The sequence below is a fragment of the Stegostoma tigrinum genome, chromosome 28, assembly GCF_030684315.1.
Source record: "Stegostoma tigrinum isolate sSteTig4 chromosome 28, sSteTig4.hap1, whole genome shotgun sequence".
Lineage (NCBI taxonomy): Eukaryota > Metazoa > Chordata > Chondrichthyes > Orectolobiformes > Stegostomatidae > Stegostoma > Stegostoma tigrinum.
In genome coordinates this window covers 41,232,740-41,376,918 of record NC_081381.1, presented here as the reverse complement: position 1 = coordinate 41,376,918, position 144,179 = coordinate 41,232,740, and positions in this window count along the sequence as shown.

Genomic DNA, 144,179 nt, shown 5'->3' with positions numbered 1-144,179 from the left:
GCAGTTCACCTGCCCAGACCCAGCAGCCTGTGGTCTTCCCCTGGAGGTTTTCCACCTTCCAGGGCCACTGCCTGGTTGCCTGCCCCCTTATTGTGACCCACACCAGCAGGCTTCCTCATTACTTTGAGTGGGCTCTCTACCTTCATTCCCCCTAGCCAGTGTTACGCGGATAGGGCCAAGGACGGGATCCTGAGCCTGGGCCGTCTTCAGGTCTGGGGCCAGCGCTATCTTTGCGCCTTCCTATTCCTGCCTGACCCCCTTGGTTCCCAGCAGGTCCCTGTTTGGGTGACAGCCCAGCCACAGGCTGGGGTTCTGGTGCAAGGCTGTGGAGGATCTGGCACTCGCCATTGTGACTGCAGTTCCTGCCCCCATGAGTGTGGTTTAAAATGCTTTTAAAAACTCCTCAAGGAAGTTTGGGGAACACTGTGCTCCCCAGTTCTTGGGCGGGCACAGGAGGATGTCTCCCTTCAGCTTTCCTCCGTCGATTGGAGCCATCCTTCTGCCAGTGCCCACCCCTCCTGCACCCAAAGCAGTCACGCTTCTTATTGGGAGGGCTGCCTCCCCCGGGCACCATTCCTTCTTACTCCTTGATGGGCCGAATGGCCTTACTTCCACTCCTATGTCTTATGGTCTTATGGTCTTACTCTTACTCATGTACCCTACCCTGGGGTGGCCTTTCGCCACCCCCCAACCCCACCCCCAGCTGTTTCTGAATGCTAAAGATGGCTGTCTCCCTGCTGTCTCCTCAGTGGGTCGAACTTGGCCCACAGCCTCAGTAGGCCATTGACCACCAGGATGCAGAGCCAGCGGGCCCAGCCTCCCCCGCACCCCCACTCCGACAGGCTATCCCTGTCCAGGGGCCCTCCCCACGTGTTCACAGCCTGTCTGTGAATGCCTGTGGGGTTTCCCCAGCCACAGGTGAAGTATTCCCCAACCAGGAGAATGGGCTCCCATCATTGAAGCCCATTGCTTCCAACATTTCTTCCTGGACGTGCTAATGTATTCGATCCCCTTTTACTGCAAGGGCCTCGAACAACCTCCTGTCCAGAGAGAATAGCAGTAACCTGGCCTTTTCTGCATCTTCACAACTGTTAATGTCCCCCACCTGCCCCACTTGCACAAAGTGGGCAGATGGGTTTCCCTTGTGGGTCAATTTCTCCAGATGGGCTACCATGGCCCTGAGCTGCTGCATTCCATGGGGGGACTCAAACCGGCTCTCCAAATCCCCCTGCTCCTGACCATTCCGGGACATGTCATCCTCATGTTATTGTACCGGACACATGGGCCGTGGCCTTGACCCTCCCAGAACTGATTCTATGCCCACATCTAGCTACTGTGGGACGGGGCCTGCTTCCTGTGCCATTGGTGGTTAGCTGGATGTCCTCCCTGCTCTGCAGTCTGTCCACTCTCCCTGTTGCCACACTGTGCCCAACCCCCCGGTGCCACAGGTGACCAAGCTCCCTGGCTGGTTTACAGTCCACGCCGCCTTGCCCCCTTCCCCTTCCTGTCTGAGCTGCTCCCAGGCTGATGAAGCAAACTAAGCCTCTGGCCTAGGACAGAGCTAGGCTTAGCCAATGGATCTGCTCCTGGCAGGGACTGTGCTCTCCCTTTCTGAACCCTTCACTGAAGGCTACCCTATAGGCTGCCTGGATATCCCTCAGCTTCTCCTCCTGCACTTTCACTTGTTTCCTCAGGTGGCTGTTCTCCTGTTTCAGAACCTGCTTACTTGTCTTGGCTTCTGTAACCTGAAAAGCAGGCATTCCACTCCTGCACGTCCCAGATGCCATCCTACTTCAAGGACCGTAACCTCCCTCCTCTGATGATTGAAAATGTCCTCAACCTCAACTCTTGCGGTTCCTGCACCTCTACCCTTACAACTCCTCACCCCAATGAAAACAAAGACAGAACCCCCCTCACATATCACCCCACTAACCTCCAAATTCAATGTTTCATTCCCCGCAACCTCCGCCACCTACAATCCTACCCAACAACCAAAGATATATTTCCCGCCCTACCCATATCTGCCTTCCAGAGGGACCACTCTCACTGCGATCCCTCGTCTGCTCCTCAGTCCCCATGAGCCTACCACCCCGGCACCTTTTCCTGCAACCGCAGGAAGTGCTACACCTGCCCCTTCACCTCCCCTGTCACCTCCATTCAAAGCACCAAACAAACCTTCCACATTAGACAGGGGTTCACTTGCACATCCGTCAATGTGGTCTACTGCATCCGCTGCTCCTGATGTATCCTCCTTTATATCGGTGAGACCAAGCGGAGGCTCGGAAACCACTTGTAGAGCACCTGCGCTCTGTATGCAGCAAACCACAACACTTTCCAATCACCAACCATTTTAACTCTCCTCCCCCTCCCACTTCCTGGGTGACATGTCCATCCTGGGCCTCCTCCAGTGTCACAATGACCCCAATGACAAAGTGGAGGAACAGCACCTCGTATTCCATTTCAGAAGCCTACAGCCCGATGGCCTAAATGTGGATTTTAACAGTTTCAAAATACCCCCATTCCCAGCCTTGTCCCATGTCCAACCATCCCTCTCATCCCCGCCTCCTTGACCTGACACAGCCTGCCCATCTTCTCCCCTACCCTCCCACCTCACTGACTAATCCCCACCTGCCTCTAACTACACTCACCTATCACCACCAACAGTAGTTGTGAGGGTAGAGGTGCGGGAACCGCAAGAATTGAGTTTGAGGACATTTTCAATCATCAGAGGAGGGAGGTTACGAGCCTCACACCTCCTCTTTCCATTTATTTCCCAGCTCCCTAACCCCTCCCCATTTCTGAAGAAGGGCCCCGATGCGAAACGTCAACATTCCTGCTCCTGTGATGCTGCCTGGCCTGCTGTGTTCCTCCTGCTCCACGCTGTATTATTTCGGACTCCAGCATCTGTAGCCCTTGCTGTCTCTCACTGCAGGCAATCTTTCTGATTCCTGTAACTTTCTTCTATTTGGTACCTTCCTTGCCTCTCTTGCTGCGGGTGAGTGTTCAGCAATTCCCCCTCCTGTCCTCATGTTCCACCCTTCCTCTGCCTCTCTTAATGCTGCCTTCATTTCCCTGACTTTCCTGTCCAGTACCTGAACTTTTTGCTGGAGACAGTGGAGCCAGAGTGCCTTCTCTAAGGAGCACTGATGCTCCTTGCTCTCAGTCTACAGGGCTGCTGCCCTCCCGGACGCTGAGTTCTCAAAAGATCCAGGACCCAATTTCTCAGATATACTTACGTTTTTGAACACATGGCAGGCGATCTTTTCCTCCATCAAAGACTTCTGCAGCATCACACTCCTTCTGCTAGTATCCTGCCGTGGTCACCGTTCTATAGGGATTCTGGTTTGTGATCAGTAATCTGATGATTTTTAGGTGGTTCAAATCACCCCCCGATCCCTGATTCTGTCACTGGACTTAATTTAGAAGTGTGAAGTGAGGAAGGCAGAAGACATGTGTTTCAGGGCAAAGAATCTCTGCGTTTGTTAAATGAGAAGCTGAGTATATCACAAAATAGAAAAAGGCAAAAGTAATAAACAGAGATTTAACACAAATGTGAATAAAATACAAGAGTTAAAAAAGCCAACTCAAAACAGTGATATATATCAATTATTAACTTGACACAGGTGAATTACTATTAGAAACTAAATAATAGTTTCAAACACAGGCACTTTAACCTGACCTTAGGGTTGCCCTGCCCAGTCACCAACCCACCTTCCCCTCCTTGCTAGCTAGATTAGATATTTTGGGTCTCAAGGAAATAGGCTCACCACTGGGGATAAACACAACTTTGAAATACAGCTGGCTGTTATCACTTGCTGTAGCCAATGTTTTGCTGAAGACCTCAGGCAATGCAGGCCTTTAGTCTAGTTTGAGAACTTGGGTTTTCTTACTTTGTGGTGGTTTTTTGAACTGGTTTCCACCTCAGGATGTGTCCGAGGCCTTGTCAGGCATATCAGTGGTTTGTGGAGATCGTCAGTCGTCAGATCTGCTGGTCATGGTCGGCTGCCGTTGGTTTCCCTGGTACGGGACAGCCCTGTGTCAATAGGTTTCAGGGAGATAGCTGTGCAGATAGTTCTCAGTGAGACTAGCTGTTTTGGATCCCTTTACTGTTGGTAGCTGCGAGGTAACCTCTCTCCCTCGCTCTCTTTCTCTCTTTCTCTCCTACATCAGGGCTAGCAGTTATACAGAGATAGTAGGAACTGCAGATGCTGGAGAATCTGAGGTAACAAGGTGTCGAGCTGGATGAACACAGCAGGCCAAGCAGCATCTCAGGAGCAGGAAAGCCAATGTTTTGGGCCTAGACCCTTCTTCAGAAATGGGATTTCTGCCATTTCTGAAGAAGGGTCTAGGCCCAAAACATTGGCTTTCCTGCTCTTCTGAGGGTGCTTGGCCTGCTGTGTTCATCCAGCTCGACACTTTGTTATAGCAGTTATACAGACTTTGTGCTCCATTATCACCTCACAAATCTGTGTTCTCCATTGTGTTTCTGTTGTGCCCTTTGTGCTGCATTACCTTCCTGGTAGTTTCGAGAAGGCGCAAATGTGTTTTGATGAAGTGGAATGCCCAGTATTTCCACGAATGGATATTAATTGAAGCCTTGGTACCTCTGAAGAGCCCAAGATGTCTGAAGTTGTTGTTTTAGGTCAGGTCCATTGTTCCTTTAGGGTTAAGGCATAAATACAGAACAAAAACTGACAGAACTGTGAATGCTGTAAATCAGGAACAAAAGCAGAAGTTGCTGGAAAAGCTCAGCAGGTCTGGCAGCATTTGTGGAGAGAAAACAAAATCAGAGTTAACGTTTCGGGTTGGGTAATCCTCCTTCAAAACAAAGTTGCTTTTTCGGCCACTTCTGTTTTTGCTCCTGAATATTGAACCATGGTTCCAGACAGCTATCCCCGGGATTGTGTATTCCACAGCACAGCCCAGCTGCCTTTTTTGTTTCAAAAGTTCAGTTAAAAATCCAGTTGTTTTTGGTCCCATTTTCTAAATGACAGGGATTTTTGCTCAATCCGACATACGTAGACTGAGTAGTTTTCAGTGTAACCAATACACCATTGGATTATGATCTTTTTTAACACTGTTTCTAAATCTCCAATTAGGTACTATTTATTTGACAAGTGCTCATATGTCGTTAATTCTTTGATTATGTGCTAATGACTAATTATAACCTCATATTGTTTATGCAGAACTCAATAATGAAATAGCTGGCAAATTATTTTCTGTAAGTCTTAGTTCCACACACAATCTGAGAAAAGATGATTCTTTGGAACAAAGCCTCAGTCGATAACTCCTTGGGGTTCTCTCTCAATTAGTTTCTGCACCCATTAACTGATAATTATTGTTCTTCACAAAGATTTATTATATGTACTGTTGAATAAATGTGTTAAATTGTAGCTGTGTCTCAGGGTAGCTCGTCTCCATGGTGACAGACTTTGCTGAATGATGCAGATTAAGTTGCACTACCTTGACAAGATTTCTTTTCTTCATGAGGTGTGTGTGTTGTCAAATGAACTCCTCGCCAAGTGCTTTAGCATTCGGTTTTTCATAGCCTGTGGTGAGACCGGCTTGATAATTCCTAAGGATAAACCCTGTTTAGGAGTTTGGTCATCTCAGCTTAGTGCACTACGCAGGACATGGAAGATGTGGGTCAGTGGCAAAACACTAAATCTGGCTCATGTATGTGAGGAACTTCAGGCAGTTTAATTCCTCAGACCTGATATGTGTGCAACTGGGTCATGTCATGACAGATTTTCACCTCCGCCCCATTTTCCTACCATTGTGCCAAATCTCTGTACACGCATTGCTTAAAAGATATTGATCTAATTGTTTATTGATTTATATTCATTCATGGGATCTGGGGATCACTGGCTCTGCCAGCATTTGTCGCCCATCCCGATTTGCCCTTGAGAAGGTGGGCAGCGAGCTGCCTTCTTGAACCATTGCGGTCCCACCTGCAGCTTCTTGACACACAATGCCTTTAGGGAAGGAAATCCAGGATATAAGGGAGGGAATTCCAAGGTTGTGACCCAATGACAGTGAGGGCATGGTGACATATTTCCAAGTCAGGATGGTAAGTGTCTTCGTCGGGAAGTATAGCTGATGGGTGTTCTCATGTATCTTCTGTCCTTGTCCTTCTTGATGAAAGTGGTTGTGGGTTTGGAAGACACTGTCTAAGGATCTTTGGTGAATTTCTGCAGTGCATCTTCTAGGTAGTACACACTGCTGCTACTGTGTATTGATGGTGGAGGGAGAGGATGCTTGCGGATGTGGTGCCAAAAAGTCGGGTTGCTTTGTCCTGGATGGTATCAAGTTTCTTGAGTATTGTTGGGGGCTGCGCCCATCCAGGCAAGTGGGGAGTAATCCGTCACACTCCTGACTTGTGCCTTGTACATAGTGGACAGGCTTTGGGGTATCAGGAGGTAAGTTATTGGTGGTAGGGACCCTAGCCTCTGAGCTGCTCCTTGTAGCCACTGTGTTTATGCAGAGGGTCCAGTTGAGCTTCTAGTCAATGTGAACTCCCATGATTTTGCTGGTGGGGTATTGACTGATAGTCATTGAAATTCAAGAGCAGTGGTTAGATGTCTCTTATTGGAGATGATCATTTCCTGGCGTATGAGTGGCATATCTGTTACGTCCCACTTGTCAGATCGAGCCTGGATTTTGTTAAGGGCTTCCTACAAATGGACTAGGAATGCTTCAGAATCAAAGGAGTTGCAAATAGTACAGAATATTGCACTGTCTTCAGCAGACATCCTACATCTGGCGCTATGATGGATGAAAGGTTAAGGAGCTGAATATGCCTGGGCCAAAAAAATGCAACATTAGGAAGCCCTGCACTGATGTCATGGAGCTGAAATGAATGATGTCCGACATCCACAACCACCTTTTTTTGTGCCAGCTATCACTCTAACTAGCAGAGAGTATTTCCACTAATTCCCATTGACTCCAATTTTGCTAGGTCTCCTTGATTTAAAGCTTTAGCAAAGATTTGTAGCTCGAGTAGGGGGTGAGGTTGGTGACTTGCTCACTGAGCTGGCTTGTTCTTGTTCAGATCTTTTGTCACCATGCTAGGTAACATCATCAATGAGGCCTCTGATGAAGTGAAGTTACTCAACTCCACTTGGAATTTATACTGTCTGGTCTGTTATGGTGTGTAGTGCCATTTCTGGTTTTGATTTGTATGGGTTTGTATATGGGGTCCAATTCTATATATTGTTGATTGCATTATGGGTTGAGAACCATGTCTCTAGGAATTCCCGTGCGTGTCTATATTTTGGCAATGTTTGGAAATGACAGTACTCAACCATAACAGAGCAGACAGTATAAATTCCAAACGGAGTGGCACAACATTGCTTCATCAGAGGCCCCACTGATGATGTCACTGAGCATGGTGACGAAACATTTGAATGAAAACAAGCCAGCTCGGCGAGCAAGTCCACAATCTCAAGCCTCCTTGCTGCCACATTCAGCTAATGGCAGTCTTTATGATAAAGTCAGTCACAGTCACATTACCTCTGGAATATGACCTGTTTGGTTTGGTTCGAACCAAGGCTGTAATGAGGCCAGGAGCTGAGTGGCCCTGGAGGAACCCAAACTGGGCCAGAGCAGGTGCTGCTTGATAATACTGTTGATGACAGTTTCCAGCAATTTACTGATGATTGAGGATGGATGGATGGGGCGATAATTGGCTGGGTTGGATTTGCCCTGCTTTTTGTGTACAGGACATGTCTGAGCAGTTTTCCTCATTGTTGGATATATGCCATTGTCGTAGCTGTACTGGTCTACCTTGACTTTGGCTGCGACAAGTTCTGGAGCTGAAGTCTTCAGAACTATTGTTGGAATGTTGTCAGGACCAACAGCTTTTGCAGTGTCAGTACCTCCAGCCATTTCTCAATATGATGTGGAGTGAATGGAATTGGCTGAACACTGGGGACCTCATAGAGTTTTAGAGATCTACAACAAAGAGAAAAGGCTTTTTGGCTCATCGAGCCTCTGCAGATCAATAACAGGCACCTAACTATTCCAAGATAATAAAATGTGAGGCTGGATGAACACAGCAGGCCAAGCAGCATCTCAGGAGCACAAAAGCTGACGTTTCGGGCCTAGACCCTTCATCAGAGAGGGGGATGGGGAGAGGGAACTGTAATAAATAGGGAGAGAGGGGAAGGCGGACCGAAGATGGAGAGTAAAGAAGATAGGTGGAGAGAGTGTAGGTGGGGAGGTAGGGAAGGGATAGGTCAGTCCAGGGAAGACGGACAGGTCAAGGAGGTGGGATGAGGTTAGTAGGTAGCTGGGGGTGCGGCTTGGGGTGGGAGGAAGGGATGGGTGAGAGGAAGAACCGGTTAGGGAGGCAGAGACAGGTTGGACTGGTTTTGGGATGCAGTGGGTGGGGGGGAAAAGCTGGGCTGGTTGTGTGGTGCAGTGGGGGGAGGGGACGAACTGGGCTGGTTTAGGGATGCAGTAGGAGAAGGGGAGATTTTGAAACTGGTGAAGTCCACATTGATACCATTGGGCTGCAGGGTTCCCAGGCGGAATATGAGTTGCTGTTCCTGCAACCTTCGGGTGGCATCATTGTGGCACTGCAGGAGGCCCATGATGGACATATCATCTAGAGAATGGGAGGGGGAGTGGAAATGGTTTGCAACTGGGAGATGCAGTTGTTTGTTGCGAACTGAGCGGAGGTGTTCTGCAAAGCGGTCCCCAAGCCTCCGCTTGGTTTCCCCAATGTAGAGGAAGCCGCACCGGGTACAGTGGATGCAGTATACCACATTGGCAGATGTGCAGGTGAACCTCTGCTTAATGTGGAATGTCATCTTGGGGCCTGGGATGGGGGTGAGGGAGGAGGTGTGGGGACAGGTGTAGCATTTCCTGCGGTTGCAGGGGAAGGTGCCGGGTGTGGTGGGGTTGGAGGGCAGTGTGGAGCGAACAAGGGAGTCACGGAGAGAGTGGTCTCTCCGGAAAGCTGACAGGGGAGGGGATGGAAAAATGTCTTGGGTGGTGGGGTCGGATTGTAAATGGCGGAAGTGTCGGAGGATAATGCGTTGTATCCGGAGGTTGGTAGGGTGGTGTGTGAGAACGAGGGGGATCCTCTTGGGGCGGTTGTGGCGGGGGCGGGGTGTGAGGGATGTAACTATTCCAATCCTATTCTCCAGCACTTGAATCTTGCTTTGTACACTTTAGCATCACAAGTGCACATCTATATGCTTCTTAAATGTTTCTGCCGCTACTACCTTTACTGGCAATGAGTTCCAGATTTCCACCACCTTCTGGGGAAAAACACATGCCTCCTCACTTCTCGTTTAAGCCTCCTGCCCATTACCATAAATCTATGCAGACGCAGCAGGAACCGTAGATGCTGGAGAATCTGAGATAACAAGGTGTAGAGCTGCACTCTCCATTGAGCCACAACAACAGAATGAAGCCTTTCAAGAAGAAAGTGAATAAATATGGAAAGAGGAAGCATTTATAGAGCCATAGGGAAAAGCAGGGGAATGCATTGATTGGGTCAGCTTTTCTGATGATCTGGCATAGACAGGATGAAAAAATGGTCTCCCTTTGTGCTGTACAATTCTATGCAAGTAAAAGAATAGGTATTCTTATTGATAAGTGAATTCACAAGATACTAAAACACTCCTTGAAATACTTGGAGAAGTGAACCAAATGCATCTAACTCTGTTTTGTTCCTCCTATTGGTGCATTGCAGTGGAAAACAATGAACTTTTCACGTTCTGGCTACTTGACTTCTATGATCTATAATGAGATTATGTCCCACAGCGGTGGTGGCATTATGTATTGAGAATTTATTGACTGTAAGCCGCTTGATTTGTTTTTGCATTGAGCACAGAAATAAAGAGATGGTAATGTTGCAGGTTTCTAATTCTCTCATGGGATGTGGGCATCACGAACAAGGCCAGTATTTTTAGCCCACCCATCACCGTTCTTGACAAGGTGCTGTTGAGCTATTTTCTTGAACCATTACAGTGCACGTAGTGTGGGTACACATACAGTGCAGTTCGAAAGGGACTCCTAGGATTTTGACCCAATGCACACACACAAATACACGCTCTGTCACACGCACAGTCACATACACACATAAACACACACACACAACAAACACACAACCACACACACTCTCTGTCTCACACGCACATATTCTCTCTCTCTCTCTCACACACACACACACACACACACAAACACACAGACACACACACACAAACACACAGACACACACACACAAACACTCTCTCTCTCTCTAATATAAATCTATGGGGTAAATTATCTCATTCACAATGTTTGTGTATTTGCAGATACATTCTGTTTTGTTCAAAAAAATAAAACCAGCCTGACTCCAGGTAAAAACACAGACTAAACAACACATTCTAAATGAGGCCTCACACCTAAAATGCATTGCCTGACCTGAGATGTCACTTCTTGTATACACTGATAACACCATTAAGCATGTCAGGGCAATGACGTGAAAGGAATCTTGGGATTGGCATTTTAATCAACCTGCATCTCCTTTCTTATTGATTAAAGGTTCAACAGGAGGCAGTCAGTGAGACATTTTCAGAGTTGATACCTTTCTGCTTGTAAATTCTGTGTTGGTACACCTCATCTTCCACACTACACCTGAGGAAGGAGCAGAGCTCCGGAACCTAGTGTTTTGAAATGAACCTGTTGGACTATAACCCGGTATCCTTTGATTTTTGACCTTCATCGGAGGCTCACTGATGTTGTTACCTAGAATGGTGACGAAATATCTGAAAACTAACCTTCCAGCTCAGCGAGCAAACTCACATCCAGAACCTCAACCTGAGCTACAAACCTTTTCAAAACTCACTAAATTTTTGACCTTATCCACCCCAGTCCTACACTGGCACCTCCACATCATTGAAACTAAGTCCCTCAGTGCCATGTGCGTACTGCGATAAAGAAAATTATGTACACCAGATATCTCTGTGTTGCTGTAGTGAATGAGATAAGCATTGAAACTGAGGCCATTCAGGTCATCCTGTCCATCCTAGCTCTTTGAGTGAGCTGTGTATTTGATTCCAAGGCTGCCGCTCATTTGATTATCTCTGCTGCGCAAGAATGTATCTAATTCCCTTTTGAAAGTGACTATAGAGCTGCTTTCACTGCCCGTTCAGACAATGTATTCTGGGACACAAGAACTTGCGACATACATCAATTTATTCTCCATGCCTCCTTGATATTTTGTCGATTATCTTAATATATAAATGTACAGTAGTTTGGGACATGCACTGCAGGGTTCTTGTGTATGTCAGCAACAGGCACCATAGAAAAAAAAAATTTGCATTTCAATCGTACCTTTCTCAGCCACTTGACACTTTAAATTGCTTTACTGTTCACAAAACACTTTCAGTTTATAGGCATTTCTGAACTGTACAAGACGTAGCAGCTGAAATGAACAGAAGTGAGCTCCCACAAACAACAATTAAATAAATGACCATGCCATGGATTTTTGAGTCTTAGTTGAGGTAAAAATATCAAGGGAGCACAATGTTTACAATACACTAGCGCAGCATGTGACATGGCGGCCCAGTGGTGTGCACTGCTGCCTCACAGCTCCAGAGACTTGGGTTCAATTCCACCCTCAGGCGACTGTCTGTGTGGAGTTTGCACATTCTTCCTGAGTTTGTGTGGGTTTCCTCCTGGTGCTCTGGTTTCCTCCCACTGTCCAAAGATGTGCAAGCTAAGTGAATTGGCCATGTTAACTTGCCCTGTTATGTTCAGGGGGGGTGTTGATTATAAGGGGGATGTTTCTGTTTGGAATGTTCTGAGCGTTGGTATGGACCTACTGAGCCATACGGCCTATTTCCACACTGTTGAGAGTCTATGATGAATGTCTCTCTGAGCTAACACAGTGTGGAGCTGGACGAACACAGCAGCATCAGAGGAGCAGGAAAGTTGATGTTTTGGGTTGGGACCCTTCCCCAGAAATGGGGAGGGGAAAGGGAGCTGGGAAATATATAGAGAGAGGAGGGGTGTTGCTGGGGAAGGTAGGTGGGTGGGATGGTGATAGTTGAGTGCAGGCTGTAAGTGGTGGGGATTGGTCACTGAGGTGTGAGGGTTGGATAAGTGGGAGAGAAGATGGACAGGTTGTATCAGGTCAAGGAAGCGGGGATGAGAGGCTGGGGTGGACGTGGGACGAGTCCAGGGGTGGGGAGATTTTGAAAGTGGTAAAGCCCACATTTAGGCCATCAGGCAGTAGGCTCCCGAGGCAGAATATGAGGTGCTGTTCCTCCAGTTTGTGGGTGGTGTCATTGTGACACTGGAAGAGGCAGAGGATAGTTACCCAGGGAGTGGGAGGGGGAGTTAAAATGGTTGGTTGACTGGGAGGTGTTGTCAATTGTTGCATACGTAGCACAGATTCTCCACAAAGTGGTCTCTAAGCCTTCGCTTGGTCTCACCAATATAGAGGAGGCCACTTTGGGAGCAGTGGGTACAGTAGTCCAAGTTGACAGGTGTGCAGGTGAACCTCTGTCTGATGTGGAAGGTTTGTTTTATGCCTTGACTAGAGGTGAGGTGTGAGGTGTAGGGGCAGGACTAGTCTCTCATCTGGTCCACACTTCCCACGAACCCTAGCACCCCTCGACACCTTTCCCTATGAGGTCTCTGACTCCAACATCGGCAGTTCTTGCTATCGCTGAGTGTATCTGAGTTATCGCTTTGAAAAACATTCAAAAGAGAAAAAACAGCAGCCATTTGGCATTTATCATGACCACTGGATGTAACACGCTTAGCTGCCAGTGGCGCACTTGTCTACAGCAGATACTTCAAGGCACCAGAACAGTATCACCAACACTTCCTTCGCAAGATCCTGTCAATCTACTAGGAAGAAAGATGTACCAACACCATTGTCCTTGACCAGGCCAACATCCCCAACATCAAGGCCTCCCTCGATTGGCTGTAACGGGCTGGGCACATTGTCCACACGACCGACATGAGAATCCCCAAGGAGGTGCTCTACTCCCAGCTCTGACGCAGCAGGTGAGTCCCAGGTGGACAGAGAAAGCCCTTCAGTGATACCCTGAAGGCCTCGCTGGCGGGAGTGCAGCATTACCACGGGCACCTGGGAATCACTGGCCCAAGGCTATCCAAAGTGGAGGAGGAGCATTTGGGATAGCATCAAGCACCTCGGGAAAAGGTAGGTGCCAGGCAAAGCATTGAAAGGAGTGCTTTGCCACACCAACGTCCGCCCACCCGTTCCCCTGACCACCTGCTGCCTCAAGCGTTGCAGAGCGTGCAGTAGTTGTATCAGTCTTTAAAACCATCTACGGACTCAACCTGAGAGTGGAAGAGAGCAATCCTGTGAGAGACTGCCAATGATGGTGATCACCGTGGGAACCAACAAACCAGAAAGACCAAACTTATTAAAGATGCCCCAACAAGAGAATCAACAGCCAAGATTTCACTTTATATAACTTGCACCTTAATAAAAATAAACAAAAATTGAAACAAATTCATCATAAATTAACAGAAAATTACAGTAGGTCAATATAACTATAAATTTTGTGTTAAAGAGTGACAGATTAGTGATAGATCTCTCAGATTTACTAGGCTGTCTAGTGGTGTCAATTTCACAAAGCCCATCAAAATGGAAATTATCCTCAGGAACAATTCCAGTTAGTTTTCTTCAAAGATAAAGCCACTGATTCTCAACCAATTGCTGTGCTCCTTTAACCTAACTTCAACGAGTGTGACCTTTACAAAAATGGGGTATTTTTCTCACTTCATTTACCAACACATCAGTGTCTAGAGTAGCCTTGAGCTAGTAGTTTATAGTTGAGAAGCATTCTTCTTGTAGCATGTCAGGCTTCAAGTGATCCCTGGAGTAAGATGGAGCATGAAGCTGTTATACCCTCAGGTCATGTGCTACTTTACAAATATGACATTGAAATTAATTATAGTTGGTCAGAAATGGTCACTGTCATGTCTGTGAACCTCTCTTCCAGTGAGACAGGCAATTGCTCTGTCAATATATGCACAGTGTCGATGAAGGCACAACTCTCCTCCAGGACAATAATCAGATTAGGGTAAGATTACTTCACTCACCTCAGAGAACCAGCTCGTCAATCAAATGACCAGCTGGACACCAGTCTCAGCAGTGCCACCAAGAATGGTAACCATTCTGGGACTGCATCCAGCCCTCAAAGGAGTTTGGTGCTGGAGACAGCTCGGTGGGGCCAAGTCAGGACTCTGCAGTGAGGAGAGTTTGGGAGGCAGGGACTGAGCTTTGCAGGCCGGGGCAGCGATAAATCTAAGCGGACAGTAGACAGTGGGAGTGCTTCTCATGGGCATGGTAAGGAAGGTCTGCCCTCGCACTTTTCAACCAAACTTTTAAGGAGTGAGACCAGACAGGCTTCAAATATTTCACCAGCCTCCTTCCCCAGGGGGAGCATTGTGGCAGTGGCCGAAAGAAGTCACTACATCTTAGATTGGGTACTTAAGACCCTCAGCTGCAAGAGCAGGTGGGCTGACTGGCACTTCCCCTACCCCCACACCAGGTTAACTTTGTTGGGGTCAGGGTGGGTAGGTAGGAAGCAGGAGGGGTGCCCATGGCATCTCCCAATTTATTTCATACCCACCTGCCTATCACCCCCAACGCAGTGTCAAATCGCACAGGTACATACGACCAATAGACTTGCAAACACAGATGGGACATAATGGCCGAGTGCTGTTACTGCTAAACTGTAAAGCCAGTTAATGCTCTGGGGGCTTGAGTTCAAACCCTGCCATAGCAGAATTTAAATTCAATAAAAATCTGGTATTAAGAGTCTATTTTTAACCATGAATCTTTCATTGATTATCGGCAGGAAAACCCATTTTGGTTCAGTAATGTTCCCTTGGGAAGGAAACTGCCATCATTACCTGGTCTGGCCTACATGTGACTCCAGACCCACAGCAATGTGGTTGACCCTTAACTGCCTTCTTGGCGATTAGAGATGGGCAGGAAATACTGGCCAATGACCTCACCCTATTAATAATTTTGTTTTAAAAATCATATGCGTACACTCACAGATATATTAATATGTACATAGATCCATATGCATAAATCTGCCTACATATAAACATATAGATACACCTAAATGCATATGAACACCCATATGCATACACCTAAAAACATACAGTACATCCATATAGATATAAACACATATATGCACCTACATACAGATAGACATACATACATGCTTAGGTTTATAGATAAATCAAATACACATATGTAAGCACACACACTCACACTCACTCTGAATCCCCCCCACACAGACACAAACATTCACTTCATTGAAAGTTAACATCAGAATGTAAAATGGTTGTTAATTTTGATTGCGTCTTTTGTCGAGTTGTCCAATTGATTTCCTCACCGTTCATTCCATTCCCTCTCTATGTTCTGCTTCTTATTTATTTTTACATGTGACCGCAACTGCATTTTATTCCATTCTCTTCAATGAAAGGATCTTGCTGGTACTTTCTATGTTGGTCTCCTCATGCACCAGCAGCCGCTTGTCCTTCCACCATCTCACTCTCCCCGTGGCTCTTTCCGACCTTCAGCTGCAGCCACTTTATTTTCTTAACTTTTACAGTTAATACATGGGTCAGGATTTGTGTGAACTTCCTTTTACGCGGAGTAACTCTTTTATATTTTTGTTCTGTTTCATGTCCTACTCTCTATCCTCTTGGGCACAGTGTTCTAGTTACTGTTCTATTCTTATTCAAAGTTTGCTCAGAATTCCAACCTTCCTGTCTTTTCACTTACCTCATGAGGTTTATGTTGCTTTCCTGCATCTTTCTCCAGCACACACTTTACCTTAGAGCTTGTTACAAATCTGATAACGTTCTTTCCTTACATTCAAATAACCTTTCTGGCCTGACTGAGTTCTTCTGGTTCAAGGTAGAAAAAGCAAGCTACGTTCATGCAGCACCTCCTGGGGCCTCAGACCTTCCCTGCTGTGTCTAAAATGTTTGATACAAGCTAAAACAAATGACAGTGATATTTAATTCAAGCCACAGAGGCTTCATCTCACAAAAGGAGGTCATTTGGCTCATCAGCTCCATGTTGACTCACGTAGAGCAGTGCAGTCAATTGCATTTCCCCTGCTCTCTCCTCATAACCTTAAAAGTTTCATTCCCTCGCCTTGCCCATCCATCTTTCTTTCTGAAATAATTCATCAGGTGGAATCAGAGCCATACAACATGGAAACAGACCCTTTAATAACAGACCCTCCTAATAAGTCCATTCCAAACAAAATCCCAACTGAACTAGTTCCACCTGACTGCTCCACTTTTATTCACTCACACCAGAGAGGCATCACTGGTAGGCCAGCATTTATTGGTCATCCCTAATTGCCCAGAGTCCAGTTAAGAATCAACCACATTGTGGTGGGTCTAGAGTCACATGTAGGCCAGACTAGGTAAGAATGGCAATTTCTTTCCCTTAAGGACATTAGTGAACCTGATGGGTTTTTCTCAACAATTGACAATGGGTTCTTGGTCATCCTTAGACTCTTAATTCCAGATATTTTTATTTAATTCAATCCTGTGGTGGGATTAAACCTGGGTCCCCAGGACATTCCTTGAGTCTCTAGATTAATAATCTAGCGATAATACCAAAAGGCTATCGCCTCTGTCTGAACCTTTCCTACTCATGTACTTATCTAGGTGTCTTTTAAATATTGTAACTGTGCCCACATCGACCACTTCCTTCATGATGGCAAAGGCTCACCAACCCCCAACCTGCCTCCCATCCGCCCGAAGAAGGTGAAGATGAGCTTTCTGCCACCCCAGGTCCTGATTTCAGAGGAAAACCCACTGGTGGCCTCATCACTGCCTGATTAACATGCTGTTTGGAGGAACTTCCTTAGAAGAGGCAGCATGGGTGACTGACCAGGTTTCCAGCCACCAGAGAAGACCACCAATGCCTCATTGAGATCAGTCCATCATCATTGCCTCTCCGTGGCAGAAGAGTGATAAATAGTTGGCAGCACCCACATGACACCCATTTTAATCCACCAATGGGAGTCACTCTCTCCCGTCACTACACTCCTGCCCTTCTCTCTCACTCACTCTTCCCTGAGTTCTGATGAAAAAGAAACCAGCAGCACAATCTGCGAAGGAATGAGCAGAAAGAGATGGCCAGACCTTATTGCTCTAGATGTGTAGAATAGGCTCCTTGCATCAACATGGGATGGTTCACATAGCTCTCATATTGAGGCTGCCAAACTGTCTCTGCATCTAGTACCTTTAACTCATTCTACAGAGCTGAGTACCTTAAAGGCTGCTCTGTATATTCCCACTCGATATCCGCACATTGAGTGCTATACCAAGATGGCCGCAACTTAAAAGAAAAATGAATTCATGGGATGTAAGAATCACAGTCAAAGCTAGCATTAGTTGCCCATACCAGTCACCTTTGAATAGGTGATTGAATAGGGTTCTTGGGCCATGTCAAAGGGCAATTTAGAGTAAATTGTACGCTGTGGGTCTGGAATCACATACAGGCCAGGCCAGGTAAAGATGGCTGATTTTTTTCCTTCAGGGACGTTAATGAGCCAGAACAGTTTTTATGACAATTAATCATAGTTTTGCAATTGTCATTACTGAGGTTACCTTGATGTTTCAAATTTATTAAATAAAATTAAATTCATAGTCGTTGTTATCCCACATGCTTGTGAGTTAACCTAGGCCCCGGATTAGTCAAGTGACTTTATCATTGCAGCATGGTCCACCTTCAAAAGTCAGGCCCAAAGCAGATACACAGCACCTAAAATATGGGCATTACACATTCCTATTTACCCCCCACTATCTTCGCTTAGGCTGCTTGTGCACATGAGTCCACACACTCAGGAAACAGTAACTTTGAAATTGCAATGCTGAAGGATATTGAGGATAATTGAGATAGAAATGTGCGGCTGTGTAACTTTGGGTGAGAAGGTAGCCATACTAAGAATATTGTATCATGCAAGCTACCAGTCTCCTGCTGCAGCTTTGCAAGCGACAGGTTTCTCAATGATGTACTGGAAATTAACATCGCTGCTAACTAAGCAATTTGAGTTTGTTCCTGTATAAAGCTGTGAGCCTCCAATGTCAAATCAGAACTCCTCAGGAAGCTCTGAGGTGATACTCTTAGAGAATGGTATTCCCAGCCTAAACGAAGGAATTAGGCGCAGTTATGCCAATCATATCCACACAATCCGCAAATGCCTTACCACGGAACTAGTGAGGGTCAGGAAATTGTCTCTCTACCAGGGATAAGCAAAAGAATGCAGATGCAGATAGTAATGCCAGACAAATTCAGCAGATCTGGAATACATGAAGGGCTGAATGGCCTCTTTCTGTGCTATGATGATTTTATGATTCTGTGAAGCGAGGTCTTATGTGGAAGATGATTCTTCTCTGCCTCCTGGTGTTATCTGTGACTGAACAAAGAGGCTGTGAATCATCATGCTGACCTCTGAACCTCTTTTCCATGTTGCCGCACTGGTTGTACGTGCAGGCAGGAAATATTGGGAGGATAAGACGTCACCCATGAGGAAAGAGGGGAGAAACACGCTTGAAAGATGAAACTGAGGAGGAGAATGCATTACGATATTTGGCAAGTGATGTCCAAGTCAGACGAATTGTGCTACTAATCCATGTGAACAGTCTCAGCTACAGAGTGACACATGATACAGTACATTTATCTTCACCCTGGAGCCAAGTAGAAAGGATTCAGCCAGATGATCCCATCCTGATCACTGTGAAGTGGCAATACGGTCATTAGCCTAGTGTATCAGGCATATGTGCAATCTACCCCATGGAGGAATGGCTGATCAGGTCATTGCATAGAGTTTCATGCCGAGGGAGGAGTGTGTGGAGAATTGCATGCTCTGTTAGTTGTTGAGAAAGGGAATTTGGGATTCTGCTCCAAGTTACACTTTCTCAGGTCTGCTCCTACAAGCACAGTCACATCGACATGCGGCTTCACTATGTTGTTGGGATCTGCCAATACCTGCTGTTATATCTGCAGGAGAAAGCACAGAATTTGGGCTTACAATAACTGATGTAGCTGTGCCCATCAGTCCCAATTATGTAAAAGGAGCATCTCTTGGGTATTGGAGCTTGACAGCGATGGATTTATTAAGAAAACTGAGACATGACAGTTAAGTAATTGTAACAGGGCACATAATGAAATAATTAAGAGCTGTCACCATCATTAATTCTCCTGTCTTATTTATTCTGTGGCTGTGAACGTGTATCACACTTTTATGCTTTGATGAAAGTTCACAGGAAATGTATGACAGTACATTTGACACCCACTTTCAGTTTGGAAATTTGTTCACAAGAATATCTTTCTTTCAAAGAAACATCAAAACTCAGAATAAGTATAGGCTACTTGACCCAACAAGCCTGTTCCATCTTGCAATATAATTGTGGTTGCTCTTCTGTCTTAAAGCCATATTCCTGCTGTCTCTCCATCCCTTGATACTTTTCGTGTTTAAACGTCTGTCATTTTTAAATACATCTGAAGACTTTGCGTCTACACTTCATGGTACAGAACAGTATAGGTTCACCACCTTCTAAGTGACAAACTTTCTCCTCACTTGGCAGCATGATGACTCAGTGTTTAACACTGCTGGCTCACAGCACCAGGGACCTGGGTTTGATTCCACCCTTGGGCATCTGCCTGCACGTTCTCCCTGTGGCTGTGCGAGTTTCTTCTGGGTGACCTGGTTTCCACTCACTGTTCAAAGATGTGCAGTTTAGATGAATTGGCCATGTTAAAAATTACCTGCAGGATCCAGGGAGGTGCAGCCTAGGTGGGTTAGCCATGGGAAATGTGGGGATAGGGTAGGGGGAATGTCTGGGTGGACTACTCTTCATCAGGTTGGCATGGACTCGATAGGCTGAATGGCCTGCTTCCACACTGTAGGGATTCTATGATTCTTAGCCCAAGATGACTTCCCATGTAATCTGGAGAGCAAGACTCTTTGATCTCGACCCTCCGAGGCAGAAATCAAGATTTAAATGGGTACTAGACACTTAGAAGATTCTTCCTAATTTGTATTTACAATTTTGTTCATTTGTGGAATGTGGGATCGCTGGATGTGTCCAGTATTTCTAGCCCACCCCTAGTTGCCCTTGAGGAGGTGGTGGTGAGCTGCCTTCTTGAACTGTTGCATTCCTCCTGCTGTGGGTTGACCCACAATGCTCAATTCTGGGCTTTTGACTCAGTGACAGTGAAGGAACGGCGATATATTTCCAAGTCAAGATGGTGAGTGACTTGGAGGGGAACTTGGAGGTGGTGGTGTTCCCATGTATCTGCTGACTTTGTCCTTCTAGATGGAAGTGGTCATGGGTTTGGGTGGTGTTGTCTTGGAATTTATAGTGTTCCCCACCAAAATTACTTCTTCGTCTCCCCTTGACTATGTGGAAAATATGATGTTACAGCCAAGCTTAGTCCTGTCCTTGTCTAGTAGCAACATCTACAAAGGTCATCGGCCAAGTGATCAGGAATGGGAGCACAATGTGAGGCACAGTTAAGAGAGGTCATTGGGTCCATTTGCTTCATACAACCGCAGGACCATGGCATCTAACATTTTTTCAATCATTGCACCCATTACCCAGACCGGAAGAGAAAACCAGATACACCGCAGCTTCCTGGGATCATTCCTGATTTTGCATTTTGCCAGTTTGCATCTGCATTTACTCATCCTGCAGTGGGGAGTTAAATTCGATTTGGTTCCATATTAAGGAACGTGCACATTATATAATGCATTTCAAGGAACATCACAAAACACTTTACAGACACTAACAAGGTGCTGAATAAGGAAGAGATAGTAGGAACTGCAGATGCTGGAGAATCTGAGGTAACAAAATGTAGAGCTGGATGAACACAGCAGGCCCAGCAGCGTCAGAAGAGCAGGAAGGCTGATGTTTCGGGCATAGACCCTTCTTCAGAAAAACAAAATTCCTGAAGAAGTGTCTAGGCCCGAAATGTCAGCCTTCCTGCGCCTCTGATGTTGCTTGGCATGCTGTGTTTATCCAGCTCTACATCTTGTTATGCTGAATAAGTAACTTTTTTTTTGGAATATTGGCCAAGCAATAAATTTTGTCCAAGACATAGGAATCTGAATGACAATGTGCTGTCTTTTATTTCCATCTGAAATGGTGGACTCATGTGGAATATTCAAGCCAGACTTTGGTTTACTATTGATAACATCTGAACTACAGTGTGCCACTCCTTAGTGTTGGAGTGGAGTGTTAGTCTGGATTATGTCAATCCCTAGAGTAGGGGAGAATTTGAACAAATGTTCTTTATTTTCTGTTTCACTGCATCTCTGCTCAGTCACCTGGCTGGGAGTACTTCAACCTTTTCTTGTTAATAACTCACATTAACAGATGCAGTTTAGAAATTATCAGATGGCACAAAACTAAGAGGTTTGTACAGTGTTAAAATTGGGGATTTTAATACAGCCAGGAAGGTGTGACATATAATATGGAAAATCAACACAGAAAAGAGACCTGATACATTTTGTTTGGAAGAATTAAACAGAGATAGTACAACTTAAATGAGAAAAGGTTGAATAGCTGGACACGTATCCTAAAATCCCTTCAGTGTGGAAGCAAGCCATTCGGCCTATTGAATCCATACTGACCCACCAAAGACTAACCCACCCAGACCCACCCCCTATCCTATCCCTGCAGTTCCTACCCTAGGCACTGAGGGAATTTAGCATGGCCAAGCCAGCTATTCTGCACATCTTTGGACTGTGGGAGGAAACCTGAGCACCCAGAGGAAACCCATGCAGACACGGGGAGAATGTGCAAACTCCCCACAGACAGTTGCCTGAGTTAGGATCAAACCTGGGTCCCTGGTGCTCTGAGCCACCATGCCACCCCTAGCCATTGGAATTTTGAGGAACAAATTAAGATCTCGTTGAAATATATAATGTTGTGAGGGGAGTTGGAAGGGTGGAGCCAGCTCAAGGAATTAAAATGCCTGCTCATGCTCCCAAGTCAAATGTTCAACATAGATTAATGATACAATGTTAAAAGTGCATCAAAACCAGAGAGACCTGGGGGTGTTTGTAGAAATCTATGAAGGCACGAGGGCAGGTTAACCCAGCAGCTAAGCAGTAGAGTATAGAAGTTAGGAAGTTATATTGAACTTATTTCTCGGTGCCTGCGGGAGTATTGGTCCAATCCCGGACATCACACTTTAGTAAGGATGTAAGGCTTTGAGAAGGATGTGGAAGAGATCCATTTACATATTTCCAGGAATGAAGGATGACAGTTATTTTGGGTAGACCTGTGAAATGGCATTCTCCTTAGAGCAAACTTGATGCATCAACCAAGAACATAAGACTGTAAGACGTAGCAGTAAGAGTAGGTTAATCAGCACATTGGGTCTGTTCTGCTATTCTGTGAGATTGTGGCTGATCAGTTAATCCTCACCTCCATTTACCTGCCTTTTCCCCATGACCCTTGATGCCCTCACTGATTAAAAATCCATCTATCTCAACAGTGAATGTACTTAATGGCCCATCCCTCAGCAATAAAGAATTCCATAGATTCACTGCCTTCTGAGAGAAGCAATTCTTCCTCACTGCAGTATAACACAGGTGACCACTTATCCTGAGACTATGCACTCTGGTTCTCGGCTCTCCCATAAGGGGAAACAATGTTTTTGCATCTACCCTGTCAAGCCCCCTAAGAACCTTATCTTTTTCAATAAGGTTGCTTCCTATAATTCAATATCCCAATGAGCGCTGACCAAAACTACTCAACCAGTCCTCATAATACAGTTCCTCCACACATAGTATCAGCCTGATGAATCCTTCCTGGACAGCCTCCAATGCCAATATATCTTTACAACATTAGAACCAAAAGAACTGCGGATGCTGTAAATCAGGAACAAAAGCAAAGTTGCTGGAAAAGCTCAGCAGGTCTGGCAGCATCTGTAGACGAGAAAACAGAGTTAACGTTTTGGGTCCGGTGACCCTTCCTCAGGGCGGATATAGCCAATGTATCTTTCCTCAGATAAGGGACCTCAAACTGTTCACACTATTCCAGGTGTGGTCTGACTAGTGCCATGTACAGTTTTAGTAAGACTTCTCTACTTTTCTATTTTGCTCCTTTTGAAATAAAGCCCTACATTTTCATTTGCCTTCCCTGTGATCTGTTGATCTCAGATGCTAGACTTTTGTGGTTCATTGATGAGGACAGTGGGGAGGTGCTGGCCTAGTGGTATTGGCGCTGGATTGTTAATGTAGAGACACAGGTAATGTTCTCGGGACCTGGGGAATCTCACACTGGCAGGTGGTGGAATTTGAATTTAAAAATCTAGAATTGAGAGTTTGATGATGACCATGAATTCATTAAAGGTTGTCGGGAAAAAAAACAATTCTAGTTCACTAATGTCCTTTAGGGAAGGAAAGTGCCATTCTTACCTGGTTTGTTCTACATGTGACTCCAGATCCACACCAATGTGGTTGACTCTTAACCACCCTCTGGGCAATTAGGGATGGACAATGAATGCTGGCTTGGCCAATGTCGCCCTCCTTCTATCAATGAGTTTAAAAGAAATTCCAAATGCCTCTGTCTGAATGTTATCTTCCTGCACTGCACTGCACTATTCTATCATTCCATAAACACTGAGCTATTTCTGTGCCCCAGTTTGGGACGAACACAAACCATTGTCACCAAGCAGTCATTTTCTCAGTCACCCTTTTGCCTAACTTGAGCCCAAGTTCTTGAAACTATTATTTCCCATTGACCTGAAGGAGTTTTTGTTTGTTTGTTTCAGAATGTCAGAGGCAAGGTGAAGCCAAAGCAAATATTTTTTGCTGTTATTTTGAGCCCTTTACTCTATTTGGCTTCACATCATGTGCTGGACTTCAAATCATTGTTCATCAGGTTGAAACATCATTGAGATTTAAACCTTGTTTCATCTGGGATAAGATTCATTAACTTAAAAGCCACACAATCCCTAACCTCTGCCATAACACACTACAAAGCAGTTAAATGAATGAACCAAATCAGGAGACTATGTTAAAGGTTCCTGTAAGAATTTGGAACTATTCACCAGAACTGATAGCACTGAGAACTGAACACAAATTACTTTTCTGTGCACTGTGCACATCAGGAACAAATAAATTCATGATATTGAACACAAAAGAGCCAGAGTTCAGATGCATTCAGCTTGCAAGCAAGTGATAATTCAATTTGTCTTTTGAAACCAGGACTAATTGTCCAAGGGTCTAGGTCCGAAACGTCAGCTTTTTTGCTCCTAAGGAGCTGCTTGGCCTGCTGTGCTCATCCAGCTCTACACCTTGTTATCTCATTGTCCAAGCAGTTTGAGTAAGTTCGGAGATAGATAGAACAAGGACTCATTACTGGAAAATCGGAGGGCTGTGGAGAAGAGATTGCCTGTGTGTCCATTTTAGTTGCAGCTGTTTGAGCTAATGCTTGCAGTATTCAAATGAAATTGTTAAGTTACTTACTGAGGGGGGTGCAGAGAAGGACAGCATGGATGACCTTAACACACAGAGATAGTTAGTGATGAGGAGAAATTGCCCAACTGCTCGAGTGTGAAGGATGTTAAAATTTCATTGTTATATGTAAAAATTAAACAGTGCATGTAAGGTGAATGCAATATAGTAAGAATTTCAGAGCAAGGATACAGGTAGTTCACCTATAACACAATAGTTGCATTCTTGTGTGACGTTGTGCCATAGAAAACCGTCATGCCAGTACAGCAGAAAGTTTACACTATCCAAACAGCATCCACTATTTATCCATTGCAGTACAGCCAACTGGCGTAAACAAAGTAAGCGTTGTAGCAGAACTACCGGTATTGATTCAAATTATTGAGGAACACATTAAAAAACTGAGTTTAGGAATAGTTTCTTTTTATTCAATGGGGATTGTGTTTTTGTATTAAGCAGCCAGTTACAGTTAATGGGAGCAAGAGTAGGCCACTTGGTCCCTTGAGCCTGCCCCACCATTCAATAAGATCATGGCTGATCTGATTCCTCCATATTCCCACCTACCACCGATATCCTTTCATCCTCTTACTTCTCAGAAACCTATCTCCTTCGACATTAAACATATTTAAAGACTCTGCTTTCACCACCTGTTCAGAGGTGAGAATCAAAGGCTTGCAGCCCTCTGTGAAAAAAATCCTAATCCCTGTTTTAAATGGGTTTTAAACAGTGACCTGTAGTTCTAGATTCTCCCACAAGGTGAAATATTTTTCCCATATCCAGCTGCTCAAGACCCATTAGGATGTTAGATGTTGCAATCATATCACCTCTTACTTCTTTAAATGTCATGGGACCCTTGTCAGCAGGAGAGGGTAGGCAGTTGGAGCAGCTGAATGGGCTCACACTGGAAAAAAAGAGTGTCTTTGTCAGAAAGAGGGCTGATGAGAGGGGGGAACAGACAGGAAAAGGAATTCTTCAGCTGAATATATTCATTGTACATACTGTCAATACTCTTTGTTTGACCTTTGTTTGCCTCCCAGTTTGAAATGATTCCAGTGGAATAACGAATCCTGCTACATGATCTGTGTGTTTGAACCTCACACTACATAGACTTCATACTGACCACCTAGCCTCAGGACCCCTCTATCCTCACTTTGACAGTGAGTGTGATCCCTGCCACTAATAGTCCAGTTAGCCACATAATGATTTTGAAATGGTAAATGTTGGGTACTACACTAAGATTCGCCCACGCTGATGACATCATACTACTTGGGGCGGTGGAGAAGGCAGGTGATCTTAGAATCTCATGGAGTGTGGATCTGTGCCCACAGGCCTCCTTATAATACATTTAATAATGTTTAACTTGTACTAAATTACTGTCACACAATAAACTGTATCTGATCAAGTTAGGAATGTCTTATCATTAAGAGTCACTAGTGGTTATTTAGCTAAACAAGTCGGTTCTTAGAGGAAGTTGAGAAAGAGGACTGATATGAACATCCTTCCACTTACAAATTCCTTATTATAAAAAAAGTCACAGTTGAAATCAGGCACTGATGGGACGTAGGCTTCAGACCAAGAAACATCATTATTCTTTAAAAGAATGTGAGCATTGTTAGAAAGACCCAATTTGTTGCACAATTGTAATTGATTTTATTCTTTCATTCATTCACAGGATGAGGGTATCACTGACCAGGCAGCATTTATTGCCCAACTCTAATTGCCCAGAGGACAGTTAAGAGTCAACCACGTTACTGTGGGTCTGGAGTCACGTGTAGGCCAGACCAGGTAAGGATGACACTTTCCTTCCCCAAAGGGCATTAGTGAACCAGATTGGGTTTTCTGACAACCGATGCTGAAATAGCTTAGCAAGACAGTCAGAGGGCAGTCAGCATATTGTCACATGTCGAGCCAGAGCAGGTAAGGATGGGAGATTCCTTCCCTAAAAATGTTACTAAACCAGATAGGTTTTCTCCAACTAAGCCACTTTTGGAATATTGTGTTCAATTCTGACCTCCCTGCTATAGGAAAGATGTTGTTAAACTTGAAAGGGTTCAGAAATGATTTACATGGATGTTGCCAGGGCTGGAGAGTTTGAGCTATATGGAGAGGCTGAATAGGTTGGGGCTATTTTCCCTGGAGCGTTGGATGCTGTGGGGCAATCTTGTAGAGGTTTATGAACTCATGAGGGACATGGATAAGGTGAATAGTCTAGGTCTTTTGTTCCCAGGGTATGGGAGTCCAAAAGTGGAGGGCATATGTTTAAGATGAGAGGGGAAAAATTTAAAAGGCAACTTTTCATGAAGAGGCTGGTGTGTGTATGGAATGAGCTGCCAGAGGAAGTGGTGGATGCTGGTACAATCACAATATTCAAAATGCATCAGGATGGGTATATGAACAGGAAGGGCTTAGAGGGATACGGGCCAAATGTTGGAAAATGGGACTAGATTTGTTCAGGATATCTGGTCACCGTGGATGAATTAGACAGAAGAGCCTGTTTCCATGCTGTACATCTCTATGACTCTGTAACAGTGTTTGTTGGCATGATCACCTATTGTATTTCCAAATCTTTCTTCTTGTTATTAAATGAACCTCAATTCCACCAGAGACCACATGGGATTTGAACACAACCTTCCAAGACATTGATGTAGATAACTCACCATGAGACAATATCACCACTACCCAAGACACCATGCTGCAGGGTCACACAAGACAAGATGGATCACTGGATATGTGCAGCAAGCATCAGGATGTGGGAGAGGAGGAAGAAATGCATTATGGTGTAGCATCACATAGGAGATCTTGTGCAGAAAGAGGCCATTCAGCCCATTTGGTGTTTGTACCACATATGATCCTTCTCCCAAACCTCTCCATCCAACCCTAACAGCATAGACTTACAAGATGTTCTATTCTCAAAAAGGAACCAAAGTCTCTGTTAATTTTATATGAAACAACAAGTTAAGTATCTTGAGTGAGAGATGGTGCCAGAGGGAGAGACACCCAGGAATTATAGATGAGGTGGGTGCATGCCTTGAGATCTAATGTACTTGGTTGAATAATGCCAAGTGCTCATGGAAACTGTACAAATTGAACATGCTGTGTTGCTTGCCTTGCAGAGAGGCTGCAAATTGTTCCATGCTGGCAAGCTGAATTAAAGTGTTTAGTCAGAGAGGCGAGGCCACATCTAAATTGATACGATGCTGCAAATCCCTGACACCTATTGTTACTGTCGACCAAATAAAACTGGGATTGGCTAGAACCTAAAGTAGAACTAGAGACATAATAAACACAGATTACGTAAGGGAGGAGGGAATATTTAGGAGCAATCGACTGCATCAATCATTCAACTTCTGAGAGTAACAAAAACCTCATTTACTCATTTGATTGTGTTGATTGGGCCTGTGGTGTAAAGTAACATCAACAAGGCTTAAGGGCACACCACAACACTTCAGGACATTTTACGCATGGTGAGCAGGATTCTACAACTGCTGTCACCCTCTACCCTGTCGTTATAACCCTGTATTTCCCATGGCCAATCCACCTAACCTGCACATCTTTGGACTGTGAGAGAAAACCAGAGCAAGCCCACACAGACACGGGGAGAATGTGCAAGCTGCACACAGACAGTCACCCAGGGCTAGAATTGAATCTTGGCCACTGACCCTGTGAGGCAACAGTGCTAACCACTGAGCCACAGTACCGCCCAGCTAATCCGCCTAACCTGCACATCCTTTGAAGAAAATTCATCCCACTGTGTTCCTAACGGAAAATGCCGGCTTGGGGTGGTGCCACAGCTAGGATTGTTGAGTGTGTGGCCTGACTGACACATTCGAGACAAAGGAACAGCTAGGTGAGGTACTGAGCACAAAGCGTACTGCTAGAATCCTTTGCTCCAGAATAAGTCAGGAAGAGATGGAAGTGAAAGCAAATAAAAATGCAAATGAAGATGCCTCCTAAATAATGTGACTGGCCCCTCATAAAGGGGCACCCTTCTTTTGAAGGAGCAGGCATTTAGATTTATCATATAAAGAATTTTTTTAAGGACATCACATTGATTTGGAATTGAGAATCATTCAATAAAAGACCGAAAGAAACTATTGCCCTTGAACAAAAAGTAGAAGTGCTTCAATTTAAGAGATATCTTTACACGGAACAGAACCATGCAAGCTGTAGATCAAATGTTATTGATTATCATTCCTTATGTCTGTTCGATCTCTCAGTTTGTCCTTTTGGGTAGCTATTTCTTTGTAATTGTCTTCATCATTGTCATTGAATCATAGAATCCCTCCAGTGTGGAAGCAGACCATTTGGCCCATCATTAGAAAACAACACTTTCCCAGAAGCTGAAATCTAATGACTGCTAATGCGAAAAAGAGGCATCCAGAAGATTTTGAAAATTCATTGCAAGGATGAGTCTTCTGCATTGCACCAGTGGGTGGTATTAAGCTCTGTAAACTTGCCATAAACATCTCAACATTCTAAATTCAGTCAAAAAATTGGAAAAGAACACTTGAAGAGTATTTAGAAGCTTGGTACCTGTTTCCAAACCTTATCCAAAACAATGTAGTTGACTCTTAACTGCCTTCTGAAATGTCCTCACAAACCATTCAGTTAATGGTAATTATGAATGGGCAACAAATATTGGTCTAAAGTGATGCCAACATCTCATGAAAGAATGGACATTCTTTGTTCTACTGCCTGACTCAGACCTATCACCGAGTTATTTTAATATCAATTTCTGATAGATAAACCCTTTAAATTCTTCAACTGATCATGAAATAAGTTGTACTTTAAGACAGGGACACATCTGCTCATCACATGAAGTTCTCTAGATATTGCTATCAATAAACTTCACAAGAATAACACAACAGACAAAAGGACTGCTCCACTTTCTTGTTTTTGTCTATAGAAATGGTGAAGTTCTGCTACTTCTTGTTAAATCACAGCACAGCCACAGTTATAGAGGGGGTAAATGGGTTAGTTTCAGGTTGTAGCGTGGTATGGTGGCTCAGTGTTTAGTGCTGTTGCCTCCAAACACCAGGGTCCTGGATTCAGCTCCTGCCTTTTCTAACTTTCTGTGTGGCGTTTGCACGTTCTTGCTGTGTCTGTGTGGGTTTCCTCTGGGTGCTCTGGTTTCTTCCCACAGTTCACAGATGTGCAGATTAAGTGGATTGGCCATAATAAGTGTCTAGGGATGTGCAGGTTAGGTGAATTGGGGTGGTTGGGTCTGGGTGGAAGGGTTAGCGTGGACTGAATAGCTGAATGGCCTCTTTCCACAGTGTAGGGATTCTATAAACTTGTGGATATCACAGAAATCAGTACAGGGATCTTATCTATTTATAATCTTATATCAATAGTTTGGCTGAGAAAGCAAAATAGTTGGGTTGCTAAATTTCCTGAAGACATCATAATAAGTAAGAAATGAGTTGTTATGAAGTGATAAAGGGATATACTCGGGTGAGTGAATGACAGATGAGAATATACTGTGGGAAAATATGGCTACTCTACTTTGGCAGGGTAAATGTAAGCATGTATAATATTTAAATAGTGAGAGATTGCAAAACCCAGATGTGCACAGAGATTTGTGTGTCCTAGTACAGGAATCACATGCAAAAAAAAGTGTTCAGATATAACATGTGATCAGAAAGACAATTGTAAATTTGCCATTGATTGTAAGGGGAAAGCAAGTTGTTTAGCTACAGATGCACAGGACATTATTGAGGCTACAACTAGAGCACAGTGCACAGTTTTGGTCTCCTTTTTTAAAAAAAAGAAGGGATATAATTTAGCTTGAACTCCTACAAGCAAAGATCCACTTGACTGATTCCTGGGATGAAGGGGATGTACTCTGAGCAACGGTTGGGCCTGTGACCATTGGGATTCAGAAGAATGAGTGTTGACCCGATTGAAACAGCTTTGATTGTGAACAAATTTCCAAAAGGATGTTTTCCTTTGTAGGGGGGGTCGAGAGCTAAGTTTATATATAAAGGGTCCTCCACTTAAAAAGGTGGCAAGGGGACGTTTGTGGAATTCTCTTCCTCAAATAGCACTAGGGACTGGCCCAATGAATAATTTTAGGACCATGTTTAATAGATTCTTGACTGACAGTGTAATCAAAGGCTATGGAGACAGAGAAAATGTACAGGCCACAATCAGCTCGGTTGTGATCTTGTCAAAAGGTTATGATTGGGGGTTGAACAGCCTATTCATGCTCTTATTTATTATGATCTTATATAGCAGTCTGTCTAATTTTGAAAAATGTGTTTTAGAAAGAATGTCAAGGCCTAAGATTTGCTGCTGGATATCTAGTGGAATGGAATCAGTGATGTAGAGAGAGTGCAGAAGCTTAGATTCACCTTCCAATAGCATAAGGTCAACGAAGATTTACTAGGGACACCTCATGTTCTGAGAGATAGGGACAAAGTGTTCTATAGGGAGGCAAGTGAGGGACCAGAGGGTGCACATTAAGGGACAGAACACCAACAGTTCACCAGAGGCGCACTGACGATGTTGACAAATGACAAAATGTTTACAATCAAACCCACTGGCTTAGCGAGCAAGTATACAACCTCAGATTAAGGGAATTGATAAATGAACCAGTGGGAATGAGCAAATATTTCTATACACAGTGAGTTATTCTGCTCTGGCACTATCTAAAACGACGGTGGAAATCAATTAAAATTTTAAAGGGAAATCTGAATTTTACTTGGAAAGGAAATATTTGCAGGGCTGTAGCAAAAAGCAGAGGAGGGTGCTTCATTGGACAGCTTTTTGAAGAACTACTCAAGTTGCCATTGTCTAACCAGACCATACTGTTGTTCTGTCATTCGAAAGAGACAACTATAGTCATTTAACCTAAAGGCCACTATACCTCAAGCGAAGGGAAAGGCTGAGAGTTCTTCATGGGAAACTTAGCGTGCAAGGCCAAATAGTTCCAATCATCCTGTGATTCTACGACTTGAACCTAAACCTCCTCCAAATATTTTGCTTGGCATAAAATTGCATGAAGGCTTCATTAATTGCAATTCTCCTTCAAGAATTTTATTTTTAAGAAGCAGCTGGCCAAGAGAAGTAGCAGGGAAAGATAATAAGAGGGAGAATGTAGACAGAATGGTGAGGGAAATCTGCAGAATTAGGGTTGAATGAATGTGTAGATGAGCCCTTGAGGCAGACTGTGCTGTTAGGAACTATGTGATGCAATGGTAGTGTAACTATTTATGGGCCAGAAGGTCTGAGTCCAAGTCCTACCTGTTCCAGAGTTATGCCATTACATCTCAGAACAGATTTTCCAGAACAATCAACATTCCATGACCTCCGTGGTCATGTGGTAGTACTTTGCTAGAAGGTTGGAATCAGTACAGCTAAAGGCGTGCTGCTTTGTAAGCCTACTATCGTGTCCAGTTCATTGATAAATAAACATGGCTTTAATATTAATGCAAAAGTCTAGCCTGAGCTTGTCTGACAATCCAAAAATCCCAGACTAGAACATAAACTGGGGACATTAACCTATGGGAACAAGCAATCGCAGTGAGGGTAAGGATGGCTCTTAACTACCTTCCAGAATTATAACACAAAAGAGTAAATTTGTGATTTAATAATGAACGCATTTAGACAAAAAGTGTAATGGCTAGAGCTAATTATTTTATTTATATTTAAAGGTGGGATCAGCTGAGTGGTGCCTTAATTGTATAATTCATTTAGTGGGAATCAAACAAAACATCAGTTGAAGGGTGTGAGATAATGTAGTCAACACTGAAGTAAAACTGATTAAAACGATTAATCAGAAATTGAGCAGATCGAGAAAGTGGGAGGCAGTGATTTGAATCAGAGCAGAGGGAAAACACTAATGACTTTAATTGGAGACTTACTGGAGATCAATAATCAGTTTAACAGCGATGAGGTAAATAGTTGGTACATTGATTTTAATATGAGGCTGATTGGAGACGCATATCAGAAAGAGATTTATTTATTCTGCTCACTGCAATCATTTCAATTCTGTTTGTTTCTTAATAACTAGTAGTAACGATGTTTCATAATGGAACAGAAATTGACTGCAGGCTGACACCACTTCAAGAGAGAGTTGGGACTGTTCCTGACTGGAACGTAGATATTATGGCAGAGATATCATATCATGAAGTGGTTGCAATCACTCGAGCAGAGTAATTTAGGTGTTATCTGGAGTAAGGATCAGCTCAATGTCTTTGTAACCAGTCTGTTATCTCTACTAGCAGTATAACTGCTGTGAGCCTTAACACTTAACCCAGGTTCCGTGAGGTCAAACACAATCAGTGGTTCCCTCAGGTTCCATAGCCCCACATGCCTTTGTTACCACTAGAACCGACCGTGCCAATGTCATTCCAACCAGTTTCCCACCTTACAATCTCTCATCTCATACCCGCACTCAGCTCTTCACACCACATCCATATTCATACCAAATGCCTGTGACCTACATTAATGCTCATTCCATCAAAGAAGTCATAAGTTAAGTGGTAGGTTGTTTTTCACACCAGAAGTCTTTGACCAGCAGTGTTCCACATGGATTGGTACTGGGTCCACTTCTGTTTGTTATTTATATAAATGATTTGGATTAGAGTGTAGGAGTCATGGTTAGTAAGTTCACAGTGAACACTAAAATTGCTGGTCTCGTCAACAGTGGCTGAGGAGTGGCAAATGGATTTTAATTTGCATGAATACAAAGTATTGCATTTTGGTAAAACAAACAATGGCATTACTTATACAATTAATGATAGGGCCCTGGGTAATTTTGTAGAACAGAAAGACCTAGGGGTTCAAATACTTAATTAGAGACATAGACATATATTGCACAGAAATAGGCCCTTATGTCGTACACATTCATGTCGGCCGGATATCCTATATAAATCTAGTCCCATTTACCAGCATTTGTCCCATAACCTTCTAAACCCGTCCTATTCATGTACCCATCCAAATGCCTTTTTAAGTCGTAAACATACCAGCCTCCAACATTTCCTCTGGCAGCTCATTCCTTAGACCCACCACCCTATGTGAAAATGGTGCCCCTTAGGTCTCTTTTATATCTTTACCCACTCCCTTTAAACCTATGCATCTACTTTTGGATTCCCCCACCCCAGGGAAAAGGCCTTGGCTGTTTACCCTGCCCATGCCCTCAGGATTGCCTCCAATTGTCTGGGGAAAGTAGCCCCAACCTACTCAGCCTCTCCCTATCGCTCAAACCCTCCAACCTTGGCAACATTCTTATAAACCTTTACTGTACCCTTTCTAGTTTTAGAATATCCTTCCTACAACAGGGAGACCAGAACTAAATGCAGTATTCCAAAAGTGGCCCAACCAATGTCCTGTACAGCCGCAACATGACATTGCAACTCCTGTACTCAATGCACTGACCAATAAAGGCAAGTGTACCAAATGCCTTCTTCACTGCCCTGTCAACCTGCAACTTTACTTTGACGGAAGTATGGACCTGTACTCCGATGCCTCTTTGTTCAGCAACACTCTCCAGGACCTTACCATTAAGTGTAGAAGTCCTGCCTTGGTTTTCTTTTTCAAAATGTGCTCCTGACATGCTGCTTGGCCTGCTGTGTTCATCCAGCTCCACACTTTGTTACCTCACATTTATCTAAATTAAACTCCATCTGCCACTCCTCAGCCCATTAGCCCATCTAATCAAGACCCCATTGTACACTAAGGTAGCCTTCTTCGCTATCCATCACGTCTCCAATTTTGATGTCATCTGCAAACTTACTAATCATACCTCTTATGTTCACATCCAGATCATTTATATAAATGACAAAGAACAGTGGACACAGTGGTGATCCTTGTGGCACACTGCTTGTCACAGGCCTCCAGCCTGAAAAGCGACGTCCACCATCACCCTCTGTCTCCTACCTTTGAGCCAGTTCCAAATCTAAATGGCTAGTTCTCCCTCTGTTCTGTGTGATCTAACCTTGCTAATTCTTTGAAATTTGCCTCATGGATAGAAAGGGTGGTTCAGAAGGCGTTTAGCATGCCTGCCTTCATTGCTCAGACCTTTGACGACAGATGTTGGGACCTCATGCTGAAATTGCGCAGGATATTGGTGAGGCCTCTTCTGGAGCACTGTGTCCAGTTCTGATCCTTTGTTACAGGAAGGATATTATTAAGCTGGAGAGGGTTCAGAAGAGATTTCCCAGGATGTTGTTGAGAATGGAGGGATTGAGTACAAATAAACAAGCTGGATAGGCTGGGACTTTTTTTCACTGGAGTGTAGGAGGTTGAGGGGTGATCTTATAGAGGCTTATAAAATCATGGGGGACATAAATAAGGGGAATAGGAAAGGTCTTTTTACTTGGGTGGGGGAGTTCAAAACTAGGAGACATAGAGAGAGATGAGAAAGATCTAAGAAGGATACGAGGGAGAACTTCCTTACACAGAGAGTGGTTAAGTGTGTGGAATGAACTTCCAGAGGGAGTGATGGATGCAGATACAGTACATTCAAAAGACATTCGGATAAGTACATGAATAGGAAAGGTTTGAAAGGATATTGTGTCAAATGCAGGCAATTGAGACTAGTTTAGCTTTGGAATATGGTTGGTATGGACTGGTTGGACCAAAGGATCATTTCCATCACTTTATGTCTCTATTACACTGTACAACACTATTTGATTATCATGTCCATTCTTATCAAGTTTCACAGATTCAATTCTTTTGTAGTGTGATTTAGTCCCACTCTGAGTTTGAGCCCTTTCTGGGCTGGTCAAGTAGAAGGCAAAGTTGAAAGCTATTTTCAAGCTTAGACTTCAAAGCAACACTATTTATTGTGCATTAATATGGAAAATTGTGTTAGGCAGTAATCACACATATTCCAGGCCCTAACTTACTTTAGGTCAGGATGAATCGACCTTCTTTGTATGCTCATGTCCATGTTGGTTGTTGGAAGGATTCAGCTAATTGATGGGATATACCTAAAATTCAAGATTTTATGCATCAAAACCTACATATAAAGCCCAACACTGATCCTCAGTGCTTATACACAACTATTCCCTTTTACAAGTGATTACTGTTAATTCAACGAGCTGTTTTATATTAGATCAGTCGTGTGCTGGAATCAAATAATTATTTTGCAGCTAAAGAACTTCAAAGGGCATTCAATTATTAATTCTGCTTGGTGATGTATTGCTTCTAATAGTTTATTTTGTTCTTAGTGTTATTGTTAATCATTCATGCTTAATTATTGTAGATGAACATACATCGGCAGAATTTGCATTATTACCAGATGCTGATTTAAATCACAATGCATTTATTCTACTTTTGCTTATATGGTGTTTACAGAAGCTGATGTAAATGTGGCTAGAGCAGCATTCTACATTTTTGGCCTTGTGATTGCAATTGGACTAGAGTCAGATGGCCCTAGATAGAGCCATAAAGGCTTACAGCATGGAAACAGGCTCCTTGGCTCAACTTCTTCATGCTGCCTAGTTTTCATAATATCCTAGTTCCATATCCCTCCATACCTTCCCCATTCATGCACCTGTCCAAACATTTCTTAAATAACAAATTTGTATCACCTCCACCACTACCTATGACAACCCATTCCAGACACTTACCACCCTCTGTGTGGAAAAAAATGCCCAACTGGATTTTTTTGTATCTTTCTCTTCTCACGTTAAACCTTTGCTTTCTAGTTTTAAATTCCGCTACCATGGGGAAAAGCTGTTGGTTATCTACCTTATCTACTCCACTCATGATTTTACAAATCTCGACAAGGTCACCTGTCAGTCTCTCGGGAAAAATGTCCCAGCCTATCTAGTCTCTCTTTATAACACAAACCTTCCAGTCCAGGTAACAACCCAGTGAATCTTTTCTGCACTATTTCTTGTTTAATAATAACCTTTCTGCAGTTGGGTGACCAGAACTCCACATGGTACTTCAAACGTGGAGTGACCAACAGCTGCGACCAACTCCGAGACTCAGTTCTCTGATCAATGAAAGCAGGCATGTTGAAAGCTTTCTTCACCACTTAATTTACCTGTGATTCCTGTGGACTGCTGACTCACATTGTCTCAGATGGGGTTAATGCTAAGGACTAAGGCTGTATGACATTTCAAGCTGTTTTCCAACAAGGTGCGGGTCCAAATTTCACCATAGCTTCTCAGGTGAAATCTGGAATTGGATGTTATTATAGGTGACCATGAGATTGTCACTAATTGTCAGAAAAGTCTATCTAATGTCCTTTAAGGAAGGAGCTCTGCTATCCCGACATTGTCTGGTCAATAAATGACTTAATGTGATTGAGTCTGAAAAGGCTGAGGCAAACCTTTCAGTTCAAACACCAATTAAGGAAGGCAACAAATACTGGCATCCATATCCTCCTTAAAGCAGAGCATCTAGAACTCTACACTGTACTCCAAAAGTGGCCTCACTAAAGTCCTGCACAACCTCAACTTAACATCTCAACTCCTTGACTCAAAGGTGTGAGCAATGGAAGCAAGCATACTAATCTTGCATAACTCCTTCCTCCATGCCAACCTCATTGGAGGCTGGTTTACCCAGTCTCTCCTAGTTTACCTGTTCCTGTTTATGATGTACTTCACCGTAGTTGTTGTTCACTGAATTGTCAGGACTACACTGGTTTCTCACTTATACTTCCCAGCTGTTGCATGTTTGAACCTTCAGAATTAAGAGTCTCATGACGACACTGTTATCATTTGTCAGAGAACCCCATCTGGTTCACTAATGTCCTTTAGGGATGGAGACTGCCATCCTTGCCTGCTCTGGCTTACATGTGACTCTGGACCCACAGCAATGTGGTTGACTCTTAACTTCCCCCTGGGCAATTAGGGACAAGCAATGAATACTGGCCCAGCCAGCGATGCCCTCATCCTGTGAATGAATAAAATAAAAAACTCTCTCATGGGATATTCCCTCAAAGACATGCCCTCATGACTTGTTGAACAATTATGTTTAGTCAAACTTTACATTCGAGAAAGAGGTATAATATTCCTGTTATTCAGAAACATGCAAAACGACAGTTAAGTTAAGGAGTAAAATGTTTTTGAAGTAGTTTTGTTGCCAAAGACTGATAAGAACAATGCTGCAGGTTTCCATCCCTGATTTTCAGGGCTGTATCTAAGGAAACATCGGAGACTTCAGCCATAATCTTCGAAAACGCTGCGCTTTCAGCTAGCGAGCCCGATGTTTGGAAAGTTGAAAATATGATGACATTATTTAAGCAAGGTGGCAGAGAGGAAGCTGAATATTATAGACTTGTTAGTTTGCCATCTGTTGTGGAAAAGTTATTGGAATCCATTATTAAGAGTGCTGGGAAAAATTTGTGTTGATTAAAAAGAGCGGACTCGAATTTGTAAAGGGAAGGCCCTCTCGAAGGAGCTGTACATTCCAGCTTCTGGAATGTGCTTCTTGATTCAGGCCTAACTGTGGGACAGCCTGCTGCTGGGTTGTACTGCTGAGGGAGTGCACTATTTGCAGTGATGTCTCTTTCAGATGGGATTTTAAGCCAAAGCTCAGTTTGATCTGCCTGGGGGGTGAGAAATTTCCCTGTGACATTATTTTAAAAAGAATTATTGCTATAGCCAATATCACTTCCATAACTGATACTACAAAGGAACAACAGAGGAAAGCTGGTTATTATCATATTGCTGCTTGTGAGAGCTTGCAGTGTGCAAATTGGCTGCTGAATTTCCTGTGTGACTACAATGCAAAAGAGCTTCATTGGCCGCAAATGCTTTGGGAACCTGTGGCCGTGTGCGGGGCTGTATTAATAAAGGTCTTTGTCTCAGGGCTGGAGGGAGAGATTGACGGTGGTGAGATCTTAAGGGGCTGGGTCAAAGCAGTCGTGTTCCCTCCTTTTGCTCCATCAATTAATTCCGGAATCTGTGCTCACCTTCATGCAGCTGTTAGGGTCTTGATGCTCAGGGGATCCTGCCAGCCCCAGTTAAACCCATGAAGCAGCTGGAATCCTGGGATCATAGCCTTGTTAATGTATGCCACTGAATCACAGAACTGTTAAAATGCAGAAGGAGGCTATTCAGCCCATCATACCTGCATTGGTTCTATTACGTCTTGCCAGTTTCCTGCCATTTCCCCTTTCCCTGCATACCATTCCTATCCAAATAATCATCCAACACCCTCTTGAATGCCTTCCGCATGAAGGCCAAATTCCAATCCTTGCCTCAGGAATATGTTGGCTCCTTACCGCTTGTGTTGCATCAATAAATCTGAAAATAGGGGTTAATGATGTGGTGGCTCAGTGGTTAGCACTGCTACTTCACAGCACCAGGGACCTGGGCTCAATTCCAGGCTTGGATAACTGTCTGAGAGGAGTTTGTACGCTACCCCCGTGTCTGTGTGAATTTCCTCTGGGTGCTCCACTTTCCTCCCATAATCCAAAGATGTGCAGGCTAGGTTGCTTGGCCATAACTAAATTTTCCAAAGTGTCCAAGGATGTGCAGGATAGATGGATTAGCCATGAGAAATGCAGAGTTACAGGGATAGGATAGAGGGGTGGGTCTGGATGGGATGCTCTTCAGAGGGCTGGTGTGGACTTGACAGGCCAATTAGCCTGGTTTCCACACTGTAAGGATTCTTTGATTCCTGGCACCATTTTAGCCTCATTTCCAATCTCACTCAATCCCTCATGTTAAAACTCCACTCTGTGGTATACTGTAAGTACAGTTCTTGGTCCTCAGATAATCACAAAAATGTAATAGAGAGGGCAAGACCCAAGCTAGACAAAGATGAATTGCATTATTAGTAAATGATGCCAAATAATCTGCCACTTCTCCCAGTGATTTTTTTTATTATTCGTTCATAGGATGAGGACATCGCTGGCGAGACCTACATTTATTACCCATCCCAGAGGGCAGGTAAGAGTCAACCACACTGCTGTGGGTCTGGAGTCACATGCAGGCCAGGCCCAGTGACGATGACATTTTCCTTCTCTTAACGATATAGTGAACCAGATGGGATTTTCAACAGTTGACAATGTCATCATTGGGCTCTTAATTCTGGATTATTTATTGAATTCAAATTCTGCTGTCTGCCGTGGGAGGCCTCAAACCAGAGAGTCTGGCTCTCTGGATTAACAGCCTGGTGATAATACCGCCAGGCCATAACCTCCCCATGAAGAGAATGGAAAAATACTATGTCAGATAGATTTCAAGGTTGAGAGGGGATTGAAATACAGAGGATTGGTTTGAGTATTTTCTTTTAAAAAGGAGAAAAGTCTTACAACATGGTTTACAAAGGGATCTGGTATACTGTGTACAGTTCTAGGATTAACATGTCAGAAAAGATCATTTTTTTCTGGTATTTACTTATGGAGTTTTGGTGTTGCTGGGCCAGAATTTACTGCTTTTCACTAGTTAACCTTAATAAGGTACTGAGCTGCCTTCTTGAATTACTGCAGTTGGTTTGGCAGAGGAACATCCACAGCCATCAGGGAGGGAGATGCAGGATTTTGACCCAGTGACATTGAGGAACAGCAATGTATTTCCAAGTCAGGTTGATGAGAGGCCTGAAAGGGAATTTGCAGGTAATGCTGTTCCCATGTACCTGCTGCCCTGGTCCTTTCAGGTGGAAGTGGTCGTGAGTTTGAGAGGTGCTGTATGAGCAGATGTGGTAAATTTGTGCAGTGTATCTTGTAGATAGTACAACTGCTGTTACTGTGCAGTGATGGTGGTTAGAGTAAATGTATGTGGATGTGATGCCAGTCAAGTGGGCTGCTTTTTCCCGGATGGTGTTGAGCTTCTTGAGTGTTGTTAGAGCTGCTGTCGTTCAGGAATTCCATCACACTCCTGACTCTTGCCTTGTAGATGGGTGGACAAGATTTGAGAAGTCATGAGGTAAGTAGCTCATTGCAAGATTCCTAGCCTCTAACCTGCTCTGTGGCCATAGTGATAATATTATGAGTCCAGTTGAGTTTCTGGTTTTAGAGTCATCAAGTCTCTACAGTGTGCAAAGAGTTCATTTGGCACATCAAGTTTGCAGCGACCCTCCAAAGACCATCTCACCCAAATCCAATCCCTAACTCAAACTCCACACTTCCCATGACTCATCCACCTAGCCTACACATTGCTCACCTAACTTGCACATCTTTGGACTTTGGTTAATGATAATTCGCAGGAAGTTCATAATGCAAGATTCAGCAAAGTTAGTGTTGTTGAATATAAAAATATGATGGTCAGATTTTCCCTTGTTGAAGATGGTCATTGCCTGGCAATGAGTGGGGTAAACATTATTTGCTATTTATCAGCCCAAACCTGGATGTTGTCCAGGTCTTGCTGCATTTGGATATAGACTGCTTTAGCAATTGAGGAGCCATGAACAGTGCTGAGCATTGTGCAACCATCGACAACATCCCCACTTCTGACTTTATGATGAAAGGAAGGTTATTGATGAAGGAATTGAAGATGGTGAGACGAGGACACTAAGGAACTCCTTAAGAGATGTCCTGCAGCTGAGATGATTGACCTCCAACTACCAGAACCATCTTCCTATATGCCAGGCATGTTTCCATCCAATGGAGAGTTTGCTCCGTGATACCCATTGATCCTATTTTCCAAGGGCTCCTCGATTGCACACTTGGTCAAATATAGCTTTGATGTTAAGGGCTGTCAGTCCCACCTCACCTCTGGAATTCAGCTCTTTTGTCCATGTTTGAGCCAAGGCTGTAATGAGCTCCGGAGTGGAGTGGCCCTGGTGGAACCCAAACTGGGCATCACTGAGCAGATGTTATTTGATGACACATTCCATCATCTTATGATGATCAAGAGTACAATGGAGAGGTGGTAACTGGCCAGGATGTATTTGTTCTGCGTTTTACATACAGAATGTATCTGGGAAGTGCTCCGTATTTTCAGCTAGACGCAAGTGTTATGGAAACATCATGTGGAGTGAATTGACTTACCTGAATTCTGGTAACTATGATCCTGGGACCACTAGAGGAGGCCAAGATGAATCATCCACGCATATCTTCTGGCTAAAGATTGTTGCAAGTGCTTATCTTTAGCACCGATGTGCTGGGCTACCCCATAATTGAAGATTTCTTTTTAATCCATTTACAGGATGTGGATGCCACTGGCTAGGCCTGCATTTGTTTGCCATGCTTAATTGCCTAGACGGCAGTTAAGGGCCACACTTGTGGTTTGGGTTGTAAGAAAGCCCATGTAGTAGCATCACCTCAGTTTAAGTATGTCTGATGCTGCTCCTGGTATGTTCCTTCATTCATTCTACTTGAACCAAGTTTGATCCCCTGTCTTGATGATAATGGTTGAGTGAGGAATATACTGGGCCACAAGGTTGCAGAATGGGCTGGAGAACAATTCTGCTGCTTTTGATGTCCCACAGTGCCTCATGGATGCCTCATCTTCAATTGCTAGGCTTGTTCAAAGTCTGTCCTTTTTAGCACAGTGGTAATGCCACACAACATGGTGGACGGTATTATCAGTGTGAAGGCAGTCTCGACATGATCTGTGTGATGGTCATGGACAGATACAGCTGCACCAGGCAGATGGTGAGGATGAGGTCAAGTATGTTTTTCCCTCTTGCTGGTTTCCTGACCACCTGCTGCAGACCGAGTATAGCAGCTATGTCCTTTAGGACCCGACTAGCTCGATCACTAGTACTGCTGCCGAGTCACATTTGGTAATGTGCACTTGGCTCTCCTGATGCCAATTTCACTCTGGTGTCATTTACTCCTATTCATTCACTGCATGTGGGCTAGGCTAGATTCTACTGCCCATTCCTAATTGATCTGAAGGAAGTGGTGGGAAGCTGCCCTTTTTGGGAAAGGCATTTCCAATTGGAATCTCTTGTCTTCCAGGAATTCTGATCCAGCAAGTAGGCTAAGCAGACAACCACATTGGATTATGTATGGGGCAGACAGGAACAGTAGGTTGGAGGGATAAGCCTCTAGTAGGATGAATGCCATTGCAATTGTAATATTTGATCAACTTTCTCCCTGAGGCAAGTAGCTTTGGCCCAGTGCCAACTGCCCCCTCCTCCTGCTGCTGCAAGGAAGCCACATTGACACCCTGTGCACACCACAGGGATCACTGCTGTTGAGAACATTGTCTCACAACAGAAGAAAACATCCCCAGCTGTGAATCTCTTCACTTCCTGTTTGAGCATGATCCTGGCAATGGGAGTAAAATGAGGAGGGACTAGACACTCCATCATGGCTCCATGCACTTTGCCAGCAGCATCCCTCCAGCCCATGACATCACCCAACCCCTGAGTCTCTGCATCATCCTAATCCTGATCCCAAAGGCCTGGAAGATTCAAGCCACCAATGGAACATTTTCAATGAGACACTCTCTGATGGGTCACTCTCTGATGGGCCGCTCTCTGATGGGACACACCCTGAATGGGACATTTTCTGATGGGATTCTTTTCTATAGAAATCCCTGTGATAGGGCAAGCAATACAGTTAATTTTTTATCTTTATGTAACAATAACACAGAAGCTACCTCATGCCACTGTGGAAAACGTATGCTCCACTCCATGCTTCGGCAGAATATGGAGTCTGGACTGGTCCTGTGTTTGAGTAATATCTCATGTCCATCATTTACTTGTGCCTCACACAAGATTATATTTAAATGGGTCCTCTCAGCATGACGTGACAACTTTGACTGTCTTAGTATGCATCGCTCTGATTTCCATGTCACTCCATTGTGTGAAGAACAAAATAGATTCTTGTTCCTCTTTTCTGTCCTGGATACCACTGTGTTCCCTTGGTTCAAGAACCAACAGTTCCCATCACAGGCCACAGTAAGCACTTACTCATTATACAGCCTTGAATTGCTTCATTCATGTTAGATTCATAGAATCCCTACAGTGTGTAAGCTGATCATATGGTCTATTGAGTCTACACTACCCATCTGAAGACTATCCCATCTCATCCTGTAACCCCGCATTTCCCATGTTTAATTTGCTTAGCCTGCACATCCCTGGGCGCTGTGGCCAACCCACCTAACCTGCACATCTTTGGACCGTGGGAGAAAATACACACAGACACAGGGAGAATATGCAAACTCCACACAAACAGTCATCTGAGGGTGAAATTGAACCCACGCCCCTTGTGCTGTGAGGGAACAGTGCTAACCACTGAGCCATCCTCACTATCGAGACAGTGATATCCATTTTCAGGCCTAGGAGTTGAAAAGCAGTTTCTTTTGTTCACAGTGCGAAGAACTGCAGTAAAAAATGAAACATCAGAACTGCAAATCAGTAGTAAATAAGGAGAGGGGCAGCATTAAGTGATTCCCTGAGTGCTCATATATTTTGTGACTTGCTTTCTTGCCTGTGAGTTCATGTTATCTGGGGAAAAAGGATCAAATCACTCGATATTCTCATTTTCGTTGTCAGTAAAATGAAAAGTTCAATATCAAAGAATCTCCAAAGTATTGGCAAATGATCCTGCTAATTTACATCTAACATTATTTAATATCAGAATAATAAATGGCATTTTATGCTGTAAGTAATGAAAAAAAGACACAAGATTTCCACTAAAGGTTTCTCTCCGTGACTGTTTGCCTTTGTTCGGGAAACCCCTATGCCAATGATTATTTACACAACCTATCATAAACAGTCTCTTACTTATTAGATGGAATGATACTTATGTAAGTTGGGTCAATTTTCCAATGGTTTATTTGTCCTATTGGTGTGTTTGTGTGAATTGGGGTAACAAGGGTATTGAATTATTCAGATTTAGCTGGCTATTTTTGGTTGGCTCGATGCAATGACATTAGATGGCATGAATTCACAGATGGTACAAACTGTCGACTCCTCCAATTCTAACAGATATTGCCGCATCCTGATGAGGGTTGTGTATAGTGTGTTGAAAAAACATTTGCATTTTGCTGGAGAGGGCAAGGATGGAGTTATATAAGTGCTCTTATAGTCAATTTGAGAATCGCATCTTCATTTACAACTCCTATGGTCCAAATCCCCTCCCAATCTCTGTCTATTCCAGTCTTACAGAACCCCTCAATTTCATCAATCCTGCCTTTTCAGCATTCTCAGATTTTAATGGTTCCTATTGGTCACTGTGATTCGAGCTGTCTTGTTCCGAAGTTCGTGAATTGTTCCCACTCTTGTATTTTTTGTTGACTGGAACGTGCCATTCAATGGGTTTGGGGAGTTAGTTGAAATAAGAGCAGCCAAAAGCCTCGTGGTATTCTTGCTAGATTGCTAATTCAGAGACACATATCGTTCGGGGGACCCAGGTTTGAATCCTGCCAAAGGAAGATGATGGAATTTAAGTTCAAAAAATATCTGGAGTTGAGAGTCTAATGATGACAGTGAATTCATTATTGATTACTGGGGGGAAAACCCATCTGGTTCACTAATGACCTTCAGGGAAAGAAACTGCTATTCACATCTGGTCTGGCCTACATGTGAGTCCAGACCCACAGCAGTGTGGCTGACTCTTAACTGCTCTCTGGGCAATTAGGGATGGTCAATAAATGCTGCCTAGTCAGCGACACCCTGAATCAAGAGAAAAAAATGGGAGGGTAGGGAAGCAAGTTGAATAGTCCTGCAGGATGCTTGATCAGTCAGCAGTCTAGAATGCAAACTCATCTCTTTATCCAGCTTATTGCCTTTTCATTAGTTTTGATGTCAGTTTGCAATACTAATCATCTGTTGTGTGAAAAGGTTGCATGTCACTGATTTTTAATGAAAAATAAGGGCATGTAATATAACAATGTAACTGCTGTTCTTTGTCTCATACAGTAAAAGCACCTGAGTAAGCATATTTTATGAGTTATAACTGGGTGAAATTTCTGTATAGGATTTTCACAGGCAACACTGCGACAATATAACACATCCCAACAATGTTTGAATTAAAGTTGGGCTCCCATATCAATCTTGAGTGTTCCCACATCAGGTATAAATGACAGAGGGACAACTGCTTTCATTTTACTCAATACCAATAGAAAGTAACACAGGATCAGTGGAGAAGTGTGGTCAATGGGAGAATTGGTCACATATTGACCTACATCATTGTAATCTCAGATCTTTAACAGACATTCCCTCTGGATGCCACTTCCCTCTGGGATGCAGGCACATGAGATTGTCCCTTAAATAAATTTTTAAAATTTTTTTTAAATGTGTAAGTATTTTTGATAGCTTTATAAGGTCATTCATTTTTAACATATTGACAATAGCATTAGCAATATTGATTGGAGCAAATACCCATCAAGCAGAGGACTAATTTCCCAACTATCCTTCATGATGGCCACCTTATGACCAACACCACACAATTTTGTGTTGTGGACTGTTCTCATAGAACAGAGAACTACTACACAGGGACGGGCCCTTCGGTCCACAATGTTGTGCCAAACATAGCATCAATTCTGCTTGCTCTAGGTCTATATCCCTCCATTCCTTGCATATTCACATGCTTATTGAAAAGTCCCTTAAACACCCCTATTATATCTGCCTACACAACCATCCCGGCAGCGTTTTTCACACTCCTGTCACTCTCCATGTAAAAAACTCACCCCTCACAACTCCTTTGAACTTTCCCCCATCACATTAAATGCATTTCCCTCTCGCCATTGCATCCAAAGGGGGCTAAATTCACATTGTTTAAGATTTGAAATGGTCAGAGACAGAAGACTGTACGCTTTCATCAAGGCTGGATTCAAAACTAAAAACCTGGGTGATTGACAACTGCTCTTTCAGCCTGCCATGTCTGTCCCAAAGAGTTCAAACACCACTTCAGTGTTCTAATTAGTTGTAGTACACAGTTTCTCTCAACAAACTAGCGAGTTAGCAATTGACAACTTCAACATAGTCCCAATAATGATTGTCCCAAGTGAACAATAACAGCTATATCAATTTTCAAAGAAACATTTTCAGCTCTGTTCCCCTTTTATTTTATCATGGGAATACAGTTAATAAGTAATTTGAAACATGATATGGTAAATGTACCAGTACTTCAGGGCGTATGATTCCGAATGCTCTGCAACACAAGGGGCTCCATTCGCCACATATGAGATTGTTGAAGACTAATTGATCAAGATTGATTTCATTAATTAGCTGCCAGTTCTCCTACTACTGCATTGTGGAATTACCAGGAAGAAAGAAAACGAACAGGATGACTTTGGTCTCTTACTCATTTAATAATTCCCAAGTCCATAAATAAACTTTGAGCCTGAGTATTGTTCATAATAAAAGAGTGAATTCAATCTAAAATCATGTTTTGCAATCCTATTGTTGATACATTATACAAGGAACATTCATCCATTATTCAGACCCAGCTGCCTCTGGTGAGACAGAAACATTGTTTTCCATTACTTTTAATATTGGCTGCTTATTATTTTGAGCAACTCCTTCACCTAACTGTTAGTGCGCAGTTTTAATAATTATACCCAGTTTGGTTCTGGGGTACTGAATATCACCATTTGGGTTGCTGTCACAGACAACCAAAATGAGACTAAATCACTGGTGTGATATTGACAGATTAGAGCTTGGGAAAATTACAGTAGATGATTACGTGGTGCTGCCTGAGTTCCGAAAGCTCACCATAATTCTAAATATAATGAGCAAAGAGTCAGACAAAATTTCATTGGAGGAGATGAACATATAAACACCAGTCTTCAGTTAATAATCCTGTTCCAGCACAACAAAGTCCTTGTCATTTCAATCTGAATACACTATCTTCTTAATTCACCATGCACAACTCGTGTTGTTATTATGCAGGACATTGAACATTTTTGATAGCTTCGATGGAGCAGATAAAGCATGGATAATGCATAATCTAAGGACAATAGAAATTCTTTTGTCATCCAGTTCTGGTAGCCGAAGAAACATAAATGGAGTCTTTATGACATACTGGGCTGGAGTTTTATGTTAATACAACCTAAGGAATATTAAGAGTTGTGATTTAAACATGTTTGTGTCATCTCAATCCCACTCCCAGTGCATTCAAATCAATTGGAAGTGACATTTCATTGTGATTTTGATCTGAGAACTTGCAATGGACATCTGACTCCAAAATAGTTACCTAAACAAAAGTCTTCAGCACAGTCTCTCACAATACAAATATGTAGCAAAAATCATCCTGCGAATAATTGAATTAATGAATTGAACTAATTGAAATTGAGTTAACACTAATTAGTAATTGAGCAGACGGTGTATTATAAAATGAACAACTAAACAGTGTGAGGAACTTAGGGCTAAACTGAAGACCAGTACCCACAGGGTTGAAGTCTCTGGATTATTACAGGAACTTTGTGAGAATAAGGATTGACAGCTCAGAAGGATGAAGATGTACCTGGAGGAATGGTGTGATGGGGAGAAGCCCTTCCGGGAGTGCTTGAAGGGGACAATGCCAAGGAAACTTAACTTTCAGTTAACTTTTAGATCAAAATGTTGGGTGAGTTTTCCTCTGTATTCAACCCCATGCCATCCCTGTCCTGGGAGTGTCTGATGAGGACAATGTAGAGGGAACTTTACTTTCAATTGATTGTTAGTTCAACAAGTACAGTGATGTTTACTCTGCCCTTAACCCCGTGCCATTCCTGTCTCAGGAGTGTTTGATGGGGAAGGTGTTGACAGAACCTTGCTGTCTGTTTATTTATCATTAACAGAGAGGAAGGAGTTCCATCCCATGAGACATTGGCACCAGTGCAAGAACAGGAAAGCATTGTACTTTTGAAATTGGTCCCACTCTAGTTCAGGAGGATCCCGTGTCCCAGTGGCATAGATGAATAGATCAGTCCCAGGATCTTGAATAGTTAGTGGGGAGGCTTCATCTGGAAAAAACAGTAAAGGTAATTGTTCAAAAATAAATGGAAGTGAAGAGAAAGTTGAGTTACAGTCAGAAAGTATGCTTCAGGTGCATGAGAAAGTAGAAATCTCAATGATGTAGAGTAACTAAATCAGGGGTGGGGGAAAGGAAATCTGAGCTGAAAATATTTGAGTTGAAGAACTGTTAAAGGAGTGTGATCTGATTAACTCCCTGTAGGAAAACAAAAGCTTTGGGGGAAAAAAACAAACTTGAATGGTGGAAATCAGGAATTGCTGGAAAAACTCAGCAGGTCTGGCAGCATCTGTGCTCCTACACTCCAGAGAAAACGTTAGGAAGCTTGGGAGCAGGAAGAATAGCCTTAACTTCAGTGTGACCAGATGTATTCAGGATAGGATAAGCTTCTTTATCATTTTGCACTTCTAAAGCAGATTTTCAACCAGTGGAGCGCAGAGGCATTTAAGAACTGTAAGGTTGGCCTTACTTCCACTCCTATGTCTTATGGTCTTATGGTTACTGCGGAAATTAGACCTGTTTTATAGAATTGCATGCATATGCCTTATGTTTCAGGGATAATAAACCAAGTATCATGGTAAACTGCATCCAATTATTAGTGTAAAACAAGCCCCACCAAGTGAGCAAATCAATCAACCACACACGAAAATTAGAGCGCCTGGGAGGGATGCTCTTCAGTTGTTCAATGCAGACTCGATGGCCCCAAAGGTCTCATTCTGTGCCACAGATGATTCTGTGAGAAAAAGTAGAGTTAACATCTTGGGTCCAATGACCCTTCCTCGCAACTGATGATAGTGAGGAAAAGATTGGTACATACGCCAAAGAAGGTGTTGGGGCCAGAGGAGTAAAGCAAATGGTAGGTAGGTATGGAAAGAGAGACCAACAGTTGGGCATACAAAGGAAAGGGTAAAGGTCACCTGGGGAGAGTGAATAGCTGCTAATGGGGACCATTAGTGGATGATAATAGATTGTTTGTGGTGGCAGCCCATGTGATGACCAAGCCTGGTGTAATATATTCACATTAATTCAGTTCCTTCTCCCTGCTGTCACTCTTGTAAGACTTCCTGAACTCTCAGTAATGCCTTCAAATTCTTCCTCAAGTAGAGTGCTCAGAATTGGATACAATTTTCAAGCAAAGGCCAAAATAGCATTTCAATGTTTGTGGGCTCGGCGCCTCTAAAATGTAAAATCCCTTCTGCTTCATTATGTGCTTTTTTTTAACCTTGCAGCCCTCAATGACATGCACATACACCCTCCCATCTCTTCTCCTGCTCCTCAGCTTAATGCAATGTTGAATCAGTTTATACACTTAAATACGAAATGTCAAAAGCAAAGCCCGAACAGTTGATGACATAGAATACCAAATAAAACAAAGAAAAAGCAAAAACACAAAAATAAAGCCAGATCATGAGAACTAGAAGAATTTGTTGGAGTTTTTAACCAAATTCTGGACCTTCGGGTGAGATTCTCACTCGGTAGCCGAGGGCGGATTACTAACTCTTGTTAATGGTCTTATTGACTGCACATCTTACCTCAATAATGTGCTGCTTTCTATTGTACTGTTTGCTGTGAACAAACAAGACACCAAAAATATTCAATATGGAAGTCAGACATGTACTTGGCAACTTTAGATATCCACTTGCTCCAGACAGCCCTCAGTGTGTGATATCTGCTAGTGTCAGATCTGCCTTGGAATTTGGTAAAGTATGGCACAATGAGAAGTACTCCATGACCTTTGGTGGTAATGGTAACAGAAAAGTGCTGGAGAAACTCAGCAGAACTGGCAGCTCCTGTGGAGAAAGAAACAGAGTTAATGTTTCAAGTCTAGTATGACTCTTCTCCAGACCAGAATCAGAGTTAATGTTGAATCCAGCATGATACTTCTTAGAAGTGGAGTTAACTATGTTTCTGCAGCTCTTTCTGATTTCTTTTGTGTTTCAGATTTGCGGTAGTAGCTTTCTTTTGCATAAAACTCAACAAAACTGACACTTAGCCAAAGAAACATAAGAATCAGCCCAATGCCCCTGTCTAATTGATGGATATGTTGTATCACCGTTGTTTCATTGTCATTGTGTTAAAATACTGGAACTCCCTTCCTAACAGCACTGTGACTGTCTCTGCACCTCATTGGACTGCAGAGGTTCCAAAAGGTGGTTCAAAACTAGCCTATCCAGAGACACACACACACCCCCTGAAGAGAAGAAATAGCAAATATTCCAAAAACATCTACAAAACAGGGCTGTGTCTTCCCAAAGATAAATTGCATAAGACTGACAAAGCATTGGTCATTCAACATTTCTGACCAGTTCTTTTCATTGATCGTGCGATTCTGTGATCCCAGCAACATGTAGAATCTCCAAAGCAAGAAAAGTAATCTGTTAGCCTCCTGAACCTATTCTACCTGTCGCATTATAGGAGATGTGTATTTTAATTTTCATTACTCATTACTAATTATTGATCCCCTGTACAGTATTTGATCATCTCTATTTGTAGCAAAGGAGAAAAGCTTAGTAGGTTTGGCAGCATCTGTGAAGAGAAGCCAGAGTTAATATTTCAAATCCCGTGAGCCATCCTTATTTCTATTCGTACTGTTGTTGCTGTAGTTTCTTCAAGTTTCAAACTACTTTTGGAAAGATGGTTCTGAATGTTAGTTAACTGCTTTGAATTCACTTCACACAGTCCTTGTTCTGTAATATTCCCTAGTGTCAGATCTTGCTTGGAAGCTGTTAAAGTTATATTCTTGTGCTTTATTTCTGAAGTATCAAAGCAGTTATTTTGTATAAAGTGGAACTCCACAGATTCTTATAATGACAAGGAGTACTAACCCCTCTGATGGGTAATGAAAATTGATAGCTAATTGAGAGTCATGAATGACCCAATAACATCCTAAGACCAGCAGCAAAAGCAATAAAACAGATGAATGAAGCTTTTCAGTGAAACAACTCAAAGCTATGTTTGATGAAAATTCTGGCAGACACAAAAAAAACTGTGATGTGCTTGTGATTAGTAAGAAGTTTTACTGCATTTAACAATGTGGTGTGTCTTTCCCAGACTAATGAGATTGGTTAGCAGCAGTTGTGTACTACCACAGGCACTGATTTGGATAGTCCTGCGAAACACGAATTGTCTGTGAAGATTCATCAATATTGATATGCAAATTAATATGGAATGTCACCTCTTAATTATTTGAATGGGTAAAGATATTTCCTAAATTTATCTGCTCAGGCAAGTTATTACACACCTCTGGAGCTGATGGAACATGAACCTAAACCTCTTGCCTCCAAGATAATGACACTACCATTGTACTACAAGTGCCCTCATGGCAGGTAGGTTTGTCAAAAGTCCTGATTAGGGCACTGGAGAATACTAATGGTGTTCTCATACAATTTTTTTTCACCTGACTGTATTTATTTGAAATTATTCATTCTGTTTGCACTTTTTAGTCTTACGTTAATTGTAATGGTGAAAGGCAAGTTGCAAAGACTGCAATTGGCACAGAATGTACCATTGTCATAAGTTACTAATAATTGGCTCTCAGTCTATGTCAATTCAGCTCTTACTTCTTAACTTTGAAGATTGTATATTGAGACTGTACTAAATACTGACCGTTCAATACCGTACTGAGGTACAATTGTACTTTTTATATAAAATGTTAAAGCAAGGCCCTATTTGTTGATTCGAGCAAATTTAAGAATTCGCACAACATTACTTGCAAAGGACAGGGTAGTTCTCCTCAATCAATGATTGAAACCAAAAGGATTAATCAGTCACTTATGTATTTGCAGTATGTGGGATCTTGCTGTGAGCAAGTTCTTCACTCACTACAATACAGGGCAAGAACATGGTTGGTGATTCAAAATAGAGTCAGATTAACAAAGTTCATGGCCCTGAGTACCAAGAAGATCTGGGACCCATCTGCTTTCCTGTTCAATTGGCCCCTCTAATTGTACAGGTCCCCAGGCCGGGGCTGAATATTTACTCAGCTACTTGATATGAAACCGAGCAGCCTGTGTTATCAAATGCAAAACGCCGGAGAAACTTAACAAGTCACTGAAAGAATCATTCCAGACCCAAATGTTTCTCTGTCCACAGATGTTGCCACACGTTCTGAGTTTCTCCAGGATTGTTTGTGTCTGTTTCAGATTCCAGCATCTACAGTCTATTGCCTTTGTTATCCTATGTATTAACCTTCATTCGAGGTAAGGCTGGGCACAAGCCGTTAATATTTCATTTCGTGTTGATGTAAATACATAAAACAGAAGTTTCAAATCAAACTCACTTCATCAATCTATCCAATTTATGTTGGTGTAATGGTACAAAATAAAGAACACAGCTCTGAATTACTGTCGTTGACTTAGGTAAGATGACATTCTAAGTCCCGCATGTGGAGTCTTTAGGGTTATGAGTCTTTTTACTTGGAGTTATCAAAAAATTATGCACAAATTCCATCTATGGGCAGCCCCTGAGTTGCATTCCTGAGCACATTCATAAATCAATTTGTATGGAAGTCAGAATACAATATGGTACAGTATAAAATAACCGTTCATTGTACAAGCAAATGTTTGCATGTCAGATCTTTAAAATTAATATGAATATGCTCCCATATAACACCTTGTTTATAATTATGAGCATTCGTTAGTCAGATTTTCATGAGTTGGGAGCCGCCTGTTTAAGATTTTATTGCAGTTACAAGACAATTACAAGGCCATGATAACTACACAGTCTAAAATTAATTGCAAGGAGACTGCAAAGTACAGTTGCAACATAAACAGCGCCTCAGCAATGTTACAGAAGATAACAACACATACAACCATTTAGTGAAGATATCAGCTCTCACTGTTTGGAATTCTGAGCCATCTCCTCTGACCTTGACGATGACTTCTCTTCAATGTAGATTTTATACCTTTCTCCAACGGTAGACAATGACAGGACATCACTGCCCAGCAAAAGGCTTTTTTGAAATAAATTACTCAATGGAGATCAAATGCTTTGTTTGACCAGCTACTGAGTTTTAGACATCTTAAGCTTATACATTCCCTTGTAATTCAGGGCTCTTTTGAAAGTTTTCATCTTCAGTTTGTAAACTAGCGTTCAGAGTTTCCTCATTCATATTCCGGTAACATTTGTGCCAGGCAGTGACCAACTCCAATGAGACAGAATATCTCACCTTGGGGACAATCAGTGGCATCGCCATGTCTGAAACTTTCACTATCAATATCCTGGGAGTCATCATTGACCAGAAACTGGATTACTCACATTAATAATATTTACGCAAGAGCAAGTCAGAGGAATATTGTGGTGAACTGCTGCCTCCTCACAACCTGTTTACCATCTACAAAGCACGGAGCAGGAGTGTGATGGAATACTCTCCACTTACCTGGAAGGGTGCAACTCCAAAAGCACTCAAGCCGTTTGACACCATCTAAGACAAAGCAGCCCGCTTAATTGGCACCACATCCCAGAATATCCCTCCACTATTGATACTCCGTAGCTAGTTAATGAACATATGAATTAATTGACCTTGCAATCCAGCAAGCATAATGACAATGCAGACTTAAGTAGAGCTTTTTAATGAATTTAACTCTCCTTAATGATAGTGGGCCTCGTTGTTTCACATCACAATTTACTTGATAATAAAATGTGAGGCTGGATGAACACAGCAGGCCAAGCAGCATCTCAGGAGCACAAAAGCTGACGTTTCGGGCCTATACCCTTCATCAGAGACCCTCTCTGATGAAGGGTCTAGACCCGAAACGTCAGCTTTTGTGCTCCTGAGATGCTGCTTGGCCTGCTGTGTTCATCCAGCCTCACATTTTATTATCTTGGAATTCTCCAGCATCTGCAGTTCCCATTATCTCTGATACAATTTACTTGATCTTGTTTATTGGTGGAAACGAAGCTCACAGTTTTATTTTTAAAAAATTCCTTTTCTTTGAACTTGCTTGCAAAGTTTGCTGGTTAAATTTACTCAAATTTAAAGTTTTAGACCACATTTCAGTGAGCTTAGTTTTGAAGCATTTTGGTAATTTCAAATATCTTGACCTTTACAAAAGCCCTTAAAGTTTCTTTGCATGAGCAACATGGCTGTGTCTACAGTGTTCTGTGTTCAAAAATCTCACCAAATAATTAGTTGACTATATTCTTTGTTCATTAGTTTTTAGCATCAGAAAGAGAAGGTTCAACAGGCTCATTGCTAAATACCTGAGATCAGTGATTGTCTAATGCAGGCTTCATTTTCTTTCATTCATGGGATATGGGTGTCACTGGCTAGGCCAATGTTCATTTCCCATCCCTAATTCACCGTGAGAAGGTGGTTATGAGCTGCTTTCTTGAACCACTGCAATGGCTGGGCTGTGGGATACCCACAATGCAGTTGGACAGGGAGCTCCAGGATTTTGACCTAGCAACGGTGAAGGACTGGTGATACATTTCAAGTCAGGATTGCAAATGGCTTGAAGGATAACTTGCAGATGGTGGCATTCCCTTTCAGCTGCTACTCTGGTCCTTCTAGATGGTAGAGGTTGTGGATTTGGAAGGTGTTTCTGCGCATTTTGTAGATGGTACACACTGCCATTACTGTATGAAGGGATGATGTTGAAGGTGATGGATGAGGTACCAATCAAGTGGGCTTCTTTTTCCAGGATAGTGCAGAGCTACTTGAGTGTTGTTGAAGCTGCGGGCAAGTGGAGAATGCCACACTACTGACTTTGGATTTTGAGGAATTTAGGAAGTGAATTGCAACAGAATTCTCAGCCTTTGGCCTATTCTTGTAGCTACAGAATGAAGTGTTTGAGGGTTACTGAGGTAATTTTTTGGTTTGTTCATTAAAACACAAAAACAAACTCATTGGCATTGTTTGGAAATCTCTGTTTTAACTTGTTTGAATAAACCGTGCTTTTTCACACAATATTGTCCATCTCTAATTCACTGTGAGAAAGTGGTGATGAGCTGTCTTCTTGAACCACTGCAATGCTAGGGCTGTGGGATACCCACAATGCATTTAAAGAGATACTTCCAGGATTTTGACCGAGCCACAGTGAAGGAATGCTGATGTATTTCAAGTCAAGATGGTGAGTGGCTTGGGCACATTAAAACACAAAACTGAACTCGTTGGCCAGTGTTTAAAAGTCTTAATTTTAACTTGCTTGAGTAAACTGTGCTTTAAAACCCCATTATTAAAGGATCTCACTTTCCAAAGGCTCGATGGCTTTCAACTGGGGACAAATGAGTGATGGGCATATCATCCTGTTCATAATATCTCCTCCTACAATGTCAATGTCAGAGGGGTAGACGTGGAAATCATTCCCTAAGTGACTCTTATCTTGAGGTGGACAATTGATTGTAAAAATGTCCCACCCCAGAGACCACGTCCATCCTCTACTTATGTACTCAGATGCCCAAAAACATGGCAGGTTCCTGGAACCATGCTGTCTGACAGTATACAAAGTTTCTCTCAATGAACAGTACATTGGCTTTAGACGCTATTCACAGACTGAATGTAAGATTTGTTGAAACATCAGTTTTAATTTCAAGCATCCAGTGCTGCATGGGAAGAAAATACAGACAAGAAGATTCAATTCATGTGACAACAAGAGTGTGGAGCTGGAGAAACACAGCACTTGCAGTTTTTGCTATCTCTGACTCAATTCCTGATGTGGCTTTCCAGTCACATGTGGCTTTGACTCATTCTTTTCTAAGTGACTTGCTCATGATTGTCTCTAATCTATTCACAGTCAATATGCATGAACTTCTTCTCTGGTTCATTTGATTGTTGTTTTCATTGTTGACCTTGTGATGGACAGTCTTTCAACTTTGCTCATTCAGTATTCTAGTACTGAAAGCTATCCAAGTCATTTGACTGCAGGGAGCTGTTTATCTGGTTACATGCCACACAGCCTGGGTTTTGCTTCAATCTATCTTTACAAATGCTTCCCCTGTGACTCCCTGATTCATTTAAACTTGTTGTATGGAGTGCACTTGGGAGATCTGTTGCCATCCATCTAGAAACCTTCTCTGCCTAGCTGATCGGAGCTGTTGGCACCATTTTCACAATGCTACTCGAGTTGTGATTTCTCTTACAATGTTGTTCTCCTACATTAATCCAAGAGAAAAGAACATTTACAACTCATGTCTTCACTCTACAACCAATGAAGTGCTTTTGAATTGTGACAAATGTTGTAAAGGAGGAAATACAGTGGTTGATTCATACGCAGCAAGCTCCCAGGACCAATAATGTGACAATAGTGTGATATCTGCTGGATTAGTGATGTTGGCCGAGGGAAAATGTCTCAAGTGATCAAAGGGAGCTTGCCTTCCCTTTTATTAAATCAAGCAGTAGGTTTATTTACTTCCCTGATGGGAAAGCAGGCGCAACTTTGGTTCAACAAGTCATCCAGTAGACAGGAGCTCCCTCCATGCAACATTCCCTCAGTCCTGTAGCCAACTGTCGGTTTTGATTTATGTGTTGAATTTTCCAGAACAGGATTCAAATCTGCAGCTATCAATCAGAGGATTGTCATATCATGAAATCACATTAATAGGAGCAAGAGTAGGCCATTCAGCCTCTCATGTCTCCTTCTTCATTCATTAAGATCATGGTGGATCTGAGGTGGTCTGGTAGATGAAAACTCTAATGCAGTGGGCCTGAAATTTATTTGATGATCCAGCCTCCACAGCCTCCTGATAAAGAGAATTCCAAACACCATCATACCTTTTAGAACCTTTCTCATCTCCGTCTTCAATGGTAGACATTTCATTTTTAAAATGTGCCCCCAGCTCCAAATTCCCCCACAAGAGGAAACAGCCTCGCAGCATCCTTCTAGAATACTTTACCTTTCAATGAGATCATGTCTACAATCTCCATGAGTCAACTCGTTGAAGCATTCCTTATAGGACAACCCCTTCTTCCCAGGAATCAGAAAAGTGAGCCTTCTTTGAGCTGCTTCCAATGCAGATATATCCTTCCTTACAGGATCTGCAAGTACAAACTGCACCCTAGGTGTAGTTTTATCGGTGTCTCGTATAGATGTAGCAAGACTCTACTCCTGAAGAGAAACAGTATGTGTCCCATAGCAGATACCTTGGTCAAAAAATATCAGCAATGCAAGATTACTAAATTACTTAATTGCTCACAGATAGAATGCCCTCTAGAATAATGGTGGTAACTGGAGCCAGAGAGGTGGCAGATGAGCATTTGTCACTATTGACAACTATTGTATAAGGATGCAAGCGTCTGAAAAAGTTACTGTAAAAGCATGTCTTAAGCTTAGGATCTTGAAAGAGTAAGATTATCCCATCTAACCCTATCCTCCTCGTTGTCTCTGTAACAATATTGATCAAATTAGTGCAACTTGTATTTAGCTGTGAACATGCCTTGAGCTAAAAGTGTATGGTGGCAGCAAATGCATGATGAGCAACACTGCAGCCAAGTGAATACAACACAGTGCTTGTCATATGTGCAATCCGCAACTGTAAACCACCACGTTGTATAGTGAATTTATGCAATCCCTAAGTGTGGAAGCAGGCCATTCAGCCCATTAAGCCCATACCACTCCAAAGAGCATTCCCCCCACCCTATCCCTGTAACCCTGCATTTCCCTTGACTAACCCATCTAGCCTGCAGATCCATGGACATTATGGGCAATTTAAACGTGGCCAGTTCACCTAACCTGCACATCTTTTGACTGTGAGCAGAATATGCAACATCCAGAGGAAACCCACGCAGACGCAATGAGGATGTGCAGACAGCCAGATAGTCACCTGAGGCTGGAATCAAACTCGGGTCACTGCTGTTATGAGGCAGCAGTGGTAACCACTGAACCATTGTGGCACAATATTTTTGTGCTTTTCCTCTGTTCTTTGGACCTCATTGGTCTGCTGTAACATCATTAGCTATACTCCCAATTGATATAGAAGCATATTAACTTGTTCAGCTTCAGGTACCTGATTTGGAAGTTATTCCGTATCTTAAGAATCATTTGCTCCAAAATATGCAATATCGTGTTTTATTTGGCCCATCCCTGAAACTGGGTCTTCCTGTTCCTCCCACTGTTTGTAGCTTTGATATTGATGCCCATTTTAATGACACAGCATGGCCAGGAGTTCTTTAAGGATTTTTATGCTCACTGAGGGAACAGAATTCTCCAGATGAACATTATGCCCAATAAGAGTCAAAATCAGCAGAAAGGCCTTGGGAATCCTGAGGAGTTAACTGGGTGAGGAGGTAGAAGGGGGATAAACAGATGCTCAACAGATGCTGAGTAAAAGAAAAAGTACCAGACAGAGCCAGGCTAGGGTGAAATTCAGCAGCCCTTGCTTGGGTGAATGAAGATATCTAGCTCAGACTGGGGACATCTGTTTATAGCATGAATATGTACTGGCAAGGTTAGAATTCAAATATGTGTGTCTCTGACCAAAGATGCATAAAAGAGGTTCTTTTTTATATTCAGCAGAGTTCAATTCTAACTTGTCTAGGATGGATTCTCCCTGCAAATGCTTGATTAAAAGATAAACTTGTACTCAAAACTCTTGCAGTCAATCATTCATAATAACCCTGATTATAGCTTTTTTTCTCCTCTGGCAGTTGCCTGTAGTCTGCGTGTCTAATAATCATCTTCACATCTCTGATGCTTTTTTCATGGATAGTACTCAATGTTTGTGGTTTCAATAAACTCTTTCAGCTTTTATCACACCTTTAATAATAGGTCTCTGGTTTTTCTGTAGCCCTTAACAGTGAGGTTTCCTAACCTCCCACTTCCATTCAACCTTGCCTGCTTAGCATCAAAAATGCCCCTTTCCCACTTTAATGCTTTAAAGTTGTAAATATTTGTAATCCTGCACCATTTTTAAAGGTTTTTTTTTCTCGACTGTCAGGGGCTTTAATTTTACCTGCAGAGATCCTGATATCTGTGTGCTCTCTGGTGGTAGTCGTGTCTTGGAATTGTTCCTCTGAATCACTGACATTAATGCTGTCCGTCATTGCCTTGGAATGACTTATACACGAATTCTAAGGTGTTCCTAACTCTCCTGTTGTAGTGTGTCCCTTACCAGTGATGAAATGCTTTTATCAGTCTGCTTTGTTGAATCTTGACACAAGTTTCTGTTCTGGAGGATTTATGAATGTTTAGCTGTTCCTTTGGCTCACTATCTGCATGAGCAGGAATCTTCAATCTGTGTCTAAAGAGATCTCCAGACCACTGTCACTGCTAGCATGTGGTATGAGGCAGCTCAATGGGGGAATCCACACCATTGCTCCCCATGTTGTACAGGGCTGTCCGTAGTCTCGCTCACCATGGGGTAGTGTTCACAATCATCATTTGCTTTTAGAGTAGGGATCTGTACGACCTGCTTGGTTTGATGTGATTGAAGGAAACCTCTTATATATTTAAAGAGGCTATACTCTTGTCTTAAACAAAATGCTGTACATTACAGGATAGCAACAAAGTAGATGTTGCAATGATAAAAATCGGCATTGTTACCAAGAATACGAGCAGCTAGATCTTACTCCTTGTAACTCATAAGCAGCTCTCGTACTGTGCCTTTATATCCTTGCTCCTGCTCCTGCTCCTACGTTTTATGTTCTTCAATCACTGCTGAAAATTAAATCAATGTACTTTTTGAAGCAACCATTCTGCTGTCTCTAAATTAATCGTCAGGATTTTATCTTGAGACCATGACACATTTTTACAAAGAATTTCACTCCAGTGGATAGAAGGTTGTTATGTATCACTATCCTGGGTTGGGCAGTGTGGGGTTTGGGATCACATGAGACATAATGGGGACTTGTTCACTCTATTGATTTATGTACTTCTGAGGATTGAGAAAAAAAATCATTACCTGTAAAGTAACTAAGAATTTTTAATTCATGGGGTGGCACGTTTGCGTACTAGCTGTTTCAGACCCTTAAATCCAGGAGGAAAATCTGGAGATGCCCCCCAGGAGTATCAGTAGCTGTAAACATCTTCACTGGGATTATTGTGGCCTCTGATATAAAAAGTAGGGCTTAATTGAAAGTATAATTAATCACTGTATTCCACCTTTCTCTTTAAGAAAAAGGAGCCATCAACACAGTGATTTCTCTCTCACTCTTCCCTTTGGTGGGCTGCAGGAAGAAGGGAGAATTCTGATAGAAGCTTTTGGCCGGTTCTGAACAAAGTGCTGAAAATAGGCCTCAGAGGGCCAGAGGCTCAAACACGGGGAGAGGATTCAGAATCCCAAGGCTCCTGAGTGGACACCCGTTGTGAAGATTCTCAGAATATCTAGGACACGGTGAAGAACAAGATGAAAGGAATATAGAAACATTCTTTCATAATGGCAAATGTTATTAAATCGGTTGATTCAGTTGAATAGGATTACATATCAGTTAACAAGCTGCAGTTAGGATTGCTGCATCAGTGCATGCCAGCCATCCTGGTTAATCAATGGCAACTGATTGGTGGAATGGACATTTTAAAAAGTTTCACCACCCCTTCCAAAAGACTCTGTCTGCAATCACTTGTCTTGTGTTATGTCATCCCTGACAGGTAAGTAATCCAGAGATTAAATGTATAGTTATTTTTGGAGTTTGACCAAACACTTTAGCTCACAGATCCTGATTAAAAACCTTCCTTTATTTTACAGATGATAGGTTTTTTTTTCAATCCTTGGACAGACAGAAGAGTGAACAAATCTCCATTATGTTCTCATGCGATCCCAAACCCAGGATAGTGATACATAACAACTTTCAGTCGACTAGAGTGAAATTCTTAGTAAAAATGTGCCATGGTTTCAACTTAAAATCCTAAGGATTGATCAGAGATGAGAGAATGAATGCTTTAAACTGTACATTGATTTATTTGCCAGCAGTGAGTGAAGAACGTAAAATCTAGGAGCATGAGTAGGCCATTCAGCCTCTTGAGCCTGATCTGCCATTTATTACTATCATGGCTGTTCTCATCAAGACCTTATGTCCACTTTCCTGCCCTCTCCATAATGCTTCAACCTATTACTCATTAAAGTTTTATCTATCTCGTCCTTAAATTTACTCAGTGTCCTACCATCAACTGCACTCTGGGGGACTGAATTCCACAGATTCAACACCCTTTGGGAGAAGTAATTCTTCCTTATCTCTGTTTTAAAGATGTTACCCTTCATCCTGAACTATGACTTTCAGACTCAAAAGATTCGCTTTTAGAAAGTCAGATGTGGAGTATCCAAGAGGAAGAACATGCACTTATGTAGTGACTTTCATTTCCTCAGCAGATCCTGAAGCACTTCAATGCCAATGAAGTATTTTGACATGTATTCGCTATTGGCCCAGAGGAGCTACAGCAGCGAACTAGTTTGAAACAAACCTTCCCAGAGAGCAATGAAAGTATAATCTGTTTTCACCATGGATCGAGGGATGAATTTGGATTTAGTAAGAAGGCCTTCAGCCCTTGTTCAAGTTGTCATTTTCTATCAACAGTCATCAGACAAGGCAGGTGGAACTATGAATTTACAATCTAACTTGAAGAATGTATCTTCAGGCACTGCAGCACTCCATCAGTTCTGCACTTGAAATTGGTTCCCTTGGACTTAGTGCTGCAGACTCCGACCTGGATCTTAAACAATAACTCTCCAAGCCCTTTCTGAAGGAGCGACTAGTCTAACATGGCTAGCAACCTTTAGGTTATTTGGCTCACTTCAGATCATCTTCACTTACCTCTTTTTTTTTCAAATCAAGTTGAATAGAGCATGCAATATTTAAATGACTATGCGCTCATAGATTCAGATTTACTTTACCAACAAAAGCAGAAATTGCTAGAAAACCACAGCAGGTTTGGCAGCATTTGTGGAGAGAAATTAAAAGTTAACGCTTCGGTTTGAGTGTTCGTTCCTCGGAACCATTAACTCTGAATTCTCTCCACAGATGCTGCCAGACCTGCTGAGCTTTTCTAGCAATTTCTGTTTTTGTTCCTGATTTACAGTATCCATGGTTCTTTTGGTTTTTGACCATTCTTTGTCAAAAGCTAAGGTTAGTTTGTGAAATAGGTTTGTGTTTAGAAACCTACTTGGTTTGGAAATGTCATTAAACCAGATCAATGGGTATTTACTCTTTCAATGTTCACCATGTGAAAATGGAGACCAATCTCATCGTACCTTCTTTCCAGACTGAACTAATCAATTTTGAACTGAGTTTTCAATGGACTATTAGGAAACATTTAAAACAAAAGATACTGAAAGTCCAATTCTCGAAATAAGGGATAGATTGTACTGATTTCTGCCTCCAAAGTGTGAGGGCTGGTATTCATCATTAATGATCCACATTTCTAGCAAAGAATCTATCTAAACTCAAATCGCTTCCATTTGGCACAATCCTTCCCAGTCTGTGATGCACATGATAAAAAGTTGGTGAAGAAATGCCCACCCTTCTCTTTCTGAGAGGTTTAGTCCCTGTGATAATTCTATAAGGCCCACAGGGAACCATGGTGGAACCTCCACATGGAACTCATTGGGTAAGTGCTCCCTCTGTAACAGGCAGCGTTCTGACAACTGAAACTCATCACCTGAGCCTTTTCTAAAGCAGACCCAGGGATGTGGCTGCCACAAGTAGTGGCTCTGCTTTGGTGCTGAATAATAAACAATGCTCCTTTCCGGTCAGATTTCTGAGTTAGTATAACCCTAAACCCTTCTTCGCTCCCTTTCTCTAAATTCACCTTCCATTCAAAGTTTTTTAATCCATCTGTGCTCCAACTAACCATGACTCCTCATGTACTTTATTTCAATATCACTTGGTACTACTTTATATGACAGGCAATTTTCCAAGTAAGCAGAGATAATGGGAACTGCAGATGCTGGAGAATCCAAGATAATAAAATGTGAGGCTGGATGAACACAGCAGGCCAAGCAGCATCTCAGGAGCACAAAAGCTGACGTTTCAGGCCTAGACCCTTCATCAGAAAAGGGGGATGGGGAGAGGGTTCTGAAATAAATAGGGAGAGAAGGGAAGGCGGTTCGAAGATGGATAGAGGAGAAGATAGGTAGACAGGAGAGTATAGGTGGGGAGGTAGGTTGGGGATAGGTCAGTCCGGGGAGGACGGACAGGTCAAGAGGGTGGGATCAAGTTAGTAGGTAGGAAATGGAGGTGCGGCTTGAGGTGGGAGGAGTGGATAGGTGAGAGGAAGAACAAGTTAGGCAGGCGAGGACAAGCTGGGCTGGTTTTGAGATGCAGTGGGGGAAGGGGAGATTTTGAAGCTGGTGAAGTCCACATTGATACCATTGGGCTGCAGGGTTCCCAAACGGAATATAAGTTGCTGTTCCCGCAACCTACGGGTGGCATCATTATGGCACTGCAGGAGGACCAGGAGGGACATGTCATCTAAGGAATGGGAGGGGGAGTTGAAATGGTTCGCGACTGGGAGGTGCAGTTGTTTACTGCGAACTGAGCGGAGGTGTTCTGCAAAGCGGCCCCCAAGCCTCCGCTTGGCTTCCCCAATGTAGAGGAGGCCACACCGTGTACAACGGATGCAGTATACCACATTGGCAGATGTGCAGGTGAACATCTATTTGATGTGGAAAGTCATCTTGGGGCCTGGGATGTGGGTGAGGGAGGTGGTGTGGGGGCAAGTGTAGCACTTCCTGCGGTTGCAGGGGAAGGTGCCGGGTGCGGTGGGGTTGGAGGGGAGCGTACTGCCACGTGCAGTGCCTGACTTCGATGTGTCTGAAGTCTTGGAGCTTGACTTCCCTGCGTCATCCTACAAATGGTCTTGGAGGTTTGGCCTAGCAGGGGAGTGTAGCCTAGACCGGTGGAGTGGTCCTCTTCTAGGGGGCCATCCTCTGCGACTGAGCGCTGATCTTTCGGAGGGATGCATGTGGTATCCAAATTTAACAAATTGAGTTTTCATCTTTTAAATCCCTCTCAACACTAAGACTGAATGTGAATTTGTTAATCCAAACTGTTTCAGTTGATCTAAGATCCTTGTCTAAATAAAAACTGAAATAACTGTCCATGCTATAACAGAAGAGTCACTCAGCCCAAAATATTAACTCTGATTTCTTTCCACAGATGCTGCCAGAGCAGCTGAGCTTTTCCAGCAATTTCTGTTTCTGCTTAGGATTCTTGGCTAGCGAGTGTATCAAAATAGATTTGACAAAAAGATAAACAAGTGAGAGAACAATTGTTTGTGACATCAGAGTAGCCCAAGTGTCATTTCAGACCTCCTACATTTTCAGTTTTTTGCTTTTTATTTACATATGCTTCTCTCTTGCTTGATAAGGATCATTCTTTCAGTGTACCAAGTATAAACAACATGTAGTCTATGACAGATGTGGTTTGATGTGAGAAGGAAGGTCATCTACATTTCTTCAAGTCCTGAAGTCCCAAATTCAGAAGAGATTCCTGTCACAACTGCGTTGAGTCACTGTTTGCTGCAGCCCTCCCCTTTGTGGTCTCATTCTCTGAGTAAGATAGACAAATTAGTGCCAAGTAATAGACAACTTTGCGCCACACATTTCTGCTCACAAGGAATTTGGTTGACACTGAACAATTTCAATTTACCTTGGATGCAACCAGTCATGAGAGATTTCAATCCCTACACTGTAAGCTGAAATTCCTGTTACTTTCCAGAGGCTAAGTGTCATGAATTATAATTGCACTCCCTTTAACAAACTTGTTGAATGTGTCTCTTGCCAGGTTTAGGGTCACAATGAGTACACCTTAATATGTCAACAATGCAGCAACTATTGGTTGCCATTACTGGAACCATGACAACAAGGATAAATATTCTTTACTCAGAGAGTAGTGAGGGAATGGAACGCTTTGCCTGCAACGGTAGTAGATTCGCCAACTTTAAGTACATTTAGGTCGTCATTGGACAAGCATATGGACGTACATGGAATAGTGTAGGTTAGATGGGCTTCAGATTGGTATGGCAGGTCGGCACAACATCGAGAGCCGAAGGGCCTATACTATACTGTAATGTTCTGTGTTCATCCTTATAGAAATAAAGAGTAGGTTACTTGTGAGATAGCAAGGTGTAGAGTTGGATGAACACAACAAGCCAAACATCATCAGAGGAGCAGGAAAGCTGATGTTTCAGGCCTAGACCCTTCTTCAGAAATGGAGGAGGGGCAGGGGGATTCTGAAATAAATAGGGAGCGAGGAGGAGGCGGATAGAAAATAGATAAAGGAGAAGATAGGTGGAGAGAAGACAGACAGGTCAAAGAGGCAGGGGTGGACTCAGTAATGGTGAGTGTAGGTGGGGGGTTAGGGAGGGGATAGGTCAATCCAGGAAGGACAGACAGGTCAAAGAGGCAGGAGGAGGCTAGTAGATAGGAGATGGGGGTGGGACTTGAGGTGGGAGGAGGGGATAGGTGGGAGGAAGGACAGGTTAGGGAGGCGGGAATGAGCGGGGCTGGTTTGGGATGCGGTGGGGGTAGTGGAGATTTTGAAGCTTGTGAAGTGTACATTGATGCCATTGGGCTGCAGGGTTCCCAAGCGGAATATGAGGTGCTGTTCCTGCAACCTTCGGGTGGCATCATTGTGGCACTGCAGGAGGCCCAGGATGGACATGTCGTCTAACGAATGGGAGGGGAAGTTGAAATGGTTTGTGACTGGGAGGTGCAGTTGTTTGTCTCGAACCAAATGTAGGTGTTCCACAAAGCGGTCTCCAAGTCTCCACTTGGTTCTCCTGATGTAGAGGAGGCCACAATGGGAACAGCAGATACAGTATACCACATTAGCAGATGTACAGGTGAACAGGGATGGGGGTGGGGTATTGGGGCAGGTGTAGCACTTCCTGCAGTTGCAGGAGAAAGTGCTGGATGTGGTGGAGGTAGTGGGGTGTGTGGAGCGGACAAGAGAGAACGGTCCCTCCGGAATGCAGACAAGGGTGGGGAGGGAAAGATGTCTTTGGTGATGGGGTCGGATTGTAAATGGCAGAAGTGTCGGAGGATGATGTGTTGGATCTGGAGGTTGGTGGGGTGGCATGTGAGGATAAGTGGGATTCTGTTTTGGTTGTTATTGTGGGGAGGGGGTGTGAGGGATGAGTTGCAGGAAATGCAAGAGACACGGTCAAGGGTGCTATGGACCGCTGTGGGGGAAGTTGTGGTCCTTGAGAAGCAAAGACATCTGAAATGTTTGGGAGTGGAATGCCTCATCCTGGAAGCAGATGTGGTGGAAGTGAAGGAATTGGGAATAAGGGATAGCATTTTTGCAGGAAGGTGTGTGGAAGGAGGTTTATTCTAGCTAGCTATGGGTGTCGGTGGGTTTGAAATGGATATCGGTTTCGAGATGTTGCTTGTGATGGTGCTTATGATAATTTGTAGATTCAGTTTGTTTTATAAAGACAAGATGATATGACTGTGTTCAATCAGATCTATGCCTATTAGACTACAATTTTCAAAAATAGGATTCTCCGAGGTCTGTTGGAGTTTAGTTTTTGCCTGTGAGGAAACGTTGGAGACTTGTCAGATTGTTTGTACGCTTGTGGCTCTACATCAGGAAGGAAAACAGCGTGAGATTAATGCTTCATTTGAATTCCTTTAAAATATCTTGAAATGTGGTGCTTATAATGTGACAGCTATATAATGCAGATAAATATTTTCATGTGGAGTTGCATTTTTTTTCTGAATGTCTTGATTATTGGTGAACTGCTGGTGAGAGGCTGGATTTTTAGAGAATTTGTCTCCTGTTTTATGGGACAGTATGGATTTTAGGGTGCCTGAATTTGAATTCTCGTAGCATCAGTCTCTATCCATGCATACAAAAACCACACCCTCAGCCCTGGGGTCTAACTGCATTGTTTGAACACCAGGCTCCTTAGCATGACTAACATTTTTTAATACGAAGAAAACAAGTCACTTTTTACCAAACAGAGGAGGCATTTCTGAACAATCCGAAGATTTCAGAACTCTCCTGTGTTATAGACTTAATTTATCAACACATTGCCTTCCTTGTGCTAATTCTATTATCAGATTTGGAACGCCTCGATTAGGTATCAGATTCTTAGGTGAGAGTTGTGTTCAGTATCTTTTTGAAAGGATTCTCTGTCTAAGACCACAATGATATTGTTGCCAACTTCTGTATCACTGAGCTGACAATGTTGGTTTGGTTAGCACCAGGAGCATGGGGGCAATCCATCTTGACACATAATCACTTTCACTCTGGAAACATTTTATAGACGTGAAAATGAAATGTAGCTGGAGTTTGCAAATTGTGGCAGTTGTTTTTGTGGTTCACTATAACCATAAATAGAACACAATGCAGATGGATGGTGTACTTGAAAAGGGGACTATTTTATTGTGCATTCTCTTTTCCCCATAGTCAATTTGAGACTGCCTCTCCTACCACCTACTCTGGGTTACCTGATGAGCTCTCTTAAAGGGACTAAGCAAATCCAACTCCATACATAACAGCTGTTTTGCACCTTTGCCCCTTGGATGTGCCAGCAGGTGTGAATTCCACACTTTCATCCATCAGGCTGCCACTGACTCTGACAACCCTGGGCATTGACCCAGCTATTCTTCATGTTGCATTGCACATCTACTAAGTGATGACAGCAAGTGCAGTATAATAGTGGGATATGCCTGGCCACTGGATAATCCCCTGGCCACCACCCAGAGCCTTGATGTTCCCCATGGCACTGTCCTGAAAGCCTGTCCCCACAAACCCCCACCCAGGCCACCAACGTGGAGAACCACTACATTGATCTTTGCCACTAACTGTCCTCCATGAAACATAGCATTGCAACTTAATGATACCCACCATGCTCCTCTGTGCTCCCCGTGGAGGTCGCAGTGGGGCCTCTGACCAGAAACTAATCCTTCGATAGAACCCTCTGATGCTGTTCCATGTACCATTCTCACCAACCTAGATTTCAAAGAACAAAGAACAAAGAAGCCTACAGCACAGGAACAGGCCCTTCGGCCCTCCAAGCCTGCGCCGATCAAGATCCTCTTTCTAACCTGTCATCTATCTTCTAACGGTCTGTGTCCATTTGCTCCCTGCCCATCCACGTACCTGTCCAAATATATCTTAAAAGACGCTAACGTGTCTGCGTCTACCACCTCCGCTGGTAACGCGTTCCAGGCGCCCACCACCCTCTGTGTAAAGAACCTTCCATGCATATCTCCCTTAAACTTTCCTCCTCTCACTTTGAACTCACGACCCCTAGTAATTGAGTCCCCCACTCTGGGAAAAAGCTTCTTGCTATCCACCCTGTCTATACCCCTCATGATTTTGTAGACCTCAATCAGGTCCCCCCTCAATCTCCATCTTTCTAATGAAAATAATCCTAATCTATTCAACCTCTCTTCATAGCTAGCACCCTCCATACCAGGCAACATCCTGGTGAACCTCCTCTGCACCCTCTCCAAAGCATCCACATCCTTTTGGTAATGTGGCGACCAGAACTGTACACAGTACTCCAAATGTTGTTGAATCAAAGTCCTATACAACTGCAACATGACCTGCCAACTCATGTACTCAATGCCCCGCCCAGTGAAGGAAAGCATGCCGTATGCCTTCTTGACCACCCTATTGACCTGCGTTGTCACCTTCAGGGAACAATGGACCTGAACATCCAGATCTCTCTGTTCATCAATTTTCCCTCGGACTTTTCCATTTACTGTACAGTTCACCCTTGAATTTGATCTTCCAAAATGCATCACCTCGCATTTGTCCGGATTGAACTCCATTTGCCATTTATCTGCCCAACTCTCTAGTCTATCTATATTCTGCTGTAATTTCTGACAGTCCCCTTCACTATCAGCTACTCCTCCAATCTTAGTGTCATCAGCAAACTTGCTGATCAGACCACCTACACCTTCCTCCAGAACATTTACATATATCACAAACAACAGTGGTCCCAGCACAGATCCCTGTGGAACACCACTAGTTACAGGTCTCCAATTTGAGAAACTCCCTTCTACTACCCTCTGTCTCCTGTTGCCCAGCCAGTTTTTTATCCGTCTAGCTAGCACACCCTGGACCCCATGTGACTTCACTTTCTCTATCAGCCTGCCATGGGGAACCTTATCAAGTGCCTTACTGAAGTCACACTCATCCCTGTCTCACTCTCATTTCTTCTGCTTTTACTGTGTTCCAGCCTTGTCCCCACCCATGCATCATGTCCCCCCCCCCCCCCCCCACCCCCTCCACCCTCTAGTGAGGTTGACAGTGATTCTGCTGCTTGGCACAACAGAACCCCCTTACCTTGCACCCTCCTTCATCATCGATGGACATTTCCCCGAGTGGCAGAAGAAGATTGCACACGACAGAGTCAAACCTGTCGATGATCTTCAAGTACGTAACTCTGAAGTGATGTCTGAGCCAGGCAACAATGATTACCTCTGATGCACTGAGCTGCTTAGGCAACCCACACAAAGAACAAAATATTCCTCTTTATCAACACAACGACAACATTAATTATGAAGTTGACAATACTCCCTAGGTTAACAAGGTGTAGAGCTGGATGAGTGCAGCAGGCCAAGCAGCATCAGAGGAGCGGGAAAGCTGATGTTTCGGGCCTAGACCCTTCTGAGGGTCAACCTTCCTGCTCCTCTGATGTTGCTTGGCCTGCTGCGTTCATCCAGCTCTACACCTTGTTATCTCAGATTCTCCAACATCTGGAGCTCCTACTATCACTGAATACTCCCTAGGTTGATCTGTTAACTTTGGCCAGAGCCAGAGTGAACAGTAACTATCAGCAGTTGTGGAGATAAGCTACTACAAGCATTAACTAAAAGATTAGAATCCAGACATGGCCTGACAGCTTTATGGAAATATCTACGAAGACTCATTCGTTTTGGCCATTTGGAGACAACATTGGTATATCTCAACAAGTCAATTTCAAGAATAAACAAGTCCCGATACCAAAAGGATTACAACATATCCATGTCATGCTAGGGTCACATGGGTATTGAACACACCAGACAGTGAGTGTGTAAATCTGTGTGCTGGCGCAGTGATGAATCAGGGTGTTCGATTACACATGAATACATGTTATCAACACCGGCTATGGAGGAAGTCTCTATTTTCACATAATCTTCTGTCCATTGCTTGGATGGAAGTAGCAACAGATCAATTTACAGTGTATGGGGAGGATTATATCCTTATGATAGCTTACTTCCCTTAAATTCACTGTGCTTGATGGCTTAGCAATGCAATGAACATGACAGTCAGAAATGATGAGGGCTATTTTGATGTCCCAGATAAGATAGGACCTGACAGCAGACCACAGTACACACCAGCAAGCCAGTTCAAGAGACTTTACACTAAGTGGGGGGTGACCCCCTATCACATCATTGTCCCTGTGTCAAGCAGAGTAAATGGCTAATGCTTTACAGCCATCCAGAGGCAGGTAAGACTAGCATTGCCCAGCAACCAGCAATGAAAGCATTCCAAGCTTCAGGATGTTTTTGTCCAAGTACAGAGGAGAATTAAACGGGTACATGACGAGTGAGTAGATAAGGAACTACCAAAAGTGTGCAACAGGCAGCGAGTGTAGGTTAGAAATTTGGTAACATGAATATCTACTTGAGAAAATTTACCTTTAGAAAAGGGAGATATTGTGTTGTGTCATGCAGTCAGTATACCTTTAAGGTGGATGCTCATGATGTCATCACTCTATCATAGCGTGTTATCTGACCGTATAAAGGTTTCAGAATCTGTCTTACTGCAGGGATTCTTGAAGCATGACATATTTGTTTGGAAATGCTCAATGTTGCTCTTTTGTAATATAACCTTTTAATAATAGTTGGCAGTAATAACAGTCTGGTAGGTTTGTTAATACAATGGTATCCACATCCAGTGTTTATGAGGAATAATGTTAGCATTGCCACATTCAGTAAAATATCTTGCTGGAAGCAAACTCATATTGTCGGCAGAAGTGGGAATACAGCGGGGATTGGGTATGCTACCAACAATCTAATTATTTGCCTTTCCTGCCTTCACCTCTGGGAACAAAATATTTCACCTGTTGTGTTGAAACTGTAATATTTTGCTCCAGGTGTAGAAGCTTAGAGACTCGGAGCAGAAGTAGGCCATTCATCCCATCAAGCCTGCTTTGTTATTCAATTTGATCGCAGCTGATCTTTTACCTCAATGCAATGCTCCCACTTTCACTCACATACCCTTGATGCCTTTTAAATCTAACAAAAAAGCTATCTTTTTCTCAGTGACTGTGGTCAAGAATTCCACAGGTTCACTGCCCTTTGAGTGAATGAATGTTTCCTCATCTCAGCCCTAATTGCTCTACCCCATATCCAGAGACTGTGTCCCCTGGTTCTAGACTCCCTTACCAGGGAAAACACCCTTCCTAAATCTAGTCTCTGCATTCCTGTTAAAAGCTTTTGCATTTCAGTCAGATCTCCTCTCTGAACTCTAATGAAGGCAGGCACTGCCGAATCATAGTCCTTATCATAGTCCTGCCATCTGCCTAGTGTCAGCCCAGTGAACCTTTGCTGTACACCCTCCATGGCAAGTATATTTTCTCTTAGGAAAGGGGATCAAAACTGCACACAATGCTCTGGATGTGGTCTTGCCAAGGCCCCGCATGTCTGAGGCATCTAGCTGTTCAGTAGCTGAGAGATCCTGGGCAGAATGACTGTGTGTGATAAAGCAACAGGATGCAATGATTTTATCCCTGATGAAAATGGAGTGTTTCTTCTTGTTGGATGCTTCAGTGATAAAGGACAAACTATTAACAAGTCTGACAGTGAAGGTCAGACGTGCCAAAGGCACTTTTGGTGTCCTAAGCCAACAATGAGTGGAAAGATGATCAGCTCTTCTGGCTGAGAAACCCATATGATATAATAACTGTTTTTGTGTTGTGACAACAGTTCAAGAATCTATTAAGGTTTTTGATACTGCTTGTGTCAGCTTGATAATAAAACATTTACAATGCAACAGTAAGATTGCGGGCTGGCACTGAGAAATCAGGGTTTTCTGTTCTGATGAAGTGTTCTGACTTATCTCTTCTTCATCCACCTTCCACTTAAAGGAAGACAATGTCTGATTGAAACAAAAGACAAATGTTGGGAATATTGAGCTTTAAAAACATGTGAACATTCTGTTGGTGGGGTGGAGTCTAGAGACAGAGCTAAACTGGACCATTAAACAACACCCTGATGAATCGCATGCCAATCAGGCATCTTCGAGGACACCAGTGTGCCTTTTTCCAGAATTGGGACCCCTGGGAGCGTAGGCATCACATAGCAAAAGTTGCTGGCCAATCAGAGGCTGGATTTGGCAGTGTCAAATCGAAGAAGTTGTAGCTGGAAGTGTAGTCATGAGGTGGAGGGAGGAGTTCAACATAGCTAAGAGTAAGGTATGTGTTTTGTTGTGGCGACGGTTGGTTTTCAAGGGTAGGTGTTGTAGGGAGAGGAGCCTGGGAGGATTGGAGGGAATGGCAGGCTGGTGACAATAAATGGACATCCCTTTGCCTTATATTCATGCCTTCAATTAGAAACCTCACCTCAGTTGACAAGCAGCCACAAGCTTTTTGCCCCTTTATTCCCACTTTTCCTGGTCTCATCTGTTTAGTCTGGATATTAAGAGACATATTAAGACCAAGGCAATTTTAACAACAGAATATGCCAATGTTCTTTACAAAAGCAAAATACACTACAAACTACAGTAAAAATCCTTGCTGTGCAATGTTTACAATCACATGGATTTGTCGGAGGATCAGACCAGAGCCAGTAATCAACCTGTTCTGTTTTCACCTCTCGCTATTGACTAGGCGATCTCCTGAGCTGGGCTAATTGTCACTGTGCAAGGTTTGGCTTATACTTCCTCTCTCAATGCAGATAAGTTTTGTGTCTGAATCCTGATTCTGCCCAGTATTCAATGCTCAATCGGCATGACCGTCATCAAAGTGTCATGTTTTTCATGGTCGGATTGATCAATTAACTCATTAGGACATGCTGGTTTAGCCTAGAAAGAGTTTTATTTCTGTTTTGATAATATATAAGGGCCACATTATCGTGTCTGATGCCCATTTTAAACCAAGACTTCATACTTTCAGAGTTATTGTGACAGTTCAGTCCATTTTTACTGAGTTACAGCACTTAATTAAACACACACATGCATTCCTTCAGATACAGAAACATTAAACCAGTGACTTTCTAACAATAAAGTCATAGAGTTGTATAGTACGGAAACAGGATCCATCCGTACCATCCAGACATCCTAAACTGGTCGAGTCTCATTTTCCAGCATTTGGCTCATATCTCTCCAAACCCTCCCAATCAGATACCCATCTAGATGCCTTTTAAATATTTTAATTGTACTAGCCTCCATCGCTTACTCTGGAAGCTCATTCCACACTTGCACCTCTCACTGCATGAAAAATTTTCTGCCTTAGGTCCCTTTTATATCTTTCCCCTCTCACGTTAAACCTGTGCCCTCTAGTTTTAGACTTCCCTACCCTTGGAAAAAGACCTTTGCTATTCACCCTATCCATGCACCTCATGGTTTTATAAATCATTAGGTAATCACCAGGTTTCATGCGTATTTAATTTACTTTCATTTTGGCGAATCCAGCAAATGTTAGATGCACCAAGAGGAGACATTTTGGTGACTGGACTGTTTGTAAGTTGATTAATCCAATTGGCGGAGGGGCCTTAGATGGTTGTTAATGGGCTACTTAAGAGCTTCAAGAAGTTGCCACATTGCAAAGTCAACCATGGGTCCTTCCACCCAGAATTTAATTCTGATAAGGGCAACAGGGATGGAGTATGCCAACATTTTGCTTTGTTAAACACCCTGTCCTGCTCCCAGCTCACCACCTCCAGGAGCAGAAGTTATGATCCAAACTGAATGGTAATCATGGCCTGAGGGTGACTGTTTTGGGAGGGAAACCTAAGAGGCAGTCAGAGAGTAAAACAGTCTGCACATAGAGGATTACATTCAGGAGCAGGGATACTGACAATGACACTGAGGTACATACTGAAGAATGAGAAATTGGGCAAAGATGATGGATTCAAAGTGGTCTCCTCGTCACAATTACTGGTGAACAGCATCAAACTGAGCCAAGACTTTCAACCATATGTGACGCAGACTAACCGTATTTAATGATTAGATGATGTTGGCCTTGGGCAGTATACAGTATTTGGGAAGGCGAACGTCAATGCATGTGGCAGTTGTGATTTGTGGGTATGGTCTTGCCTTGGAGCATGAAAGTTCTGGGTTTTAGTCTCAGGACAGACCTTGAGCAGAGGAAATTTGCCTAACCCTCCCGTGCAGGACTGACAGTGTGCTACATTGTCAGTAGGAGCTGGGTTTGTATGAGATGTTGACGTAAGGTCCAAGCTTTATGTGAAAAAGTTCACGTCACTATTTTGAAGAAGAACAACAGTGTTGTCCTAAATATCCAGGCTGATGTTTATCTCTTAATCACCATCAAATAAAGAAAACCTATTTAATGTTTCTTCATTCCTTATGGGAACATGTTGTGTGCCAATTGACTGCAGCATTTCCCACACTACATACAATTACACTTTAGAAAGTAAACACACCTTTGGCTCTCTCATTAGAAAGACACAGCTGGTGATGGTTTAACTTGAGGGTCACTGCACCCAGAGGAGGGGACAGTCCTTCATGGTAACTTCATCCGATATAGGAATGGAATCAACGGTGTTGACATTACTCTGCTTTGCAAACTAGCAAACACTAACGCTAACCCTTAACCGAATTCTAAAGCTAACCCTTAACTTGACCCTATCCCGAACCAGAAACCAAGCCCTGTCCCTACCCCTTGCCCTTACCCTTACCCTAACCCTAACTTCACCCTTATCCTAACTCTAACCCGAACCCTAACCCTAACTCCAACCCTAACCTAATCCTTACCCTAACCCTAACCCGAATCTAATCCTTACCCTAACCCTAACCCGAGCCTAATCCTTACCCTAACCCTAACCCGAACCTAATCCTTACCCTAACTGCAACCCGAACCTAATCCTTACCCTAACCGTAACCTAACCCCAACCCTAACCTAATCGTTACCCTAACCCTAACCCGAACCTAATCCTTACCCTAACCCTAACCTAACCCCAACCCTAACCTAATCCTTACCCTAACCCCAACCCTAACCTAACTCTTACCCTAACCCTAACCCCAACTCTAACCCTAACCCTAACCCTAACCCTGACCCTAACCCTGACCCTAACCCTGACTCTTATCCTAACCCTAACCCTAACTGACCTCCTCTCTTTACCCTTTAGAAGTATGTCTTTGGCTGTAAAGTGCTTTGGGCTGTTTAGCAATCATGAGAGATACTGTATAAATGCAAACATTTTTTAGGAATCATTTTTACCAGGAAGGTGAAAGGGGTTAAGGCTTACATTCCAGGATAATGTGCCAATAGATTTTAGAAGTCTTCATTTTTACCATTTGTGAGCAGACCACTTCAGTCATGGTAAGTCCTAAGGGTAACAAGACGGGCCAGCTCAGAAACTGACTGAGGTCTCACACATTCAATATAGAGCTGTCCTGTTCAATCAGACAGTAAGCAAGATTTATCTAACCTGACCACTGTGATGGCAAACCCCAATAGATCCTGTAATGAACAATGCCTCAGACCCTGTAACAAACAATGTCTCAGATCCTGTAACCAACAATGCCTCAGATCCTGAACATCTGAAGTGACTCACCGTGCACTGCACAGTTTGCCTAAGGTCAACTATGGGGTTAAAAAGAGAAGGATTGTGAGTGAGAAGTTAAAAGTAATACAGGCTAAAGCATGGAGAGTGTCAAAGCAATTGTTCTACTCAATTTAATGGATAAACTATGACCCCCGCTAAATTAGTGATAGTAAGAACTGCCGATGCTGGAGAATCTGAGATAACAAGGTGTAGAGCTGGATGAACACAGCAGGCCAAGCAGTATCAGACATTTTCTGAAGAAGGATCCAGCCCAGAAACGTCAGCTTTCCTGCTCCTCTGATGCTGCTTGGCCTGCTGTGTTCATCCAGCTCCACACCTTGTTATCTCACACCCTTCCTAAATCGCTCTGTCGCTCTTAGAATGTGGGATAAATGCAAGAAATTGGGATGTTCACACTTTCAGTGGGTAATTAGTGCAGGCTCGATGGGCTGAATGGCCTTTTGTGCGCTGTATGGATATATGAATTTTACTCTCTCACCTGCTTAAAGACCCTTTGAAGGATATCTCTGTGCAGGAATATCATTAGAAACTTCGAGGAGTTTGAAACATACGGTGTTTAAGCACAAGATCTATGCAGGCTATTAACATATATTACTGATATTGCTAAATACATAAATGGGGGAGGGTATGTCTTAGCTGGTGCTTTCTTTTATCAGGCCTCAAGCTTATCTGATCTGACATCATCATGACATAGTTCCGTATGCACATGCTCAATAACTATTGTCAATCAATGCTTTACCTCACACTGCTCTCATATCACCTTACGCTGCTTCGCATCAAGCATGATTTGATAACATTTCTGGCATATTTCGCTGCCTGAGAGGCACTGTCAAAATACAAGATGTCATGTTGTGAGGCCAAAAAAACAGAAGAGAAGCCAAGGCTGAGGTGATCAAAGAGTTGTTTCTTATTAACTAGACTTGTACTAAACAGGAAGGAACATAAATGGAAAACAAAAGAACAAGAATGCTACTTGTTTTTTCTAAAAGCCACGCAGAAGATCAGAGTGTAATAATTCACATTGTACAAAACCTGAGGATTGAAGGTGCATTGAGGACATGAAAAATGCAACGTGGAAGTTGATTCAGAGTAAAGGAGGCATTATATGACAAAGCATTAGAGAGACAAAGAATGGTCTTGGGGAAATCACATTATATAAAAAGAAAGAGGAGGGGGCGTAGTGTTGCTAATCAGAGAGTGCATCACAGCAAGAGAAATGAAGGTTGCCGAGGAAGGTTTGTCGACTGAGTCAGTATGGGTGGAAGTTAGGAACAGCAAGGGAGCCGTCACCTCACTGGGGGTTTTCTACAGACCCCCAAATAGCAGCAGGGAGATCGAAGAACTCATAGGCCAGCAGATTGTTGAAAAGTGCAAACGTAGCAGGGTTGTTCTTATGGGTGACTTCAACTTTCCCAATATTGATTGGAACCTCCTTAGTGCAGATGGTTTGGATGGAGCCGTTTTTGTCAGGTGTGTTCAGGAGGGTTTCCTTACTCAGTATGTGGACAGGCCGACATGGGGAGAGGCCATTTTGGGTTTGGTGCTCAGCAATGAGCCAGGACAGGTGTCAGATCTCGTGGTGGGAGAACACTTTGGCGACAGTGACCACAACAGCCTCACATTTACCATAGCCATGGAAAGGGAAAGGAGCAGATACTAGGGGAAGATATTTAACTGGGTAAAGGAAACTATGACGCTATCAGACAGGAGTTGGGAAGTACAGATTGGGAACAATTGTTCCACAGAAAGGGCACAGCAGACATGTGGAGACTGTTTAAGGAGCAGTTGTTGCGAGTGATGTATAAATTTGCTCCTCTGAGACAGGTAAGAAGGGGTAAGATTAAGGACCCTTGGGTGACAGGTACAGAGGTGCTTCTTGTCAAAAAGAAAAAGGCAGCTTACGTAAGATGGATGAAGCAAGGGTCTAGCACAGCTTTAGAGGATTACAAGCTTGCTCGGAAGGAGCTCAAAACTGGACTGAGGAGGGCCAGGAGGGGGCACAAAAAAGACTTGGCAGGAAGGATTAGGGAGAACCCGAAGGCATTTTACTCATACGTGAGGAATAAGAGAATGATCAGGGAGAAGGTAGGGCTGATCAGGGATAGCGTAGGGTACTTGTGCATGGAGTCTGAGCAGATAGGGGAAGCCCTAAATGAGTTTTTTTCATCTATTTTCATGAAAGAAAGGGACCTTGTTGTGAATGAGAACTTTGAGGAGCAGGGAAACAGGCTTGAATAGATCAAGATTGAGGAAGTTGATGTGCTGAAAATTTTGGCAAATATTAAGATTGATAAGTCTCCAGGGCCAGACCAGATTTATCCTAGGTTGCTCCGGGAAGCGAGAGAGGAGGTTGCTAAGCAGCTGGTGAAGATCTCTTCACCCTCACTCTCCACGGGAGTTGTACCGGAAGATTGGAGGGAGGCAAATGTTCCTCTTTTCAAGAAAGGGAATAGGGAAATCCCTGGAAATTACAGACCAGTCAGTCTTATGTCTGTGGTCAGCAAGGTTTTGGAAAGAATTCTGAGGGATAGGATTTATGACTATTTGGAAAAGCATAGCGTGATTAAAGGGAGTCAGCATGGCTTTGTGAGGGGCAAGTCATGCCTCACAAATCTTATTGATTTCTTTGAGGAAGTCACTAGACAGGTTGACGAGGGTCGAGCAGCGGATGTGGTGTACATGGACTTCAGCAAGGCATTTGATAAGGTTCCCCACAGCAGGTTCATTCATAAAGTCAGGAGGTATGGGATACAGGGTGATTTGGCTGTCTGGATTCAGAATTGGTTGGCTGACAGGAGGCAGAGAGTGGTTGTAGATGGTAAGTATTCTGCCTGGAGGTCAGTGCTGAGTGGTGTCCCACAGGGCTCTGTTCTTGGGCCTCTGCTCTTTGTAGTTTTTATAAATGACTTGGATGAGGAGGTTGAGGGGTGGGTTAGTATGTTTGCTGATGACACAAAGGTTGGAGGTGCCGTTGATAGTATCGAGGGCTATTGCAGGCTTCATCGAGACATTGACAGAATGCAGAGCTGGGCTGAGAAATGGCAGATGGAGTTCAACCTGGATAAATGCGAAGTGATGCATTTTGGAAGGTCAAACTTAAATGCTGAATGTAGGATTAAAGGCAGGATTCTCGGCAGTGTGGAGGAACAGCGGGATCTTGGTGTTCAAGTGCATAGCTCCCTCAAAGTTGCCACCCAAGTGGATAAGGTTGTTAAGAAAGCATATGGTGTTTTGGCTTTCATTAGCAGGGGGATTGAGTTTAAGAGCCGCGAGGTTATGCTGCAGCTCTACAAAACCCTGGTGAGACCACACTTGGAATATTGTGTCCAGTTCTGGTCACCCTATTATAGGAAAGATGTGGAGGCTTTGGAGAGGGTGCAAAGGAGGTTTACCAGGATGCTGCCTGGACTGGAGGTCTTGTCTTACGAGGAGAGGTTGACTGAACTCGGACTTTTCTCTCTGGAGAGAAGGAGGAAGAGAGGTGACCTGATCGAGGTGTACAAGGTAATGAGAGGCATGGATAGAGTCGATAGCCAGAGACTTTTCCCCAGGGCAGGATTGACTGCCACGAGGGGTCATAGTTTTAAGGTGTTAGGAGGAAGGTATAGAGGAGACGTCAGAGGGAGGTTCTTCACCCAGAGAGTTGTGAGTGCATGGAATAGTTTACCAGTGGTAGTCGTGGAAGCAGAGTCATTAGTGACATTTAAGTGACTGCTGGACATGCACATGGACAGCAGTGAATTGAGGGGAATGTAGGTTAGGTTATTTTAGTTTTGGATCAGGATTATTCCACGGCACAACATGGTGGGCCGATGGGCCTATACTGTGCTGTGCTTTTCTATGTTCTATGTTCTATTAATGGATAAAAAGAGCCAGGTTATGGGATATCTATTACAATACAGATTGCAATAACAGCGAGACACTGATCAAAAGCTACATAATGGCGATATAATGTACAAGATTCCTAGTGGGGGCTTGATATGATGGATGCAGCAAGATAATTTCCCCTCTGTGAGAGCCTAGGACCAGGGTTCATAATCTCAGAGTAAAGCTTGGTCTATTTAAGACAAAGATGAGGAAGAACTTCTTCTTTCAAAGGGTTGTGAAAATTCTTTTCTGAAAAAGACTGTCAAGGCTGGATCATTAGATATATTCAAGATCAGATTTTTAATCAGTGAGGGAATCAAATATGATGGTTAAAAGGTAAGAATGTGGAGTTGAGGATTATCAGGTTCTCATTGAATAGCAGAGCAAACTCAATGGACTGAATGGCCTAATTCTATTCCTCATAGCCTTCTGTTTACAAGGGCAGAGTAATATAATCCCTTGGGCACTTATGATTCCCAAGGCAGCAAGGGAAGATTCACTAAAGTGCAGAGCTTTAAAGGTGTACGATTCGCTCCCTCTTAGCGCAAGAATGATGAAATCTTCAGCATAGAATGAGCACAACTTTGAGATGTATACATCTCAGCGATGATGGAACAGAGTCCAGAGAGAAGGTGACAACATTTATAGTTGGTAACTGATCAACAGAGATTTGTGAAAATGACTGAGCTCAGTATTGGAGAGGTCCATAAGGCAGTCTAGCACTCAGGCGTGAGTTCTTTGATAAAAAAGAGAAAAGTATGCTCGTATTTCTGTAGCATCCTACCTTGCTGAAAGATGAACTAAAGCTTGTCGCACCCAATGACGGACTTTTGAAGTGTGTTCACTGTTGTAATGTACAATCTGAGTTTATACTCACTGGAATTTAGAAGAATGAGGCGTGATCTTATAGAAACATATAATATCCTGATGAGACTGGACAGGTTAGATGTTGGAAGAATGTATGTGATGTGGGGAAGTCCAGAACTATGGGTCACAGTCTAAGAATAAGGGGTAAGCCATTCGGGACTGAGGTGAGGAAGAATTTCTTCACTCAGAGAGTTATGAACCTGTGGAATTCTCTCCCACAGAAAGCTGTTGGGACCAGTTCGTTAAGTATGTTCAAGACAGAGCTGAATGTCACCCGTACAGCTAAAGAGATCAAGGGGAGTGAGAGAAAGCAGGAGTGGGATACTGAAATTGCACAATCAGCCATGATCATATTATATGGGATTGCAGGCTTGATGGACACAATGGCCTACTCCTGCACCTATTTCCTCTGTTTCTATGTGGAATATTAGTAGAGCAATACAATAATAATAATTTATATGAACAATACAGCGTTGCTACTGAAGCTGGGATCCCTTTTAGTTCGGGACCATTTATTGATTTGTTAGTCTATCTGTTGTGATGACTGATGCTCCCTGTACCATCTGGAGCTGGGAGTTAACAGTAGCATGTGGCAAGTAACGTGCACTCAAAATGCTGCTCTCAACATGCTGTACTTAAATAGCTGCGATTTATCACAGTTCCTATTGTAACGAGCCACTGCATCCCAAATCCAAACCATCTAATTTCGTCTTCTTTGCAAGTGACAGCACAACAAATTCAGTACAGCCTTGACTGTGGTGGACAGCCCCTCTCCTAAGCCATGTTAATGCCCCAATTAATTTTAGTGCCAATCTTCCCCCTCACAACATGCAGCTAAATTGATTACTTTAGCAATCAAATTGATAATTGACATGAACACTAAAAATGATCAGATCAACATTCTGAGTGAGGTAAATTTCCAGCCACTATTACTGTACCATGGAAACAGAGGCACTTTGCTAACATCATTCCAGCTTCCAATTTGTTTCTCCCTCATAACTTCTGTCCATCTCTGTTTTACTGATTCAATTACTCTTATCAATAAACATGCCCCTATTCTTCCTGATGTCAAACTATTTCTTCCTTCCACTCTGTTAAAATCAGGCTTCATTTCATCTTCTCAGATTCTAACTCATAGTTTATGGACTCTTAATGCAAATACTTGTCCCTAATCTTTCTTTTTTCTTAAAGCTTTGATGTGTTTTGAGACTTTGTGCTTGACATCACTTATCTTTGCCTTCTAACCTCATCCTTTTCTCTTTTCTGCTGCACATTGACTGCTCACCATCAAAATTGTTCCATTCATTTCCTGGTGACAATGTCCCTCTGGTCACATAAACGGAAACAGAAGCTAATAATTCTTTGAGTGGCATTGAGTGATTTAGTGAAATTTTACACCTCCCCCGGGAGCAGGATGCAGGCCTAACATGGAGGGGCAAAGGCCTAGTGGGAGTATGGATAGAGTATTAATCTAGTAGTGAAGCTAATGGTCCGGAGACATGTGTCCAAATCCTGTCATGACAGGAGGTAAAATTTGAACTCGATTTTTAAAAAAATCTAGAATTAAGAATCTCATGATGACCATGAAACCATTGTTGATTTTTGGAAAGCCAACCTAGTTTGCTGATGTCTTTTAGGGAAGGAAATCTGCCATCCTTACTCAGTTTGGCCTACATGCGACTCCACACCCACAGCCATATGGCTGACTGTCAACTGCCCTCTTGGTCAATAAACATTGGCCTAACCTGTGACCCCATCAACCTGTGGAATAAATTTTAATAAAAAGCAGCTTGGATGCCATGGAGATGGCACTGTAACCTTTCCAAAAGTGGGAGGGAAAGATCATGTGTTCCACTCACTCAATGTGGAGTGAACATTTTTGGGCCCGTTTCCAACATTGTTGGCTTTTTTGACATCAGCAAGGAGTGCCCCTGCCATTTGACCAACTGTTACCCATTTTGTGGTACGATTGTTTTGTATTATTCACATATCCTGTGCCAAACAGATGTCTCCCTCACTCCCATGCTCTGTGGGACTCCCACAGCAGTGTGGTCAATCCCGCACTCACAAATCCACTCCCTCCACTGCTGCTAGCTAGGACCAGCTGGCAGAAGATGCCAACTTATCTTCCTCTCAGATTCAATCGACCATCATTGTTAAAGAATACATGTATTATTTACCCTCCTGATGTCTCCGCTAAGACTACCAAATTAAAATTTAGCCCATCAGATAATACAGAGAAGGAGGCCATTCAGAGCCCGTGTTAGCTCTCCGCAAAAGCCACTCAGCAAGTCCACTCCCTGCTGTATGATGGTCTGATACGACTGAAAGCCCTTGCTTTTATCTGGGAATTATTGAGGTAGGTTAACTTAGGTGTTCTTGGGCAGATAGGACAGACAATATTCCAACACCTGACTGAACCCAGACTGAACACAGGGTTTTGAATTTTATAGTCCTTTTGCTTTCTGTCTCTTGTTCTCTTTCTCTCTCTCTCTCTCTCTCTCTCTCTCTTTCTCTCTCTCTCTCTCTCTCCGGCTTTCTTTCTGCCAGTTCTTTTCCCCTCTGGGATGGGACTCATCAGAGGTGCATGGTGGGCTTGCTGAGGGACTTAGCTGGCAGGAAAAAGGCAGCATTCCTGCATTGAGGAAATTGCAGAAGCAGGTGAATATCCAATGACTGACAATAGTTGATCAATACTCAGCACCATTTGTGACTCCTCACATATTGAAGCTGCCAATGTCCAAATGCATTAAGATATGGCTAATATCCTGGCCTGGGCTAACAACTGGCAAGTAACATTTGTGCAATTGCTAGGCAGTGACCATTTCCAAAAAGGGAGAATTTACCCACTGTCCCCTGAAATTTAATGGTGTCACCATCATTGAATCCTTCACTATCAACATTCTGGGGTTTGGCATCCCAGAAACCCATATAAATCCTATGGCCACAAGAGCAGGGCAGAGGCTGGGAATATTGTGGCAAATATTGCAAACTCATCTCCTGACTCCCTAAAATGTATCCACTTTCACAATTCAGGAGTGTGATGGAATACTCCCCACTCGCCTGGATGAGAACAGCTCCAACAACACTCAAGAGAAATGACATCGGCCAGGATAATTCCAGATCATTTCCATTGAATTCAAAGTACACCACCTGCAATAATGGTATACAAACCCGGGTCCCCGGAACATTACCTGGATTTCTGGATTAATAGTCTAGCGACAATATCTGCTAGCCATTGCTGGCCATAGGAGATGAGAAAGGTAAAGGAAACTCGCTATTGAGTTTGAAGCGGGGGCAAGTTTGATTGTTACAGCGAAATGCTTCAGCAGGTACCTTGCAAGTTGAGCAGAGCATGATGGTCCTGGTATTTTGTGTGATTTCAGAATTGTTAACTATTGTAGATTGTAGAAATCATTGTACCACTGATACAGCCAGACTGGCCTGGAAGCCTCAGTATGAACATCATTTCACACTTAGATTTGTCACAGTGCATCAACCGTCTCAAACAGAAAGAATAATAAGGCAGTAAATTGACCTCTATTACATTCAGGATCATGAAATGTACCAAGGGATTTAAACAGGGAAGACAGCAATTTCATCGAACGTCAAATCAGTCCTGGCTCAGTGAAATAAAGTGATCTATCTTGATGCCATGTGGAATTTGGGGATTATCCCTGAAGCTCTCGAGAATATAAAGCTTATCCCTTCAATGGGAAGGACCTCATGAATTTAGTGACATACGATGTTGCATAGCTCAGTGATTCATTCGATGTTATTTTCTGAGAATGAACCGAAGAATATCATCAGGGGAGCCATGGATATTGGGGCCATGACTTATCTCAGGTGTTCTGTACATGATATTTTCAAAAAAAACTTTCTATTCTTAAGCTGCTGATGGGAAAAAAAAGGATCCATTCAGCAACACTGCTATTTTTGTTGTAACATTGGTGATTGTGACTAGAAGGCAGAGATACAGTGAATAAATAAAAGCATTTTGTCATTTCTGAGCTGTGTTGATCCAATGGTCCTGCTGCTAATCATTCAGTCAAAATCCGATACTACATCCACTCTGCACATTGAATAGAAGACAGTTCTTTGACTGTGAAAAGAAGCGCATCTGAGTCAGATTTTAGCCTCTGGTGATGTCTGTACAGATTTTGTAGAATCCCTACAGTGTGGAAGCAGGCCTTTCAGCCCAACAATTTACACCAACCCTCCAAACAGCATCCCACCTACTTCCACCTCCCCAAGTTGCTGTAATCGAACCCAAGTCTCTGGCACAGTGAGGCAGCACTGAACCATAGTGCCAGCCTACACCTTGATGGGAATACAGAAGAAGAGTGAGATTCTGCAGAGGTTTAATTCCCCTCACTCTCCCTCATAGTCAATGGTAACACATCAGTTGTTCTCCTGACTGGAAATAGCCTAACAACATGTTGCAGGTAGACATTACAGGCAGTCATTCCATTATCATAAGGGCATCAGTATGACTCAGTCTGAAAGCAGTGAAAGAGCAAATGAGAAAGCACATGATCTGTATATAAGGATATCGGTTTGATTTCCCAATGGGTGAATTAACGTTAAGTTCCGCACCTGGGAAATTAAATTGAATTTTATGCTGTAACAGGTTGAACTTTATCTGTGCTAATTCTTGAAAGCAATCAACTGAGAACAGCCCACGTGACCCCTCATCCTCCACCCCCTCTTTTAGCTTTGTTTATCAAGCTTCAAGTTTCTAATTCTGGTGAAGGTTCCACTGTTGGCCATTTGCTGTTCCTTAGGGATGCGATTTGCATTTGGACAACTTGTTGCTTTTGATCCAAATAGGGAAAACAGATTGTTTCCCTCTGAGATATGGCCAGCGTAATGGTGAATGTCCCTTTATTCATTCATGGGGTGATGGCGTCACTGGCCAGGCTGCATTTATTGCCCATCGGGAATTTAAGAGCCAACCACATTGCCGTGGATCTAGCACCAGGATCCATTGGATCAACACATGTAGACCAGATCAGGCAAGGATGGCAGTTTCCTTCCCGAAAGGGAAGTAGTGAACCAGATGGGTTTTTCCCAAACATTAGCAATGGATCCATGGTCATCAATAGACTCTTAATTCCAGATATTTATTGTAAACAAATTCCACCATCTGCCATGGTGGGATTCACACCTAGGTCCCCAAAGCATTATGTGGGTCTCTGGATTAACAGTCCAGTGATAACAGCACTAGACCATCACCTCCCCCTTGTGTAAAAAAGGGTGAGAGTGGAAAATAATTTAAGGTCAGGAAAAGGCCATCTGATTTTCCCTTTGGGCCTTAATTTTCAGAATCTTTGCTCTGAGTGGTGACCAACCTATTCCCATATATTTACTCATCATTAACAACCTGACTCGCAACTCACCCTGTTCACAATACAACTCCAAATTGCATATAGCACAGAAGCAGAGCCTTTGGTCCAACCAGTCCATGATGGCCATAATCCCAAATTAAATTCATCCCACCTGTCTGTGCTTGGCCCATATCCCTCCAAACATTTCTTATTCATGTACTTATCAAAATGTCTTTTAAATGTTGTAACTGTACCTGCATCCACCACTACCTTTGCAAGTTCATTCCACACACGATCCACGCTCTGTTTAAAAAATGAAACTAGGTGCTATAAGAATTTGACAGGTGAAACAAAGGATGCCCCTGATGGTTACAGCTCACTGAATCCTTGTCCCACCCATCAGGGAGCTAGTTCCTCTGCATGATGTCCCCTACGTGCCTTATGGTCACCATCTTCTCAATCCTTCAGCCCAGCAACTAGGAGGCCTCCAATCTAACCATCTCTTTATGCTCCCTTTAGGCGTGACTCGGGCACCAGCTCAGATCTTCAACACGTTTCTTTGGAGTTGACAGATGCCTATGACTCGTATGTTTCAACCAGGTCGCCTGCCGCACAGGAACATTGATACTTTCATGCACTGATGGTCCAGGGATGGGCCAGTCTTTCTGTCCTGGGACAAAGGGAGGGATTGAGGATGATAGAAATGGGCTCAATGACAATGCAGGAGCAGGAGAAAGGGAGAGCTGTCCCCCATAAGTAAGAGGGAAGCGTAGAGTGCAGAAATGATTGACAGTTTAGAAAAATGAGGTGGCTGAGTACGCCTGATAGATGCAACCGTGAGGGTCATAGCCCATGAGGCTGGATGAGATGCATGCGCAGTAGCAGACAGAAAATGGTGGCCCTCAATCTCACACCAGAGTCATGGAACCCAGACAAGACTGAGGTGGTGAGCTCTTCCATATGGATCGCCACAAAATCCCCTGGGAAAGATGCTCAACAACGTGGTTGCACAATTAATGAGGTGGCATGAGAAAATTTACCAAGGTCTGTGGCAGACCAAAGGCCATGAAACTTATTCATCATTCCCTGGTTTATCTACACATGGGAAAATTCAACCCAGGCAACTTACTTAATAGACAGGATGATCACGTCATTGAATGGAACCCCTGCATATTCAACATCTACAGAAAGGGACATTGGATAATCAAGACAGAGAGAGAGAGACACTTTAGGAGCTGGGGGTATCCAGATATTAAACCAATGGACAGACACGAACAATATCAAAGGGGCCAACTGAAGATTGAGTTTTATTTCAAATTGGGCTGAAATCTAAATGGGAGAAAGTTCTGTTTTCGACCTGTGTCTTTGAATATCAGTTGTGGGAATAAGTCAGTGACGATGTGCTGTCCCTGGAGGGGCTTGCAAGTAAATTCACGCGAAAGAGACCAGGAGTCAAAGGATTAAGTGAATGAAGATGAGATAAAAAAAACTTGTGTTTGCTTGAATGTGAAAAACTGAAAGGGTGGTCTAAAAGATAATTCCCCACAGGCCGGCCTTAAACCTGGATATTTTCAAATGTATGCAACTTTAGTCTGCACAAATACTTGCACCCTGAATCATCAAGAAAGGCTGAAACATGTGTTCTGAGATCAAATTTTATCCCAATTCTATCTGTTTTTGATGTCAATAGAGTAAGGTAGGATTTGTTGCCTGATAACGGGAGTTGAAATAACTCCCCAAACACCGGTATTTTGTCACCAATCACCCTTTATTTACACATGGAGAGCCCTTGACACTGATCTAGCTCCCTCAGAGCCAGCTCTCAGAGTGAACAGAAACCCTGATCTTCCTGTTCTTATCTGTCAGCCAGGGCTCCCTGATTGGATCAGATTAATAGCTCCCATCAGGGAACTCATATTCTACGGGATCCATGTGACTGATCTTATTCCAATTATTACATCATATTCCTTTATCACGTAATTCCAGGATATATTGGGAGGATGGGAAGATAATGGATACATAAAGGAACATTTTACTGTGTGGTGTTCATGGTATAGAATGGAAATGCCAGTTTGAATATTGGAAGGCCAATTGGGAATAATCTGTAATGGACACTTAAACCTTCACTTCCAGCGTTCCATCATATACTTTTGCTCAGGAATGGACAAGTTTAAACTTTACCCCACAATGAAGTATGCTAGAATCTCATCACTGATTTATCCCCCATCTCTGAAGGGTTGAATGGCCTGTTTCTGTGCTGTAATAATTCTGTGATTCCATGATACTCCATTTTACAAAGTTAACTATACTTGACATTGTATAGATTGAGGCTGAGGTTAACTGGATAACATAAATTTCAAATGATTCTGAGATGTGAAATTTCCTTCCTGCCTCAGTCTGTCAGGCCTCCTATTTTGTGGGTGTTTCACACTCTACTTAAATCTGCTGCATTTTTAAAAAATATGTTCCTTTATTGTAGTATAATGAGATTTGCATAAATTATGGCAATGTAACTGTGGTGATGGCTCTGGCATGAATAAAAGAAAAGACAGATAACAGGGAAGTCTACAATGAGCATGTGAAGAAAGAGGTGTGGACATCACACTACAGGGCTCTATCTGAGTACCCACTGTGTAGAGGTGTAATAAAAGGACTCTGTAAAGAGGTCAAGAGCTCTACTCAGAGATAAACAGCAAATTGGCTTCAGGGCTATATATGTGTAAACACTCAGAAGCAACAGAATAACAAAGTGTGGAGCTGGATGAACACAGCAGGCCAAGCAGCATCTCAGGAGCACAAAAGCTGATGTTTTGGGCCTAGACCCTTCATCTCTGATTTCAGCGTTGGAGGGTTTGAGCTACAGGGAGTAGGCTGGGCCTATTTTTCCTGGAGCGGAGGAGGCTGAGGGATGCCCTTATAGAGATTTATAAAATCATGAGGAGCATGGATAGGGTGAATAGCTGAGGCCTTTTCCTGAGAGTGGGGGAGTCCAAAACTGGAGAGCACAAGTTTAAGGTGAGAAGGGAGAGGTTTAAAAAGGACCCAAGGGGCATCTTTTTCACGCAGAGGATGGTGCGTGTATGGAATGAGCTGCCAGAGGATTTGGTAGAGACTGGTGCAAATACAACATTTAAAAGGCATCTGGATGGGTACATGAATTGGAAGGGTTGAGAGTGATTTTGGCCAAATGCTGGCAAATGGGATTAGAATTATGTTCTGCTGCAGCAACATGACTGCAGAGCAAATAAACACTCAATGTACAAATGGAACATTGGTAACAAAGTGATTCATTGGAATGCACAGGGGCAAACCATCCCATCAATCACAGCAGACCACAGGTTCATTATGCATGTAACATGCTAGCCCTATTGAAACAAGGTCAATGCAAATACAGGCACCTTGTAACACTGAGCCTAAAATGAACAGCACAAAGACTTGGCCGTTCATTAATGTGGAGGCTCTTTTTACAGCATGGGACTTTCTGGAAAGGGATATTACTGCTGAGGTGTTCTTGTTGAGAACAAATGATAGGACTCAGCCTGTGAAGGTCTTCAGAGCGGCCTTGTTGCATAAAGTGCACTTAGCTGTTCCTTCTAAGTCTGGATCTTTGAACGAAATCTGCTCCCTCAGGAAAGGCGAAATGCTGGGAAATCAGGAAGCTAATTTCATTGGGGATAATAACTTTCCTACCTCTGGACGAGAAGGCCTGGGTTCAAGTGCCACCTGCTCTAGAGGTGTGTAATAATATTTCTGAATGCGTTGATTAGAAAAATAGGTTAAATTAAAAAAAACAAAAAGTGCTGTAAATCGCAGGCAGCACCCATGGACAGAGAGTAAGCTAATGTTTTGAGTCTGGACAATTCTTCATCAGAGCCCATCTAGACTCAAAATGTTAGCTTGCTCTGTGCCCATAGATGCTGTCTGATCTGCTGTGATTTCCAGCAGTTTTTGATTTCCAGAACAGATTCTATCATCTGCAGTAATTTGAGATAACAAAGTGTTGAGCTGGATGAACACAACAGGCCAAGCAGCATCTTAGGAGCACAAAAGCTGACATTTTGGATCTAGACCCTTCATCAGGGGTCGAGGCCTGAAACATCAGCTTTTGTGCTCCTAAGATGTTGCTTGGCCTGCTGTGTTCATCCAGCTCCACACTTTGTTATCTCGGATTCTCCACCATCTGCAGTTCCCATTATCTCTGCAGTAATTTGCACCTCTTAAAAATTAAAATGCTAGATCAATGCTTTTGCCATGTTTCTCTAAGATTGGGATTGAAAATAGTCCACAGCATATCTGCCCTTTTTTGATATTCACTGAGGTACACTTTCACTTAATAGCAGGTACGATTTACACCTCAGTGAACATAGATCTGGAACTAACAGTTTTATCCCAATTTCTAACAATGATATCTCAAAGCGCAGCCTAGGTTTAATATCAGTGGCTCTACAATTTGAAGCACAGACAGGAGCTTTATTGGTAGCAAAGGTTGTGTGTAAGGCACACCTTATTACAAGCGTGAAGTGACAAGTTTTATGTTGGAAAAGATGGTCACACACTGACCTGTAAACATTAACTCCATTAAACCTGCAGTCCAATGTCAAGTTGAGGGAGTACAGGATTGTTAATGGTCCCATTGGTAAGGATTTCATGAGGTAGTCAGAAAGGAGCAGTCTTCATAAACATTCCTCGTCTCATGAGAAAAAAGACATCAACCTGATAGGTTGGCCTCCCTGTCAACAAAGAATATTTCCAACCTGCTGAGTACTTCCAGCATCTTCTGTTTTAAGTGTCATCAAAATAAAGCTTATTGATTGGTCACTTGTCTCACTTGGGATCTTCCTTTATACAGTTGTCCTGTAGTGCATGCCCATCAAACCATAATTCTTGCACATTAACACAATTCATTGGCCCAGATTTTTGTGGGTGAGATTTAGCTGTGGAAGCTCCAGCTCCAATGTGAACAAGCTCTAGCTTTGCCACTTGGGGAAATGGGATGGTCATGGCTTATGCATAGGGAACTTCAGACCAAGCAGAACGATATTAAATCAGTGCTGAATTCAAATAAACCTCATATTTCACTGTTAGATGGGTCATAACCAACAGTAGGGGGCAGTGATGTCAAGAATGTTCAAAGTAGGTGCAAGTACTTCTTAATGAGTGACTGTAAATGGTTAGCTTTCATGTTATTTAAATCCCTAGCCCTTTAAAAAGTCTCACTGTGTCAGTATGAGGCAAAATAACCTCAAGCTGTAAAGCTATTTGAATCTCCAGCCCTTTAAAATTAAAAATAGGTCATCTATATCAGTAAAAATGAAAAAATAACATGTTCTGGTAGCCAGCACAGCTATTTGTTGCCTTTTTTTATTTTCCAGGGGCTATCATTTCAGCATTACTGCCGTTTTCCACAAACTTAAGTTATTTCAGAGGGGCTTTGCACGCTTTTAAGAACTTTTTGATCGGATTTGGGTGTCACTGCTTGGGCCAGCATTTATTGCCCATCTCTGGCTGTCATGCAAAAGATCATGGTGGATTGTCTTCTTGAATAGCTACCATCCATTGGCTGATGTTGGACCTTCTGTGCTGTCGAGTAGACAATTTCAGGATTTTGACCCAGCAACGCTGAAGGAGCGGTGATGTATTTCCAAGTCAGGATGGTGAGCATCTTGGAGGTAGTTTGTGGAATTATTGAGAGGTCAAAGAGGTTAGTAAATGACGTCCTGCCTTTAATGTGGATTCTGCTCATTTTGTTAAGGTATTAGGTACGTAGGGAATTAAGAAGGTTTAAAAGTGATTTCATAAAAGTTATTTTTTCATAATAGTAAAGGCTGTGTAGATACTTATTTGAACTCAGCTTGGCTCCTAACAAATGGGATTAGATTTATATAGGATATCTGGTCAGCATGAATGAATTGGACTGAAGGGTCTGTTTCTGTCCTGTATGTCTCAATGGCTCTGTGACACACGGCTTAGTAAATGACCAGATAATCTGTCTTTAGTGATGTTGTTTGAAGGAGGTAGATTGAGGGAAGTGCTTACGATGAATACCGGATGAGTTTGACCAGAGTCATAGAGTCGTCAAATCACAGAGAGGTACAGCATGGAAACAGACCCTTCATTCCAACTCATCCAGGTCCACCAGATATCCTAAATTAACCTAGTCCCATTTGCCACCTTTGGCCCATATCCTTCTAAACCCTTCCTATTCATGTAGCCATTTAGGTGCCTTTTAAATGTTGTAATTGTACCAGCATCCACCACTTCCTCTGGCAGCTCATGTCATACACACACCATCCTCTGCGTGAAAAAAGTTACCCCTTAGGCCCCTTTTAAATCTTTCCCCTCTCACCTTAAACTTATGTCCTCCAGTTTTGGACTCACCTATCCTGGTAAAAATGTCCTTGGCTATTCACCCTCCCCATGTTCCTCACCATTTGATAAAACTTGCTGAGGAAATACAGATACATATGAACAACACCCTGACTTTTTCTCCACCTTGACTCAATAATAAACTCTGTGCATAATAAAGACTGACAGTTCAGTGTATCAAGTGTGATCAGTATCGTCTGAGGTATTGACTTCCAGTCGATAGGGAAACATAAGACCTATTGATCTGCCTAAGTGGATATAAAGGTTCCTGTGGAAATATTCATAGAAGAGCAAGTGACAGTTCTAATGTCCGAGCCCATGACTGTGGTATCTGTAGTTCAGAAGTGCCCCAACAGAAGGGTGAGAGTTAAAATTTCAGATGACAATCCAGAGTAGTACTGAGTGAATGTTACACTGTTGGAGGTAATGTCTTCTGAATGACATATTAAACAAAGGCCTCAGATGAATCTTGAAAATCCCATGGTACTATCTGAAGAAGAGTAAAGGAGTGACTCTGATTAACATTTATCCTCCAAACAACAAAACTGAAAGAAAAATGGCCATTTACCTCATTGATGCTTAAGGGACATTTTGTATGTAAGTTGTCTGCTACAACAACCGCTAGAAAGTATCAAAAAGTACTTTAAAGTAAAAGAAAAGTACTTTATTAATCATGAGGTTATTCGGAAGACCCTGAGTTTGTGAAAAACCATGTATAGTTACATGTTTGTCCTTCCCTCAATCTACCTCCTTTAAACAACATCACTAAAGACAGATTATCTGGTCATTTACTAAGCCGTGTGTCACAGAGCCATTGAGACATACAGGACAGAAACAGACCCTTCAGTCCAACTCATTCATGCTGACCAGATATCCTATATAAATCTAATCCCATTTGTTAGCATTTGGCTCAAACCCCTCTAAACCCTTATTCATATAGCCATCCAAACACCTTTGAATTGCTGTAATTGTACAGGTAGTTCTACTGTAACACATTTTGTTAACGCAAATTGGCTGTAATGCAATTGATGAATATTGGATGCTGTTTGGATATGATGAACTTTCTGCTGTACAGATATAGTGATTTTCTATAGTGATTTCCCTACAACACAATTTTCTATAGCACGAGGTCACATAAGAACACAACTAATACGTAATAGGAGAACTACCTGTACCGGCCTCTACCCCTTTGTCTGGCAGCTCACTCCATACATGCACCACCCTCTGCATGAAGAAGTTTCCCCTTAGGCCCCTTTTATAGCTTTCCCTCTCACCTTAAGCCCTGTAGTTTTGGTCTCCCCCATCCTGGGAGAAAGGCCTTGGCTATTGTATGTAGGAGCTTAAGGCACAAATAAATAATTGGGTTTGCTTGATAATACAGTAACCGTGATTGTCCTTTAAGGGCAACTTTGGGAGATGTTGAGGACTCTATAAATATGTCTCTATAGATTCTAGATATATCCATAGGTTAGGAATTACGGATTATGCTTTAACAGGAGTTTTAAACCAATAGGCACTTGTGCCGATAGTTTTGTCTCATGTTTTCCTTGTCATGCCTCATAAATAGAGATAATACTGTGTTTGAAAGAGTGAATGAAGAACATTAAGCATTTCTGCAACTGGCCAAAGTTCAGATTTATTAATGAGAGGGACAGATGCATGTGCTTCAGTGATGGTGTCCGGTGGATGGTACATCTATGACACCATTAAAAACATCTGTTCGGAATCCAGTCCATGAAGAATGAATAAGCAAAAGAACTTGTATTCAGAGGGTGCCTTTCACTATGTTCCCAATGCCCTCAAATCACTTCAGAATATGAATATTAGTCTAAAGACTGCAGGGTGAGCTGAAATGAAGTTAATTGAAATTACGGAGAAAGAAAACATATGAAACCTGGTGATGACCTCATGATTAGAAATGTCACTGTTTTTAATGTGTTTCCATGTTTTGCTAAACAAATGTGTGCATTTATATTAAGTGTTGTAACTCAGTAATAATGGGCTGAATTGTTGCAGTAAGTCTGGAAAAGCTGTGGTTCTGCTAAAAATAGAGAGTGAATTAAATGCAACAATACAGACTATTTTTCAGCTGAATTTGTGTTTGCCATAGGACTGTGCTAAGTAAATATCATATGGTTGATTGTATGATATGAAGGTGGTGAGTAGACTGAATAAACTGACCTCAACTCAAAGCTTATGAAGTCCAAGAGTTCTTTCTAAGGAGACATAAGCAAGCTTTAATAAGCAAGTAATTAAAACAGGCCATGGTAGATAACTGTTATGGACTAGATCAGACCCCCTCAAAATATTTTAAGAAGATGGCCTGGACCCTAACTTTTTTCTCATTTTCAAGGCAGGTGTGAAGTGCATGTTCCAGATGTAATTTGACTGCTTAAATTACTTGATGCTAAGCAAAACACAATTTATTTAAATGCTGTAGTTAAAATACAGACAAAAGAAAGAGGAATTTAGAATAACAACTATTAGAAAGCTTAACAGATTAACAGATACAGTAACTATTACTAGTTAACTGTTCCAATATAATAACATGCCATAAACACATGTCTCGCCAAAGAGGTGGATTCAGACACAAATTCACACATGCAGTTCTCCAATACAAGAGGGGAGAAAAATCAAGAGAAAATTCAGAGAGGAAAGCAGCCAGGAGACATTCACTGAAACTTACAGCTTTTTTGAATCCCCAAAGGCTTCTGATGTTACTAAAAAAAAAACAAAATGCAGAAATTTGGACCTGTGAGATCTGGTCACAACCATTCAGACTGTTAGAAAAAAACCCAAGGCCTCCCAAGTTTTTTACACGAGTCATCTTTAATAGCCATTTTGTTACCTCTGCCTTCCAAACTCTCTTCAAAAAAAGGCAAAAAAATAGCCTTTAAAAGTGACAGGATCATCACAATGACACATACTTGTGTAGATTACCATTGGTCAAACTGGCCATTTGCTGGAGACTGAACAGTGGAAAATATTGTGTGCACAGTTTGTCTGTGCAAAACACAGGGCCGTATCAATGCTTGTTTCAGAGCTAGCTCAGGTCTGGTCAATAGCTGGAGGTTGCTGGAACAGAATGATCACCTGGTTCATTCTAATTCTCTGCCAAATTCACATGTACTGGTCACTTGTAATTGTAAATAATGCATGGGAAAGATTATTGCAATATTTTTGAAACAAACTTTGCTCTAATAAATAGTATTAGGGATGCTCTGTTGTTAGAACTGCCTTGGGCTATTGATATCAGTAGTAAACCTGATGGGGCATGAAAAGCAAGAATAAAATCATACAGTAAAATCCTACAGTGGTCAAGAAAGCATACGGCATGCTTTTATTCATTGGATGGGGTATTGAGTACAAGAGTTGGCAGGTCATGTTACAGTTGTCTAGGACGTTGGTTCAACCGCATTTGGAATACTGTGTACAGTTCTGGTCAACACATTACCAAAAGGATGTGGATGCTTTGGAGATGGTGCAGAGGAGGTTCACCAGGATGTTGCCTGGTATGGAGGTTGCTAGCTATGAAGAAAGGTTGAGTAGATTAGGATTATTTATGTTAGAAAGATGGAGGTTGATTGGGGGACCTGATTGAGGTCTACAAAATCATGCAAGGTATAGACAGGTGGATATTAAGAAGCTTTTTCCCAGAGTGGGGGACTCAATTACCAGGGGTCAGGATTTCAAGGTGAGAGAGGAAAGGTTCAAGGGAGATATGCGTGGAAAGTTCTTTACGCAGAGGGTAGTGGGTGCCTGGAACGCGTGGCCAGCAGATGTGGTGGAGGTGGGCACGATAGCGTCATTTAAGATACATGAATGGGCAGGGAGCAGAGGGATACAGGCCCTTGGAAAATAGGTGATAGATTTAGATAGAGGATCTGGATCGGTGCAGGCTTGGAGGGCCGAAGGGCCTGTTCCTGTGCTATAATTTTCTTTGTTCTTTAGTAACCAGTGGGGTTGTCCTGAAATATACCCATTGTTATAACAATCAGCAACTTAGCAATCGATTTCCATACAGTGAGGTCCCACAGACAAAAAGTGGTAAAAAGCCAGATAACTCTCAGTGAATGAAATAATCTGTACTGAGGGTAAAAATCACCTGAGTATTTAAATACCTGAAAGTATAAAAATGGAAAGCTGTTAAAGGGATGAAATCACAATACATGCTAATGAAATATTTATTGAATGCTATCAATCCATCCCAGTATTGAAGTGTAGTATTATCACCTCCTTTCACACTGCTGTGAGTGTTAATGGTATTGTGATTTAATGGTTTAATTTAACTGTCTATACTATTGGGATTATCCAGGATTAATGAGGACCAGTGAAAGATTAATACCGCCATCACATTGGAAAGTTGCAGTAAACTTTGCATGATCACTGACTACTTTCCCCATCAGTTTCTTCCTCTCCTTAATAGCCTTGTGTTTTTATCTTCCTGGCATGTACTTACACTGCGTAAAAACCAACTGGAGCCTCTCAGTGTCAGCTTTTGTGCTCCTTAGATGCTACTTGGCCTGCTGTGTTCATCCAGCTCCACACTTTGTTGTCTCGGACCCTCTCAGTAGGGTGGCATGGTGGCTCAGTGGTTAGCCCTACTGCCTGACTGTGTCAGAGAACTGGGTTCAATTCCACCCTCAGGTGGCTATCCGTGTGGAGTTTGCACAATCTCTCTGTGTATATATGGCTTTGCTCTGATTTCCTCCCACAGTCCAAAGATGTGCAGGCTACAGTGGTAATGGGAACTGCAGATGCTGGAGAATCCGAGATAACAAAGTGTGGAGCTGGATGAACACAGCAGGCCAAGCAGCATCTTAGGAGCACAAAAGCTGATGTTTCGGGCCTGGACCCTTCAAATTTTCCAGGGTATTAAAGTTGTGCTGGTCAGATAGATGAGCAATGGGAAATGCAGCATTACATAGAGGGGTGGGTTGCTCTGAGTAGGGTCAGTGTGGAATTGATGGGCTAAATGTCTTGCTTCCACACTGTCAGGGTTCTCTGATTATGATTCAACTAAACATCAAGGGAGCCATAGTCCCCATTGGGAGGCTGTTGAGATCTAAGTGCTAAGGAGTGGGTTACACTGAGCTTCAGTTTAAAATCATGTAGGTTGAAGGGATGACAGACAGCAGTTATGATGGTGAAAAGTACAGTGAGTGTGAATCTTCATTTTGCAAACCAGACACAAAACTGGCTGAGATAATGGGAACTGCAGATGCTGGAGATTCCAAGATAATAAAATGTGAGGCTGGATGAACACAGCAGGCCAAGCAGCATCTCAGGAGCACAAAAGCTGACGTTTCGGGCCTAGACCCTTCATCAGAGAGGGGGATGGGGGGAGGGAACTGGAATAAATAGGGAGAGAGGGGGAGGCGGACCGAAGATGGAGAGCAAAGAAGATAGGTGGAGAGGGTGTAGGTGGGGAGGTAGGGAGGGGATAGGTCAGTCCAGGGAAGACGGACAGGTCAAGGAGGTGGGATGAGGTTAGTAGGTAGCTGGGGGTGCGGCTGGGGGTGGGAGGAAGGGATGGGTGAGAGGAAGAACCGGTTAGGGAGGCAGAGACAGGTTGGACTGGTTTTGGGATGCAGTGGGTGGGGGGGAAGAGCTGGGCTGGTTGTGTGGTGCAGTGGGGGGAGGGGATGAACTGGGCTGGTTTAGGGATGCAGTGGGGGAAGGGGAGATTTTGAAACTGGTGAAGTCCACATTGATACCATATGGCTGCAGGGTTCCCAGGCGGAATATGAGTTGCTGTTCCTGCAACCTTCGGGTGGCATCATTGTGGCAGTGCAGGAGGCCCATGATGGACATGTCATCAAGAGAATGGGAGGGGGAGTGGAAATGGTTTGCGACTGGGAGGTGCAGTTGTTTGTTGCGAACTGAGCGGAGGTGTTCTGCAAAGCGGTCCCCAAGCCTCCGCTTGGTTTCCCCAATGTAGAGAAAGCCGCACCGGGTACAGTGGATGCAGTATACCACATTGGCAGATGTGCAGGTGAACCTCTGCTTAATGTGGAATGTCATCTTGGGGCCTGGGATGGGGGTGAGGGAGGAGGTGTGGGGACAAGTGTAGCATTTCCTGCGGTTGCAGGGGAAGGTGCCGGGTGTGGTGGGGTTGGAGGGCAGTGTGGAGCGAACAAGGGAGTCACGGAGAGAGTGGTCTCTCCGGAAAGCAGACAGGGGTGGGGATGGAAAAATGTCTTGGGTGGTGGGGTCGGATTGTAAATGGCGGAAGTGTCGGAGGATAATGCGTTGTATCCGGAGGTTGGTAGGGTGGTGTGTGAGAACGAGGGGGATCCTCTTGGGGCGGTTGTGGCGGGGGCGGGGTGTGAGGGATGTGTCGCGGGAAATGCGGGAGACGCGGTCAAGGGCGTTCTCAATCACCGTGGGGGGGAAGTTGCGGTCCTTAAAGAACTTGGACATCTGGGATGTGCGGGAGTGGAATGTCTTATCGTGGGAGCAGATGCGGCGGAGGCGGAGGAATTGGGAATAGGGGATGGAGTTTTTGCAGGAGGGTGGGTGGGAGGAGGTGTATTCTAGGTAGCTGTGGGAGTCGGTGGGCTTGAAATGGACATCAGTTACAAGCTGGTTGCCTGAGATGGAGACTGAGAGGTCCAGGAAGGTGAGGGATGTGCTGGAGATGGTTCAATTCACCTGGGCCATCTCCAGCACATCCCTCACCTTCCTGGACCTCTCAGTCTCCATCTCAGGCAACCAGCTTGTAACTGATGTCCATTTCAAGCCCACCGACTCCCACAGCTACCTAGAATACACCTCCTCCCACCCACCCTCCTGCAAAAATTCCATCCCCTATTCCCAATTCCTCCGCCTCCGCCGCATCTGCTCCCACGATAAGACATTCCACTCCCGCACATCCCAGATGTCCAAGTTCTTTAAGGACCGCAACTTCCCCCCCACGGTGATTGAGAACGCCCTTGACCGCGTCTCCCGCATTTCCCGCGACACATCCCTCACACCCCGCCCCCGCCACAACCGCCCCAAGAGGATCCCCCTCGTTCTCACACACCACCCTACCAACCTCCGGATACAACGCATTATCCTCCGACACTTCCGCCATTTACAATCCGACCCCACCACCCAAGACATTTTTCCATCCCCACCCCTGTCTGCTTTCCGGAGAGACCACTCTCTCCGTGACTCCCTTGTTCGCTCCACACTGCCCTCCAACCCCACCACACCCGGCACCTTCCCCTGCAACCGCAGGAAATGCTACACTTGTCCCCACACCTCCTCCCTCACCCCCATCCCAGGCCCCAAGATGACATTCCACATTAAGCAGAGGTTCACCTGCACATCTGCCAATGTGGTATACTGCATCCACTGTACCCGGTGCGGCTTTCTCTACATTGGGGAAACCAAGCGGAGGCTTGGGGACCGCTTTGCAGAACACCTCCGCTCAGTTCGCAACAAACAACTGCACCTCCCAGTCGCAAACCATTTCCACTCCCCCTCCCATTCTCTTGATGACATGTCCATCATGGGCCTCCTGCACTGCCACAATGATGCCACCCGAAGGTTGCAGGAACAGCAACTCATATTCCGCCTGGGAACCCTGCAGCCATATGGTATCAATGTGGACTTCACCAGTTTCAAAATCTCCCCTTCCCCCACTGCATCCCTAAACCAGCCCAGTTCATCCCCTCCCCCCACTGCACCACACAACCAGCCCAGCTCTTCCCCCCCACCCACTGCATCCCAAAACCAGTCCAACCTGTCTCTGCCTCCCTAACCGGTTCTTCCTCTCACCCATCCCTTCCTCCCACCCCCAGCCGCACCCCCAGCTACCTACTAACCTCATCCCACCTCCTTGACCTGTCCGTCTTCCCTGGACTGACCTATCCCCTCCCTACCTCCCCACCTACACCCTCTCCACCTATCTTCTTTGCTCTCCATCTTCGGTCCGCCTCCCCCTCTCTCCCTATTTATTCCAGTTCCCTCCCCCCATCCCCCTCTCTGATGAAGGGTCTAGGCCCGAAACGTCAGCTTTTGTGCTCCTGAGATGCTGCTTGGCCTGCTGTGTTCATCCAGCCTCACATTTTATTATCCACAAAACTGGCTGAGTGGATCAGCCAGCACTGATAATAGGTGATCAATTAATAGCTCCAGCTTAATACCTAAGAGACAAAACCCCTTGGCTTCAATTAAGTAAGGATACATGACAGAGGAATCGTGTAGATGAGAACTTGTTGCATTAGAAAGAACAGGAGAACAAAATCTAATGGGCCTTTGTGTTGCTAAAATAGAATTGGGAAAAAGCATGAGGAGAGAGTTTGGAGCCTGGAGGGGAGAGCTGTCCTTGCAGCTGGCCCAGTTCTGGTTCACTTTGAATGTTAGTCATTGACTCAATCAGGTAACTGGCAGGTAGGAGAGAATGTGGCACACATCATTTCATGTCGAGCAGCACGAGAGAAATGCTGGAACGTTCCTTCACAAATGTGGTCCCCTTGAAAGAGTGGGCTGCCGAAAAAGACAAGTTGTTCACTTTCAATATCAGAGGAGATCTGTATATGATTGATGTTAACCAGTATATACACCTCGGGTAATCTCAATACCTAATTCAGCCCAAATAGCATAGCAGCATTCATTCAGCGGCCAATTATTGCAACATTTCAGTGTTACTGAGGTGTCATCTCTTCAATAAAGTAATTAGCATTCACTAGATGGTGCTGTTATCATTCCTTAGTAATGAAATTAAGCACTTTAGCTTATCCTTTATAATAAATAATGATACAGTTCAGTGATGGTACTTTGAACAGTCTCAGTGCAACTTTAATGTTCTCTTTGATACTCATAATGCATTCAGGTACAAGTGACTGCGTCATACAGCTGGTTTTTACACTGTCCCAGTTTCATTAAACTGTGCCTTATAGATCTTAAGCAACCCCAACTGTAGCATCATTGTTATTCATTTGTCCACTGTAGCTGTCTTGTGGCCTCTCCAAACACAATCAGCTGATCTCATCTAATATTGAATACTGGGTGATTTGGAGCTGTACGATTGTCACTGCTGAGAATCGGATTGGACTCATCCAAACTAATTTTGCTGAGGTCACTTAGCAGTTGGTAGAGAGGATCTAATTTCATTCTCCTGGGATAGAACTGAAGCCAAATTCCACAGGATTCTGTCGTGTTCAAAACACCCTGAACACCGCACCTTTCCTAGCAGAGACAAGATTTCAACTGAACATATTCCAGTTTTGACAGCAAAGTAAATCAAGGCACTTTTCTGAAATGCTATCCTCAGACTCCATCTTGTCTCAGATCACTCAAAGCATGGCACCCTACGAGAAGCATTTTCTGTTACCTTGTAGCTTATTGCTAGCCAGACCCCTATTTGCCTGTGAGTCTAATGTTTATGCATTGTAATTGTAATAAATGCCAGTTGGATCGTTCATACCACACTATCCAAACCCAACTTAATGACAAGAATGACAACATAAGCATTACGTCCTTTAAAAAAAAATCATTCATTTGTGGGATGTAGGCTGAGATGGTATTTCTTGCCCATCCCTCGCTGCCCTTGGGAAGGTGATGCTGAGCTGCCTTCTAGAACTGCTACTGTGTTTGAATCCACAAGGCCATTAGGGAGGCAATTCAAGGATTTTGAGTAAGATATCCTACAGGAGGCAACCCTCCCACCACCTGGAAATAATTTCAAATCCAGTCACCTGGCTGCTCTCTACTGGATACAGAGACCCTCAAGTAAAAGCAGGCATTAAACTTGCTTGTCATTGCACCTGAAGGTGGCTCTGTGTTTGTCATTAGGTCTTGGCAAAATGCATTAGCACATATCAATAAAATCAATCTGTACCAGTTGCTAACATGTGTATATGTCTTCATACATAACACTTGATTCATGTGATCTCTTGGATCCCCTGAAGGGAGGCAGAGAGGAATTTTCCAGACTTTCTTCCCTATTGCCTCTAGGTGGTGCTTCTCTGTTAGTTTTGCCTCGGCCAAGAGATTACATGGTTGTTCGGGGTTGGGGTGGTGGGAGGGAGGGACGGGGCAGTGGAAAGATACTATTTGTAATGACTTTGCAGCAGACTATATGGATCACTTGGTCCTTTGTCAGTCAATTTTGCACATTTGTGTGGTTCTGTGCAAACCAATTTAACACTCCTCAGATGATCTGTTCGTTGTGAACAATGGGCTTGATTATTTTTTATATATAGGATTTGTTCTGATTGCTACATTGCTGCAGTTCTTATGCACACTGTGTGTATAGTTACTGCAGGATTGCAAATTGAATAGACAGCCTGTTGACACGTTTGCTAAATTGACATGATTTGTTCCTCTGTTTGGGATCAGACTGTCCTCTTTGATGAGCAGCTGATTATATACACAAATCTAATGTCTAACATCGCTCAAGGAGCTATCCTATAGAGGTGGGGTGGGAGCCAAGAACAGGGCTTGATTTTTTTGTCCTGCCGAAGAAGGATGAATATGTTAGAGAATCTAACACAGAGGTCCGATACTTCCATTTCCGTAAAATGTTTAAAAACATACCACAGAGTCTTGTGAGTGACACCTGAAACTTGCATCACTGCTCACTTTATTGCCCATCAATCTCACTTTATGATACTGACGGATCGTGGTGTCTATATTGGAGATTTATCAACTCGGATGGCAAAAGCACTGTCCAAAGCTACAGGAGATTTAAACAGGATAGCAGAGTGAACAAGCATTGCAAACAATGTAGAACAAGGATGCCTCAGCTTAAGGGACAAAGGTGAATCCTGATGTTGCCCAACACTTGACCCATTCAGAAGTTCAAATCATGGACAAGATGCCGAATGAAATAGTAAAGCAATTTGTTCAATAGCTAAGGGGAGCATAGAGGAGAGGTCACACAGCGAGGTCAATCCAAAAGTATATCATTTGGTGTGAAGGGCTTTGAGATGCTTCTTCCTGGTCTTTTGGCATTCTTCCCACCTCTACCGTCTGTGAGATGGAATGAGACCTACATTTGTTCTTATCGAAGAGAAAGAAAACAAATAATATCTTTGTTTAGCTTCCTAACAGTCACAAGTTCAAGTGCAAAGAACAGTCAGTGGCTGAAGTCACTGTTACAGGGATTTAGCATTGCTGTAGCTCATTCTGGAATGGGAAGGATTGGCATACAAAGAGAGGTTGAGTAGGCTGGGGCTATACTCGTTGGAATTTAGACAAGTGAGGAGGGATTTCATAGACACATATAAAATTATGATGTGAATGGATAAGTTGAAAGCTGAGAGGTTGTTTTCAGTGGTGGATCAAAGTAGAACCGGGGTGGGGGGGCTTAGCCTCAAAATAAGGGGGAGCAGATTTAGCATTGAGTTGAATAGGAACTTCTTCACCCAAAGGGTTGTGAACCTATGGAATTCCCTACCCAGTAAAGGAGTTGAGGCCACTTCATTGAATGACTTAAAGGCAAAGATAGATAGATCTTTGAACAGTAAAGGAATTAAGGGTTATGGAGAATGGGTGGGTAAATGGGGCTGAGCCCAAGAAAAGATTAGCCCTGATGTTATTGGATGGCGTTATCAGCCTGATGGTCCAGATGCCCTGCTCCTGCTTCTCTTTCTTATGTTCTTACAGATGTGACTGAGGGTTTGTATTTAAAATTGGGCCAAGGGTTGGAAGAAGAAAAGGGGAAGCAAGTTTTCTCCATCTTACTCTACATAATTATACACAGTGCTCTTTTGCCTGTGGACCCGCCAATGGCGTTGGAACTGGTCTTTCTCTGCTCCCTGGAGGACAATGTCTGGCTAAGGAGAAAAGACTACAAAAGGTTAAGGAGCAATCTATGAAATGTCGGGATAATGCATCAAAAATATGAACAAACAAAAAGAAAGGTGCACATGCTGAACAAAGGTTTTGAACAGATTTAAATATGTACTGCTGAAAAGAAAGTTTTAACATTTTTAATTGTCAGAGATATAGATTAATTAAATCCATCCATCTATCCAAGAATAGAAATGTGTGAATAATTACAGTATCTTTACCAAATTTAGTAACAAGAGCTTCTTGCTAGCAGCCTCACGAAGACACTGAGACAGATAGCTCTTAACATTCGCCAGATGTTCAGAATGTGTCACTTGGCAAGTGTAATCTCCCTTTTTCCAGTTCTGTTACCTTTTAATTTTCAAAGTTTTGGTTAAATAAACCAGCAAATTCTATAGGGAATAGATTTGGCCCAAAAGAAAGGTGAAGGTGTTATATATTTTATGTGTCCACAGTGAAACCTGTGAAACAGAAAGTGCTCATAATTGACTGTTGTGTACAATGTGACTGATCTGAATTGAAACAGTGGGAGGTTTAGAATCTAAATCACCTAATTTGAAAAGCTTAGTGGATGAAATTCTTTCCACAGTCGGTAGGAGCAAATATAATTATAGATATTGTGGGCTGCACATTAGTATTCTCCCTAACATGCCAATAGCCTATCCACTCAATATAAGCATACAATACTGCTAAGTACGGAATACCTGGCGTTCAATGTCTGTTTCTTCCCATGTGCTCACCTCCCATCACCACCTTGTGAGGGAAACAGGGACGAAGAAGAAAACATAGACCCAAGACCAAAAACGGGCAAACTACTCTGAAAAATTCTCCATTGGTTACCATTGAAACCAATACAAGAATCGATCCAAAATACTTACCAGATAATGGGGAAGGCTGACATCATTGATTTTGGTCCCCCCTTCAAACTCCTTTGCCCAGTTGTTGACTCTATCCTTATCCCAGGCTGGCAACTTTGGTTCGATTCCACCCTCAAGTGGCTGTCTGTGCAGAGTTTGCACATTCTCCCAGTGTCTGCGTGGGTTTCCTCTGGGTGCTCTTGTTTCCTCCCACAGTCCAAAGATGTACAGGCTATGTGGGTTGGCCATGTTAAATTGCCCGTAGCGTTCAAGGATGTGTAGATTTAGGTATATGACAAGGGGGTGGGTCTGGGTGAGATACTCTGAGTGTTGATGGGCCGAAGGGTCTGTTTCCACTCTGTTGGGACTCTATGATTCTATCGGTCCTCATTCCGTTCTGGAACAGTTGTATCACAGTTGTAATCTTTTCACCACTGTCATCCATGCTGTCTCTTGCTGACACCTCAATCTCTGACATCCCTTTCCTATGCCTCGCTACATCACAACGTGCACTGTATGTGTGCACGAAGTTAGGAGGAGAATCGATAAGGTAGGTGAGGAGAAACCGTTCTCCTTCACTAAGGGATCATGATCTATGTGGTACAGTTTGAAAGAGAGGAGCAGAGGATTCGAGGATTTTCTTTTATACCCCAGAGGGTGATGGGTATCTGGAAATTATTATCTAAAAATGTTTCAGGAAACAAGGGAGGCAGAGCCTCAGAGAACATCGTTTGGCATTTTAAAAAGCAAGCGGCACCCCCTGTGGCCATTCCCTTTTTAAAAAAATACTCATTCACAGGATGACCGTGTTGCTGGCTGGGCATTTATTACCCAAAAGGCAGTTTATAGTCTACAACATTGCTGTGGGCCTGGAGCCATATGTAGGCCAGGCAAGGTAAGGATGGCAGTTCCCTTCCCTAAAGGACATTAGTGAACTAGACATGGACACCCTCAACCAACCAACAATTCATTAGACTCTTAAGTCCATTTTTAATTTTCGATTCAAATTCCAACACATGCCAAGGTAGGATTTGAAACTGGGTCCCATGAATATTTCCCAGGCCTCTGAATTAGCAGTCCATCAATTATACCATTAGGCCATCGCATACCCACTGCATCTAGGGGAGCCTCCCTCCCCACATTTAGATGAAGATGCTGCCATTTAGAGCACTCTATCCTGCAGCAGATGTGACAAGCTGACACATGTCCCAACTCCTGCTCCCCAAGCTGGGAGCGTAAACCAGGCTGACAAAGTGGTGGACGGTTTGTCCTCAATATTCACTGTGAACAGTTCCAACAGGGGCCTGAAAAAACACGAATGGAGGAAATCTGAGGCACTGATTCAAGGGGCTCAAGTATCACACAGGTTTGAGGGTTTGGAAATCTAAACTCACCCTGGAACAGCAAGCTGGAGAATCTCCTAACTCTTGGTCATAAAGAGATGCTGTGTGAAATGTTTTGTTGAATAGTTTAATGATTTGTTTGGTGTAATTATTTTGTTTCAATAATATATTTTCAAGAGATGTGTTTTTTCCCTCTGAACTGATCATACGGATAATGTCTCTGTGTCTATTCATGGGCTGAAAATGATTCTAATTTTTCAATAGAATCAGCTCTCCTTTACAAATATAATGAGCCAATTCCAGGTGTCTGTATAGATAAAAAGTACATCAAGTTAAGACTTTATGATGCAGGCTCAGCCTGATACAGCCTTTCATTCGCGTAATGGGTTAATTCTTGCTGTATTGTGCTGTGTACTTCACGAAAATAAGTACTGACCCACTACGTGACCTTGCTGTCTTGTACAACCCTGTGCTAAGAAATTATACAACAATAATAAGTATTGCAGAAAAGTTGTGTTTTCCTTACGTCAGCATACTGTGTAAATATTCCTTATGAATCATCAATACCAGGGTATTAATACATTCGCCTGTCAAATCAGGTAAAGTTTCACTCTAATACATACCTATAACCAATCAGATGCTCAATCTGATATAGGAGCCAATCAAGTCAAATAAAGGTTCAGTGTGGCACAGACCTTACCCAATCAGATTATTTAAAGATATGACCTAGTACGATCAGACCAGAGAAAGATTATCAATCAATCAGATCAGATAAAAGTTTGACCCGGTATGAGACTTAGTCAATCTGATGGAAAAGCTATGGCCTGCTTTGGCTTTTAGCTAATTAAATCTGGATGGCTGGATTCAGAACAAAATACCGCACATTTTCAAGAACCTTGCTAACTTTTATAAAAGGATAACTTTCTGTAAATAAAATATCTACATTTCTTTTTCAATAAAATTCGAACCAGTTGGCTTTGCCACTGGTGTAACTGATTATCTCAACCCAATGCTCATGTAGCCTTTAGGTGGAAGGAAACTAAGAATTATTATCAAGCCAGAGATGATAACAAGCCTCAAGCAAATGTATAAAGCTGCCTTATGCTTATTAAGATTCAACAGGACACTCTTAATGTCTGCTTGACTGTTATCATTGTTTTAAGAAAGGCATTACATCCTATCTGTTACATAGATGAAGAAATTGCCCAGCTTAACTATAGAACCAGACTAAGCAGGTTGGAACTAGTTGCTTATGGAAAGCAGAGAGGAAATAAACACAGCTTGCAGCCTGTTTTACTATGTCACATAGAAGCAATAGACACAAACAGAATTATTACAAGATAACATTCAGATGATCATTTCATGAGCCTATGAAATTATGCGTGCAGGGACTACCATTATATTCCACCCAAAAATACATGTTATTCATAAAATTTGTAAATGCACATTACAGAACTGTTCAAATGTGACATTATACACATTGCATACTGTTCAATTTGTTTCACGACAGGATGGAGCACTCTGAGGTGCCTCAGTGCACTTACAATTAATGTTTACAAGTTATATTTCAGGTTAAACATTTAATTTCAGATTGAACATAATATATTTCAGGTTGGACCTAATGTTTCAGGTAACATGATATATTTTAGGTTGAACGTATTATATTTCAGGTTAAAATAATATATTTTATGTTGACCCGCATGTTCTATTTCAGGTCAAACATTATATTTCAGCTTAAACATTTAATTTCACGTTGAGGGTGTTATATTTCAGGTTAAACATACTATACTTCAGGTTGATCGTTTTCTAGCCACATAGTTTGAAGGGGTCTTAAACTATGGTAGGAGGGACTCAGACTGTAGTGTTTCCCCATTCAGTCTTTGTGATGGCTGTCCTATGGTCCTGATGCATCTAACCACAAAGACATGGCCAAGACTATACCAAGACTGATGACACAAGGAAGGCATTGTGGAAAATCATGGAATACCTCCAAGGGTGACTGACCTGTGACTGCTTCTCTTTACTGGACGCTCTCGGTGGGACTGTGATGTTCAATTAATCTGTGTTTGGTATGTGAGCCTGTTTACTGTGGACATTCACTGTACTTGATTAAGTCTGCTTTTCAACTCAGAGAAAAGTAAACAGACAGATGAAAGAGTTGGAAGTCAGAGTTTGATGTATTGATGAGACAATTTGAAGATTTCTGTATAAACCTGCTACAGACACAGAGACTAGTGTCCTCTTCACATAGCCCAAAGACATAAAATGTACAATAGCAAAATCACCTCTTTAATAGCATAAAAATTGATTTTGTCAGGGTGAGGTGTTTATGTGAATTTCTTTTCCTTCCTCGCCCTTCGGTTCAAAAACCTTGAATTTCAGAAATTGTTGGAATGGTTGTTGCAGGTTCCGGGATATCGATGTTTCAGTAAGAACGGAGAAGATGGTAAAAGAGGGGGAGGTGTGGCATTGTTGGTCAAAGACAGTATTACAGTTGCAGAAAGGATGTTTGGGGACTCGTCAACTGAGGTAGTATGGGCTGAGGTTAGAAACATGAAAGGAGAGGTCACCCTGTTGGGAGTTTTCTATCGTCCTCCAAATAGTTCCAGATATGTAGAGGAAAGGATAGCAAAGATGATTCTCGATAGGAGTGAGAGAGACAGGGTAGTTGTCATGGGGGACTTCAACTTTCCAAATATTGACTGGGAGCACTATAGTTCGAGTACTATAGATGGGACAGTTTTTGTCCAGTGTGTGCAGGAGGGCTTCCTGACACAGTATGTAGACAGGCCAACTAGGGGCGAAGCCACATTAGATTTGGTACTGCGTAATGAGCCCGGCTAGGTGTTAGATTTGGAAGTAGGTGAGCACTTTGGTGAGAGCGATCACAATTCTGTTATGTTTACTTTATTGATGGAAAGGGATAGGTGTATACCACTGGGCAAGAGTTATAGCTTGGGGAAAGGCAATTATGATGAGATTAGGCAAGATTTAGGGTGCATAGGATGGGGAAGGAAACTGCAGGGGATGAGCACATTAGAAATGTGGAGCTTATTCAAGGAAAAGCTCCTGTGTGTCCTAGATAAGTATATACCTGTCAGGCAGAGAGGAAGCAGTAGAGCACGGGAGCCGTGGGTTACGAAGGAGGTGGAATCTCTGGTCAAGAGGAAGAAGAAGGCTTATGTTAGGATGAGATGTGAAGGCTCAATTAGGGCGCTTGAGGGTTTCAAGGTAGCCAGGAAAGACCTAAAGAGAGAGCTCAGAAGAGCCAGGAGGAGACATGAGAAGTTGTTGGCGGATAGGATCAGGGTAAACTCTAAGGCTTTCTACAGGTATTTAAGGAATAAAAGAATGACGAGAGTAAGAATAGGGCCAATCAAGGATAGTAGTGGGAAGTTTTGTGTGGAGTCACAGGAAATAGGGGAAGCACAAAATGAATATTGTTTGACAGTATTCACTCTAGAAAACGACAATGTTGTTGAGGAGAATACTGAGATACGGGCTACTAGACTAGGTGGGATTGAGGTTCACAAGGAAGAGGTATTAGAAATCCTACAGAGTGTGAAAATAGATAAGTCCCCTGGGCCATATGGGATTTATCCTAGGATCCTCTGGGAAGCCAGGGAGGAGATTGCTGAGCCTTTGGCATTGATCTTTAACTCGTCAATGTCTACAGGAATAGTACCAGAAGACTGGAGGATAGCAAATGTGGTTCCCCTGTTCAAGAAGGGGAGTAGAGACAACCCTGGTAATTATAGACCAGTGAGCCTTACCTCAGTTGTTGGTAAAGTGTTGGAAAAGGTTATAAGAGATAGGATTTATAATCATCTTGAAAAGAATAAATTGATTAGGGATAGTCAGCACGGTTTTGTGAAGGGTAGTTCGTGCCTCACAAACCTTATTGAGTTCTTTGAGGAGGTGACCAAACAGGTAGATGAGAGTAAACCGGTTGATGTGATGTATATGGATTTCAGCAAGGCGTTCGATAAGGTTCCCCACAATAGGCTATTGTCCAAAATACGGAGGAATGGGATTGTGGGAGATATAGCAGTTTGGATCAGAAATTAGCTTGCTGAAAGAAGACAAAGGGTGGTAGTTGATGGGAAATGTTCATCCTGCAGCCCAGTTACTAGTGGTGTACCGCAAGGGTCGGTGTTGGGTCCACTGCTGTTTGTCATTTTTATAAATGACCTGGATGAGGGCGTAGAAGGATGGGTTAGTAAATTTGCAGACGACACTAAGGTCGGTGGAATTGTGGATAGTGATGAAGGATGTTGTAGGTTACAGAGAGACATAGATAAGCTGCAGAGCTGGGCTGAGAGGTGGCAAATGGAGTTTAATGTGGATAAGTGTGAGGTGATACACTTTGGTAGGAGTAACCAGAATGCCAAGTACTAGGCTAATGGTAGGATTCTTGGTAGTGTAGATGAGCAGAGAGATCTCGGTGTCCATGTACACAGATCCTCGAAAGTTGCCACCCAGGTTGACAGGGCTGTTAAGAAGGCATACAGTGTTTTAGCTTTTATTAATAGAGTGATCGAGTTCTGGAACCAAGAGGTTATGCTGCAGCTGTACAAAACTCTGGTGCGGCCGCACTTGGAGTATTGAGTACAGTTCTGGTCACCACATTATAAGAAGGATGTGGAAGCTTTGGAAAGGGTGCAGAGGAGATTTACTAGGATGTTGCCTGGTATGGAGGGAAGGTCTTATGAGGAAAGGCTGAGGGACTTGAGGCTGTTTTCATTAGAGAGAAGAAGGTTGAGAGGTGACTTAATTGAGACATATAAGATAATCAGAGGGTTAGATAGGGTGGATAGGGAGAGCCTTTTTCCTAGGATGGTGACGGCAAGCATGAGGGGGCATAGCTTTAAACTGAGGGGTGAAAGATATAGGACAGATGTCAGAGGTAGTTTCTTTACTCAGAGAGTAGTAAGGGAATGGAACGCTTTGCCTGCAACGGTAGTAGATTTGCCAACTTTAAGTACATTTAAGTCGTCATTGGACAAGCATATGGACATACATGGAATAGTGTAGGCTAGATTGGCTTCAGATTGGTATGGCAAGTCGGCACAACATCGAGGGCCGAAGGGCCTGTACTGTGCTGTAATTTGCTATGTCCTATGTTCTATTCCCCTCCTGGTCTGGCATCAACAACATTGAAGCTTTATTATCGCAAGTTTCCAAGCTCAGTTCAATGTGTTTTGACATTTGTGTTGAGTTACGGCTCTTCCCTTTGTGTTAAGTGTTGCAGTGCAGCTACCGTGGGCTGAATAACCTCCTTCAGTGCCATAATAATCCCGTGATTCTTAAATCTGCTGCTACTCTCACTGGAAACTCTGGACTAATATTGTTTCGAATAACCCAGTAGATTATCCAAAGCATTGCCTGAGTTTGACTGAACATATATCCTGGTATATAAATTGACAAGAGAGTTTAGTCAGAGAATTCTGAAAAGCCTGCAGTTACATTGTGACAGTTGACATGTTAAAATTGAATGGAAAGCATTGGGAAAACAATTTCTACAAGAAGTGCTGACAGTAAGTGACATGAGTAAAACATCCCGACAACTGACAAAAATACCTTTGGGAAGTGCATAGTCTAAGGAAAGTTATCAACAATTGCTCGATTACAGTCTGTAAAATCTTGCAAAATCAACTGGGTTCTACTGAACTCTGTCTCCTTTCTTTGCTTCTTTTTGAAAAACTAAAGTCTTTGTACTGATCTTACAGTTTGGTACAGCACAAAACTCTTGTCTCCGAGTAGCACTGGTGACGCTGAGACTGATCAGTGGTATTGAAGGGATTTGGGGTGAGGAAGTGTGGTAGAGACTTTATTCTGAGTTACAGGGTCACACTGGGAAACACAGACATGGCTTAGAAAGGAGACAGCTGAGAGCTGATGTAATTGTAAGGATCTAGAAAATAAAACAACCCTGTTGTGTGTGTGTATGTGTGTGTGTGTGTGTGTGTGTGTGTGTGTGTGTGTGTGTGTGTGTGTGTGTGTGTGTGTGTGTGTATGTGTACATATGTGTGTTTGCTGTGATAATGTTGAACTCCAGGCTAATATTCTGGGTCCAAACTGCACTATATACTGTATAGGATGGTGAAGTTTGAATTCAACAGAAGTTTGGGATTTGGACAAAACACATGACCCCATTGGTGACTATGTAACTACAGTGGAGTATTGTAAAGCTTATCTGATTCAATAATGTCCTTTAGGGATGGAATTGTTGTCCTTACCTGGTCTGGTCTGCATGTAATTCCAGATTCACAGTGATGTGGTTGACTGTTGAGTACTCTCTGAGCAATTAGCGATGGGCAATAAACGCTGGTCTGCCCCCATCCTATGCTCGTTTTTTTTTAAAAGCAGTAATATTTCAGATAGGCCTGAAATAAAGTCACAATGTCGCAAATGCTGGAAATCTGAAATAAATACAGAAAGTGCTGGAGGAACTCAGCAGTTCTGGCAACATCTCTGGAAAGAGAAACAGACGTAATGTTTTGAGTCAGGCCTGAGTCTATGTTAATCTCCTGTATCTAATCTTGGATTTTGCTGTTATCTCCACACTTATTTCATGCCAGAGGCCAAGTATGGACCATGGAAATGGAGCCAATGACTCACCTATATCCTCTACAGTATGGGGGTCATGCGCCTAATGGTAATAGCCACTCAACGCTGAGGGTAAGGATAGCCATTGGAACATAGAAAGTTATAGGACAGAAGGAAGCCATTCAGCTCATTTAATCTGTGCTACTAGCCATCTATTTACCAGCACCTAACCAGACTGAGTAACCAATCAAATACATTGTGAAGCCTTTTGACACTGGGCAATGCTTTTATTAATTCATCTCTTTTGTGTTCACGCAGTGACCAGAGACCAAGTTGATTTGAAAACATTCTCAAAGTTCCTTTGTCTCTAATTTATAATGTTAAGATACAAGAAACTTTTTTTGCCATTGTTTATAAGATTCACAAACTCCTCACCATTGGCATATTCATTGTAGTTTGCTATTTTGTACAACCCAGTCCTGTAGCTGAAAATCACCAGGTCACAACAGGGAACAATGCAGGAACTGCCAACCAGCAGAAAGATCACGGATGGATACACTTTTTCAATTAATTTGTGTATATGCATGCATGCATGTATCTATCGATGTGTGTGTGTATGTGTGTTTGTCTGCCTGTGTAGCTGTTTGTCTGCCTGTGTATATGTGCAAGTGTGTCTCTGTCTATATGTGTATGTGTGCATCTGTCTGTGCGTGCCTGTGTCTGTCTGTCTATGTGTGTATCTGTATGTCCGTCTGTCTGCATGTGTGTGTGTATGTCTGTCTGTGTTTGTGTGCCTGTATGTGTGTGTGTGTGTGTTTGTTTGTGTGTGTGTGTGTGTGTGTGTGTGTGTGTGTGTGTGTGTGTCTGTCTGTCTGTCTGTCTGTCTCTCTGTCTGTGTGTGTGGTGGCAGGGGTTCCTGTACAGACAGGTTCTCCTGATTCTCTCTGAGTAGAGAACGGACCATCCTTTTGTACCATATGGTCTGCAACTTAATTGGCAAACCTCAAGAAGCCACTCAGAAAATAGGTCAAGACATTTTAGTTTTGATACAGAAGGCTAGCAGGATCGTTAAGTGTTCCACCTCAGGAAAAAAAAACTCAGAATTATATTGCACGTTCCAATTCAGTGAAACATCCCAAGTGAGTTCATTGAGAAGCGGTGGATAGTGAGGAAGTGGGGTCAATTGGTCAAAATGTGACACTGAGCTGTACTGGTTATATTTATTCACCCATAGATATGTTCTTCACTGGGAAGACTACCTTTCCTTCTCCTTGATAAGGTGACCAGAACAGCTACCAGCTTTGTGGCACATGAAGAAAACAATCACTCTGTGCTGTCAGAATGTTGCAAGATTTAGACCCAGCTGTACTGAAGGAATACAAACTTGTTTTTGTAACTCATTCATGGAATGTTGGCATTGCTGGCTAAACCAGCACTTATTGTCCATCCTAAATTTAGAATAAAGACTCAACTACAGAGTGGCCAGACCAGGTCGGGTGACAGATTACCTCCTTTACAGGGCATTCATAAATGAGATGGCTTTTTCCAACTATTGACAACAGTTTTATGGTGACCTTTAGACTTTTCATTTCATATTTTTATTGTGTTCAATAAATGATTGGATTTGAGCCCATGTCTTCATAACATTACTTGGGTCTATAGATAATAGGCTAGTGACAATACCGTTAGGCCTTCACATTCTCTTGAATGCCAAGGTGCTGTACGGTTTGGAAGGAAATTAAAGTTGGAATGGATGGTGGTTGAATTTATGACTTTGGGGCATGTTGCCTAAAATGACATAGCAATTTGCTACAGTGCATTTTGTAGATGGCACACACTGCTACCACTATATCTCAGTGCTAGAGGGGGTGATGTTGGAAGCCAGGGTGTCAGTCAAGCAGGCTGCTTTACAATAGATGGCGTTGAGCTTTTTGAGTATTACTGGAACTGAAGCAAAAGACACAACTGTATTGGAAGATACCAGAATTGCTTAGGATGTATCCTGAACACACTGTTCTCTGTTTTGAACTCTAGGATTTATCAGAGTCATCAATAACCCTTGTCTCCTTCTTGTATCATTGTAGGATATTTAGAATTCTGCATGAAAAATGCAAATTTCAGAAGTAAAGAAACAGTTAACCCAATATAAAGCTGATTAACTATCCTTGATAAAGCCCAGACACTGTGGAACTGTTTGACTGCGTGCAGTTGACTGTGGTGGATGTAATTTCATTTTGGTTCAATCGTCACTTTATCCAGTTGCCTTTCATATTATACATTGCAGACGGTCCTTTATTTTATTTCAAGCTGTCAGAGTAGTATCCAGAGAGAATCTCCTTGATGATGTGTTATAGAAACATTCAGCATCTTCTCCATGGTAACTGAGATCTGTGGTAAATCCCACATGTGATTGCTTTGTAGCCATGGAGAACTCCTACATATCCCCAGTGTGATGAAGCGTTGACACCGGAAGGTAGTTTTTACTATTAATGGCATATAGGCATGGCAGAACATCCCTGAGCTAAGGCATATAATAACTTACATTAAAATCAAATTCTATGTTCTGTTTTAATATTAATCCTTGAAGTCCTGCTTTGCCTGTTAAACCTCAGTTCAACAGTGAAACTTTGTAATGATGTATTTAAGGATTGGGCTGTCGCTCCCTGCTGTCTTATTGATGATATGGAGGTGCCGGTGTTGGACTGGGGTGGACAAAAATTGGTAGCCACATGACACCAGGTTATAGTCCGACAGGTTTATTTGAAATCACAAGCTTTTGGAGATGATGAAGGAGCAGCGTTCCTAAAGCTTATGATTTCAAATAAATCTGTCAGACTATAACCTCGTGTCATGTGACTTCTAGCTGTGTGGATTGTCCAGGGATGTATCATCTGAAAGCTTCTAAATACGGACAGAGGTCTCTGGACAGGAATCACACTGTCATCATTAGAATGCCCGATCTGAATGGAAAGTGGATTTGCGGAATTCTTTACTGTAAAGGGCTGGTGAAGCTGGGCCATTAAGGCAGGGGATGGATAGATTTTTAGCCAGGAAGAGAAATTAAAGTTTGTGGGGAAAAGACAGGAAAGTGGAGTCCAGGTTTATGAGATCAGCTACAATATCACTGAACAGCAGAACTGCCTGAATGGGCCAAAAGACTTACTTCTGTTTCTATACCTTACCGCCCTATAGCCAATGACTGAAACCATAGTTGCTGTTGATTATGCACCTTGCAACTGCATGGTTGTTGAGCTTAAGAATTTGGTATGTACTGCCTGAGGAGACTTGGTAAGTTGCTAAAGGGCATTTTGTAGAGAAACAAACATCTGCCCCAAAGTTTGATCTGGATTTGAAGCTCTTTTCTGGAGCTTTTAACTGAAGTTAAAGATTGATATCGAGCTTGTTTCATTAACCAAAGGTATACAGGTATATTAATTCTCTGGGATGTACAGCAGGAGCGAGTATTTGGAGATCGATCTTATATCAGTTGTAATCTCATTGAATGGCAGATCGAGGTTGAGCGATAAGCGGCCTCCTGTTGATCTCACTTGTTATTGGAGGCTCAGTGAAATTGAAGAGAATGAGTTGGATAAAATGGGAAGAAGATGTTCCAATGGAATTGGATGAAGTAACAGTAATAACATTAAAAAAAAGGTTTGCAACAGTTGGTGAAATGGATGAGAAGTGGTTTTCATGAAGTGCTGATAGACAAAAACACTGAGAATTTCTGGTGTCTTAATACATTTGACTGCAATCCCTGGCCAGAGATTGGGACAATGTCCTTAGATATTGATGTTGATCCTAGAGCCAGATGAAGAAGATACATTTGACACTGAGCAGCGTAGCCACTAATGAGACCATCACAGTAACACCATGCTTTAGATATTTTTATAATCAACCTATCACACATATCTGAAGCAGGTGGGTTTGAGGACTCCTGGGTCAGAGGTAGGAACACCACCGCCATCACATCACACGCGCTCTCAAGTAACCATGCTTTAATGTGCTGTGATATGGAAGAAAGACCTCACTGTCCAATATTCCCTCCCACATTGACCCATTACTAAACATCCACACAATAGGTCAGGTCGGGATTTGACCTTCTTGCACTGATTTGGACACCTTGAGTCACTGTGGGTTTCGGAGCATTGTTCACAGAATCAGATTGTACAGAGGGAGGCTTTTGGCCTGTTATTCCCATGCTGACTCTTTGACAGTACCATTCAATTAGCCCCACACCTCCCCTTTCCCCAAAGGCCTGCAAATGTTTCCCCTTGCAATACAATTTATGCCATGGGTGTGGGGTCTTTGGTCCTTGCGAGCGTTTGTCATAGTGTGGCTGTGTGCTTGTGTGCTATCATTGTTCCCAGTGGTCATAGGACTCCCATTGTCAGTTCTGATATGTTTGTGATATAGGGTAGTGCATTGTGAACTTCATCTGCAGGTGCCTACTAAATAGACAATGCCAAGAGGACGCGATGCCCCAATGCACTGGCCGCACTGCCCTATATCAAGAACATATCAGAACTGTTAAAGAGACTCCTAAACCACTGGAAATGATGATGGCACACAAACCCACAACCACACTGCAACAAACACTCACAAGGACCCAAACACCCCATACTCATGACGTGCAAGGCCAACGTAGTTTACAAAATACCTTGCAATGACTGCAACAAACGTTACATCAGCCACACGGGAAGCAAACTAGCCATCAGGTCACACGAACACAAGCCAACAGCAAAACAACACAACAAACTTTCCCTCACCTCAGAGCACTTGGACAATGAAGGCCATCAAGTCAACTGGGGCAACATAGCTCAAGCCAACCACAGGCACGCATGGAGATTCCTACAGGCCTGGTTTTCAACTCGTAATGCAATCAACAAACATGTGGAATTAGATCCCACATACAAACCTGTGCAGAACAGAACTGGAACTGACGCAACCCGACTTAACAAACCAGATTATATGAAAAACAAATGGAATCGGACAACATTACTTCATTAGAGGCCATACTGCTGATATTACCTACCATAGTGACTACATGTCTGTACAATAACCAACCAGCTTAGCAAGCAAGCCAACAACTTCATCTACAACCTGAGTTACAAATCTTTGCAAGAATCTTAAACTCATTTTCTATGAGGTCCATCTGGCTGACCTCATTACGATCACTACAGTAAGAAGCAGCAAAGTCTTCTAAGGGAAGAGAAGAAGCAAAGACTCAGATATACTACCCATTCCCAGGTAATGGGATGAGTGAGACATGCTTTTGGGGCAGAACAGAGATGATAGTCTACACAAAGCGCCAGGGAAGATGATTCTCAAGACTGAAATGATCGTCCTGAGGCCCAGAAGATGCAAGATTGATTTTCTGGTGTTGCCATCACTCAGAGCAGCCAAACCTGCTCCAACCTTTATTGTCCTGCCATGATAATAGAGTGAAGCTCAGAAGGATATTTCCCATGATGCTGGAATAACAAGTCAGGGAGACTACTTTCATTCTGTTCCACGCTGCTAACTGAGCATCTTCACAGCAGCCATCATTTCCTTCCTTTTTGCAGTGTTAGGCAGGCAACACAGAGGTATCCACTGAGCCATTCCAACTCTCTGGCCAACCAGTCAGACTATGACAGCAGGATTCAAAGCGGCTCCATTAGTGCCAGCAGTTTGAGAAGAGCAACAGCACTAAGACTACTGCTGGACCTTCATGGGGGAATGGAGCAGTAAAAAAACACTGCATGAACAACAGAGCATTTATAGTGTTCAGTACTTGCAGCTCTGATGTGAAAATGTATATGGTGCAACATTGGTATTTGCATTTTACATGGAATAAATCAGTGTATGATTTAAAAGCTTAGTACAAGCCCAAATTAGAGAGACAATTAACACATCACCAAGGTCCACAAACCAGATAACATCATACTGAGAAGTGGCATCCTTGTTTATTCTTAGCCCTTATTGTGACTGGATTTTCATCTCCATCTATGTTCAAAGTATTGGGAGCTGTTGTCAACCGTCGCTCTATTGTTCTAACAATGTGTGGGAAGACATTCATTTTATAATCAGGCTGCATCGTGACAATTAGGAGAATAAAAACTCTGCAGACTTTTCAAATGTTTGCAAAACTCTGGTGTCCATTGTAGTTTTTAAAAATGTGATAGAAGAACAAGCTCAGATATTGTGGATTCATATGAAAATCCACAGCTGCAGAAGTATGTTAACTTAAGGTAAATGAGTTATGTGTCAGGGAGGTTTTTGAGATTGATTGAGATATTTCACAATTCTTAAAATCGCATGCTTGGTCTCGTGGCCTCTGGAAACAAAAGGTTGTTGTTAAGGATGCTTAATGCGAGGCACTTAACTCATCTTTTATTTGCATGTGCAATGTGGGCATCACTGGCTGGGCCCATCTCTAATTGCCCTCGAGAAAGTGGAGGTGAGCTGCCTTCTTGAGTGGCTTCAGTCCATGTGCTGTGGGTTGACCCACAATGCTATTAAGGAGAGATTTCCAGGATTTTGACCCAGTGACAGTGGAGGAATGGCGATATGGTGAGTGGCTTGGAAGGGAACTTGGAGGGGGTGGTGTTGCCATGTAGTTGCTGCCCTTGCCCTCCTAGGTGGAAGTGGCCATGGGTTTGGAAGGAGCTGTCTGGGGATCTTTGGTGAATTTCTGCAGTGCATCTTATGGATAGTACACACTGCTGCGACTGAGCATCGGTGATGGAGGGAATGGATGCTTGTGGATGTGATGTCAATTAAGCGGACTGCTTTGTTTTGGATGGTGTCAAGCTTCCTGAGTGTTACTGGGGCTGCACTCATCCAGGCAAGTGGGGAGTATTCTATCACACTCCTGACTTGTGCCTTGTAAAAGGTAGACATGCTTTGGGGAGCCAGGATATAAGTTATTGGCTACAGAACCTCTAACTCCTGGCTTGCTGTTAGAGCTACTGCATTTGTATGGTGAGTTCAGTTGAGTTTCTGGTCAATGGTCACCCTCAGGATGTTAATAATGGGCGTTTCAGTGATTATGGTGTATTTAATGTCAAGGTGCAGTGGATAGAAATTGCCTATTATTGGAGATGGTGACTGCCTGGCATCTGTGGAGCATGAACGTTGCTTGCCACTTGTCAGCCCAAGCCTGGATATGGTCCTGATCTTGCTGCATTTGGGCACAGACTGCTTCAGCATCTGAGGAGCCACGAATGGTGTGGGACATTATGCAATCATTGGGGAACATCCTCACTTCTGACCTAATGATGGAGGGAGGCTTCATTGGAATGTTATCAGAGCCTATAGCCTTTGTAACATCCAGTGCCTCCAACCGTTTCTTGAAGTTATGTGGAGTGAATCGATTTGGCTGAAGACTGGTATCTGTGATGCTGGGGACCATTGGAGGAGGCCGACATGAATCATTCACTCGGCACTTCTGGAAAAGATTGCTGTGAATGCTTCAACCTTGTCTTTTGCACTGATGTTCTGGGCTCTTCTAATTATTGAGGGTGGGGATATTTGTGGATCCTCCTCCTCCAGAGATTTGTTTAATTGGACACCACTATTCACAATCGGATGTGCAGGACTGCAGAGCTTAGATCTGATCCGTTGATTGTGGGATCGCTTAGCTTTATCAATTTCATTTTATGCTGTTGGGCACACAAGTAGTCCTGTTTGGTGGCTTTACCAGGTTGACACCACAAATTCAGGTATGCCTGGTGCTGCTCCTGCCATGCCCTGCCACACTCTCCACTGAACGAAGGCTGATCCCCTGGTTTGATGGTAATGGTTGAGTGGGGGATATCCTGGGACATGAGGTTACAGATTGTGCTGGAGTACAGTTCTGCTGCTGTTGATAGTCCATAGTGCCTCATGGATGCCCAGTCTTGAGTTACTAGATCTGCACAAAGTCTGTCCCATTTAGCACAGTGATAGTGCCACACAGCATGGTGGAGGGTATAAAAGCCAAAAGAACTGTGGATGCTGTAAATCAGAAACAAAAACAGAAATTGCGGAAAAGCTCAGCAGGTCAGGCAGCATCTGTGAAGAGAAATCAGAGTTAATTTTTCGACGCAGTGGTTCAGTGGTTAGCACTGTTGCTTCACGGGGCCAGGAACTCGGCGTCGATTCCACCCATGGGCAACTGTGTGGAGTTTGCACATTCTCCCTGTATCTGCATGGGTTTCTTCTGGGTGCTCCAGTTTCCTACCACAGTCCAAAGATATGCAGGTTAGGTGGATTAGCCATGCTAAATTGCCCATAGTATTCAAGAATGTGGAGATTAGGTGGATTATAGGGGCATGGGTCTGATTGGGATGCTCTGAGGGTTGATGTAGACTTGTTTAGCCGAAGCGCCTGCTTCCACACAGTAGGGGTTCTATGACTTGTAATCTATGAACAGTTGGACAGACAAAGGAGTGGATAATGAGCTGACTGGGAGGTTGAATAGCCGTTAATGGGGACCATGACTGGCTAACAATAGGTAATGTGGAATGGCAGACTATGTGATTACAAGGCCTAGTGTGTGTGGGGTAGGGGGCTGGGCCTTGAGAGAGTTCAGAGCATAAAATTATCAAACTCAACATTGAGTCTAGAGGGCTGCAGAACCCCCAAGCAGAAAATAAGGTGTTGTTCTTCCAGCTTGTGCTGAGCTTCACTGGAGCACTGCAGCAAATCAGAGACAGAGAGAAAAAACTGAAGGAACTGTGGATGCTGTAAGTCAGGAACAAAAGCAAAGTTGCTGGAAAAGCTCAGCAGGTCTGGCAGCATCTGTGAAGTCAAAAACAGAGTTAACATTTTGTGTTTGTTTGGAGGAAGGGTCACTGAACCTGAAGCGTTAACTTTGATTTCTCTCGGCAGAAGCTGTCAGACCACAATGGAGCATATTTCAACTCCAACTCTTGCAGTGGTCACTCTTACTGATACAGTCCATAAGACAATAACACCAGAAGACACAAAAGTAGAAATTCAGCCAGTCCAATAGTTGCACAATGCAAAGGAAAATGTAGAAGGTGTGCACACACGTTGGTTTCTGATTAGTACCTGCATTAACATGGTGTGAGCTAATAGCACAGAGGATCCCGGTGTGCACTTGTGAAAAATCAAATCTAATTCTGTTTAAACAGATCTATAAAGCTACATTCCTTAGGGAAGAGATCTTGCAGTTTAATGGATTGTGTGCCAATCTCTGGCCAGCAGCACTGGTTTGCAGTCCCATTCCAGGCCTTGATGGCCATAGAAATTGTGTTGTACAGTAGGTTGATCCTTCTGATATGCTTATGGCAGAGGGTAAGAGCCTCTTGATCAGCAAAAACCGCATGGTAGTCACAGTGCCACAAGCTCCCCATGTCAAAGGGATAACAAGGTGTAGAGCTGGATGAATACAGCAGGCCAAGCAGTATCAGAGGAGCAGGAAAGCTGATGCTTTGGGCCTGGGCCCCTCTTCAGAAAATGAAGAAGCATCAAGACCCGAAACGTCAGCCTTCCTGCTCCTCTGATGCTACTTGGCCTGCTGTGTTCATCCAGCTCTACACCTTGTTGTCTCGGATTCTCCAGCACTAACCGCATGTCAAAGTGTTGTGTGAAGAGATTAGGATCCAGAAGTAACCTAGTGGTGGTCTCACAGAACTGTACATTACTGAGTACAATTACTTCAGTGTGGGCGGAGTTAGAACAGACTTAGAAGGCACACTCTAGAAGCTACACTCTGATGAAGGGTCTAGGCCCGAAACGTCAGCTTTTGTGCTGAGATGCTGCTTGGCCTGCTGTGTTCATCCAGCTCCACACTTTGTTACCTTGGATTCTCCAGCATCTGCAGTTCCCATTATCACTCTAGAAGCTACACTTGACTAAGACTCTCTGGAAGAATCACATCAATCACATGGACCTGAAGACATAATGAAGGCAGATTAGACATGTCTTAATATTACTATAAGGCATTATAGTATATCTAGGATTACCATGTATAGCGGTATTTAGTTTTAGTGCATAAATTCATACTACTTTGAAGTTGAAGCCTGAAGACTGTCTTTGAATTTACCTTCCTATCAATCTATAAAGAATCTAAGCTCATAATGTGGCATCAATGACAAAAAAAAACAGATTTATGTCATGAGGACGTATCATCCTTGTTTTGAAGGACTACCGTAGGTATTAGGTATGAATCAGTATAGAGGTTCATTAACATGATCATAAAACATTGTCTAGAGATAGGTCTAATATATGGGATCTGTGCAGTATGAAGCAAGCCCGAAGTGAAAATAGAGGAAAAAAATGACACTAATATTTAACTAGAATTGCGAAGGAAATAAATAGGGTGCCCAATGATTCAACTAATTTAACTTAGAATTGACCTGCTGCTGCCCATACCCTAACTCACACCAAGCTTGGTCACCATGTATCACCTGGGCTAATCTGCTTCCCAATGGACAATACCATGAATTTAAAACCTTCACCCATATGTTTAAATCCCTCAATGTTTTTTGTCCGTCCCTACCTCTGTAACCTTCTCCAGCACTCTAACTCTGCAAGATCTCTGTGTTAGTCCTAGTTCTGGCTTCTTACACAAACCCAATTTCCTTTGGTTATCGACAGTAGCTGTACCTTCAGCTGCCAAGGCCCTCTCTGCCTTTCAACATCTCTGTTCTCCTCCAAAACAACCCTCATTAGGAAACTCTTTGGTCAAGAACTTGACCATCTGGCATGATAACTTCCCGTACAATTTGCTGTGAACATTTGTCAGAAAAAGATCCTGGGGAGCACCATCGGGCATTATACTACTTTGGAGATACTCTATAGATGCAAGCTGTTAATGAAAAGTAAGGAGCGAGTGATCAGGAAATACGTATTGTAGCTCATAAATTTTGAAACTGGAAATAGTGATGATAAAGCAAGCTGATCTTCAGGAACCTTACGAAGTTGTATTGATAGACCAGTGGAAAGGATAAAGGGTGCAAACAGACATTAAACGGACACTCTACTATAAAGATACATATGCTTGAATATCTGGATTGAACACATAATTTTGCTCCTAAGATTTTTTATTATTATTCATTCATTGGACATGGACATTACTGACCAGGCCAGTATTTATAGACCAGCAGGCAGTTGAGAGTCAAACACTTGCTGTGGGCTGTGAGTCACCTGTAGGCCATGGTGGATAAGAATGGTAGATTTCCTTCCCTAAAGAACATTAGTGAAGCAGGTAGATGTTTTTTCCTCCCAACAAACAATTTCATGGTTAGACTCTTAATCCTAGATTGAATTCAAATTTCACCACCTCCTATAGTAGATTTGAACCCCAGTCCGCAGATTATTACCTGGTCATTGGGTTCCTAGTCTCATGATAATTCCACTAGGCCATCTCCCCTCACTGCTGATACCCAGAATTTGAACTTCCCTGAAGGGGCTAGAGTGGACATTGGTAGGTTCAGATTAGCTACAATTGTGGTGACACAGTACTGTTTCTACCCACTGAAGGCCACAGTGACAAGATGGATCAGGGAACAAGAGAGAGGCACACATATTCTCACTGGTGGAGGAGACCCAGAGGAGGAGCTGTGTCCTGCAACCAGAGCGGAAAGAAGAACACCCTACTCTTCCCAACTCTCTTGGCTTTGGGAGAAAACTTTTCAGGTAGATGAGGGTGTGGATACCATGGTAGTCTTTGGAAAAGACCAGGGGAGTTCTCCACAGTGCCCTGGATAACTTTTAGCCCTCAAATAGCATCTCAAACAAAAAATGAATGATCTGGTCTTTATCAGTTTTGCAGTTTGTGTGAAATTCCTGTGTGCAAACTGCATTCCCTACAATTTACAAGTGATTAATTGACCATAAGCCACAAATAGAGCTATACAAATGCAAATTTTTCTTTTTTAATGTTATGGGCATAAGGATAGTCCTATTTCTTGATAATGGGGGACTTCACCCAAATAGGGATGATGCACGTTTTATCTTCTAGAGTGGGTTCAAATAGATATCCACGCAATCCTGAACAAAGACGAACACCCTGGCAATAAAACAGCACAACAGGAACTGCTCTCGTTACATGAGCCTACATCTCAACAAATGGGTTTTTTGACTCACACCCATAGGATTTAGTATGGATGTTATGAGGATACACATTAATTTGTAACATCAATCATCAGGCAAACACACTTGATGAATGTTTAACTGGCATGGAACTGAGCCATGCCGCTCTGAATACAAATCTTAACTTCCAAATTGCTTTTGTCGTATGTAACAATTTTCCAACATTTTTATCATGCCTTGCAAGTATGAGTTTTTCTTTCAAGTTGAGAACACTCACAGTGTTTTGACTTTGGCTTGAAACTTGCAGCCTTTATAATTGGCATTTGGATCTAAGTATTCTGTCCAAATTGGCTTTGCTGTTAATGAGAGGAATTTTGTGTGTGGTGGTCATGTAAAACAGGCACGAATAAATCTTCTACCACTTGATGATCCACCAGAGGATATATCGGATGGCGTAATTAATGGAAAGGAAAATGGGGCGAAAAATAAAGTGGCCATGGATTTACTTTTACAAGTTTCACGTTATTGTCTAATGTGAATTTAACCTTTGATCTATTTTGCATTCTAAAGCTCATGGCTATGTCACAGTTTGACAGCTGAAAGCAACTGAGGGCTGAACCTTAACTCCCTGCTGATGACAGATTAGCCACTAACTTGATCTCTGGTTCTCTTCAGCATTCAGTGTCGCTGACCTAATTAGACCCCACACAAAGCCATTTCCCTGCTTGAAAACACATTTAGAAATGCAGGGGTCAATGATCCTGAGCACTTGCTGTTTACAATGGCTCTGAATTTGTGACAGGTCAATTGGTCGCTCCAACTGAGTGTGGTGAAGTCTAGATGAAGTTAAGCTTTTAAATAATAAACAAAAACACAAAAGAGTCCAAATGTCTCCAAATTCAGACAAAGGCATCGAAGAAGCCTCATCTGACTGCTCACGAACAATGACAAATGGGTGCGTGTAATTTTTTTAGAATGAATTTCAACAGCAAAACAAAAGCGAGTGCTCGAAGCAGTAAGGAATAGTACTAACAGTGTAGTGATGTATTCACATTTCTGTGAGTGAGCAGAATCATGTTTTATTTTGCATAGCTATATACAGAGGGTGGTAGGATCTTACTTGGAGCCCCACATAAACAGCCTCCAGTTCCAGGTATCCTAATGTTGCTATGAAACCATTCCTTTCTCACACGCTTTGGCTACATCCAGATTACAAGCACAATTGACTCAACAACAATAATATGTAAAGTTATGTTTGGGCAGAACCAGGTTAAATAGTGATTCTAGAGAAGCTCAGCAGGTCCGCTAGCATCTGTGAAGCAGAAAACATAGTTAACATTTTGGGTCTGGTGACCCTTCCTCAGACTTTCTGAGGAACGGTCACTGGACCTGAAACGTTAATTCTGTTTTCTCCTCCACAGATGCTGCCAGACCTGCTGAGCTTTTCCAGCAACTTTGTTTTGTTCCTGATTTTCAGCATCCACAGTTCTTTTGGTTCTTAAATAGTGATTCTCTTCCTCACAGAAAGTTATTAGCTGGTGGAACTAGTTGGCAGCTCACATTGCGAATGTTGATTGGCTATTCCTTCAGACACAATCAAGGTAGAGTCATTCATGCAGTCAATATCTGGTTAAATCAATCAGGTCAGTGCATTGAGTAGAGGAGTTGAAAGGTCATGATGCGGCTATACAGAATATTGGTTGGGCCACTATTGGAATATTGCATTCAATACTAGTCTCCCTGCAAAAGAAAAGATGTTGTAAAACTTGAAAGGGTTTAGAAAAGATTTACAAGAATGTTGCCATGATTAGAGGGTTTGAGCTTTAGGGAGAGGCCGAATAAGATGGGGGTATTTTCCTTGGAGTGCCAGAAGCTGAGGGGTGACATCATAGCAGTTCATAAAATTGTAAGGGGTATGGGATGAACAGTCAAGGTCCTTTTCCCAGGACAGGAAGTCCAAAAGCAGAGGGCATAGGTTTAAGACGAGAGGGGAAAGGCTTAAAAGGGACCTAAGGGGTGACTTTTTCATACAGAGGGTGGTGTGTATATGGAATGAGCTGCCAGATGAGATGGTGGAGGTTGGTACAATTACAGCATTTAAAAGGCACCTGGTATATGAATAGAAAGGGTTTAGAAGCATATGGGCCAAATACTGGAAAATGGGACTGGATTAATTTAGGATACCTGATCGACATGGATGAGGGTTCCTCTGAAGGGTCTGTTTCTATGCTGTACAGCCCTATGACCCTATGTCCTAAATAATTGCCTGGACTAGTCTTGATTATTTAAGGGGATTAGTGTTGAACTTTGCAGTTATTTTTTTCCCACAGCGGTCTATTTCCATGGTTGTTTGCCTCATGCAGGAGATTACACGGCTCTCGGCAGAGTGGGTGTTATCTTCAGAAAGTCAGATGCTGAAGGATAGAAATGGAGCCAAGCATTGACTCATTTCTGTAAGTGTTTATTTTCAGAGTTACACAGTACAAGTGTGCACTTCCTCACCCAACAATCAGATGATCACACTGTTCCTGTTTATAGGAGCACTGATGAATCTCCAGTCAAAGCTCACCAACTCCACATCATCAAATACATCATCAGCTGCCAAGAGAGGCCGCAGATTACAATGTGGATACTTGTGAGGGAAAGACTGAATAGATCAGAAAAGCATAAACGGGCAGGAGTAAATGCGACAGCAAAATGCTGTGGAGGTTGGAAATCTGAAATGAAAACAGAAATCACTGGCAGCTCTCAGCTGGTTTGAATGGTGAGAGATGTAAAGTTCATGTTTCAGATCCGTTGATTGTTCGTAAAATAAAGGCTGTTATTAGGAATAATTATTGATTGTAATAGGCATGGAGGAAAGGTTTCAAGTTATAGCCACTACCTGAGGCAAGGTCCCATCTTCAAAGCAAGGCAAATTCAGAAGTCACATGTCACCAGCTTATGGCCCAACAGGTTTATTTGAAATGGGGAGACTTCACCTGATGAAGGAGCAGCGCTTTGAATGCTTGTGATTTCAAATAACCCTGTTGGACTATGACCTGGTGTCGTGTGACTTCTGAGTTTGTCCACCCTCCACATCAAAGAAAGGCAATTCAACCTTTAATTCTGGTGGGCCACCCTTCATAGCCACATGATGACTACTTGTCAGTCATTGGAAGCTCCTCTCGTTACTTTATGTCTTATGGTCAGTCTATCTGTATATCTTTAAGAGATATGATCACTCATGATATCATTACTTTAGCTTATGACCTGGCTGTATAAAGATCTCCGACTCCATCTTGCCTCGAATCCCGAGAATCATGACAGTCTACTGGAAGCAGGCTGCTCTGACATAATTTAATAAAATTTTATCTCAGTCATCAAACTTTTGCACCTGAGGAATGTAACGTTTGTACATAATAGTTAATTGAAATAAATGTTTGCTGGATTCATCAATGGTGTGATATTTGTTTGGAAGTATTTCTTTTGGCAGGGATTAACCTGACTGACCTGAGTTCTGAAGCTAAGCAACTGAAATCCAGGGTTTGTAAAGTGTACAAACAGCTGTTCTGATCTTTCTAAAGACTCACTGTTTTTTAATATGTTGGATTTTGATTTTAGGGTTGTTATTGCCCAGTGAGATACGATTTCTAAAACGTTGTTACAATCTCTTGGAAAGGACAATTTTAAGAGAATGAGAGCTGCAGACCAAAACAACAATTAGACAGAAAGACAACAATCATAGGTTCCCTACTGCGTAGAAAAAGGCCTTTTGGCCCATCAAGTCTGCACCAATGTTGTGAATAGCACTCATCCAGACCAAGCCCACTCTATCCCCATAATACCTCATTTCCCATGGCTAACCCACCTAACCTGCACATCCCTGGACATTATGGGCAATTTAGCATGGCCAATCAACCTAAGCTGCTCATCCTTGGACTGTGGACGAAAACTGGAGCAAACCTATGTAGGCACGGGGAGAATGTGCAAACTCCATGCAGATCATCACCCAAGAGTGGAATTGAACACTGACACTGTTAGATAACAGTGCTAACTGCTGAGCCACTGTGGATAATGAATGAAGTTAAGTTGCTCTAATATTTTTACAATAATTTTGTTTCAAGTGGCTAACTTGCCGTGTAGGCATGACAGAGCTGAAACTACTCTCATATTTCAAAAGATTTTGTTATTGAAATATTTATGTGCAGTTCAGCATTGGAGTGCAAAATATTTTTGAGGTCAGAGGAGAATGATTTAAAAGGGACCTGAGGGGCAACTTTTTCATATAGTGGGTGGTGCATGTATGGAATGAGCTGCCAGAGGAAGTGGTGGATGCAGATACAGTTAAGACATTTGAGAGACACTTGGAGAGGTATATCAATAGGATAGAAGGATATGGGCCGAATGCAGATAAGTGGGACTCATTTAGTTTGGGAAATCTAGTCGGTGACGGCAATTTGAAGCCATGCTGTCTGACTCTCTGGCTCTAAAAGCTGATGACTTACAAAACTGAATAGTTTGCGGTTGAGCACAGTTTGTATTCAAGAGAAAATCACTTTTATGTTATGTCAGTGGCTAAATCAGCTTAAGTTCACTGCGTTTCCCAAAACGTAGCCTGAGAAAATTGACAATACGTGACAGTTTCTCCTTCCTTTCAGCTTACAGAGTGCTGCAATTTGAAATCTACAAGCTGAAGGATACTAGGGTTGTTTAGAGCACATGTCCCTTTCTATTAAAACCCACAGGAAATGAATGAAGGAAATGCATTTAGATTAAATTGTTTGCCCTTTTTGCAGCTGTGTGTCAGGAATGCTCAGTGCTAAAAACCTCTCTATAAACCTGACACGAGAGAAACTTAAAAAGTACAACTCACACCATTTGCTGTGCAAACCATATGGGGTTTCTACTTAATCAGGAGTGTAAGGGTTTTAAGATAAGCTGTCAAAACATTGATAGTGAGCAAAGTTACGTGTTGAACACTCTGCGAATTCACATGTTTCCAAATTTGACAGTGTGATGTTTAAGAATTTGGCTTTGAAATTCATCTTCACAGGGCCTATCTTTCGATCCGAAACTATCTCCAAAGTTTCCAAGGTGCTGGGCAAGAAACTCATGCACATGGCCGGCTGGATATTAACCAGTGTCCACATTGATAAAGGTCAAAATTTTTGCATGATGTAGAGATGTTGGTGTTGGGCTGAGGTGGATTAGGTCAGAAGTCATACAACACCAGGTTACGGCCCAACAGATATTTTTGAAATCACAAGCTTTTGAAGTGCTCCTCTTTCATCAGATGAAGTGTCATCTGATTCACCTGATGAAGGAACAGTATCTGAAAGTCTGTGATTTTAAAATAATCTTTGCATGTATTACTAACGCATAAGGCAGGAGTTAGGCTTTTCAAATACTGAATCGGTTAGCAATGAGAGGTCTGGAGCACTCTCCACTGCAGCTGGGAGCTGGTGCTCTCTAGCAAAACCTGGACAACCTAAAATCCTTAAAGGGGACACTATTGATTTTAACCAACAGAGCCAAAGCTTGTTGTTGCGTGAACTTGTCTTTTTGACCCCACTTTCAAACCACACAAGTCACTATCAACCAATAACACCATCCCCTGAACCCCCTGAAAGCATTGCTGTCCTTCCCTCAGTCCCAGCCACCAATGCATCTCACCTGGCTTTCCAAACCAATGAATCGTCTCCCTGGACTTCCACCTTCCCCATTGAGCACCACTCCCACCCATTGCAGCCCAATTTGACATCACATTGAAAGGGTCACCAATGGTGATGCAGCCCCCCTGTCTTTGTTTCCTCGTTGGAACTGAATTGCATGGAACCAGCCATCAGGAGCTCGCAGCTCTCCGCTCCAACAATATGGAACACAAGTTCTGTGGACTTTTGATCTCACATAGAGAAGCAAATGGAATTACCGCACCCTCCCACCAAGAATGAAAGGGTGGCACAGTGGGGCAGTATGGTGGTTCACTTGTTAACACTGCTGCTTCCCAGCATGAGGGACCAGGGTTCAATTCTAGCCTCTGGTGAATGGTAGCGTGGAGCTTGCATGTTTTCCCCGTGTCTGTGTGGGTTTCTTCTGAGTGCTCTGGTTTCCTCCCACACTCTAACTATGTGCAGGTTAGGTGGCTTGGCCATCTCAAATTGCTCTGTAGTGTCCAGAGCAATGTGTGTCAGATGGTTTAGCCATTGGAAATACAGGGTAGGGGTTGGGTTTGAGGTTGGGTGTTCTTCTGAAGATTGGTACGGGCTGAATGATCTATTTTCCCACTGTGAAGGTCCTTTAAACAAAAATGAAGTGTGGGCTGAGCTTCCAAGGCTGTCATTTATAAGCTGGACCATTACTCACTGTTCTGAGGAAGGGTCACTGGACCAAAAGTGTTAACTCTGATTTTCTCTTCACAGGTGCTGCCAGATCTGCTGAGCCTTTCCAGCAATTTCTGTTTTTGTTTCTGATTTACAGCATCCACGGTTCTTTTGCTTTTTGTTACCCACTGTATACTTTCTATCTGTAATTGACATGATAGAAACCGATGGCCTGAACACAGCACTAATGAGAACAGACTCCTGAGCTGCAGCCTCCAGTGCAGTGAAACATAAAGCTCAAACAAACAGCTGAATGCAGAGGTTTAGCAAGGCAGACTACATTTTAAACAAAGGTTGGGAGTCAGTGGGATGATGGTGTGGAAGTAATGCTACTGGGCTAGTAATCTAGAGGGGTGATGCCAATGCTTTGGGGTTTGGTTTCAAATCCCCTATGTAAGTCGTTGATGGCATTTCAATACAATTAATGTTTTGACAATCATCAATGGGCATAAATCTGTCAGTCTGGCCTACACATAACTCCTAAATATCCAGTAATGTGTCTGATTCTGAACAGCCCCCTGAAAGACTGACCTTAGTTGAAAGGAAACTGAGGGGCCAGCAACAAATGCTGACCATGTAAGCACCATTCAGGTCCCTGGAAACAAAATTCAGCTTTCTTCCTTGATGGGATGAAGGTGTTGCTGGCTCGGCAACCAGTCAAGGACAGTCGTGGGAGGTTGTGCATGAAGTCCGAAGAGAAAGGAGAGGAGCTAAATGAATATTTTTCATCAGTATTCACACAGGAAAAAGACAGTGCTGTCAAGGAGAATGCTGAGATACAGGCTACAGGGTTGAGGTTCATAAGGAGGAGGTGTTAGCAATTCTGGAAAATGTGAAAGTAGGTAAGTCCCCTTGGTCGGATAGGATTTATCCTAGGATTCTCTGGGAAGCTAGGGAGGAGATCACAGAGGCTTTGATCTTTATGTCGTCATTGTCTACAGGAAGAGTGGCAGAAGACTGGAGGATAGCAAATGTTGTCTCCTTGTTCAAAAGGGGGATTAGCAACAACCCTGGTAATTATAGACCAGTGACCCTTACTTCAGTGTGGGTGAAGTCTTGGAGAGGATTATAAGAGATAGGATTTATAATCATCTACAAAGGAATAATTTGATTAGGGATAGTCAACACAGTTTTGTGAAGCGGTTGTGCTTCACAAAAATTATTGAGTTTTTTGAGAAGGATGAGGTGGACGATGATAAAGTGGTTGATGTGGTGTATATGGATTTCAGTACAGCGTTTGATAAGGTTCCCCACGGTAGGCTATCGCAGAAAATACAGAGGCATGGGATTGAGGATGATTTAGCGGTTTGGATCAGAAATCGGCTAGCTGTAAGAAGGCAGAGGGTGGTGGTTGATGGGAAATGTTCATCCTGGAGTTCAGTTACTTGTGGTGTACCACAAGGATCTGTTTTTGGGGCCACCGCTGTTTGTCATTTTTGTAAATTACCTGGATGACGGCTTAGAAGGATGGGTTAGTAAATTTGTGGATGGCACTAAAGTTGGTGGAGTTGTGGATAGTGCAGAAAGATGTTGCAGGTTACAAAGGGACAGAGATAAGCTGCAGAGCTGGGCTGAGAGGTGGCAAATGGAGTTTAATGCAGAAAAGTGTGAGATGATGCACTTTGGAAGGACTAACAGGAATTCAGAGTACTGGGCTAATGGTAAGATTCTTGGTCGTGTGGATGAACAGAGAGATCTCGGTGTCCATGTGCATAGGTCCCTGAAAATTGCCACCCAGGTTGATAGGGTTGTTAAGAAGGCGTACAGTATGTTAGGTTTTATTGGTAGAGGGATTGAGTTTTGGAGCCATGAGGTCATGTTGCAGCTGTACAAAACTCTGGTCCGGCCGCACTTGGAATACTGCGTACAGTTCTGGTCGCCGCATTACTGGAAGGATGTGGAAGTATGGAAGGGGTGCAGAGGAGATTTACCAGGATGTTGCCTGGTATGGCAGGAAGGTCTTATGGGGAAAGGCTGAAGGACTTGAGGCTGTTTTCGTTAGAGAGAAGAAGGTTAAGAGGCAACTTAATAGAGATGTACAAGATGATCAGAGGATTAGATTGGGTGGACAGTAAGAGACTTTTTCCTCTGTTGGTGATGGCTAGCATGAGGGGACATTGCTTTAAATTGAGGGGTGATAGATATGTGACAGATGTCAGAGGTAGGTTCTTTCCTCAGAGAGTAGTAAGGTCGTGGAATGCCCTGCCTGCAACAATAGTAGACTCGCTAACTTTAGGAGCATTTCAATGGTCATTGGATAAATATATGGATGATAACGGAATAGTATAGGTTAGATGGACTTCAGTTTGGTTTCATAGGTCAATGCAACATCAAGGGCTGAAGGACCTGTACTGCGCAGTAATGTTCTATGTTCTATCCCAGGTGAGGATGATAATTTCCTTCCCTAAAGGACATTAGTGAACCAGATGTGTTTTTTCCCCTGACAATCAGTGATGGATTCATGGTCATCATTAGATCCTTAATTCCAGATATTAATTGAATTCAAATTCCATCATCTGCCATAGTAGGATTTTAACCCAGGTCCCCAGAACATTAACCCGGCCTCTGGATTAACAGTCCAGCAATAATAGAACTAGGCCATTGCTTCCTCTATATAAGTGTTAGCCATCGGGTTATTTCTACCATGAACAATTTTAACATTAAAGCACATAACCCAGAGGCATGACCTTGCAAAGTGTGTTAACTTTATGGGCCATTTCAGACTTTAACAGCCATAAATCATGGCGCATAAAACAAATCAATTTCTCCTGCTTATGTGCTCAGCATGAGTCAACCCTGACCCGGATCCCTCCCAGTCCCTTTACGGTCATGGCATGTTGTGCTCACATGAGAAATCAGCCTGGATATCTCACCCCTACAAATGCATGTTTTGCTTTTTAAAAGCCAAATACCCGGGTGCCAGAGACCAAGTAGATGATATGGGCTGTGTTGTGGACAAGCGCAGGAACCTAAGACACAGCTTGCTTGGAGAGTCATAGATATTTTACAACACAGAAAAAGGCCCTTTGGCCCGTCGTGCCCACACTGGTCACCAACCATCCACCTATTCTAATCCCATTCGCCGGCACTTGGCTTGTGCCCTTGTATACTATGGAGTTTCAAGTGCTCGTCTAAATAGTTTTTATTTGTCTTAAAATCTCCTGCCTCTTCAATCCTTTAAGACACTGAGTTCTAGAAACCTACAACTCTCTAGGTGAAAACATTTTTTTTTAAATTCCTCCTCTAAAAGTCCTGCTTCTTGTCTTAAAGCTGGGTCCCCTGAAAATTAACCTCTCCACTAATGTGAAAGGTGCCTCCTTATCTACTCTGCCCACACCCCTCCGAAGTCACTAGTTTCAATCAGACCTCCCCCAGCCTTCTCTGCTGTAAGAAAAAGAACTCCAGTATCTAGTTTTTCTTCACAGCTACATCACTCAAGCCCAGGCAACATCCTGGTGAACTCCTTCTGCACCCACTCCAGTGCAATAATACCCTTTCTATAGCATGGTGACCAGAATACACAGTACCCCAGCTCTTCGTATTGATGTGAACAGCATTTCAAAGTGGTAGCCACCTGCATCCACATTGGCATTTCACTTTTACAATCTGAGAACAAGCCAGCTATGTTTTTGGATGGGATTTTTGTGGCTTTATTGACTGACACATATGTCAACAAGAAAGAAGTTAATCATTATCCCCTTGTTCCTCAGTTCTGAGGAAGGGTCACCGGACCCAAAATGTTAACTCTGTTTTCTCCTCCACAGATGCTGCCAGACCTGCTGAGCTTTTCCAGCAACTTTGTCTTGGTTCCATCACCCTCTTGACCCCATCCCATTGCATCTCACACTGTCTAAGGATTAGGGATCAAATATCTAGGTCTGAGATAAGAAGTCTGTGGAATTTCCAATCCCAAAAAGCAGTTGAAAATCTTGAAACCCATGATAAAAATATTTTTGAGGTACATAGAGCAGATGAGGATGTTGGAGTTGGAGATCAGAAATGATTATATCGAATGGTGGGACAGGTTTGATCGGATACTTAAAACACCTTTCAGGAGAAAAGTGACAATAAATAAATTATTCAATCATTCACATAGGCTACTCTGACTCCTATTTCTTATGATCAAGTACCAGCTATTATCATTTATTAGTGTCCATTGCGGTTCAATGGTATCACCCTTTCCTTCGCATTAGAGGAATGTGGATTTAAATCTCAGTGCAGAAGGTGGAACGTTAAATATATCAATAAAGGTAAACAGTTCCTTTAGTGTAGTATTGAACAGTTATTGCAATGTCTGAGGTGATGATATTCAAATGAGACAATAAATCCCAAGACTTTCTGACCTGCCAGTGCCATGAGATATTTTACATTCATCTATTTGGGAAAAAGCACGGGGAATCAATCCTCCTTGCTGTCCTGGCAAATATTTAACTCTGGGCCAACATTCACTGAACCATATCCCTTGATCATTATCACATTGCCGTTTGTGAGGGCTGTTGTCTGCTCATTCTCTGCTTTGTTTCCAACATTACGACAGTAATTCAATTCAAAATTATTAACCTGCTGTTCACATGATCCGACGATACAGTCATAAAGTCATGCAGCACAGAAACAGACCCTTTGGTCCAACTCGTCCATGCCGACCAGACACCCCAATGTGACTTAGAGATAATATCAACTGCAGATGCTGGAGAATCCGAGATAACAAGGTGCAGAGCTGGATGAACACGGCAGGCCAAGCAGCATCTTAGGAGCACAAAAGCTGACATTTCAGCCCTAGACCCTTCTTCAGAAAATGTGACACCAATCTGGCTTAGCCCCATTTGCCATCATTTGCCCCATATCCTTCTAAAAACTTCCTATTCATATACCCATCCAGATCCTCTTAAACATTGTAACTGTACCAGCCTTCACCACTTCGTCTGGCAGCTCATTCTGTACATACACCATCTCTGTATGAGAAAGTTGCCCCTCCAGTAAAATCCTTCCCCTCTTACCTGAAACCTATGCTGTCTGGTTTTGGACTCCCTTGCCCTGGGGAAACAAAAACTGAGCTATTCATTGTATGCACACCCCTCATGATTTTTTAAATCTCCACAAGGTCATCCCTCAATCTCTGATGCTCCGGAGAAAATCATTCCGGCCTATTCAATCGCTCCATTTAATGCAAACCTCCTAGTCCCAGCAACATCCTTTTAAATCTTTTCTGCGCCCTCTCAAGTTTAACAACATCATTCCTAAAGAAGGAAGCCCCTTCCCCCAACGCATCCCTAAACCAGCCCAGTTCGTCCCCTCCCCCCACTGAACCACACAACCAGCCCAGCTCTTCCCCTCCACCCACTGCATCCCAAAACCAGTCCAACCTGTCTCTGCCTCCCTAACCTGTTCTTCCTCTCACCCATCCCTTCCTCCCACCCCAAGCCGCACCTCCATCTCCTACCTACTAACCTCATTCCACCTCCTTGACCTGTCTGTCTTCCCTGGACTCACCTATCCCCTCCCTACCTCCCCACCTATACTCTCTCCACCTATCTTCTTTTCTCTCCATCTTCGGTCCGCCTCCCCCTCTCTCCCTATTTATTCCAGAACCCTCACCCCATCCCCCTCTCTGATGAAGGGTCTAGGCCCGAAACGTCAGCTTTTGTGCTCCTGAGATGCTGCTTGGCCTGCTGTGTTCATCCAGCCTCACATTTTATTATCTTAGCCCAGAATTTGCAGTTTACTAAAAGTGGCCTCACCCAATGTCCTGTGCAGCTGAAACATGATATCCCAACTCCTTTACTCAAGATTGTAATAGCTTTCAAGGAAGTCATTCCTTATTCTGATATTACTTTACAATTAATTCAGTTGACTAATGACAATCAATTGAAACCACTTTCTAAGTACCCTGTCCTATTCCATTCTTCTTGTACCTGTCTCACATGGTACCCTATCCAGTCTGCATTGTCCGTGTTAGATTTTCTTTTCCAAATTCTCAGCCAAACTCAGTGATATTTCCCAGTCTGTCCCAGATTCGTGTTGCTTAGAAATTTGACTATCGTTCCTTTCACTTGCCTGGCACATTGAACTCAAAGTCTCCCAGAATATTTAATATACTATATCAATAAGTGTTTCTGAAATAAATTGGAATTATTCTACTGACAAAATGATTTTGTTCCAGGGTACGACTGATCAGAGAGTGGAACAAATTTTAGTGCTTTTTGCAATCACTTTTGACGGTGAGTATATGGATCTCCCAAAACCTGGCAAAAGATTTTCAAATTTAAAGATGTTTCTGCTGTGCAGACCACATCAATAATTTAGCCCAACTGGGATGTCAGAAGCATCTTCTATCTGTGTCACCTCGGCAGCTGTGGTGACAAAGGTTAAGTTGTTACAAATGATATTTTGGCTCTTGGTCTCGTCAGTGAATGAGAGGCACTTTGCTTAAGGCAACTTATTACATTTTGCATCTACATTGACCTTTAACCTCTTGCATCTATGTTTCAATCCACATCCAATGGCTACAATCAAATCTCCTTTAATTGTTTTCAATGAGGAAGTTATGGTAACTGTATGTGGGCACTCTGTCGAAGTTCACAATGCCTAGGGTTTAAAAACATCTGGCAGACCCTCTAAGCGAAGACACTTACTATGGAGTGCAGCCCATTTTAATAAATGCACATCGAGCCTTCGAATCTGGTGAGGATCTTGAGGGCCAGCCATCCCCCACATGCTTGCATCTGCTCAGGAGGATCTCCCAATCTTGTCACTGCCTTACACGTTTCACAAGGACTTCTTGCTTTGCCACATTGATCATGAACACACTTTCTGTGGCCGTCCCAAATCCTGCAATCAAATTTCAACCCAGGGCACCTCCCGCTGTGATACAATTTCCTGCCAGCATTTGGGAACAAAGATCATTTGGCCCGGCATGAATCTGCTAGCTCCTTGCAATTCAGGAACCAATTCTTCTGACCACAGCTCTGAAATTTTCTCTACTTCAAAGGGTTACCATAAAAGATGAAGTCACCTTTTGCTTTGACTATTCCTTGTGATGAACTATTACCATAGAGAAATTTCTTTTCTTGACCAGGTCTAAGGACCCAGTGGTAGAGGAAAAACTACTAATGAGTCTTAGCAAGAAGAGACTCTTGACTTACCAAGATGTAGTTTATTGCAATGCAGCAATAGGATGGTTAATAAGCCATTTAATGTGCTTACCTTCTCTGCTCAGACCTTTGGGTGTAGGAGTTGGGACATTATCTTGAGGTTGTGCAGAATACTGGAGAGGCCTCTCCTAAAATACTGTGTCCAGTTCTGTTATATGAAGGTTATTATTAAACAGGAGAGAGTTCAGAAGTAATTTACCAGGATGTTGCTTGGAATGGAGGGTTTGAGTTATAAGGAGAGGCTGGGACCTTTTGTATGGGAGTGTAGAAGGTCGAGCAGTGACCTTGTGCAGGCTCATAAGATCATGACGCTTTGATAAACTAAGTGGCAGATGTATTTTCCCTAAGGTGGGGGAGTTCAAAACCAGGGCACATATTTTTTAAGTTGAGAGGAGAAAGTTTTCAAAAAGGGCACAATGAGCAATTTATTTTTACACAGAGACTGGTTTGTGTGTGGAATTATCTTCCATAGGAAGTGGTGGATGCAGGTACAGCTACAACATTTAAAAGACATTTGAAGAAGTATGTGAATAGGAAAGGTTTGATTGTGATGTCTGGTCAACATGGACTAGTTGGACTGAAGGGTCTGTTTCTGTACTTTGCGACTCGATGTCTCTAATTTAGGATAAGCGACGTTATGTAGTTAGATGTTGCTACGAAGACTATTTGGAGACAGTGATGACATATTTGTTAGCTTTGAGAGCATGAACTATTCTTCCAATTCTCCCATCACTCTTTGTAAGACACTCATCACTTTCTGAAGCAGAGAGTCCAAGATTGCACAACCCTCTGAGGGGAAAATATGTTTCTCCCTATCTTTCTCTTTCTGAAACAATAATGCCTAATTTTAAAACAGCGTCACATATTTGTGAATTCATCCGTATCTGACACTGTCAGGAACATTAGCACACATTATACTCTTCGGTTATGTCATCCCTCACTCTTCTAAACACCACTGAAAATAAGTCCAAGCTGTCCAATTTATCCATCTACTTAATCCAGGCATCAACCTCGTAAAGATCCTCTAAAACATGTCTAATGCATTTACATACTTCTTTGAAATTAAAACTGCGCACAATATTCGAGTGGTGGACTTAGCAAAGCCCTGTATAACTGAAAAATAACATCCTTACTGTTATGTTCATTTTCTGTGTTAATAAGGGAGAGCAACCTATTAGTATTATTGGTTGCATGCAGCATTTGCATTTGATTTATATACTTAAACACTCTATTTTCATCCCAGAATCCCACAGCCATTCTCTGTTTAAGTAATTTTCTGCACGTTCATTCTTCCTGCAAAGGAAATTTAATCATATTTTCCACTACTCCATCCCCTCTCAAGTCTCCGCCTCCATGAATTCAGGTGGTCTAGAGGGCTCATGATTCTTTCAGAATGTGTACTGTTTGAACTTGGAGGATTGGTAAGACACTGGCCTGAGAACCATGGCCCTTGATTCTTCTCTTGGCCCTGTGTAAGCTGTCTGTCGACAAGGGTACCTTCAATCCCTTGGATGACCACGGATGACATAAATTCTTGCTTAGTTGGGAAGTTTTCCAATAACAATATCCAGGAAAGTTTTAATCTCATGAGTTTCCATCATGAAGATGCCCACTTGGTGGAAGCAAGCTTTTTCTTCACAGTATCTGGAACTCCTGAGGCAGATACACTCTCTTCTTGATCACATCCTAAATCTGTTTTGAAGCTTGTAAGTTATAAACTTTAACTTTTGATTTGGTTGGGTGGATGGCTTTATTCACTCTCTGTGTTTGTTGTACTGATACACCAGACTCTTTCCAATGCTCAGTCATGGTGTGGAGGATTGGTGAATCCCAAGCATTATCTCTGCCACTGGTACCAATAATTCTGCTTTAGAAGACAAGGATTTGAAATGTCTCTCTTCAACTTGTGTCATCGCTATCTGACAGCTAATTCAAGTCTGCTCGAATAACTTCTTTGGCAAGTCATTATTTTTTCAGTTAAAGGTTCCTCAATGAGTTTGAACAAGTTGTACTACTCGTTCTTGTTGTCATTTTTTGTTCCTGCTCATTAGTTTTGGTGATTTTTGTCACGTGAAGGTTCTTCGGTGAGGATAGGAATCAAGATACTTCCTCCACGAGTTTGTGGTTTCATATTTCCTTCCTGTTGATAGAATAGACTGATTCTCTTATACAAACATGGAAAACATCAAAAAGATGCTTTTATTTATATTCTTGCCATTGGAATCCAATTAAATTATCTGCTGTTTATCTTAACTAGTTGGATAATAACAGTTGTTTTGAGACCAACTGTTCTCTGATTGCCTTCTTTTTGAAGAGATAATGTGTACTTTTGTTACCCTTCACCTGTTCACTGTCCTTTAGCTACCTCAAAGATGTTGGCAACAAAATATACCTGTAGGCTTAAAGTAAAAAGTGTGATTGTAAATCTCAGCTCACTTCTCCTTTTTCTGTTACCGAATTGCCTGCTGCAAACATTTAATCTTATAGCCTTGCTATTTTGATAACATAGGTTCATCTCTGTATGCTGTAACATCTGTTTCCTCAGCCACAGTACTCATTCTGAATAATACAGTGATATTTACCGCATAGTAAGCTTAAAATGAAAGAGATATCCATTGACATAAACAAATTCTAATAAACTCAAGTCATTTGCCTCACACTTTTCTCTTGGAATGCATTGGATGTCTCCTCTAATGCTGGTGATTCTATGACATTAATATATTTATATCAGTAAGCATTTTAAGTTTTGCTGCTTGGAAACTTCCGCACATTGTCAGGAAGTGACCTATAGCTTTATATCTTTTGCATTATATTATTCATAACTGGGCATTGTTTGCGCTTCTGAGATTTCTATTTGTTCCACATGACCTTGACTTGCTCTTTGGCCTCTCCTTTATTTAAATTGTTATAAGCTTCTTTTGAGTGTTTCTTTCTTATAAAGTACAACAAATTCTGTGACAAGGTTGTTCTTCTCACCTGAGGATTAGTGTGTGAATCTTCCTGAGCTCAGTTTATGGCACAATAAGACAGCTTTCCCCAAACACAAATCTTCTTTGTACTGTTACTAATCTGACAAAGATCCATCAATAATTCCAACAACAATTCAGTCTGTGAATTGGGATTTCACAGTTCCACAGTTACAGTTTCTCACTAAGTTGAAGAGATCTTTAATTGAAATATTTACTGTTTCCCTTAGATACCAAACTCCATTTAGAATATTAAAATAACTTTGAACAACATGAAGAATGTCTTTGAGAATACTTGCGCCTTCTTTAATGCTTTGGCAATTTGCAAGATCATCAACAATGAGCCCTATTGAGTGCAATATTGTTTTTACTTATTCAATTTGTGATTTATTATTTAGGTTTGAAGCAATTCTGGTTATTAAGAATTGATTTGTTTTCCGGGATGTCCAATCCTGTGTTCTGGGTGGACCACATCTGATATTAAAGCTTGCAGGTACTATAATTTCATCTACTGTACCTTCTTAATGAGACTATTTATTCTTCTCAATTTAAAGCTTTTAAATTCCGCAATATCGCAATGCTGCTACAATCCCTTTTCCACAAAGACATTTATTCTTGAAAATAGCCATGTTGTTGTACTTACCGCTCATAAATATTTTAAACTGTGCTGTACAGCAATTCTATATCATTTTCCATCTTTTGTAGCTTTTAATTCTGTGCTCTAGAAATACTGTGTATTTGCCAGGTTTTTCCTGCATTTTTGAGTACAGGCTGAAGCTGATTTCTGTGGCCAAAATAGAAGTATCCCACCTTCATGCAGGCAAAAGTGATGATTTCCTACATTTTTGGGCATAATGCACAGGATCAGAAGGACTTTGGTGTCATATACACTGATCCCTGAAGGGAGCAAGCAGCTACATAAAATGTTAAGAAGGCATATAGGGCACTTGTCCTTCTCATGTGAGCCATAGAGTGCAAGAACAAAGAGATTATGCTGAACAGAGGGTCACAACTGGAGGACTGTGTGCACTTCTGGTCACCACATTATATGAAGGTTGTCGTTGTGCTAGAGACAGTACAGAGCAGATTCATAAAGATTCTGCCAAAGCTGGAGGAGCTATGAGGAAAGATCGGTTAGGTTGAAATTTTTTCTTCATAGAGAAGCAATGCTTGAGAGGGGACCTGAGAGAGGTGTGTAAGGTTATGTGGTGTACAGATAGGATGGATGAGAGCCACTTCTTCAGTTAGTAGAGGGGTTATTAACTGGTGTTTGAGGAGCATAAATTTAAACTGAGAGGTGAAAGGCAGTGAGGAGAATTGAGGAGATTTTTTTTTAAACTCAGAGGTTGCTAGGAGTGAGAAGTTCACTGCCTGAAAGGCTGGTTGGATCCAAACTGTCATACAATTGGGGCAGTATTTAGATATTCACTTGTGTGGTCATAACCTCTGGGGTTATGGTCAGAAGTTGGAAAATGTGATTAGTGAAATCAGACCTTAGTTTACCAGCATGGACAAAATGGGTCAAGTGGTCATCTTCGGTGCTGTAAAGGCCCATGGGCCTATACATCAATAAGTTATTTTTCCCAATATTGTCTTTTGTGACTCAGCACCAAATCTTTCTCTGTACCACTCCTGAGAAGCATGTTATATTAAACTTGATATCTAAATATAAATTTTCCAGTTGGACTTATACTTCCAAAGACTTATGTGCTAAAGTACTAGGTCCCTCTGTTCATCCACACTTTCAGAATCTTTACCCTCATTCTCAATTCTTGCTTCTTTGCTCCCCCCAAAGACATGGCCTCTCACTCCTTCATGTAAATTTGATACTTGCCCACCCAAATCACAGGATTTCTGGAGTAAGTCAGTTTCAGTAAACCAGTAAATGGTTTCAATTGTTACACTTTTATTTTCATCTTAGAGCAAGATTGGCAAGTCAACCTGTTCGTGAAGTCCATACCGAGCAATCGATAACTTCAGTTAATAGCTCAGTCATAAAACAGCTTGCAGTCTCAGTGGACTCCTCATCATTAAATCCCAACAAATACCTCCACAGTTGGTGATATTTTCAAATGTGCTGACTATTTATTTATTTGTTTATTCATTGTCTCATGTATCAGAAAATCATAGAGTCATAGAACCTCTGCATTTACTATATCGAGAAAGATGCAGTACAAAGTGTTTTAGCACCATGATCTGGTACCATTTTGAGTTACAAAAAGAATAAAATGAAATTACATGAATAGAATCAATCTTCTGTCCAAGATGTCTTCAAGCACAGCACCAGGGCTTCTGTAAACTTTCTGTAAGGTGTCCTGGACCTCAAGGAATTCCTGCTTCAGGTTCAGCACTGACAACCCCACCAAAGGCCACATGTGAGGCAGGACTACCACAGCCAGGAGTCCTTGCTCTGGGCACCGTCACCATCATCGATGATGACTTGCTGAGTCTATGCTTCAGGCATTGCCATCACCGCAGCCGACAAACTGCTGAGCACTGCTCTGGCTTCCCCAAGACATCTGCCAGGCAGCTCCAAGGAATCCTGGGTTTCCTGGGCCTGCCGTCTCCTTCCTTTTCCATGAATGGTCCCCCACTCTCCTGCCATCTGTGCACTACTCCTTGCCAGTCTAATGTGATGTGTAATCACCACTCTCTCAAATGAGTGCTCCAGAAATCTCTCTCCTTCTAGTATGGTACATAGAGAGGAGCGTCACTGCTCCAAATCAGCTACATGTTGTTCAAGGATTGTCCTCAGGCACCAGGTCTTTGGCATTCCTCTCCTAGGTAGCATTGACTGATCCAGCTTGTCCTTCTCACTAGTACCCTCTTTTTTT